Raw genomic sequence first — 142,952 nt, 5'->3', positions numbered from 1 at the left:
GATGGGCAGCTGTGCAAGGGCCAGGTGTGCAAGGGCTGGCCGTGCCAGTAGTGGGCATGCAAGGGCTGGATGTGCCGGGGCAGGACAGTTGTGCAAGGGCTGAATGTGCCAGGGACAGGCAGCTATGCAAGGGTCAGGCAGTTGTGCAAGGGGTAGATGTGCCACATCTGGGCAGCTGTGCAAGGGCTAGGCAGTTGCGCAAGGGCCAGGTGTGCAAGGGCTGGACTGCCATGCCAGCACTAGGCATGCAAGGGTTGGATATGCAAAGGCTGATCAGCTGTGCATGGACCAGACGTGCAAGGGCCAATCAGTCGTGCAAGCGCTAAGCGTGCAATGGCTGAGGGGGGGTCACACAAGGGCTGCAGGTGCAAGAACTGATCCATCATGCAAGAACTAGGCAGTTGTGCAAGGGCTGGACAGTCACCCAAGGGTTAAACATGTCTCTCAATATTTCAAGGGCTAGACAGCCATGGAAAGGCAGGATGGGCAAGGGCTGATCCAGCATGCAAGAGCTGATCAGTGGTGCAAAAGCTGGATGTGGAAAGACACAGGCATCACACTCTCCTGCGCACACACTCCCAGCCCTGTGCAAGAGCGATGCACCCCAGCGATCGCTGGTGCAATGGAGGGGAGCACAGAGACCCCAATGCATGGACAGGACGATGAGCATCCCGGCTGGGAAGTAGTTAATGCCCTAAATGTCAGCCCTTGGGGACGGTGCTGGGTGCCAGCGTTGTTCCAGGTCGGTCTACGTCACTCTCACCGTCATCCTCGAGGCAATTTCTGCACCCGCTGCCGCCCAAGAACAAAAAGGTTTCCCTCCTGAGCGTGTGTGTGTGTCATGCTGCTGAACCGCCCCGTGTCCCCGCGGGGACAGAGACAGGAGGACACGCAGGTACTTGGCACTGGACTCTGATCTCAAAAGCCACCATCCCCAAGGGTTTAAGGTGTTCAGCTCCACAGAGCTGTGCCCAGCAGGTGACAACTGGGCACGTGACGAGACAGCGAGACCCTCGGATAACCGTGGTGGGGTTTGTCTGTGTTTCTGACCATGATAGTTTGCAGACAAATCAATTTGGGAACCACGCAGGGGGTGGGTTAATGGGGATGAACCTTTTGTCCTGGAATAGCTCCTGGAGTGACACTGGGAGCTCGGTGAATTTATTTTCACCGCTGGCCGCGCACTTGGGCATTTCAGCCTTCCCAGCAGTGTGCAAACGATTTGGGTTCTGCTTATTTTCAGAATAAAAGCATGGGGCGGGGGGGGAGGAAAGCTGCTTTAATTTTTAACGTGTAAAACATCCCAGCGCAGTCCCTGACCAAACTATTTGCAAAATAGACTTGTGGAAAAGCAGCCCGCTTTGCACCACGCAAAGCTTTGCACATCCATGTGCACACGCCCGTGCGTGAGGTTTGGGGGCTCCCACTGCAGCTCCCCATGACAAGCCTCAGCACCCCTTGGGGTGGGGGCTGAAACCTGCTGGGGGGGGGGGGGCTGTCAAATCCAATCCAGCAAATGACTTCCTCAAATCCACATCATTCACCACGGTCTGGGAATATCCCAGTTCCCTTATCCCGATGGTTGGGGCGAAATGGCACCGTGCCACCACCCCGTGTGCCCCTGCGGGTGCTGGAAGGTGAGCAGCCCCCCCGGGGCTCTGCGGGCGATCGCAGCCCAGAGGCCGGCAGCAATATTGCATTAAAGCCCCATCTAGAGGCCTTTCATTAAGGAGAGTTTGAGAGATGAGGACCCGCTCTGGGGTCATGTTGGGTGTCCTTATCCTCCCACCCAAGCTTTTCCAGCTTGAGAAAAGGCAACAAAGGACTGCAGATGGAGGGGAGGACAAGCAAGGTTATATATATATATATCATTGGGAGGCTTTGCCTGAGCATTTCTCTGCTGGAAAAGACAATTAAGAGTCACTCCTCATGCATGTCCCCAAGAAGCACATAGAAGGAAACTCTGGTTATGGCAGGCAGCCCTGAGGCAGAGCTCCGGGGCACGCAGCCGGGGCCGGGTCATGGAAGGGCAGCGCGACCCTCGCCGTTACTCATTTCCTCTGCCCAGAGCAAGGTGCCGTAGCTAGGGTGATGCTCTGGGGCATGCGCGACTCTTTCCGAAGTGAGACAGCACCAAAAATAGTCACCACTTCTGCTTTGAGCCGGGGGAAAAGGGAAGCCCAAGCGGGCGCTGACTCCTCCAGGGCTTTGCTGCCTGTGGATGCTACTTGTCGTGCATGAACCATGCACCAGTCCCGGGTGCAGCATCCTCCTGGGGCAGCTTTGTGGCTTTCCAGGTCCTTCAGCAGTCCCCAGGGTGACACAAAAGCTGGGTGTTTCTACTCAGCGGCGGTGGCCTTGGCCGGTGTCCCCATAGCCACCGACAGCAGAGGGCAGTGCCACATAGGCGCAGCGCTGCGCTGTCCCGGGCAGCGTGGACACGCTGGCGTGTGCTTGGCTTTTTAAGTGGGCATTTTTCAGCAGGGTGTTTTATATCCAGGTCGGAGGGGCCACACCATAGCCAGAGTGAAGCAGCCAAGCGGCCAAGGAGTTTGGTGTTTCAAGTGACAATTTCAAAGGGCCATAGCAGCACCAGGGAATGGTGCCGCTGCCAGCACCATACCGTCTTCTTTAGCATCAAAAGAAGATGCTGGGGTGCAGTGCTAATGCTGGGCAAGGAGCCCCAGAGCAGTTGTCACCGGACCTGCCTCTGCTTTGGCATCAGCGGAAAACCTGCATCCTCGCCCTAACCCACCGTTGTGCTTCTGTAACGTGCTCCTGTGTGCCAGGCAGTTGGGGGAGCGACCTGCGAGGATCCCAGCGAAGGGTCCTCTGCTGCTGCTGGGGTGAGCCCTACCTCCCAGCCCCACAGGTGACACTGACCCGTGACAGCCAGCGATCATAGTCAACGGGACATCCTCAGACAGCACAAGGCTGCTGTGGTCACCCCGTCAGGCTCTTCCCAGGCACGTTAGACCACAGGGGGATCTGGAAGGTGACTTCAAGTTTTCCTTCTCCATGACTCAGCTTTTGAGTGGCTCCCGGGGCTCAGCCCGCCTGCCTCGCTCTAGAGGCTTCCCCACCCCAGAGGAGCCCTCACCACCATCCCTGTTACGGTTTTTGCAGGAAACCCGGTGCCTCTTTTGCTCGGGGTTCCCCTTCTCTCCCCATGGCTTTGCTCTGGGTGCTTTTCTCTGCAGCACGGAGTCAGGCTCCTTCTGCCCTCTACGCAGCTCCCGTTAGAGAGGCCAGGACTTTGACCAGCTCACTGAAGTCTTGCTGCATGAACCCAACCTCTCCAGGGCAGCGACTCCAGCTCAGCGGGACGGTTGAGTCATAGGAGTGCGAGAGAGAAGGAAAATACCCGTGAGGTCATCTCGTTCATCCCTCGCTGCCAGTCCTGCATGGGTTCCCCACCAAATATTTGGCACTCGCTCTCAGATCGGAGTAACTCAAGCAAGGCAGCAAGAGGTGGGGACCTCACCAGGCTTGGGCTGGGCTGGGTATCCGAGGCTGTGCCCGGGATAGCTGAGAAGCCTTCAGCTGCGTTTCCTCCCGACAAATCGCCTCCGAGATGAGCCACTCACATTTCCTTTCCTCAGTTTCCTTAATTAGAAGTGGGCCTGGCATTTATCTGCCCTCCGGATACAGTCTGAAATAACAGACAAGACCCGGGAACACCGCCTGCCCACGGGACGTCGTTTATTCCACCGTCTCAGGGATCACGCCGTGCAAGTCCCCCCTGCCGCCACCGCCTTCATTTCCAGTTACTCTTTTTTCGCCGTCACGTGGAATTCCAGGGTGTTTCCTCCCTCCGAGTGATCGCACGTGGGCTCCAAGCCAGATTCTCGCTTCTTTTCCATCAGGCTTGAATGCAGTTAGAGTCACTCCGGGGACAGCTCTGAGCTTCAGGCAACGTGGTGTTGTGTTATACCTCCATCCCTTCCCTCCATCCTGCCAGCATCCAGCCCTCTGGCCAGGGTCAATGATTTTGAGGGGTAGAGATGTGCTCAAAATATGCCTGTTGCTTTCAGCCAGGCTGCTGAGAGCAAGACTGAGAGCATCCCTGCCTTTTCCAGGGCTCTGGATAGTGCAAATCACTGCAAATAAGGAGTAGTATGGTCCTGATGGCCCCTGTCCCCCCCCCGCCCTGTGTCTCCCCACCTTTCCAAATGAAGGAAAGGCACCGAAGCCAGCTGCAGTCCATTACTTCAGCGTTATTGAAGGCAAAAAAACAAATGAGAGCCTGTCATGCCGTGATGGTCTGCAAGCTGTTCTCCATCTTGGAGCCCCCCGCTTCCATCCAGGGCAGAGCTGGATGCAGGGACACGGGGGTACTGTAAGTCTGTGTGTGTCTCCAGCTGCAGAAGGTGGGGGGCCACCAGCTTTGTCCCGAGATCTGTAGGGACCACGCTGGACTCGGAGCTATAGCTCATTGGACTACACATGTTGAGTTTTTTGCTTGTTCCTCTGTAAGTGTACCCCAAAATGAGGCAATCTGATGGAAACGGACTCAGAATCAGGCCAGGGCACCAAGCTGCCGTAGGACTGATCCCTAGCAGGGCCCCTCGCACCAAATCTCAGCAAGCCATAGGTTTCCCTAAACCTCACTCCCATCAGATCCCCTCTCTCAACTGATTACAGGACCCATATTAAAATACTTTGAAAGAGACTTAACCAACGGGTCCCAATAGGCATCTGTTACACAGCAGCTAAATCTTATTAAGCATTAGCAAGCACCTTACTCCTGGCCCACGGTAACAGGCTCACGCAGATCCTTTCTGAGCGTTGCCAGCTCTCGGTATAATCGGGCAATCTCATAAAATATGTTTACAAGGGGCCTCAGGAGGTCATCTAGTTCAGCCCCCACTCCACGGCAGGAGCAGTTCCTTTATTTATTTTTTTTAAGAGCGATCAGTAGGCATTCTGCTCTCGTTTTATGCCACCGAGAGAAAAGAGAGAAAAAATTTTTCAGCTTTCCTAAGGCCCCTCCAAGAATTGTACCTCGTGCAAGAAGAGCAAGGGGTGATCTTTAGGAGCACTCACATCTTTCCCTCTAATTTAAGAGGCTGTTGCTTGCAAGTTAAGCTGAAGGAAGGACCAAGTTCATCACCTATTTGTATCAAGTGAGCTCAAGGTGGCTGCAGAGACTTTCCCCACAAGGCGCACAAGCGTTGTACGCAGGTGGAGACACTCGTGGCTGGTCTACCCTTGTGCACACTTTGCAAGGACTCCTACATCCCAAGGCACATTGTACAAACCTTGACCCACAGGAGCTGCTGATGCCCTGCTACATTTGCTCTTGGTCTTTGGAGTGATGTGCAATGGCAGTGATAACCCAGCACCTGCATAGGCTTACAGATCCAAATTAGGGCAGTCCAACCAAAAAAAAACTCAACAGGTTCCAGCAGCAGTCGTGTCCCCCATTTAAGGGGGGCTTTCTAGACTCCTGGACTACAAAACCTTCATGGTGGTGAAGAATGATGCCTTTGCAGAGCTCTGCATCCATCGATGAGGTGAACCCGTGAGCAAATCATGCCCGAGGCAGGCAGGGATGCTGCCCTCCAGGCAAGGGGATCTTGCAGCGAGGTGGAGAGCAGAGGGTGACACAGTGGGACTCGCTCAAATGGCTTTGATGGACCTGAACCACAGGAAAGCACCATCAGGGGTCCCCCAAACCTCAGGCTTGCTGATATTATATGTGTGTGTTTGTGAAACAAAATGTTTTCAAACTTTTTGCTTTTTCATTGCTCTCCATTGTTAAAAAATTGAAATTGTAAAATATCTCCTACTCGTGGAAAGCCCAGTAAATGATTCTCTTAAGGTCCAATCATTTCTGTCTGGCGGTAAAGGACATCTCTTTTCACTGATGTTCCCAAGAGCCGGCAAAATTCTTTAAAAATTACCTAGAAATGGATATTTTGCCTCCTGCTCCCTCGCATATATTTCCTGAGCTGTGCGCTGCTCTTGCAAAGGTTTTTTTTCTTAAGTATATGAGTACTATCAAAATAGCCCCTCTGAGTAAACCCAGACAGGTTGTCCTTCACATGGACACCTTTCTCTTGGTGATTTCACGGAGAATTGGGGACTTTATAGTCTGGGCCAGAGTGATTTTTAATGCAATTAGTCCCAGTGCAAAATAAGGTCCTTATTGTCTTTATGACAATCAGGCATGCTAGGAATGAATGTGTTTTTGTTAGACAGAGCTGCAGGAGGTATTTTTTTAGGTCTAAAGAAATAGTGCCAAGCAAGCAGGGACTCTTTTCACATTCTGCCTGAGCCCGTGCGGTAAAATACAGTGATTTACCAGCCATTATTTGAGGGATTTTGGTGACAGTTTGCTTCCTTAGAAAAGTCAGATAGAACAGAGAGACCTGAATTGGTGCGCGGTGGAGGGAGAGGCCCCTGTGTGAGCTCAGCAGCTCCTTGGAGCTGATCAATGCCACCAACGTGGTGCCAGCCCTGAAGCAGCCCCTGGCCGTGCTGCTGACTGGGGAGATACCAGAGGTGGTAGGGGAGCAACTGGAGGAGGGAAATTGGGAAACTGAGGTTGTGCATGTGTGGAGGTAGGCATTAGGGGAGTTGAAGGTGAAGCAAGGGTTACTGCGAGGGTAGATGTTGGGATGTCATCTGCAGATCTATAGGAGACCGCATTAGCTCTGCTCCTGTAGGAGCTCTTGTTTACTTCATCCTTAGGGTGACAGATGCCCTGGGGTAACCTATTCCTCTATCTTTAAGGTCACCCACCTTGCCTCTGTATCTTAGGGACTGATGGCAACGACCAGGGATATGCCCAAGTCAAGGGTCTTTGACCTTGAACATATATTAAACCAGTTAACTGAAGGACGTGCATGGTCCCTGAGAAGGAAAAGGAGAGATATGATAATGGAAAGGAGAAAAAAGAAAAAAAATAGAGAGTGAAGGGTAGAGGCTGCGTTTCTGGAGTCCAGCTGGCCCCTGTTTCTGTGTCCCTGGCTGTGGTCACTGCTGTTCCCTCAGAGAGAGATACACAGAGACCTCCTTAAAACCCTGCAAATTAATTTTTGGTTGATGTTTTGTAACAGTTTCTAGCCATCCCAGTTGTCTGTGGATGTTGCCGTCCACCATGGGTTTTTTTTAAGTTCCCCTAATTAATTTCTGCTCTGATAATTTTTTTTTTTTTAAATCCTCTTATTGATACCTAGTTTCTTATCACCATTTCATTTGGGATCTCTCCTTGCTGGTAAAGGACAGGTCATAGCAGCTGCTTTTCCTGGACCACATTTATGCACATGGGTGGCAACAACACAGGACCAGACCTGGCTGAGATGGGCTGGTGTGTGTTGAATGCCAACGTGTGGTCACGGGAAGCGAGGGAAAGAGCAGGGCGTGGGTTGGTGGATGCTCATCCTGGATCCTGTTTCCTCTGTTCGCTCCACTGAGAAGGGATACGGGATGCTGGATCAATTTTTAACATGGCAAAGAATAAGAAATCACAATAATAGCAGATGAGGAGCAGGTCTCAGTAGTATCTTTTCTCTATTTTTTTTTTATAAATAGTGCATTTTTTTGAAATGGAGATTTGGGAGGGACAGAAGATACTCATAAATTCATGTTGAAATTCTGTGGGCTGGAGAAAAGGTGGGAGAAAATTTCTGGGGAAAAAATGAAACATTTCCCTGCAACGTTCTCAAGGCAGACTCAAAATGCCAACAAATTTCCTTGGATATTTCCAAATATGACCTTTTTGTTTGAAAATTACATTCTCTCTTTAAAAAAAAAATCCCTATGTGCAAAGGAAAGGCAGTAAAGGGAGGAGTGAAATGCCCTCAGAAGGAAACAAAACCAGCAACTGAGCTCAAATGGACTGTTACGAGCTGAGCCAAAAGGACATTTGCTGTTCTCCGATTTCATTTTTTGCTGAAAAGCCTGGAAAAAAAAATCAAAACACCAAACCCTTTGGTTTTTCCAATCTACCTGAACTTACTTCTGTCACCGCTTCCCAGCCCCTGTTTTTTGGGTTCAGCCTCCCTTTGGCTGTCCCTCAGGAGATCCACCTCTCTTTCCCCCAGGCAGGGGCCGTGTGGGTTGGCGGAGAGGAGCCAAGAGCGTTGTCCAAAACCACTCACCGCCAGCTCTTGGATGACAGGCGTCTCCCCAGGGACCTGTCCTCCCGTGCTCCTCCGTCCTGCGAGCAGCCACACTTATTGAAACAAAAGGGGAAAACTGCTGCTCCGTGGTCCCGTTACGCCCTGTTCGAAATGCTGAAGTAAGAAGACGTTGGTTGTTTTTAAGCAACTCTGGGCATTTTCTCTGAAACTGTTGACAGTTGCAGTGGCTCAAAACGGTGGGATTTTTCTAGGAGATTTAATGGGGGTCATCTCCCGAATCTTTTCAAGCCATATGGGTAAGCTAGCGAACCCATCTTATTGAATGCCGTAGCAGAAGGGATCCAGCCAAGAGATCTGGCAACCCGTCAGCTGCAAAACAGCCAGAAACAAACTGAGCGAAAATATTTTTGTAGTCACAATATCAAGCCCACCCATTGAATGTGTGTCGGGTATTTTCCAGCACTGCTGAAAACTCTCTCTTTGCTTTTATTTTTAGATGAAGGGTGATTTCGGTCATGTTAGTTCACTTTTTGGATGTTTCATGCTAATAAAAGGGTTTTGTTTCACAGCGTTTAAGCCTTCTTTTAAAGTTGGGCTTATGATTTACTGCTGTAACTGAAATGTCATTGTCTTGAAGGTTGTCATCTGTCGGGTCTTCAGCCAGAGTGTCTAGGAGCTGGGTGGTTTTACCTGTGTTAGTGCGTGAGTAGACTGCCAGATTTTGGCTCATGACCCCTGAGTTAGAAGAAGCTTCTCATGAGTGAGTCCCCATTCCTGTGAGCAAAATGAGCCTTTTGAAAGAAAACTCAGGCTCAGAAGTCAGGATCACAGTCATTGGGCTGGTCAGCCATGATGCTCCTGGGTGGGTATTTGGCAAAACACAGAAATCCTCAGTGGGATCCAGCCCTCTCCATTCAGAGGTCTCCAGTGAAGGTGTCCCACGTCTGTTGGGCCCCCATTACAAATAGAAGGCAGGTGTCTGTTGTCAGCAAGCTGGCCTTGGGCACCTTGGACATCCACGCAGGTATGACGCAGGAGATCTGTGTCTTCTGGAGTGTCTGAGTGTAGAGTAGAGAATCATTCTTGTTATGCTACCCGTCTGCTGCCAGTCCTGCTCTCTGCTTGCTTGTTCAATGTTTAATGCCTCCCTGCACAGCCGGAGTGATGAAATAATCATTTTGCAATGTGCCAGCTGCTGCTCAGACTCTTGCAAACCTTACCCCAGCCCACCAGATCTCTGAAATCCTTTACCACTTCTTTCCATCTAAGTAACAGACAGAATAAAAATGCCAGATCTCAATAGGTAACACACTGCTGGGGAAAATCTGAACATCAGTACTGAGCTAGCTGGTGCAGCTGGGGTGGTCTCCATATATAGCTATTGCAATGACTCAGGGCTGAACTCTCTGGTGCCATCATATTTAGGCATTCAGATACCATTGGTGGTGGGACACCATCATGATGACCAAGGATGATGGTAGCGTGTACTGCTTGATGCAGTGTAACCCCTTACAAGCACACCATCGTGCTGAGCAAAGCCTTCTCGCTGTTTCCTTCTGTTCTCTTCCCTCTCTGTACCCCTCAGTCTTAGATTGCAAGCTCAACACCTAGTACAGACAATTTGAGAGACAGCCTGAAGTCCTGTTATCTCGTAGCATCCAGCTTTGTGTGTCTACAAGGCTCTTGCAGATCAGCTGAACCTTCCTGGAGTCCAAGAGTCCAAATCTTAGGACGAGTCCCAAGCCGTGTTGTCTGGTTGATGTCTGTGATGTGACACTATTATGTGGGCAGGCAGGGTAGTTGGTAAGCAGAGCACTGAAAAGCAGGGTCCATCCACACTGGTAAGCTGTGATCTGCATGCAGTCTATAGGGCAGGATATTCATCCTAGCTGTACCAACTGGGTCACTCCAGATCTGTCCCAAATTCCACCAGCTGGCATACATTTGGTTAATCTGTCTTCCATTCAATCCTTAAATGAGATTCACTGGGTTGGATGTAGAGGTCTACAGCCTAGATACCTCCATCTGACCTAGACGCTCATGTCAGACTCCTTTTATAGCTATTGGAGATCTACATAATATATGCAGTGGGACCTAAAGGGCAATTCTTCTCCCCTTAACATCTAAACTCTCATCCTAGTCACTGGAGACATAATGCGTACAATCCATATGTGGGAATCTGTTGTCCTAACACAAGCATCTTGGGCTATTTGAGAGGACCTAGGTTATCCAAGACACCAAGATGTGGTTGGCAGGTGTGACCCAGGTCCTCCTGGATCAGCACCTGGAGGCCACACAAGACTGACTGAGACAACATCTCCAGAGCCACAGCTCTGAAGGGCAGAGCTTGAAAGCCAAAATACGCTTAGTCTCTTACAGAGCAACTTTGGTAGAGTATTGGCAAGTAGGTACAGGAGCACAAGAGAAAGCACAATAACCCAAGTTCTTGTATTCTGTTTTCATCTTTACTAAACTAAATACCTTTGGAAATCTGACTCTCGGGTAACTTTGAGGATCCCAGACTTAGCTCTGCCTTTAGGGAACTTCCTATTTCAGTATTCCCAGGAATACGGAAATTCCTGGGAACCCTGAGATACACCAGGGAATATCCCATATACCAAATGTACAGCTTGCAGAGCATCCACCCAGTCTACATCCATGTACGAGCCTGAAAAAAAAAAAAGGGTATCTTCCCATCACAGTATCTGGTCTTTGTGTCACATCACGATTTTGGTGACATCCAGATGGAAGAGATTCACATCACCAGTTCTCCTCCTCTTTTGAAATTAGAGAAGTGGGAAATTCAGTTTCCTGAATTTCCAGTAGCACCCACCAAGGAGAATGACAGGTAGTAAGTACCGGACAGCTGAGCATGCACAGAGCAAAACCACGAGGGTTATGGTTTGAGGGGGAAGGCATCTGACTAACAAGGCAAGGATGGTAGGCAATGCACGGATTAATTAGTAATGCTAAGCTAGAAAGGAATGATTAATTCTGCCCCATGCAAGGACTGATGGGTGTTTGGCCAATACCTCCAGATGCGTAAATTTGTGTGCTTTAGCGGCTACTGAATTCAGACACAGCATTTCTGCAATGCGTAGACACATTGCATGCAAAAATGAGGGTGAAAAATGAGTGGCAGCTATTAAGTCTCCCGGGGTTTGATACAAAGCGTGGATTCGGGCAAGATTAGTTTCCAAGGTCAACACGGTGCAGATGAAAATGTGGGGAGCACCGGCCTCCGGCACGCGATTGGTTGCGTGAGAGCCCAAACTGAGTCATTACATCGCAATATCCGCACAGGTCTGTCAGCAGCGGCACTGACGAGATGGACAAGTTGGGGAGCTTTCTGTATGGGACCCATTGTTTAGCAAACCAGAGGGCCTTCCTATTTGGTTAATGGGTCAGCAAACTCTGTTGCTTTAATGGTTAATCATCTACTTACATTGTTCAACAAGTAAACCCACGCAGATAATGCTCCTTGCCTACAGTTCATGTGACAGGCTGACTTCCCAGCGGTGAGCAGGGAAAGTCTTTGACACTGGGAGAATAAGAGAGAGGAGAAATGCCAGGCTGTGAGGCTCTGACTCCAAATTGGTGGAAACAATGGGAACAATAACATGCATAAATACATATATGTGTACATACACACGACCTGACGTGCGTGCACATGCAAAAATGTGTGTATGAACAGAGACACACACAGAGATCCACATAAAATGAATATTTCAACCCCAGACCATTTTCCAACAGTTAAATTAGCTGACTATTAGATACCACACAAGTGACTGCAAGCTCACATGCAAAACTCACTCCAACCTCTTTTAAGCAGCAAGTCAGGTTGAGGGCCACCACCATTCAGGATTTCAGAATCTCAGTAGTATCTCTTATTCTGGTTGTTTAAACATCACACAACTCCAGACTTCTGGATCCCAAATTCACGCATCCCACCCCTGCCCCCTGTGCTGTCTGAATAGATCCAGCAGAGATCTTGTGGACCTTGGAGTCAGGTGGCCAAGTTCTGCTTACAAGTGTCCCTGATTTGCTGGTGTTATTTAGGAGGTTTCTCTTGCTTGAATATCTCTAATATAAGAAATACACCACTACTTTGAGTCTTGAAGCACCTGGAGTCATCCAAATGAGAAGTCAGAGCTTGTCAGGGTCAAGGCAGGAGTCACTGGGTCCAATTTTCTGATTTACTGTATTCAGGCTATCAAACTGCATAATTACGTCTTGACCTAAAAATCTCTGTCTCTATGTGACAGTGACAAATATGCACTTTAGCTGGTTGAGGGTAATGGTGATTTCACTCCAAGCTCCTCTAATTTGACAGGAGTTTAATTCTGCATGTAGTCTAAACTGAGCATCCAGCCCCACTCTCTCGAGATGGTCACTTCGAGAGCATGATCTGTCCCTTCCCAAGACAGGTGTCTATGAGTTGATGGGAGGAAACACCAACCACCAATATGCTGGGGAGATGTCCTTTATAATTACCCTTGATACATTCCCATCACCCTGAGTAGGATACAATGATTTTTCCTACCTGCTGAAGCACACAGCCAAGCAACCCAACACTGAGAAAACCTGGCATTTACCATTAGATGAAAAAAAGACACATCTCAGACAATAACGGCTAACAGTCCAGACAAAGGACTCCCCACAGCGGTCTTGAAATCCTTGTGACTCAATACGGTCAATACACTTCAAGTCCACTTAGAAACAATGGCCTTGACTTCATGTCATCACCTAGGGTGGTAAGAGGTAATAGGAGAATGGTCTACAAACACTTGGAGTGTTTGTTCCTCCCCGGCGGATACTTGTCACTTGGGAAGTACTTCCAGCCTTCCAGGGCATGGATGGGTAATCTTTGAAGTAAAGGTCCCCTTCCCGTCTGGAGAGGCACGCCAACACCGCAGCCCCACCAGATTTTTTTGTCGTTAAGCAGTGAACATTGCTCTGGATGATGGGGAGAGGTCATGGCCACCAGGTTAGAGAAGAGGATCAGCAGTAAATGTTGGTCCCTGTCTCCAGGGACAAAATGTGCTTAACTTCCATCCTAAAAATGGGGGGAATGGGACAGTCTGTAGTTTCTCCGCAAGGAAGTAGTGAGATAAACACTGACGGTCTGAGCTGGCATGGATCTTTTGCCCTGGTTTGAGACATGAGCTCCTCCACTTGTCCTTGTGCCAAAGGTTCTGGAGGAGGTCGTGCCCACAGCCCAGCTACTCCAAATGAGCCCGCTCCCTTGGACGAAATAGCCAACCCCACTGTGGGCAAAGGGTAACAAAGAGATGGACCGCCCTCCTACTTTCGCTCAGGGACCATGAGACAGAGCCCTCTCACCCTGTAGTCCTGGATTTGACCTGTTTCAGGACCCTATCCTTGTCCCAGCACAGGTATCCGCATGTCCTTCCAAGCACAAATAAACCTCGACCTGTCTCAGGCTTTCCTCTGCTTCAAGGAAGGATGTGTCCTCTCTGGAGAGGGTCACAGGACAGCAACTGAGATGGAAAGAGGTCTCTAAAGAGGACCCGTGAAGGGCAATGGAGGAATAAGACTTGTTTGGTGTGGGGGAGACTGAGAGGTGATGGGGTCAGTGTATCCACTTGCACTTCTGGGAAAGGGAGGGAATAAACCACTCATCTAGACGGGAGGCAACAAAGGGCTCCGAATGCAGTGACACAGGCTGGAGTTAAACATTAGTGTGACCCGTCTGCCGGCCCGGCTGGCAGCAACATGGACCGGGCTCAAGTGTGAAGGGGTCACTCAGAAAACACCAGTCTGGGCTTCCAACCCCAGGAACCTGAGGACATATAGCAATGCTCTGGTGCCCGGTGAGCTAAAACTCCCCTGCTCACCAAGGCAAATAATTTAGTTCAATAAACAGTATTTTACTCAAGAGAGAAAAGGCAAAGCTAACAAGATAGTAAAGCAAAGTAACACACAAAATCCCTCCCCAGCACAAAGAATTAACCTATGTAAAATAAACACTGTTCACACCTGCCTGTTTGTTCCCCCAATTTTAGCTCTGCTCTTCTCCATCCAATGCCAACACACCCTCCTGCCTTTGGGATCCTGTCCCCACTGAGGACACCTGTGATGAGTGGGTTACTTTGTCTTTCAAGCCTTGGCTACCAGGCTTATGTTTTTTAACTGGGAATCCAGTTAAAGCCTGGAAACAACCTGCCTGTGGAGGTCCTTAAGGGCACATTCCTGCCCAGGGTAGTTTGGCAGATGTGGTGCTGTCTTGGGGCAGCGCAACAGGGTAGGTGAAATGCCCAGGACTTTTTTCCAGCCTGGCCAGTTACAGCTTTATGAGAGCCACCCCTCTCTTTTCCAAGGACCCTAACTCATGAAATTCAATTTAAATTCAAATCCCACCTCATTTTCTGCTGACGACTTCTGCAAGGTACAGAAAAAATATGCAATCGAGCCATGCATCTGTCATTTCTAATAGCATACCTGCCTGCAGATCACTCTGGTACTTCTTGTAGCCAGTCTCCTGTTCCCCCATCTCACTCTTTGAAAGCTTGCTTTCTCCTTTGCACTGTCTAAAAGAGTGGAAACGGAAATGCATGTCTATGTCAGGGAAGAGAGAGGCTGATAGTCCCCCCAAAAATGCCCAGTGCAGATCATGCAATGTAATGCAAGCAACTAATAGGTCTCTCCCCACCCAAGTATCTCTTTCCAACAGATCCAAAGTGTTTGCCACACTAATTGTTAGCTAAGAAAAAAGCCTTAGAGTTTAAACTTCTATTTCTTTACAATGTGATTGCTCTTTACAACGTGATTGCTGTAAAATAACTTGGGTAAAGCTATTGACATTGATTCTCGGTGGTTCCCCTTGTGAATGTCCACCACTTTCCTGTAGCAAATGGTTTTATTTTATTGCTTCCTAAGTGCTCCACGTGAGCTCTGAGGCTGTCAGGTCTATGGCCAAAGGCAAGACTGGCAGCAGCCCAGGGCAGCTCACTCATAGCTAGCTAGGAGACTGCTGGTGACAGAGCTTATACCCAAGAAAATGATGCAGAGGGTGAAGACCCACCTCCAGGTCCCAGTTGCCAGATATTCACCAGTTTGGCTGTTTTCTTCTCATTCGCCACTGCCTTTAAAGCTCTGCTGATCATAGGAAGCCTTTGGATTAACCTCCACCTTGAAAGAGCCATAGGAGTGGGATTTGGCTGCATATTAAAGCACCTAAATTTTGGTGTTTACATCTGGAGGCACAATTCAGTTGCTTAACCATAGGTACTTACTGCCATCTAAAATGCTCTTTGGGATGCCCCACCAGCCTCCAGCTGCCACCCCATCTGAATGCAGTCCTCCAAAAGGTCCTATGTCCTGCAGACCAGGCTCATGTGGATGTCTTAGATGCCCCAGGGTGTCTCAAATAGCACTAGACACCTACATTGAGGCAGCTGATTCGAGCTTTGGGGTCTCCATTTGAGTGGATATCTAAGCTCCCATTATAATCAGTGGAGATCTGATCAATGGGGACTGTGGAGGAGTTCAGGAAGCCAAATGCTGGTATCTCTAAGTCTCTTGTTCATATCAGCATGGGGGAGAGCAGCCTGGATTGATGTCAGTGAAAGGGGCTCAGCTGCCGTGGCACTTGCCACCATCACAAAACACATAGACAATCAGTCAGCTGACACGCAGAGGCTGCTTATCTCCTACTCATGTGCCAGGACCCCGTCGAGCCACATGGAATGACTGAAATGTAAGAAAATGTTATCTGAATTTGCTGGATTCAGTAAGGCCTTTTTCCAGGAGGTTTCTGGGGTCCAGAGGTCTATAAGTGGCAGGTTAACTTGCACATCATTGCCTGATGCCCTCAACTTTGACCTGGAATGAGAAGCAAAATTTGACCTTGGAAGGAGCCACGAAACAGAATGACTGTGGTTGTACGTTTGCATCCTTCCCTGCCTGCCAGGGAGGCTATGGGAGCCCTGATCACTAATTTTCAACTTACTTTATCTCCACGTTACTTTTATTGTCCTTCACCTTCTGGCTTTTTTGAATCAGTGCCGGGTTTCTGAGGACGGGATAGTAGGAAAATGTTCTGCTGTGTGCACTGCAGATGTTGGACAGGCCTGTTTCTTTATGTTGCTCTGAAAGAGTCATACCACAACACTGGACCATGTGCACCAGTCACAAGTTGGGTGGTTTGTTTGGGAATATCTGTCCAAGCTTTTTGTTGTTGCATGAAACTAGGACATGCGTACATCTGGAGGAAAGGATCAGAGTATGTACGTATATGTATATGAGAATGCAGTTTTTTTGCTGGGCGCTCTTATCTTCCAGTGCATTTCTGGGTAAAATGTAATTTTCCCAGGAGCCAATTTGGGGCAGCCACCCTATTTGGAGGGGGGACACCATGCAGGTATCTGGATGCGCTTTGTGCCATGCTGCTTGCCCTCAGATGCGGAAAGCATGCTCCAGCTTGTTTTATCTAGTGGCGCAGATATTGCCACATGGTCCTGGCTCAGACCTCAGGTTGGGCAAACACGGGCAGCATTGTGGCCAGCTGGCCTACATGAGTTCAAAATGCAGTATGACATTGTAAAATTGCTGCAGGCATTCACATGTGATGTGCAGGGTTCACCCCAGGTTCCTCCTGTGGCCAATTCCCCATCACCCATCTGCTCTCCCCTCCTCTTCCCTGTTTTGGTTGTTGCTAAACCTCAATGCAGAGCAAGAGGGAAGCAATCTGCTCTTCCCCCTCGCCTTGCACAGCTGATGGCACTGGACCAGAGAGGCAGAACCTGTCCCATGCCAGGGCACCCCAGGGGATGGAGGGGAATGCATAGCCGCCAGCACACAAGGGCATTTCGGCACCTCTGAGAGTGTGTGTGTGGGCATGCAAACCACTCCTGGCCTGTAAATCATTGTCAGCATTCACACATATTAGGCCATAGTTCAGGGACTAACCGATGAAGCATCCACTCTCAAACATGCCGTCATACCACTGATTTACGAGCAGTTGCAGCACAACACTCCCAAGATGGTTCCTCACGCAAGTTCAGAGGGGTATCAGGCTTTGGGGAACATGAAACATTTTCAGGTGCTCCTGTGGGTGAGAGGAGATGCATCTTTGTCACATTCAGATGCTTCACACATGGAAAATGCTGGTTTCACCAGCAAAGAAATGATAGAGCGCACCTACATCATCTGTCAAGAGTGAGCCCACTTGAGCACTCGGCCACTACACGACCACGCTCTCATTCTTGTGATTTGTGTGGGTAAGGCATGGGCAAAGCGCAGTACACCACGGTCCATCAGCGAAATGCCATGGGTCTCCTTCAGGTTATCTACTGAGAGATTTTGTGCTTTTTAAGCACAATGTTGATTGTTAATGTGAGCTGGAGCCAGGCAAACAGCAATGTGGATGGAAAACACAGAGATCATCATGGTCAGCTTGCATAAGCCTCTCTTAATCCCCTTAATCTTTTTATCAGCCCAGGTCTTCTCTTTCCTCTATTCCCACATTCTTTCTGCGTCCCACCTCCAGGCCAAACAAGTATCTGCCATCCATCTCCCCACAACCTCTGTCCTCACCCCTCACTCAACCAGACACCTCCGGAGATCCCCACCAACCTGAATCATTCTATCTTCCTGCAATTAACATTAATTGCAGCCCTAATCCCAACCCAGTTAGGACAGGGTTATGCATGGTTTCCATGCACCACGATGGTGGCAGGAAGGGGCTGACGTGGGTGTCTTGGTAGGTCTGTGCGATCCCACATTCAGGGAAGGGTGCAGCAGTTAGGCTTCCTGCAGAGAGGAGTCTGTGTGCCCTTCGTTCCCTCCACTGTGGCATGTTAAAAAGCCAAAAGGCATGTGCAGCTTCCAAGTGCGTGTTTCTGCTGGCCTTTGCTGTTGGGCAGATAAAAGTAATTCTCATCTATTTTAACTACTCACTTTAAATCCTCAAAAGTATGTATGAGTTGGCCAAGGTTTGTTGGCACTTTTAGTACAGGCTGGACCTAGTCCATCCTTCCTTCAGGTCCTGTCTTGAAGCAAAGCCATTCTGAAATTTGTAAGAGCTCATGGAATTGCAAGTTGCAGCAAAGCCTGGGACTGGCAGGCCAAGCTGGAAAGCGCTGAAATAGGTCTACAGCAGCAGATGCTTTTATAATGAATGAAGGTTTAGCTGCTGAAGGTGGCCTTGATGCTGAAAGTAGGTGTCCTTGTAGTCTGGGCCAGAAGAAATAGTAGGAGCCTAGAGCCTGGGAAAAGGCTTTTGGGTGAACTAGTTGGCCTTGAGAGAAGATGAAGGACATGGGGACTGATGGAAGAGAAGAACCAAGATAATAAAGTATTCGTTACGCTGCAAGGTTTGGGTATTTTCTCCCTGAGAAGCCCAAGACTTGAATTACCAGAGAGGGTAATCTCTCTTTCCCACCTTGGTGGGAGAAGGTTTCTTCTTATTTTTGGCAGCCAGGAAGACTCTTATCTCTAGAAGGTGGAAGGGTTTCTTTGAAACTTCACCTCTACATGTTCCGGAGAAGCGAATGCAGTTCACTTCTCTGGGAAGGGAGGGTTTCCTCAGATGAACGTTTGCCTAAATCTGTGGTGTGCAGGTGTTCACAAAGACTTATGGCATTGATAGGATGCCCGGTCTAATAGGTGCACATGGTGTGTATATAAGTGTGTATGTCCTGGGCCATCTGGTCCTGCTGAAACTTCCTTTCTGGTGGACACCAGTGCCATGCTCCTCTGTCTTGCTGTGACTTCTGAGCAACAAGAGTGATGCTGCGAGGGAACGCAAGGCTAGAAACAGAAATACTTCCACAGATGTGACTGGCAGAAGCCTTGTAAAAATATAGGACGAGCACTCACCTGTGCTGCTGGATTGTGGTGGGGTGACTCAGACATGCCCTGGATTAAAACTGAAGCTTGCTGGGCTATTCTTTAATGTTGGGGGTGTTTTGTTTTTTTTGGAGGCTTTTTTTTTTTTCCCCCACAGGACATGAGCAATAATTCAAAGGTCCAGACAATGAAATCCACACACCAAATGATAGCTAGCAGGCCAAAGCAAGTCCGAGCCCTACTCTCTTCCACTCGGCCATTGCATCATGTCTAAGGGCAATTCACCAGCAGGAAAACTCTGCTGTGGGGTGCCTTTATTTCTGCTTTTTACATGTTGAGGTCTTAACGCACAAGGGATCAAAAAAGACTGTTGAAACTGGAATAAAAGAGGAGCTCTCATCTTCCTCTCCAACTAGTGTTTCTCCATTTTCCCTGCTTTTCCAGATGTGGGAGAACTGGGTTTTTCTACCAACCTGATGGATCCACTGCTGGTCCCAGATCCCAGTCTGGGAATCCTGTGATTCATCAGTGAGCACCTGACCTCTTCAAAGTGCCACGAGTCATTAAATGATTAATAGCTTAATTTCCTCAAGGCACAGAGAAGTCCCGTATCACTACAGAAGGAAAGTTTGGGGACAGAGTGGGTGCATTGCCTTTGGCCCTGGTGGGTGTGGAAAGCGTTGGGAAAAGCTCCGTGTTGTTCCCTGCTGGGATCCCCTGCTAGGAAAGCCTCACTTCTCCCCTGAAGAACCAACGCTGCCCTCAGGTAGTTTCTCCAGGCTTTATTGGGAGAACTGGATTTTTATTATAGGAAAAAAAAGTGGAGCAACAGGAGACTTACTCCTGCCTATCTGCTGGCCTTTTGCAAAGGGAAGAAGGGGAGACCAAGCATTGACTTTCCCCGAAGACATTTCCTAACCACATACATAGGAAAGCTTTGGACCACAGACACGGGAACCACCTCCTTGTGGGAACTGGGAGAACCTGCTCTGGTGGACCTGAAGGTAGTAGGTGTGGAAATGGCCCCATCTATTGGCCACAAAACTGATCTAGAGCACAGTGACCTTCAAACCATGCTGAAATCATGCAAAATTGCTCATCTGCCACTGGATAATGGCCCTCAGTCTCCTGCTTCTCTCATGATCTCTGTGGGCTTCTCCAAGCATGGGCCCACCCTCTGTTGGAATGAGCAGATGTACATCTCCAGTGGCTGCCACTTAGCTGCAAGTGTAGAGATAAATAGCAATTAATCCAAAATAGTCTTTGTCCTTGCCAAGCGGAATACACTTATTTCAGGTGCTTTTTCTCCCTAAGAAAGCAAGGCTTTGGGATGAGGGAGTGAAATATTACAGGAAGAAAAAAGAAATGGCTTTTTAATATGTTCACAAGCAAGGAATCCACCCTGCAAGTTCTGCATTCGTTACGTAGGAAGAGATGTGCATCTCCAGGACCTGGGCTTTGGCCAGGCAGGGATAGAGCTGCCCTTGTGTTCCCGATAATCCAGCAACCCTCTGGGAGGGATCCCCGGGAGGGAGTGTCTTGGGGAAGGGCTTTACCCCAAGCTGAGGAGCATGAGGTGCTGGAATGGGTGGGGATGCACCTGTTCCCACATACAGCTCCATGGAGAACCAGTGCCATCTTCTGGCAAATGAGACCTTTCCCAACCTAGCACCAGCAAGCAGGCAGCACAAGGCCTGGGGATGGCTGGCTGGCCAATGCATAACGCCAGATTTTAGAGTTGCTTTGGACAAGGAGGTCTCCAGAAGATGCACCAACATTGTATTACCACCACACTTAACCTCTTATTACAGCTGTGTTTTGCTAGGCTGTGTGCAGATGTAGAATAAAAGATTGTCCTTGCCTGGAAGAGCTGGAAATCCACGTCTTTTCCTTGTCCATGCAGTACATTGTGATCATACAACAAAGTGTTAGCTCAATTCTGGGCTTCTCGGAGACAGCGGATGGAGAGCTGTCAATAACACAGACTTCCTTCAACTTTCACCATGAATGATCCAGGGACTAATTGTAATTTAAGTCCCATTTTGCTAATCCACTGAGAATGAGGCTGAAATTTTGGGTCTGAGATGTGACTTGGGACCATCCTGAAGTAACTCATCTCATGGAAGCTGAAGATGAATAGCTGGGAAACAGACCCCTTGAATCACAGTCCTTCCTAGAAGTGGGCCCCTGTGCTGGTTTTGGCTGGGATAGAGTTCATTTTCTTCACAGTAGCTGGTATGGGGCTGTGGTTTGGATTTGTGCTGGAAACAGTGCTGATAACACAGGGATGTTTCGTTCCTGCTGAGCAGGGCTTACACAGAGTCAAGGTCTTTTCTGCTCCTCACCCCACCACACCAGCGAGGAGGCTGGGGGTGCACAAGGAGCTGGGAGGGGACACGGCTGGGACAGCTGACCCCAGCTGACCAAAGGGATATTCCATACCATATGACATCATGCTCAGCATATACAGCTGGGGGAAGAAGAAGGAAGGGGGGACATTCGGAGTGATGGCGTTTGTCTTCCCAAGTCACTGTTATGCGTGATGGAGCCCTGCTTTCCTGGAGATGGCTGAACACCTGCCTGCCGGTGGGAAGGAGTGAAGGAATTTCTTGTTTTGCTTTGCTTGCAGGTGCAGCTTTTGCTTTCCCTATTAAACTGTCTTTATTTCAACCCACGAGTTTTCTCACTTTTACCCTTCCAATTCTCTCCCCCATCCCACCCGGGGGGAGTGAGCAAGTGGCTGGGTGGGGCTTGTTTGCCGGCTGGGGTTAAACCACAACAGTCCTTTTTGGCACCCAGTGTGGGTCTCAAAGGGTTCGAGATAACGACAGGTTTGATTGGAATGTGCTAGATGGAATTTATAGCTGTTATTCCAGTTTAGCTATTAATTGGCAGGCTCCTGTGCTTGCCATGGGGCTTGCTTCCTCAATGTATATATTAGAGTCTAGTGCTCGTTAGTGGCTGCTTTTTGCTTTTGCTGCTCGCTGTGCTGCTGTGCTGCTGATCACCTCACTGTGCTGTGCCTGGGAACATTTTGGTAACAGCAATGGGGATGCGCCTGGGCTGGCAGTTGGCCAGGGCGTCGCTGCTGATTCTGTGCTGCTGTGCTCGCCAGGCTGGAACTCCTGTGTGAACCCGAGTCGAAGGGACTGTGACCTGTGGATGAGTCCACACGGGAGAAGGACACTCCAAAGTGTCTGTGGCCGTGAATAAGTCCACGCCAGAGCAGGTACATCTCGAAGTGGCTGTGGCCACGGTTATGTCTGTGCCGCAGCAGGTATACCTCTGAAGGGATTGTGGCCCAAGGATAAGTCCATGCTGCAGATGGTATACCTCAAAGCATCTGTGGCTGTGGATAAGTCCATGCTGCAGCAGGCACACCCTGAAGCATCAGTGGCTGTGCATGAGGTCATGCTGGAGCACCTCAAGGCGTGTGGCCATGGATAAGCCCATGACAGGGGAGGTACACCCTTGGAGGGATTGCAGCCATGGGTGAGGCCATGTTGGAGCAAGTTTACTTCTGAAGGGACTGTGGCTGTGGGTAAGGCCACACTGGAGCAGGTCTATCTCTGAAGGCATTGTGGCCCATGGAGAAGGCCATGCTGGAGCAGGTGCACCTCAAAGTGACTGTGGCTGTGGATAAGTCCATGCCACAGCAGGTATACCTCTGGAGAGACTGTGGCTCGTAGATAAGGCTCCACTTGGAGCAGATACACCCCTAAGGGACTGCAGTCTGTGGATAAGTCCAAGCCGGAGCAGAGCAAGGGGAGGAGTTCATTGCAATGTTAAACCTGATGGTCTGGTCCAAAGGGACCAGGGGTGGAGATTGCAATGGAAATACCTTTAAATTGTTGTAACCCATAATTTGAGTTGTATGTTATAGGAATGACTATAGCAGGAACCACCTGAACCAACGGAGGACAAGCCTTACAAGAAGCAGTGCAAGTCCAACAGCGACCTGACCTGAGCTGGCTTTGATGCCCAGTAACTCCACGCAACACACCACCTCTCCTGTCCTGAGTGACCACCATAACAGATAGAGCCCAAAGTCATGGACTAAATGAATTCAATGCACATTTGTGGACATTTTAAAGACATTTTACAGAGGTGGTCCATAGACTAAGGGAATGATATCTGTGTATTGTATCAAAGGATGGGAAGGGGCGCGGTGTAGGTAATGAGGTTGTATTGGATAGTGTGGGACCTGAGCATGACGTAAATGGTATGGAATAAGGGGTGAAGAATGTGCTGGTTTTGGCTGGGGTAGAGTTAATTTTCTTCATAGTAGCTCGTATGGGGCTGTATTTCGGATTTGTGCTGAAAACAGTGTTGATAACACAGGGATGTTTCGTTACTGCTGAGCAGTGCTTACACAGAGTCAAGGCCTTTTCTGCTCCTCACCCCACCCCACCAGCGAGGAGGCTGGGGGTGCACAAGGACTTGGAAGGGACACGGCTGGGACAGCTGACCCCAACTGACCAAAGGGATATTCCATACCATATGACGTCATGCTCAGCATATAAAGCTGGGGGAAGAAGGAAGGGGGGGATGTTTGGAGTGATGGCGTTTGTCTTCCCAAGTAACCGTTAGGCGTGATGGAGCCCTGCTTTCCTGGAGGTGGCTGAACACCTGCCTGCTGATGGGAAGCAGTGAATGAATTCCTTGTTTTGCTTTGCTTGCGTGCGCGGCTTTTGCTTTACCTATTAAACTGTCTTTATTTCAACCCACGAGTTTTCTCACTTTTACCCTTCCGATTCTCTTCCCCATCCCACTGTGAGGGGAATGAGCGAGCGGCTGGGTGGGCCTCAGTTGCTGGCTGTGGTTAAACAACGATAGTCCCTCTTACACTGCAGAAGACAATACTGTCAGTTAATTTAGTTAATGCTCTGCTAAGTGAAACTGTTGGATGCACCTTTGTGGCTCAGCTTTAGCTTGAACCAAAGGGATAACTATAGCAGCTGAAAAAGCAATAGGTGCATAAACCCCCCCAAATCACCCTCTCCATGGGTAGGACAGCTTTTGCTGAGGATATGAGCAGCTAGTTGAAGTCCCAGACTGGTAGCTATTAAGGACACTTCACTGAAGCACATTTTCCCTTCCCACCTGCTCAAGAAATGGCAAACCAATGGACAATGAAAGGTTGTCTCCAGGTGCAACCCTAAATCAACCTCCTCCTGTGTACCTACGCACAGACTTATAGGTCTTTGGCTGAGGCTGACTTGTCGTCTTTCCCACGTCCCCTTGCCATTGCCCCTCAGGAAGCCAGAAAAGGAGTTTTCCAGGAGCTGAGAGCTGTTCCATGGTCACTAGATGGCAGTGACTGTTTACATTTGGCAGCTCTTGACAGGTGAGGGCTATCTAAGGGTGAGAAGAAATCAGTGTCACTTGGAACAAAGATTCGCAGCGAGGACATTTTGGTGGGCTGCGGGGATGGATGCTGACTGGTAGCCCATGGGGCTAAGCTACCTAGTGAAACAGAGAAGCTCATTCTTCAGCGATTAAGAGCAATTTTGGGTCAATGTGTCACAGCAAGTTGGAGCTGGGGGTTCTGCACTGCTTCCCCACCTCTGGTCAAGGGTATCACTAGTAGCAGCAACAGCTACAGACTGCTGCCCACTTAGTGCTGTAGTGTGGATGGACTTAGCTTTGCAGCACAGGACACAGGAATCCTGCCAGATGTTTAGATCTGTAGCTCCAGGGGCTCTGACAGCAGATGAAATGGAGTGGCCTGAGCTCATTCAGCCTCTCTGCAGCACAGGAGACATGGGGCTCAACCACATCCCTGAACAATCTTGGTTCCTGTGGGTTCACATCCCCTTCACAGAGGTCTGACCTCTTGGCTGGCCTCTTGCCAGTGCAGGAATTGCATGCAAAGCCGTGGAGTGCAGCATGGCTGGTGCTGCCCAAAACCTGTGGGAATCCCCCAATCGTTGTCTTACACTAACTGCAAGGGAGGTAGCAGAGTATTTTGCTGGTGACCACTTTTTCCCTCTGTAAATTCCACATTTGTAGTCACATTCAGGACATACTTGTGTCTAACAGTTTGGGAACCATTGACTAAAAGGTTGCAGTGCTGTTCCAGACACTACATGTGAGATGCTCCTACACTTTTGAAGCCTTCTGAAATAAGGGCAAGTTTTGCAATACATCGTTCACCAGTGGAACTCACTGCTGCAAGATCTTGAAGCAAGACAACCGCCAATAATTTATTTCAATAGCAAAATGGATTACACATTTATCCTCATTACAAAAGCATAAGAGATATAACAGCAAATGGAAAAAAAATTAACATTGTGATAAGGTGAGAAGCATTCTCATTCCAGAGCAGAAAGCAACCCATTACTGCTGTGTGTGAGCGGTCTCCCACAAGATCATTCCCCAGGAGAGCCCTTAATTGGACACAGTTTGTAGATGGCTATTAAGTGAGGTAGACAACTAATCTGATCAATTATGGTTGGCCCAATGGTTGCATTCTCGCCACGTGTATTTATCTCCCGAGGTAGAAAAGCCTCAGGGGATGTAAGGAAACCTTTGAGAATCTGGGCCTCAGGACATGAAGGAACCTATCTCTTCTTGGTTAACCACCACTCTGACATCTTTGAAGACCTGGATCTGAGATGCTGAAGGCACATCTGAACATGATGCTTTGCCTTTGTGTTTGAATACAGAGCATCATCTCCTCTCCTGAGTTTGCCCTTGACTTGGTGTCTGGCACAGGTCTCTCCAGCTCTACAAGGGGTGGGTTTCCTCTGCGACCTCGAGTGGGCATCGCAGTGTCTCTGAGAGTGCAAGGAGCTGGGAGAACAGAAGATGTTGTCCACTGTGTTGTCTGAAGCACCCTGGGGGATGGAGAGGAGATGGGGGAAGGAAGGGGTCTGCTCCCTATGTGAGGGCACTGCCCACTCCTCTGCCAGGGCAGAACATGAGCTCTGCAAGCCTGTGGCGGTGGCTAATGCCATACAGGTAACACTGGGGAAGGAAAAGAATATCTTAAAAATAGGCGCTTTTTTGACAGTTATGAAACATACATCCCATTTTCCAACTTTTCTTGAAAAACCTGAGACGGAGTTTTCAAAAATCATCAGAATCCAAATAGTTACTGCAAAAATCAGCCCTAATCTGTCCCACAGAGCAAGGCTGTCACAGTGGTCGGGACTGTAAGGGCCTACCCTAATAAGAATGAGAAAATTTGTTTTTTCACAAGATATGTCTCAAGGTGATTTTCAAGATGGTGGCACATTTTCCTGTCCAGATCTGACCAAGGAATACAATTCTTAAAAACCAAACAAAAAAAGGGATCGGCTGATTTGGTTTTGTTAATTTTCTCACCGAGTAAAGGGTTGAGATGGCTGGAGGAACTGTTTTAGTCTAATTTTTTGGGGGTGGTCAGACCTACAAGCTTTAAATAGGAGCTGAGACCAGACCTCACTGGGGGTACATGCCAGATGGGCATAGGACAGGGGATGCTCGTCTGGGATGGGGATTTTTAATTTTGGACATAATATCCATTAATATTCTACAATTATCCCTTGTAGTCCATCAGTGAATGCTCATGTACTGGTATGGTGAGTGTTGTGGGAAGAAAGAGAAATTTATTTGCAAGTTCACCTCCATTTAATCTGTATCCGTGATCAAGTGCCATCACTTTGGGAACCGCAAAGCTGCCTCACAGATGCTAGAAATCAGATCCGATGCAAGCCAAGGTTGAACATCCTCAAGGGACCTCTAGCAAGGTCCAAAACAGACTCCAAGCCATGCTGGAGGTGTTATTACAACACTTCTCCAAAACATAATCTGGAATTATTTGATTTATCAGAGCATAAAAATGCTTTTTCATTTCTTCTGAGATTTTTTTTTTTTTATTGATTCCTGTGCTGTGCTATGCTGTCTTGTGGCAGTGAGTTCCTCAGTTTAATCATTAGCTATGTATATAAAAGCGTCTGCTTTTACTGGGTTTAATTTTGTTTCTTTTAATTCCATTGGGCTAGTGTCATGAGTCAGAACAAATTATAGCTTCTTGACTGATTTCTATCCTGTTCATTATGTTGTACATCTCTTACTCACCGCCTCTCGGCAATGAAACCCTGATATTTTTAATCTGCTCCTCTTCTTCTCTTTCTGTCTTTTTCTTCTTTTTTTTTTTTTTTCTATTTTGACAGAGGGTGACTGGAGCTGAATACAGTTTTCATGTTTAGGCAATCTCACGAGGTACTCCCAGCATTATTCCTACTTTCTTCCTAGATATATTCTGTCTCCCTTTCTCTTTTTTTTTTTTTTAAGATCATTCCTGCACAGGGAGCTGTCCATTGAGGACAACAACTTTTTTCGGAGCGCTGGCAGTCCGTGGAGAAGCCCTGCATGGTGACCACCAATATAAGTCCTTCAAAGGCAACATCACCTTCTACCTGCACTGGATGCTATCAGCCAGTCTCGCTTGCCTGATGCTAATCAAACCCCGATTAATCTAAACTATCACTAGATTTTTTACCACTTTGTTGCCATGTCCAGAAACTATTTTTTAACCAGTACGTTTGACTTGGATGGTTCCTTCTTCCTCCACCTCCTTTAACAGGAACTGACATTTTCCCTCCTGTCCACATGCTTTTACCTCTCTTTTTTCCTGTTCTTCCCATCTCTTCATCTTTTCATCTCCCTTAGCAAAGTTCAGTGCTTTCTTCTTTCTGGTTTTCTATTTTTTTCTTCTAGACAACTGCTGGTTTCTCCATGAGCCATGCTACCCCTGGACCCTGAGAAATCTGTTCTATATTTCATGGTTCATGGTGTTGCAGTAATCCTCATTCTAAAAGAGATGACAAGCCACCGCTTTACATCCAGGATGAGGCAGAAAGCTTAAAATGCCTGAGGAACATTTTTACCCTTTGTTGGCTGTTGTCCATGGTCCCAGGGAGGAGATGTGGTGTTCAATCTATTTAGGCATGCCATAAGTGATTAACTGCAGGGACTGAGCAATGATGGCCCTGCTTCATCATGTTGTCCATGATGGACAACAGCATTGGGAAGGGTCTTCAGGCAAACCCTAGAAGGCTGAGTTTAAAGTAGGTTCAAATGACATGCTGTGGTGTTTGATGGTGCAAAGCTCACGAGAGCGTATTTCCTCCAACCATCCAAAGCAACGCTACGTTTCTCACCCCACACAGGTCCAAGAGACCTCTCATTTCCTGTAAACCCTATACTGGAATAGGAGAAAGGTTTTAACTTTCTCTTGTCACCTTCCTGTCCCTTGAAAAATTGCCGATGCCCTTTTTTCAGCTGTAACCTTACACTGGCAAATACCCTCCGCATCTTTGAACAAGGTCATTGGGGCCTTTGCTTTAGGGCATTTTCCAACTACTTAACTGAGATGAGAACTTCCTTCTATTGACCCTCCTAAAACTCACTGTCTCCTGTATCCAAGGGAGTCCAGAGTTTGCCATGTTCAAAACTGTGCAGGAAGTATCAGGCAGACTTTGGATGGGGGCAGGTATGGCAAAAAGTCATTTTGGATAACGTGGCTTTTTGTCCTCTCCCACCAGCAGTTCCCCCCCACCTTCCCTTAACTGACCACACTGAGCTGGTGGAGACTTGTTCCAATTGCCGCTCGCCCCCAGCTCTGCAAAAGAGCCTCAAGGAGATGTTAGAATTGCAAATAAATGATGGGAGCTGAATAAAAATAGAATTTTCTTCAAAAATAAAAATGGTTCCAAAAATTTGCATTCTTTATGACCAGTCTTGCCTACCCTTTCTGAATCTAGCTGTCACTTTCTCCATTTCATGCACCACTACTCCAAATGTCTGTATCTCCAAATAATAAAGTTACCAAATATCTTAATATTTAATGGGGATTTTTGTTTTTTCTTCTCAACACACCAGCTTCTGGAGTCATGTTATTTTGTGCAAACATACAGCAAGTTTCATGGTGTGCAAAATATTTCAGAAACCATCTTCCCTGCCTATTTTAAAAGTTCAGAAACTAGAAAGCAACGCATGACTCCAAATATATTTGATTCCTTAAAACCTTACAAGTTCTGAGAAGAGGAAACAGAGGCAGAAAGAGCTGACTCTTGATGTCTGGAGAGCCAATGGTTTATTGCTCGATGTCTTCTGAATTTGCAGGTTCAGACTTGTGCAGTTTTAGCTCCGAGGAGTCCACTGAGGGAGAGAGAAGGTGGAGAGAGGATGAGGAAGCATCTCAAGAGAGTACTCAGCAGCCATGAACTATCTGCAGGGCTTTCCTAGCAAGTGGCTGAAGATCTCACTCCTCTCCAGTGCAGGCAGTATTGCCACCGTGGCCCAGGGATGGGAGCAGAGCAGTCCCTTTTCTGGGAAATGCAGGGTTGGGAAATGATGGGCCAAATCCTTCTAGGAGAACCAGGACTTTTGAACTGACCCAAATATCCCCAACAATTCCCACCTACCACAGAGACACGGTCACAAGGTACCTCTCCCCTCTGGTCCACCGGTCCCTGGGAAGTCCTGCCTGGATCCAATGAGTCAGGGCATTGAGGAACCGATGGGAGATCAGCAGCTGCCTAAAAAGAGAAATAATGTGTGTAGTGGGCCCCACTGCAGGCTCCATGGTTTAACACTTGCCTTAGTAAATAAAGACATTTTCCAGACTCTGGACCCACTCATCCCTGGTGTGACACCAGCAGGGCAATGGCATATGGGTGACCCATGCCCCGTGAAGACCTAAGCACTTTTTCCACCTGACATGGCTGCAAAGAAAAAGTATAAAACATTTTTCTTGGGAAAAAAAAAAAATTAAAAGAAAAAAAAAATTGTACAGCTGCCAGCGGGGCCAAGCCCTGCAGATTTTACTCCCTTCTTACTCCACAGAGCCAATGGGATTTCTGGGTAGGATCGAAGCCAAGTAGGGTTGTTAGGAGGCAAAGTTCTTCAAGCCTTGTGATTTCCTTGCCATTCCCATGAAAAAACCAACTGCAGCAGAGCCCAGCTCTGCTCTCTTGCTGAATCCAGCCAAATACAACCCACATTAAGGGAGTTGCTGTACATTCATATTGAAAAGCGGGTGCTTGCCAACGTTACGTGCCTTAAACTTCTCGTTTTAAACTCCTGAGCACTGGCCTGGGGAAAGGATTGTGTTAAGGAATATGTTCATACAGTGCCTGGCACTGGGGGGTTCTGGCTCACGACTGGGGTTTGTAAGCAGCTCCTGCAAGACTTGTAAAGCGCTGTAATGCATTTGAAGTCTAGTTTCCTTGGGAAACTTGGTTTAGCTGATTATGTTGTGTGTCTCTATCCGCTCGTTTCCTTCCCTCCAACTTCTGAACCCCTCGGCCAATCCCAGCCCAATTTGGCAGAAAGATAAAAGTTTCAGAGAGATTAAGTTGTATGAAAATAAGTGTACAGGTAGGGAAGAAAGACCTTATTACTGCGTTTCCCTCCTTTCCCCCAGGAGAAAAGGGCTGCGATGTGAGCTCAACCTTTATTAAGCACCAGAGAGCTCACATAAGAAGGGGGAAGGTACAGGGGACACCGAGCATCATTAGCACCGTTTCCCACTGAACTACTTGCTGCTTAAGCCACTTTGCTTCATGCCCAGGGCTTGGAAACAACCTTTTAAAGCAGTGTGAAGAATGGAAGGATCTGGACTTAATTTTGATCCTGCAAACCAAAGTGATGCAGCCCCTGGTTTCGCTCCCGTATATCACCATGCTCCAAATCCCCTGGCAGAAATCTGTCCCTACGGTGTCCATTGGTCCTGTACAGCACCCAACACCCAACAACCCACCTGGGAGCACAGCCCTTCCTCAAAGCATCCCATGGACTTTGCACACCCATGCACTGATCTCCAGTCTTCACGGTTGCTTACACCAGAGCAAAATGGGCGCAAAGAACCTGACTTGTGGCATTTTGCCCCATTTTGACACATGGCCTGGGATGCTGGGCAAGAAACCAGCTGCAGGTGTCACTCCTGCACATGAAGTAAATGCACCAGAAGAAAGTCCAGGACAGGTGGCCACCCGGCAACTACATTAAGACATCATAACTTTGACTAATTTGTAAACAAGCTGAAAGAACATCCACCCTCCCTGGAAGGAGGAGAAGTGTCTCTTTAAACCCTGGGGATGTGACCTCTTGTCCTCTCTGTTTATAAGAAGGAGGGGAAGGGGGGGGAGGAAAAAAAAAGAAGAAAAGAAAAAGGAGGGAGAAAGGGAGAGAAAGTCAGACTTGTTGCCATGTTAAAACCTCCCCCCCACCATCAGCTTTTGTGATGAAAATGGTCAGGGACACTCTCCAGTGCCTGGTTTTCTCTCTTTGTCATTCAGGCTTTGCAAAGGAGAGCTCCTTTCTGTTTATTTATCAACTTGGATCCCTTGTCAACACCTCACTTGACAGAGGTTTTAGCACCTTGGTGGGGTTTGGGGTTTTTTGTGCTTTTTTTTTTAACTCTCTCAGTCAAATCTGTCTGTTCTTTTCCTCCCCTGAGTGCAGGCAGATCTTTTCTTCCCATTACTTTTGCAAGAATGCATCTTCTCTCGGCATGACAGTCTCCTACAGCAAAACACCAGACAATCCCCCATCCAGCCCTCTCCAGCCCTTACCGGTGAGAGTAATTTTTGGTGTGCATGAGAAATATTGTTCCTTATTTCATTATTTCCCACTGCATGGCAAAGCTCTGGCTCAGCTCATCAGCCCCCCCCCATGCTCCCCTCTCGCACACCGCGGAGGGCTGGTACCCAGTGCAACACATCATGACAACTTTGCCATCGTGATATTTCATATTAAGCTGTTTTAAAATAAACCCAATGCCAAACAGTCAAATAATCTGAAAATCTTCATGCTCTGCACTTTTAAAACACATTTGAAAAGGGTTTGGAGACCTCGACCAGAGCACTGTTGCAATATCAGATGGTAACAGGAGTGCCAGTCTAGCAGATGCTCCTATGCTTTCACATTGTACCCTACGTTCCCAGTTACTGGTTTTAATGTATCTTAATTAGCCTTGCTGTGTGCCTGAAGTGAAGACACTCCAGTCTGGGTAGCTTTTCAGTCTAGTACTTGTCAGCAGCATAGAGTAATCCCTGTTTAAAATGCATATTGATTTGCAAGCACAAGGCTGAATCCCAACATTCATCTCAAAAGGGGATGTTATGAGTGAATTCACAAAGGGATAAAAATTTGGTTTCAAATTTAATTTTTTTTCTTTTGCTTGCACCCGCAGCAGGAGTGTGACTAGCCTTTTGAAAAGGTATTATTTGAATTGTGTCTTAGAATGGGATTAGAAAATTTCATCATCACTGCATCAATGATTTCATAAATAACGGTTTCTGTTATAGAACTTTCTGTCTTGCAAACACTTGGTTTTCCTCTTTTTTTTTTTCCTTAATCCAATATATATCCCCCAAAAAATCACTTCTATAAAGAAGGATTGGATGGAGCAGAGTAATGAAATTACAATGTTAAAGCCAGTCCTTATTCTGAGTGTGAATTTAGAAGGAATCTTCCCCAAAAGCCCTGTTCTGCTCCTGTGGCTTTCCTCCGAGCCCAGCAATATTGCATTTGTAGCAATGCTCATTGCGGTACTATTAATACTGAGAACCACCTTGCTTGACTGTAGCTTTCTACATTTGGGCATGTAGGTGAAGGTAGCTGTCTAGGCAGTAGTTAATTAGAGGGAGGCAGAAAACAAGGACCCCCAAAGGACTTTTCATTCCACCCATCAAAGGCACTTCACTTACAAGGGCACGAGCTCCCTTTGGATGTGCACCAGTAACAAGTTCTCATCCTCCTTTTAGATGCTGAGACTTGGCAAGATGGATGACTCTTTCCTGGGTAAAAATCTGGCTGGACGGCCGAGCCCAGAGAGCTGTGGTGAAGGGAGTTAAATCCAGTTGGTGGCCGGTCACGAGCGGTGTTCCCCAGGGCTCAGTACTGGGGCTGGTCCTGTTCAATATCTTTATCAACGATCTGGATGAGGGGATCAAGTGCTCCCTCAGTAAGTTCGCAGACAACACCAAGTTGGGCGGGAGTGTTGATCTGCTGGAGGGTAGGAAGGCTCTGCAGAGGGATCTGGACAGGCTGGATCAATGGGCCGAGGCCAACTGTATGAGGTTCAACAAGGCCAACTGCCAGGTCCTGCACTTGGGTCACAACAACCCCAGGCAACGCTACAGGCTTGGGGAAGAGTGGCTGGAAAGCTGCCCAGAGGAAAAAGACCTGGGGGTGCTGGTCGACAGCGGCTGAACATGAGCCGGCAGTGTGCCCAGGTGGCCAAGAAGGCCAACGGCATCCTGGCCTGTATCAGAACTAGTGTGGCCAGCAGGAGCAGGGAGGTGATCGTGCCCCTGTACTGGGCACTGGTGAGGCCGCACCTCGAATCCTGTGTTCAGTTTTGGGCCCCTCACTACAAGAAGGACATGGAGGTGCTGGAGCGTGTCCAGAGGAGGGCAACGAAGCTGGTGAAGGGCCTGGAGCACAAGCCTTATGAGGAGCGGCTGAGGGAACTGGGGTTGTTTAGCCTGAAGAAGAGGAGGCTGAGGGGAGACCTCATCACGCTCTACAACTGCCTGAAAGGAGGTTGTAGTGAGGTGGGTGTTGGTCTCTTCTCCCAAGTAACAAGCGATAGGACAAGAGGAAATGGCCTCAAGTTGCGCCAAGGGAGGTTTAGATTGAACATTAGGAGAAATTTCTTTACTGAAAGAGTGGTCAGGCCTTGGAACAGGCTGCCCAGGGAAGTGGTGGAGTCACCATCCCTGGAGATATTTAAAAGACGTGTAGATGAGGCCCTTAGGGACATGGTGTAGAGGGCATGGTGGTGTTGGGTTGACGGTTGGACACGATGATCTCAGAGGTCTTTTCCAACCTGTATGATTCTATGATTCTATGATTCTATGATTATGTACTCAGGGAGTTAAGTTTGCCTTCAAATGGTCAGTTTGCCTTCAAAATAAATTGTTTTTCCCAAAATCTCATCCCGTGAGGAAGATCCCAACTTATCCTTCACAGAACTTATTTGTCAGAGGACGGTCTCCACCAAATGCCTTTGCAACAACCAGGCAACTGCTGGAGACCACCTGGAAAAGTCTTCCTCACCGTCAGCAAATGGACCTACCGAGCAGAGCACCGATTCCTCTTGCCAAAACCCTGAGGGGCTGTGAGAGGCTCTGGAGAAGGTGGTTGAAGGTGACAAACTCAGTGAGTTTAGGAGGAAGGGACAATGAAAGGAAATGTTTATCTGAATGTAAACGTGGCACTGACATCTTGGCTGCTACCGCTGTCCAATAAAACTGGATACGCGTGTTCGGTTCCCTTCTGTTGTCATTTATCAGGGGAGATTTGGGTGAAGCCCATGCTATTTCTAATTGCCACCATCACTCTCAGAAGATATTTTGCCTGCCTGTGTACCTACTCTTCACCAGAGCAGCAGGCCAGGGCCAGGGGTGCTGGTGTCCCCACCTACTCTGTGCTGTTGAGTGAGCAGGTGACAAGGAAATAGCTGCCTGGTGGCACCATCCCAGAGCGCTGATCCTTCCTGAGCGTGCACGGAGGAGGCAAGCGAAGAGTTAGGAACCACAATTCATCTTTCCACCTTCCAAGACAAGACCTTACCATCCTTCTGCCCACCAGGCCTCCCTGATATCCCACCAGGGACACAGAGACAAGCCTCTTCCCCAACTTGGGCTCTGCCAACTCGTGTGCAGTGGGGAAAGGAAACCAGAGCCTGGTGCACTGGCTGCATTTTTGGTCCGTGTTTTTTCTCTCCAGGTTTTTTCTCCTGCTGTACCACTAGGTGGGCCAAAGCTACACCAGTGAGAGTCCTACCTCTCCTGCAGGAGACGGGCAAGGCAGGTGCCTGCCTGATCCCTGCCGGCCAGGGGACAGGCAGCTGAGGGAGAGGAGATGGAGGGAAGGAACAGGGAGATGTGTCAGAAACCCCCAGGTTTCACCTTGAGCCTTGCTGTCATTCAAGCTGTAGCAGGACAGTTGTCCTGTCCTAAGAAGTGACCATCTCAGAGAGAGCAACCCAGCTGGGACGTGACATAGACCGGTGAAGTCACGTGCACAAAGTCACATCACAGACTGGTGGCAAAGGCAAGAGCAGAGCCCCTACCACCAGTTCAAGGCCTGGCCTTACCACCTACTGCCTTTCTAAAGCAGCTTATTGATGGCCGGGACATGCTATTCAGAGCCTGGCATGGAAGAAACAGAGTCAGCACCAGTGCCTGCAGGCATGGCTGGAGGCACACACAGTATGAGAGAGGAACCCTCCTCAAAATAACATTTTTTTCACCCAAGATGAGGTGACAGAAAATCCTGTAATATAAAAGTCCAAAGGATCATCACCCATGACAGATCTGTTCTACTCTGCAAAAGGTCTGGCACATTGCAGTGCAACTCTTTGGTGCTCTGCCTCCATGGAATGGAAAGCCATGCCATGTATCTAATCTTTCCTATCCTCCTGGGGACACATCAGCACTGGACCTTAAGCTTTCAGCCATCCCCCATTTCTGTTATGATCACTGTGCTCAGAGGACAACACTGCCTTCACCTTTATGTAGAAATGCTTTGATGGCAATCCAGGAGCAGCCAAAATGCCCGTCTGCCATTGGCCTAGAATAAGCTGGGCAGATGGCAGCCATAGCCAAAGCTGTTGTAGGCAATGTCAAATGTATGCTGTCCCCTTGCAGTTGGGGACATCTCCTTGCAGCCTAAAGAGATGAGAAACCCACCCCGAATGTGGGTTCATTGCTATTCGTGCCTCTTTAGAGCCCAGAGAAGAGGCAACGGCCTGTAGGCATCTCGCCTAACTTCAGCCATCTGAAGATTAGACACGAAGTCTAAACTAGATCCCAGACAGAGAGAAATGCAACTCTAGAAGCAATTCACCCCACCTACCACAGACTAGTATCTACAGTGGGCTGAGTTGCTCAGGTCTCCACTGCACCGTTGGCCACAGAGGCAGCCAATGTTACGCAGGTAGGATTCAGACAGCTATAGTCAGGCAAGGTGAAATCCATGCTATTAGTATATTTGGCACATCTCTAAATACCCTCTCCATCTCCAACACTGACCACTTCTGGACAGCAGTGACCTTTCTTCGGTAAAACCAGCTGGTCACAGACAGTCCTGGCTTGAGGAGGGGACATGAATCTATCAGCAAAATCCATCTTTTCACCAGTTCTGCCACATCATGAGCCAGCCATTACACATCTTCTGCCTCATTCTCCACATCTGATGAGATCAATATTAACCTACCTTGTCTCTATTTGTACTGCTGTGACTCCTGGTCAAGGTGTATGGATGACATGGATGACATGGATCTCAGTCTTCAGGGATCTGAAGGCACAGAGGCACAGAGGCAAAATGAAAGAGGGAAACAGAATGCCACAAGTCAACAGGCCCCTGGCAAAACCAGGCCTCCAGCAACCCAGGCATCTAGGATCCCAGCATTTATATGGTATTTTCCAAGCATCAGTGGCGGGAGGAGGTTTAGTGCTTACAGCTTGTTTTGATATCTGGGTCTCCAGATATCTGTACCAACTCCTACATGCTATTGGGATTCCCCACCAGGGCTGGCTTTGGGGAGGGTGGGTTACAAAGCTGCCTGGTGGGGATTTCTTGATGCTCCCATTGTCACATTGTGCTGCAATGCGGGCTTCTTGCCATGGAAAGAAAAATAGGCTGTAGCTTTCTCACACTGCCATGGTGGCTATACCCAGCTATGGAGACCACTGTGTCCAGAGAGTGATGTGTGGGGCAGACGCTGAGTAAATTGCAAATAAGGCAGATTAACCATCTTCCAGCAAGGACTAGTTCCAGTTGCAATTTGCAAAAGCAGATAATGAATCAGATTTTACTAGTGGGAATTCAAATATTAAAGAGGGAAAGGGGCAGAATGCACTTCTGTCCTCCACCAAAAATAAACAAAACCTTCTGCCCCACGAGGAGCCTTCCCTGGCTCCACATTTGCTCTTAGGATGATCTTCCCATCCTGCAGCCATAACAAATCTTCTCCATGTAGGGTAGAGGGGGAAAGAGAGCAAGAGAAGTGACACAAAGAGTATTTGAGAAGTGAGACAGACTGCATTGCACCAGTCTGCCTGCCTTCCTGTCTGCCTGGATCCCTCCAAACCTCCTCTCCTTGCCCCTGATCTCTTTACGTAGACGTCTCTGGGGTAGAAGCACCCTGGATGTGCCTTTATTTGAACATGGGCGAGCACAGCTGTTCCCTCTCGTGACTAACTGCACCGTGAAGCAGTCATGTTTCAAAATCCAGCTCTATGTACACACTCAAGTGGGCCCTGAAGATGCCAGCTGGGCCATCCCCATGAGTAAGCAGCTTGCAATGCCTTCATAAGGCATTCCAACTCCATGACGATGAGGCCTGCATCCCCTTTTCCCCATGCCAGCTTGATAACCGAAGCTACCCACCTCCTTTCACAGCAGGCTTATGGGGCTGAGGAATTGGCCCCATGGCTGCGAGCATGGTCAAGACTGTATTCTCCCATTTGACAGTCAGGGTGATGGATCTTCACCTCCTGGGGAAGTCATGAACCAAAACTGGTGTTTACTTTGCTGGTGTAAGGATGGGCACTGTGGAAAATCTGTGCAAGGCAGGTTGCTGCTCCACCAGGACCGAGACTTGGTGTCTACCACTGAAGATTCACAACCCTGCGACCTGGACTTCCCTTAGAACTTCTCCCTGGGCACTGATGAGCAATGCCAAGAGCAAAGAAGCCAAAGCCATGCTGCTGTCACCCCACCGAAGGCCAGATCCTGCCCATGGCGAAGCGTATATCTGAATGCATGTCCAAATATTTGGGAGAGGGATGGAAACCAATGGACCAGCATGGATGAGCTTAGCCAGGTTTTGACATCAGGCCCTAAAACCAACTGTTGGGAGAAAAGCCTGCAGATTTGGGCAGCCAAATGCCAGCAGTCTCATATCCGTAAAGCCCGCGGCAGTCTTTTTACTGACTCTAATGGGCTGCAAAATCTGGCCCTTAAAGAGCTCTGGTTCAAAGGTAACGTTGATAATAGATAACTAATCTACAGTAGTGTTCCTAGCGATGGGAATAGCTATTGTACCCCCCCCGACTACCTTTTTATCAGTGTAATTAAAAGCAGTCGGCGTCAGAGTAAGTGGCAATGCTGCCTGCTGAAGAAATCAATACGATCCCGCTTGCGTGTGCGTGTGTGTGTGTGTGTGGCTATGACAAAGTGGATTATCTCCATCCTCCCCAAATAGCAGCTGCAAAGCAAAGAGGAAAAGGGAGAGTGGCTGAATTTGTACCTTCAGGTAAAGTTGCCTGATGCTTCCTGGTGGGAGGGGCAGAGGCTTTGGGGGATGTTTAAATCTCTCCCCAGGAACAAAAGAAGGGGAGATTAGCTCGACCCCTGGAAGGGATGTGTGTCCTGTCCCTTCCTCCCCCTCCATCCCCGGTTTGCCGGGACCCCCGCGCCCGGGCGGGCGCTGGTGTCTGAGTGTCTGTGTGTGTGTGTGTGTGTGCGTGTGTTCCAGTCTGCAGTGTGAGCAATTTCACTTGAAAAGACAGAGAAATCCCCTCCTTTGAAAGTCTCAGCGTTTGGTTCTTTCCAGTAATGCTATAATTGGATGGGATTTTCTCTAATACAGAGGGAAAGTCCTTAAGATGATTTTTCACACACCACCACCCTCCTCCTTTTCCTCGTCCTACCTTATGCAATAAAACTCCCTTCTCCCTCTCCAGCCTCTTTGGCTCCTCTGCTGAAGGAGGTGGGGGGCTTGGATTTAATACACTCGATATAATTGCAGCATCGACACCACGGGGATTTGCTGGGAAAGCCGGGGAGAGCATCCGTTCCTCCTCTGGAAGCAAGCGAGAAGCCGCTCGGATCGACTCGAGCTTGGCTACACGGGGTGATTAGATCTCGGAGCACTTGCCAGAGCTCACATTTGCAATCACTTGTCATCCAACCCTAAAGAAAATAATCAGGGCCCGACCCCTGCCAAATTCCTAATGATTTAAATATCCCCGAATGAACTGCATTTCTAGTATAATTTCACTAGAATGAATATATCTCTCCATCTCGCTAAACACAAACATATCTTTATATATATGCATATAAAGCTCTGTGTGTGTAAATAGAAATATTCCCTACTAAGGGAAAATATATATGCAATTCTTAATGAGAAAGAAAACGCATTTTGATTTGAGCTAATGCAAGGTTGCAAGCCTTTCTCCAACAAAGTCATTAAAAATTGTACCTCTCTTTGTTCCGTGTGAGCCACAGAATTTTTCTGATTCACAGATAAAATAAAGTCAAATAAATAAATAAAATCTCATCCAGTTCTCTCTCTCCTAAAAAAAAAAAAAAAAGGGCGACAAAAAAACAGCAAAAAAACCAACGGGCAGCAGCTACAACAACCAAAAAAAAAAAAAAATCACATAAAAGAGAATCATCGTTGTTATTCCAGGGAGAAAATATCTCCTAGCTCATCCAGTGCCTCCAACCCCTCGTCTTCGCCTCTCCAGCCCCCTTTCAAATGACCCAGGGTGAGGGGAAAGCCTGTCAGCTGGGTGACACTTGCTCACAGATACAGCAAGCTTTAAACAATATGTTCCAGATGAGCAGCAAATCTAACCGCGTACCCAGTCTCGAGGAGCTACATCTTTATAATAATACTAATCGTGATTTTTCTTTTTTTTTTTTTTTTAATTTCCACCCCACCTGCAGATTTTTGGAACCACGCGATCCACCCCAACTCACCCCCCACCACCGCCACTGAAAGGAGAGAAATTGTTACAATATGTAGAGAAAGAAATTAAAAAAGAGATCAATTACTAGTGCCCTGTGGGGTGGATCTGGTGGATGAAGTCGTTTGCAGCAGCGCCTTCGCAAAATCCGGGGCTGGGACTCCTGCAAATTGTGATGACCTGGATGAGCCTTATTGAGATTTGCATGGAAGAAGTTGATTTCTTAGCAGATGTCTTCAGTGGAGCTCTTGGGTATCTGGCTGGTTGGACTGGTGGGGAAGGGGTGTGCGTGTCTGTGGGGGTGTGCATGTCTGTGTGTGCGCGTGCATGTCTGGGTGTAAATCCTCTTTTTTTTTTTTTTTAATGAAAAAAGGAGGGAAAGAAAAAAAAAAAAGAACCAGTCAAAAGTTTCTAGAAAGTTAGTTCAAATGCATCCCGACCGTCGCTGTGAGGAAACGGGGATTTGAGAAGAAGACAGAATGGCAAGAAGGAGCAAATCGAGAAAATAATAATTTAAAAAAAAAAAAACCTTCACACTTTTTTTTCCTTCTTTTTTTTTTTTTTTCTTTTTTTCTTGCATTTTAGTAGCTTCGACCCAGGGAGTGAAATCCGGGCAGGTTGTTATAGCTACCCAAATCCACAGGGGTCCCCCCTGTCTATTTAAACCCCCTAAATCTTCCTTCCCCTTTTTAAAACTACATTTTATCCCTTGGCTTGTGGGCCAACGTGCCCCCTAATGAGTATTAAAACACTATCTCCTTGCAATTAGCTCATTCCTGACTTCGCGCTCCTGATTGACAGAACAAGCCAAAGCATCAGAATTCTCCCTTTGGCAATAAGTGCTGATTGGGTCCTTTTTAAGAGAGCTACTTCAAACTTTTTTTTTTTTTTTTTTTTTTTAATATTTGCCTTCAGTGTCTTGGCTGAGAGAAGAGTTTTTTACCTCTCAGAGATTTTTTTTTTCCTTGAGAGTAGTAGAGGAAGCAAGAGAGGATTTACCTGGTCGGGTTGAGTTCACTTCATTTGACTTTTTTTTTTTAAATTATTGTTATTATTATTATTAAAATAATCATCCTGCCTCAGAAGAAAGGAAGGTTTTTGGCAACTCTGGTTAAAAAAAAAAAAAAAAAAGAAAGACAACTTTTCATCAATGGCCTCTTTTGGATATTTCCTGTTTCTTTGTGGGTTGAGTCAGGCTCTGTCAAGTTACCCAATCTGGTGGTAAGTTTTATTCTTCTTCTTTTTTTTTTTTCTCTCATTTTCATTTATTTTTCCCCTCCTCTGTTTTCTCTGCAACTCCTGCGCTTAAGATGACTTGAAATTCTCCTTTCGTTGCCACTCAGCTAAAGAGGTGGGATTGTTCCAGCGCCAGCAAGTTCTTAGAACCTGCATTTCACCTCTTTTATTTATGCATTCACTTTGTTTATTTTGACTGGGTTATACCTGATCTCTCCTTCTCCTACTGTAAAAGAGAGAGAGCGAGCGAGAGCGATCGGAAAGTTACTTTTTTTTTTTTTTTTTAAGTGCTTTGATCCTCTCCTGTGAAGAACAAAAGGCGCTGCCTGAATTAAAGAGATAATGATACAAGTTGACATGAGCATTTCAAGGTGATTTCGAGCTAGTCAGGTGGAAGGAAGGGGGGCAAAGAATGAAAACATTCCCCCCCCCCCTTCGCTTTAAGGAATATTTAGGGGGAAAGAAGAAAAAAAGGGGGAAAAAAAGGAAAGAAACAGAAAGGAGGTGAGAGGAGGCTGAACAACCTGGGCTGGTTCTGTAAAGGCAGAACAGGGAGCTGGGCGAGATGTGCCCGGCGCTGCCGCGGACCTGCCCCGCGCAAGATCGGCGGGGACCTGCGCACCCCCCTTCCCCCGGGATAACGCATTTATTTTTTGTTCGGGCTGCAGCTCCTTTTCTTTTTTTTTTTTTCCGCGCTTTGCACCCTACGCCTTTAAGAGCTTTTTCTCTCTCTCTCCCCCACAAAAAGCAAATGGTGCTGGGCAAGGCATGTAACTGCAAGATCTGCTCTAATTACCCCGCGGAGGTAATTGGGCTCAGGGAAGCCCTAGCGCAGGAAGGCTCCTGTTCTGCAAGCAGCGAGCGCGTAGGAAGCGCGGAGCGGAGCCGCGCGGGTGTTGCGCGGGGTACGGAGGCGCAGGCAAGCCGGTGAGGGCTCCGCGCACTGCCACCGGCTACGCGGGTGCGGAGCTGCCCGTGTAGGGACCTGCCAGTTCCGCGCCCGCGGAAGGGAAAGACGGACTGCGCGGAGCAGGGAGCTCTGCAGCCCGGGCGGTGCTGTTAAATAACTCAGAAGCGTCCAAAAAAAAAAAAGTGCTGATAATAATAATAGTTAATTTTTTTTAATTTAATCTCTGCCCCTCGCCATCTGACGAGGGGCGTTAGCGGGGTTCAGGTGCGATCCGCGGCGGGCGGAGGCGAACGGGGACCGCGGCCGCGGTACCTTCCGCCCGCGGCCGCGCTGCCCGGCGGTGCAGAGGTGAGGGTGTTGAAGGCAGCCTCTCCAACTATTTCAGGTATGTCTGAAAGCAGGGAATTCGTTGGGATGGGAGAAAAGCAATAAAATGCAAATGTGTTCTTGGGAAGACAGGCAGAAAGAGCACCTGGACGGGAGTCATTAAAAAGCAATCTTTTATTCCCAGCTACCATCTAACTTATAATTAGAAACTCCGGTTGCATTCCTGATTGGAGAAGGGAAACGCATTCCTCTAATACCAACATAAATATTCCCTTGTCACCCACCGAGGGGAGAGGAGGGCAGAGCGGCCGCGTCCCCGGCCCCCCGGCCCCGCCGCGGCGAGCCCGCAGCCCGGCTCCCCGCTGCCGGAGGTGCGGGAGAGGCGGCTCCGGGGGGGGGAAGGCAGGGAAGGAGCCGGTGGAGAGAGGGGCAGGAGGTCTTTTTCCAAGGCGAGGCATCAGGTGTGTGCAAGGGGACGGCAGCGGCGACAATTTGGGTTTTGGGGTGGGTTTTTGTGCTCCCCCTTCCATCCTTCCCCGGTGCCAAGCAGCGGTTTTAGATGTTTCTTTCTCAAAGAGAGCAAGCCCCCTTAGGCCATGGAAATGCAAAGGAGGTTTTGATTGGGGTGGGGGAGTCGGGGGAGAGGCCGGGTGCTGTTACATTGGCTGCCTAAATTCCTCCCCCCCACCCCTTTTCCTCTTTATTTATCCTCAAGCAAGATATAAACCCATGGCCACCCCCATGGCTGGAGTTGGGGGACAGCCCTGGAAACGGCAGAGTGGGGGGCTGGAGGGTGGCACAGGGGTCCCCTGGATGCACTCGTGCACACCCCGATATCGGGAGTGCAGTTTCTTTTCTCCTAGTCGAGGACAGCTTGCTGCCAAACCAGCTGATTGAGCAAATCGATCGTGCTTCTTTATTTTATTTTAATTGAATTTTGTTCTTTTCTTTTTGGGAGTTTGGGTTTTTGTTTGTTTTGGTTTTTTTTTTTAAGAGGCTGCAGAAAGGGCCAGGAATTTTTTAGTCTGGTAGTGCAAGCAACAAACATCTCAACCATCTCTGTTTAAAGCCTCCCCTATAGTAGCTCATAGCGACCTGACTGCTTACAACAGAAAATCTGTAATTTACCATCCCCAAATTGTGCCCCCCTCCCCCCAAATAATAGTTTCTAATTAAAACGTAAATTTATCCTAAAGCACACGGAGCTATGGATACTGACACTGCTTTCAGCTTCAAGACAATTTGACAAAAGCAGGGACTGAGAAACGACGCTCTTCTGTAGGTTTTGCTTAATTATTCTCCCAAAGGAAAGAAATTAGGGGAAACATCAAGTGTGTGTCAGGGGGAGCAAGTGGGCATGTGTCTGTTACTCTAATTTCTGTCTACCTCTAAATAGAGCTCCCTTCGTGGCTGAACTGTTTAAATTGCCGTTCCCACCATGGCATAGGGGCACCTGTTTAAAATCAGGCCATGCAGTGCTGGTGGCCTTCGCGCAGACCCGGATGCGTGGTACCTTTGGAAAAAGTTCAGTGGAGCAAAAGGGAAAAGATCCCTCGGAGCAGCGATGCTCTCGCACTCCGTCCACGTCCTTTCAGCGACGATGGGAGGGAAAGCTACGGGAGCTTCTTAAAAACAGAAAATTCCCAAATAAAGTATTTACAGAGAGGGATGAAATAGGCTTTAAAAATAATGATTTAAAAATAATAAAAGAAGGGGCACCGGTTCTCATTGGGACTGATGTGGCAAGTTTTTAGGGACGTGCTGGCGTGATTTATTGCGCCACAGTAACCCCACGGGACCTTCTCCAGCGCAGCATTGCCCTGTTCAACCTAAAGGAGCTACTGGTAACAGCAACACGCTCTTCCACACCCAGGGGGGCAGATTAAGAGCAAAAATGTGGGTTGTTTTTCTTTTTTTTCATATGTTAGTGCTGTTCATTTTTTGGTTTGTTTTTTAAAAACGAAGAGAGATCAGAATGAGTGAAGGAAGACTGAGGAAATTCAGAAGCAGAATTCATGGGTGGGGGAGGATTAGGTGTAACCTGTCCCCTGTCCTGTGGAGGTCTGGGGTCCATGCAGAGTCACAGTAGCAGCCCGAATAAAATTAAAACTTTTTCCAGCTAACTTGCACTGCCTTGGCTGACTGGCTGACTGCACATGGAACAGAAAAAGCATTTTATTTTAATTTTTTAATCAGTGGCATGAGGCCTGACTTGGTCTGAGGACAGCCAGAGTGCAGAAATGATTCAGAAGGGAGAAAGGTTTGGTTCAAGAGGCAAAAAAAAAAAAACAATAAAAATTAACACAGAGCTTCAGTGCTGGGGATCTTAACCTCCTGTAGCCCAGGAGGCTGGTACTAGGGGAGATGATCACGGGAGAGGATCTCTGACCTGAATTAGAAGTACAGGCAGACCTCTTCACCACGGGAGAAACCTGCCAGGTGGCATCTCAAATGTCATTTTTCCTGGGGTGCGATGCAGCTTGGTGCACGCTGAGGGATGCGGGTGGTTAAAGCATGTGCTTGGGGAGGGACTGGAAGAGGACATCTCCCGGGAGGAGATAGGCGCTGGCTGGAACCTCGTGTGGTGGCATCACTTTAGGCAGCGACGTCTGTCCCTCCCTCTGTTCCGTGGGTCGTGGTGGAGCTCCTGTCTCCTCTGCTGCTCTCTAACACCTGTATCGCACCCTAAGTGGGGGGAGATTGGCCCCATAATGAACCGGGCAAGGAGATGAGCTATAACCACTAGTGGCAGCGTGAATGCAGTGTTACTGGAGATGCCAGGCTGGTATTCAGAAAGTGGACGTGAAGGATGTGTGTTAGGAATGCTTTCCTGGTTGTGACCTGTGTTTGCTCTTGGCTTCGTATTGCTTATTCCCCAAGACTGGTCACAGAAGCTCTATTGGTTGAATCATCCATGTAGGATGAATCTGGCCAAAGCCCGTGATGCCCTGCAGTAGCCACTTTACAGCCCATGAGTGTTGGAGAAAGTGATCTAAAAGATCTTTCCATCTCTATTTTTTTGCGATTGAGGAAATGTAAGTGCACGGGAGCAGGGTGGGAGGGAGCCTTGCCAACAGAAAGACAGGTAACCCGGTGGCATTACTCCAGCAATACGCAGGTGCAACTCCTGAACATCTCCCTGTCAGTTTGATGGCATCACCTCAATAAAAGCAGTGCATGGATGAAGTCCTGGCTTGTGATCTGGTTCAGGTCTCTCCTGGGATCTATCCCCCTCGGGGTGGATGGAACAGCCCCCAGTTTGCACTGGGGTGAGTGAAAGCCAGGCCGGGTTCTGGAGCCCATGAGAAACCTGGTTCTCCTTTTGCTGCAAATCCTGGAGAACCAAGCTGAGTCTTGGCAGGCTCCACACTTGAGAAAGTAAAGCTTAGGTTTGGCAGAGAGCAACCGTGTTAAGTGAGAGATGATCATTCCTCGTTAGCCAGGAGGGAGGCAGAGCAGTGGAAGGTCACCCAAGGGACAGCGTGAGCCATGTGCGTTGGCACCAGAGCTCCTAAAGCAATCTCTAGAGCTCGGAAATATGAATTGCACCTACCCACTTCTCCTCCTCTGCTCGATTAGCCGGAGTTGAGGATTTTGACATTTCCGAGGCGACGGCATTCATCTTCGTTTCCTCTGCTACTGCAGCGGGTTGCGGTGCGATGTTAAAGAGCTGTCGTGCTCCTCTGCAGAGGTGGCTGCATTTCAGCCGTAGGCGGTGCAATCCCTGTACGTGCAGCCCTCTCCCAGCCCTTGCCTGGTCCATGGATAGGGTATAGTGTGCAAAGGGTAAGGGAAATATTGTCCCATCTGTGGTGGGACTGGAGAAACAGACTCTAATGGTATTTATGTTGCTCCTGGCATAGTCCAGGCATGGAGGAGTTGTGCTGGTGAGATTAAATGACTGGACCAAGAAGCTTTTCTCAAGGCAGGAATGGAAAATTTTGCAAGGTCTTAGCAAGAAGCCGCTGTTTCAAACATGGGGAGGGCTGGGACTCTCCCAGAGCACCGTGTGTGCTGAAGAAGAGACCTCATCTACTCGCATTTTAGACTCATTTTATTAAATTGTGTTGTCCTGCTACATATTCATTGATTGTTTTTCTTTCAATTTTAAGAGGACTTTATTAGATAAGTTAACCTGAAAACCAGCAACTTGATATTCCAAGCATTGAACGAAGGCATAGCTTCAAACAAGCCAGCCTTTCCTAACTAAGATAAGGAAAAGTGAATCATTTTGCTCCCCAGCCCTTTTCAGGTAGCCCCAGAGGCAAAATGTGTCCTTTACAGACATTTGAACACCTCTAAGACTTCTCACCTGAAAACCTTTGAGCACCTACTAACATGGCTTAAGCTCTGATATGTGCCCAGGAAGGGGGAGGATGTTTTTTATTCCTATTTCGCAGGTGGGTGAGCAGAGGCAGAAGAATTTAAAGGCCCTGCCCTGGACCTTGCAATGAGCCTGCGGCAGGGCTGGGTGTAGCACCGAGACACTTGGTTGTCTGGTTCACCAAGGGAAGGCAGGTCTTTTCTTCTTTCTAAAGACCTTTCTGCACAGGCCCCATGTCCTTGGGTGCTATTGCAGTGCACAGCACCAGGGCAGGGTAAAGAAGTGTCTGCTTCAGGGGCAGTAGACATTAATGAAATAGGTGGGTCCTGTTCTCCTCTCTGAGCTCCCGTGCCACCCAGATGAGCCATTTCACCTGTGCACATGGCATTTCTTTTTCCAGACTCACCTCTACAGCTAGGCTTGCTGTAAGTAGAGTAGTTGGAACAGGGAGATGGCCATAGCCCTGCTTTCTGTTGGCCAAAAAAGACTTTTTGACTGTTCCCTCTAAAGGGTCAGGCTGGAGGAGCCTTGACTTTCGCTGTGTGTCTGTGGTCTCTCCTAGGAAAGAAAAGTCAAGGATTGCTGATTGTACAAGGGGAAACGAGGCTGACTCACTGGTGTCTCCATCCCAAATCTATGGGATCCCTTTCCTGCTGGCATCCTGTTTCCTGCAACTGGGATGAGCCAACTCAACTCCAGCCCTGCAGCAATGCTGCTGCTTTTCCAGCCAGGGACTGCCAGTCTCTGCACCTCTTTCCCCATCGCTAGGGCTTAGCACGGGTGCAAAGCAGCAGGGGAAGGAGGCTGTTCTGTGCTAGACCTCGTGAGGAGCAGATGGTTTTGCTTTGCGTGTATGGGAGCGCAAGAAAAGCCCAATGGGACAACCATGGGTTGATGCGCCCGTTTCCCCCTTGCTCAGCATTTGTGTTTGCTTTCCTTGAGTGCGTGATTCAGATAGCCCGGTCACGTTTCAAAGGGGTTTTATAGGGCATAATGACAGCACTTAACGAGCATTGCACAAGTGTGTCACAGGGGGAATCCTCCGGGCTCTGAGTCACAGATGCTCCCTTTGGACAGCTGAGCTGCGTGCAGCACGATGAACGCAGTTGGCTGTGCGATGAGCACACAGTCTCATCCCCAGGGCCTCATGCGAGCAGGGACGGACCGGTCCTAGTCCCACCAATGTCCATGTTGAAATTTCCTTCGCGGAGCAGGACTGGACTCATGATCTTGCTCTGGATCCCAAAGGAAACCCTGGGGGACCAAAGAGTGCAGCTGGGAAGAAGGGAGGTGGAGCATGCAGAAGGTCTGGAGATCATTGTTACAAAGAAGGAGAAGGACTTTCTAGGCTCAAAGTAGGCACCCACTGTCTTCTTGTGATGTGGGGCTTGGTGCTTTCTGCCCAGTCAGCTGGTGGCAGGTGTTGGGGTGATGGTGCCAGTTAAAACCACTGAAATATAGTGGAAAGGAAGGGGAAATAGCAGGGGGAGAAGTATTGGTCAGAGGTCATATGTCTTGTCCACATGCTCAGCTAAGGCTGGATGGGACACAGCCCCAAAGCTGCAGCAAGAGCCGTTCCCACCCTGTCACTAAACCCATCTCTGCTTTGCTGACACCACCGAGAGCCAAATGAAGGCCCAGGGTCCGTAAGCACCAAGACAGTTCAGTGGGGCTTAATACTGAAAGGAAACAAATACCAGGAAAGTCTGTAAGGGCAGGAGCCCTTCCATGACGTATCCACCAGGGCTTTGCTGGATCAGGCCCAAGGTTGGTCTTGCAGAAAAGCCACTGCTGACACTGTCTATGCCAACTGTTTCCATCTAGCCTGGGCCATTCATAATGCTTTTCACCCCTCCTGTCCCTTTAAAAGTGGTAAGGTTTGCTTTAAGTCCTGTTATCATCTTAGCACAACATGTAAAAATTCATCAGTTCATCAGTTCATTCCAAATTCTGCAGGTGCTTGTAAAAAACAAGGGAAGGGAAGAAGAACCGATACATTAACTCCCTTGTTCTGAACTCCTAACATAGGGCACTGCTTTTAAAACCAGCCTGTAAACCAGGGGAGAGCATTATGCATCACAAAGATGTTGTTTGTCTCTTTTCCTTGTTTGTCACCTGCATATTCACAGTCCCCTTCCCACTTGGATGTTGCTGATACCCAGAGAGCGCTTTGCATTTGTAGAGCTTGGGCCATCAAAGGAGTTCAAGGTGCCTTTGGTCTCCTCATCACAGTTTCTGTTCTGGTGTAAATAATAGTCAGTTATGCTTTATATTGGTATAGTGATAATTCTTAGCAGGGATGCTGTTACTCTTTTCCAACTTGGATTCCACAGTCTATTGGTGTGAAATGCTTTTTTCTTATTGCATCATTGCACAGTCTCAGGCTTCATCAATAAGTTCACAGCATGTGGGCTGGTTCTCTTCTCACATCACAGGCCTCACAAGGCATCCCAGGTGTTTGGGATGGCCATTTCTCCTCTTCCATGGAGGCTCTGTAGGCTCAAATTGGGTTGGAGCAGGTTTTCCTAGAAGGCTCAGAGAGTGCCTCAGGGGTTCCTTGGGCTCAGATCATGGTAGACTCTCACATTTCTGGCCTGGCCTCATGTCTGTCACAGATTATGGAAACTCTCCTGGTCACCATCCATCAATCCTAGTGGTCAGTTCAAGCATGTCCTCCAGGAAAGACATCTAGTCCAAAAAAGAAAATGCCTGGGTTCCCATCAGATGCCCATGCATAGGTTCTACTTCCAATTAAGACGCCCAATGGCATCCTGGTTGTCCTCAGAGGCCTGGCAGGGATTGTATACAATCCACTGATGACATGCTCCTTTCTCAGCAGTAGATGGAGGCCAGTCAAGAAAACTCTAGGGTATCTCAGTGGCACTCAATGCTTATCTGCAGGCAACTGAGCAAAGCCTTGGGGTGGAATTCATTTTACCCATTATGTGTCTACAATTTCCATGTCTCCATCTAAGCCAGGTGCTCTTGGCTCCTTTCATTGATGGGGAGAAGCGGGCACTTTCTTATGGTGCAATTCATGTCTCGGTCGTTCGACTGAGCTTGACTGGTTAAATCCTCTGCGACTATGGAGGAATTGAGGCAACCAGCTCAGAAGTATCTCCACCACTGTCATCCAGGTTTAGTCAGATTATACCCAAGACAGGGAATCCTCCTTGAGAATTTGCTCATTTGCCTGTTTCCTAGCTGTTAAAATATAAGCTCTAATTCCCATTGCCTGGCATAATTTCACATGGCTAAAATCAAGTCGTGGACTTTTTCTCCATCGTTTTCCTGTACTTTAGTAAGCTCTTTAGTGCTCAGTGCTCACTGGTGTATTGGAATGGATGCAGCCATGGTATGCTATTGTAGGAACGTAGATGCCATCCAGGCTGGTACTAAAAACCTCTAGGCCACCCTTGTCCTCAGCAAATTCACCCCAACTTATGTTTTGTCATGTCTCAGCATAGCTGCCGAAAGCCTAAGCAGCTTGAGTGTTTTGCAGCTTTCTCTGTAACATATTTAATCCTGCCTCTAATCCAGCACACTCCGGAACACAAATACATCTTCCTCGTGCTCCTTATCCTCAAACACATCCAGAGTCTCCCATCATCCTCCAATCACATTCACAAGTCATTGGCTCAAGCTTGTAATAGAACTTTATCTCAAAATTTAAAAAAAAAGATATAAAATTACTTTCTTGCTTCCCTATCGTTATCTCAGCAGAGGACACGGTCACTCTTATTAATGCAAGAGTTGTATCTGCATTTCGGAGAATTCCTCTGAGTTTGTTTTACTTTCAGTTCTCTGAAATCAAAACCTTTTCTCTTTTCCCAGTCTATATCTCTTAATTTCACTTTCCAGGTTTGTATTTCCTTCACATCTCTGTTGGAAGATGCAGTTTTATGGCAGAGGCTATGCACATTCAGGTTTCCAAGGAAGTTGCTGTTATTCAACAGAATTCACATTGTGGGACGAAGCAGCGAGAAAAGGCAGAGCCCATCTCTGCTCTAGCCAAGCCTGTGAAATGAAGCCAAACAGCACTGAGCAGAGCAGGAGTTTCTTCTGCTTCCAAAAGGGTGCACCTTGTCTAATAGAGATATTTACTAAGGGGTGGGAAGGCAGGAATGAAACTCCTTGAACAGTTGCCAAGCCTACCATTCAGTTTGTCCCTCTGCCCCCAGAAGAACAACAATAGAGCCTGTTGCTAGACAGTGTTGTGTGGCATGACAGAAAGCCACTCTAAATCCTTTGCAGGCTGAGGGACACACTTAAGGGAGCATTTCCATTTTTTTACGAGCCTACAGTAGCTGGGAAGAAATGGGACAGTCTAAGCTCTCGCTAAACAGGTAGGACCCTATCCAAAGCCCAGTGAAGATTGGGGGAACACCACTGGGCATCAGATAAGATCTGTAGCATTTACTGGGAGACCCACAGTTCCTTTAGAGGCACAAAAATCTGGCTAATGCTGGTTTTGGGGAGATGCAGGTTTGATTCCTACCCTTTCTGGAGGAAGAATCATCTTGCAGCTTTAGCAGTCTCTAGCCAAGTGTCTTTTAGAGTTATTGGTGAGAAATAGGATGCAACTTATCTGACGTATGTTAGACATTTACGTTTGGATGAGATGACTCACATTCCAGCTATGCCAGTTTTCTCACCGTTGCCTGCAAGAGGATCCTGGATGACTAGGTCAGACAAATATATCTCCTTTTAGATAGATGAATCCAGCTTTTTTTTTCTTTGAATACACTCCTAAAGGCCAGGAGCATCTAGACGTTTAATGATCTACCTAGACACGTAGAATACTGAAAGAGAATACTTCCTTTGAAGACCCTTTTGAAAATCCTGGTGGGCTTTGCTTTACACCTTTAGCAACCAAATTACCTTTAAAACCCCACCACTTGAAGTCCTGGTGTTGCATTCCACATAGGTATAAAAGAGCAGAGGAAAAATCCCATATCTCAGAAGGGTATTTGAAGGGCATTCTTTTGAAGTATCAATTTCTTGCACATTCTTCCACGGGAAGAGCAGTCCAGATTCATTTATTGTGAAATAGTTTGCCTTACCGACCCAGATCAGGAGAGCTGGGTACCTCATTTGATCCTGCATACCACAGGAGTGCTGCCTCTCCTCGTGGATTGGCTTTGTAATGGTGGTGGAGAGCTGTCCTGAAGGCTCTGAGAACAGTACCCTTCTGAAGATGTGTAGATGCTAAAAGATGGACTAAAGGTCTTTTGAAGTGCGTGTTGATATAGTCTATTATCTTCTGGCAGTGAGGGATCCAGGGACTGGGAAGCTCAGTCCAGCCTAGCCCATTCACCAGCTGGCTTGAACAAAGTGTGCTGATTTTTTTCAAGGCCTGGATACGCTCCCATTTACAAATAGGGTAAATCTGCAGAGAAAGAAAGTGGCAGCCTGATCTCCAGGACCTGAAAGCTGTTTTGCTGGAGCATTAGCAGAGGTGTGGTTTGGTCACCATCTGGAAAGATTTGCTGGTGGAAGTGCTCAGACAAAACAATAAGAGGCTAAGTGGAAAAGGACAGAAGAAGTGAAGTGCAAGGCTATTTAGACACATAATTCTTGCTTTATGCCTTAGACATTGACAGCATTGCTGCAACTTGATCAATTAACTGATTTTATTGAGCTGCCCCTTGTCAGTAGATTGCAGTGACTGGTCCATGAATACCCTTAGCTCATTCTGAATGTGAGGAAAAGTGGATTAGCTCTGTTGCTTTTATTGAAGTGCTTGTTTCTTCTCACATGCCGTAGAGGGAACAGAAGTTAAGCAGCACAGATTTAGCTAACTATTAGGCACCTTAGGTTAGTTGAGATGCATCCCACTGTCTGTTTGCAATAATACGTATAACAACTTCTACCATCATTAAATCATTCGATCCAGAAACCATCCTCATGTGCCCCAGGCTGGATTAAATATACCTAAATCAGAATTGCGAAGAAGTAATAGATATAAGAGGTAGTTAGCACTGAGTCATTACTAACAAGAATATCAGCTGGATAAGGAAGCAGCTTACTGGATCAGAGGCTTTTTCTAATAGGACAGGTCATGGATATTAGCGGATTGATTGCAAAATCTAAAAGTCACTTACCACAGAAGACTAAGGGCACAGTGGGAACTAGTTTTTGCCTGAAAGAGTATATGGTCCAGACAGATGAGGCAAACAACTGAGTTGAAAGAGAATAGATAAGACACATTAGCAGAAGATTGGGAATCAGACAGGGAAATGCTAATTCAGCGGCCAGTGAAATCCTTGGTGCAGCTCGCCCACAGGCATATGGGAAGTCTGTGATAGAAACGAGCATTGAGTCCATCTGTCCTGCTGACGCAGTCTCAGTCTCCTGATGAATGAAAGGTTCAAGCTCAGTCATAATACAAGGCGGTGAGTTGTCAGTACTGCTTTTTAACAGCTCCACTAAAATTTCAAGTAAACCGTCATGTTTACCCGAAGAGTCTCCAAACTGCAGTACAGAAACTAACTCAAGAGTTATATAGCCTCGCATATATTTACAGCCACAGATACAGTGGTGGTGTCTGCCACCAACAGTGATGCTAGTGGTGGCTCCTGTTGCCTCTGACACTGGTACTCAGACAGAATAAATTGAGAAATCCTGTCCTGCACACAAGTTCCAGAAATAGGGCAATACAAGCTCTTGTTTGGATTCTTGCATGCAAGAGCCCAGTTTTGTCCACCTCTAGTACAAGAAGGGTAGGGCAATATGCAAGACCTTGGCTATCTAATGAATTGTAGACTCTGTGATAAACCAGGGGAAAAAGATAAGTCAGGGGCTAAAGCACATCCTTAGGTCATGGGACATCTGGTCATATCCCTTCTCCGCCCTCCACAAGGCTAAAAAAAATAGCTTGGTGACCTGGACAGATGAGAATCAGAAAGCTGGAAAACAAGACGGTTTCCTACAGTCCCTGGCAGAGGCAGGCTGCACACATCCCATTTCAATGTACAGCGTGGGGCCACTGAGCAGAGCCTGAGGTACAGGAGGAAAAGCTGTGCTGGAGTTACGTTTGACTCACTGTTTCAAAAAAAAAAAAACCCCACTGGGGTGAGGATAACAGCCAGCACAGCTGGACACACGTGAGTCAGTACAACAGAGATCATGAGTGCAGAGTTTAGGTTTGTTCACTCTATTGTAGAGACGTACATAATGCTTACGCACTGCAGCCGTGCTAAGCAGAATTCGTCATACTCCAACTCAGAGCTGGACATCTCATCTAAGGTAGTCATCTAAGCTCCCTTTCTAGTCAATGAATGAAGGCTGACACTTCCTCACTGTGATTCATCAGACCTATCTTCGATGCCAATCTTTGGATGCAATGACTCTCTGTAGCAGCTGATCTCTCTATGTCGATGACCAAGAGAACCAAGATGACTAGTTGGGTGCCTGACTTCTGGATGAACAAGGTTAGGTCAAATGCTCTAACTCTATCATGCCCAAATCCTTAGGCTCATCCTGCCCACAGCTGTGGGACCCCATGGACAAGGAATTTGTATTTCTTCAGAAGTCTATCCTTTTTGGTTTTCTGTGGTGCTAGCCTACAACGCAAAGGCTGATTCAAGAAAGGTGCTCTTGCAGAAGCATTATTTGTCAAAGAAATAGTCATTTGGACTGATTTTTGTAACCAGTAATGAGCTGCCAAGTGGAGGTACCATGACAGAGACCCTCAAGGCCAATCACGATTCCGAAATCATCATGGCAAGAGTCACCAGCTCATATTGTCTTCCCCTGAGCTTGAGATTTTTATGGTTCTGCTGACCTTGCTGATAAGATCTGTACAAATTTATTCACACACTTGTGCTGTCTAGTCCTCAAATTCCCAGACTGTTTCTGTTACTGTGAATAAGGAAGAGTTTGGCTTATCTTAAATTTCCTTGATCTTAAAGATGTCAGGAAAGATGCCTGGGATTTTCTTTGATGCCAGAAGAATATGGTGGCAACAATATAATGGAAGAGTGAGAGAAGTGATGTGAACATCCCTCTAAACTGCCTAAATTCCAGGTCTCTATATAGGTTTTGCTATTAAGACTGTCTGGGTATTAAGTTAGGCATGAACTTAGCCTTAGGCACTACTATGCTAAGTTAGACTTTATTATTAATATTAGGAGAGAATAGATGGAGACACCTCAGGTGTAATTTGTGTAATTTTCAGCGAGAGTTGGCCCCCTTCTCTGTGAAATTCAGGCCCTTCCAAAGAGCGTTTTAAATGCAGACCTTTAATTGTGAGGGGAGGGCTTGTGCAAAGGGACTGATGTCCTTCAGGGCATGCGCTTTGTGGCCCCGGAGGGGCTGGCAGGCTGGGGCCAGGGAGGGACTCATGGAAGAGCTCTCAGACACCTTGCTCCTCTACTCCATCTCTTACAGCTGGTTTCTGCATGAACCAAGGTTAAGCAATCCTGCTGCCTGTCTGTTTGTCCCCCTCATGACATTTGAACCTATTGCCCTAATGAGGTTGATTTGGCAGAGGTTCTCAAAGTCATTGGATACCCACAAGTCTCACAAAAATGGGCAGTTAAGTAGAGGAGAGATGTGACCGGTGCCCTCCCAGAGGGAGAGGCTGCAGTGTGTGTGCATATGTGTATGTGCATGTGTGCATGCGACTAAGCATGCACGTGTGTGTGCACGCATACCTCTGTGTGTGCAATGTTCCCTGGACACCATAAATACAGACAGAAGGACAGAGAAGTCGGTGCTCATGAGTTTCAGTGCCCACAGAATAATTCCTTGCTCTATTTTTTTTTTCTCATCCATTCCTCTTCTCTTTCTTCCCTCTTCCTTCTCATTCTGGCTATGTGATTTGTGGGAGGAAGAAGAACATGGAGGGAGTGGGCCATGCCATGAATCTCTTGATAGACATATTGTATTGTATGACTGAAGAAGAGATGAAGTGAATGAACCTTCTCATTAGGTTCAAGGAGGATGGAGGGCTCCAGTTCTTGGAAGGTGTACGCTTCCCAGCCATGGCTTGTCTCCCATACCAGGACATGTACTATTGTGTTCCTCACCTGGTAGGCACCTGACAGCATGGCTGTGCATTGCAGGCATTTTGGTAGAAGGTCACAAGATAGAGTGAATGAGAGTGATGAAGGGTTTGTGAGAACGGCCAGCTTGTGTTTTGTGAGCACAGGAGCAGGACAGCTACAGAAATGCACCCACTTCCCTGGTGGACTGGTGTTAGCAAGCTCCCAGTGACATCTCCTAGGAAAGTCCAGTTAACAACTACTTTGAGGATTCTTCGGAGAGAAGTACCTATTGTGAAGGAAGATAGTTATATACGTATTTAATACATATGCCTATGTATACATATGTATATGCATAGATAGGTACATGCACATATCCCTCTCCTCAGCTTTAGCTTCTACTCCAAAGACAGGTCGAACTCGAGGAAAATCTTCCCTTGACTTTCACAGACTCTGGAGCAATCTCTTTGTCTCCTGTCTTAGACTCTGAGCTCCTTTAGGTCTTGATCCTGCAAGTTGCTTCATACTTTGATTCTGGGCCAGGAAAGTGCTGCTTAGCTTTGTGTTTATCCTTAAATATCTGGGCACTTCTGTTCATTTTCTATGCACAGGCACCAAGCTGGGTCACACAGGTTGAGATCAAGCCCGAGAGCAGGGAGAGTCTTTCCTGTGTTGGGCTGATACATAGCACATTATTATACATGCTATCAGGGACATACAGTAATAATGTATGTAAATTACAGGCATATCTCAGTCCCATCTCCTATCCCATTGCAGGAGAGAGAAGGAACCCAGTTAAGGCTTGTATATATCTGACAACATGCAGCAAAACTTGGCTAGGAGCTGGATGGGGTTTTGGGGCATGCAAAGGCAGAATTGCAGAACTTTCGTGTGTATCCTAATGGGCTTCAGCACTTGCAAAATCCATCCATATACTACCTATCCTGATCTGCACCCAGGTCTCAGATACGATGGGTGTTAAGTTGAGAGCTTCTGCTCTGAGCTCCGGAGGTTTCTGGCTGAATCCCCAGTGTTGGCCAAGACTCAATCAATGTGAATAATTGATTTGGTAGTTCTGTGGAACAGCATAATCTGTTGGCGAGGGTGTGCTATTCAGATTTGAGAAACTTGGGTTCAAAATCCTGCTTCAAATCAAGCAGAGGAAACTTATGAAGCTCATTTTCCCATACCATGGGTAAGTGCCGTAACCACTAAGCTGCTGACTATGAGTATAAAGGGGACATTGCGTCCTCTAACTTCACTTTGGGAATGGCACCTTAGGGGATGGGCACATGAACAAATTACCACGAGGTAAGTTAGGGTGTGAACTAATAAGATGCCAGTTTTTCTGTGGTAACTGCCCGTGTGAATGCTCTTACCGTGAAATAAATACAAGATGGTTCATATATACCAGGGGGTAAGAACGTTCACATGGGTGTTCACATGGCTCACACCCTGGTTTGACTCCCAGTAACTTGGGTCTGTGCCTCTAACCTCAGTATCCTTGAGAATCCATCCTGAAAAAAAATCAAACTCTTTTGTTTTACAAACCCCCAAAATCTGCCATTTCTACATTTCCAATTATAATTATTTTAGTGCATTTTTGGTTTGCCAGAAATGATTTGCTGAGCTTGACTGTACTGCACTGTTTTGGCAGAGAACAGTTCCACCTGAGATCCTTGTGGCCAGCTTTAACCAACATGGGCAGATAGTCTACTGACGCCTCACTTGCCTGCCTCGTAGTCAGAGACCTTCTGGGCACTGACTTAATGTTAATATTCCCATTTCTCACAGCCAGCCCCTGAGCCCTGAAGAGGTTTAAACATGTGGAGATATGAAGTTAGGCACATAAAACACTATTTAGCCATTGGAGAAAAGGTGGTGTGGTTGTGAGATGAGCAGTGCTTGCAGGTTGCCTTGAGGTCACTGAGTGCTCGGTTTTTTTCCCATGTGGCCTGGGAAATGGCCACAGAGGAAGGCAGCAGCGCTGAAGAGAAGACCTTGATTTCATTTCTTGGCATACTGGTCTGAGAGCCTTCCAGGGTTGCAGAGATAGACAACTTTGCCTAGGAGCAGGCTGAGCATAACTGTGTATGAGCCCAAGTGACTGAACAAGGGAAAATGCCTTTAAAATGTTCCGGGAACTGGACTCAATCTTCTAGTCAAAAAAAAACCCACTTGCTTATGGGGTGGAACCTTGTCTCATGATGATCCCAAAGGCTGGCTGACTCAAGTTATCTTGAGGCATCTCCTTTCAAGTTAGATTGGGAAGATTCAGTTCATCCCTGAGGAAGCATTCCACCAACTTGGGACAACTCTGTTTTGAAAACAGAGCTTTCTCGGAAAGTTTGAGGACACCTTCTGTTTCCAAGCTTACAAGGAGTTGTATCTGTACTCTATTGGGTGACAGCACACTCCTCTAACAGACCTCTGGATGGAATTCACTCACTTAATTTTAGCCATGTAATGCTTAACTATCTGAGCTAATCATCTTACCTCCCTCTAGAAAGATGGGCATCTTCTGAAGGCGATTCATCCTTCCTGAGATAGGTATCTTTTTAGTGGATGTGATGAATCACTGTCTGGAGTTGCCTATCTTTCTCCATCCACTCTAGAAACAGCCTAAACACCTACCTTTTAGACAGCTAAAGTTGGGAGGTATGACTGAGTGCCTGAACACCCAACAAATGTCATTGATGTGATGCCAGTTGGTGTCTGGAAGGTTTTTATCCCTATTTTAAGAGTGGCTGATGAGAAGCCTTAAGTGTTTGTCAGGTCCTTGACCTTCCTCGGTGATTTTTCCTGGAGATAGAAGTAAAAGACTCAAATCCTCTCCGGTGCAAACAGCACAACTCTTCCAATTTAAGCGCATAAACAAACTGAAGTAGATACTGCTTTGCAGAGTTACTTCAGGAGAAAGAAAAAGCTTGCCATTAAAAAATGAAAACTGAACGGAAACACAGGTCTACTCCAAGTCCCAAAAAGGCCTCAGAAAGAAATGAAAATGACCTCCCTTCCCATGGAAAGTGAGTTTTATATTCTGTGCTGAGGTAGAAGCAGAACCTGCCAGTTTTTAGCTTTGGGATGTAACCAGGCCAAAAACTTAACAAGGTTCAAGAGGATTTTTCAATAGAATTTTTCAAGGCAATATTTACAGAGATATTACAAATATCCGGGATTGTCATAGTTAATGGCAACAAATATTTTTGGGCTTTTATTTCTGAGCTTAAAGTTACATCTGTCTATTGAAGACCAGTATAAGATTCATGCAAGGAAACAATGTTCCATAATGTCCTGTGCAGAGTACTTACATTTTCTTCTGGAGCAGCTGGTTCTGGCCACTCTAGGAAAAGGTTACCGGCCTCAGGTCTGCTAATTCATATTTTTCTATAGGACTGGAGCATTCTTACCAGCCTGCTGTGCAAAGTGCTAAACCATTTATGGCTGCAATGGGGACACCAAGATCTTTGTAGAGAAAACAGAAGCAATTTTTCATCACCGCACCCTTCAGAGAGCAGCTGATGGTTTGTGACTGGTCAATGGCTCAGTATAACTTTGACAATGTTTTGGAGAAATATTAAGCTGAGTTGCTAACAGCGCTAACCACGCTGAAAGGTGATTTAAAAACCTCTCCCTCTGAACTCACTGTTGAAATTTTTTTGTGTGTGTGTATGGCTTACGAGAAGGGTGGGATTCATCTTAGCAAACTTCTGCCATCTAAAAATTAAACATCTGGTTTATGGCTTTCATGTAGGCTCCTTTTGTAGGGACTAACTGCCCCAGAAGGCCATTCAGCCCACCTATCCTAGACACCTATCTTAGGACAGAGCAACTTGCTCTTCTGAGGCCCTGATTTCTCCGTCATGAGGACAGAGGGGGCCTAGGTGATATCATAACTGGATTCCTAACTTTTAGGTGGCTACAGAGAGATGAGATGAATTCTATTCCAGGTGACCAGCTTTGGCGTGAGCATCGGTTTCTGCCATGAGCATGCGTGAGATTTCAGTTCTGGTGAATCGAGAGGTTTTTGCAAATCTGTTGAAGTCCTGCAGCCTTGAGAACCTCTTTAAAGCTGAAATGGTGTGAACTGGCACAGCTCTATAGCCTAGAGGATGGGGACCGCAGCTGACAAATATCACACCAGCGGTATTACAGTGCAGAGATGAAATATGAGGTCATTGTGGCTGAGGAAGCTACGGAAGCTGCTTGCACAGTGTTATGGCTTGAGAAGTTTACTAGTACCTACACGTCTTTTCAAAGTCTAATTGTGCTAACTCTATAGCAACCCTGACTCCAGGGAAGTTTTTAACCAAGCTATGAATCTCTGGAAGCTTCCTTCTTGCTTTGCTTCAAACCTCTACAGTGAGAAAGTCTCTGTCTCCAGACTGATTTCATAAGCATAAACCTCGGCATTTCATTAGGCTTTTGTGGATGTGTATTCAGATGAGGCAACCTGGAAACGGGGAGATTTCCTCAGAATATCCTGAGCAAATGAGAGATATCATTGCAACTAATGTGGCTTTGCAGAGTGCGGGTCTGGTCTCCACTGACCTTCAAAGTCCCATGGCAAACTTTTTTTATGATGATTATCCCATTCTTACCGTTACGGCAAAAGTGATGACAATTGAATTTCTCAGTAAATGCAAAGTTTCAGCTTTGCAAAATTTAAACAAAGTTGACCTCATTTTTTTCTAATCGAAACTTTCATCTACTTTCCTGTAACTCCACGATGTCTGAACACCTTTCCCTTCACTTATTTCCTGCTCTTTGCATCGTGTTTCAACTAGCTTTTAAAAAACTCTTTCATTTGTCAATACAGTGCAATCCACACGTACGCATTGCTTAGGAAGTCAGAGGGGATGGTGGGAGTAGCCAGGTCAGCTCTTTAGCATAACACTGGTCCATATTACCAGGGCTTTCTTATAAATACAGAGACCTTGGTCCCAGAGGTGACTGGGGACCCCTGCAGTCCTGGGTAGATAAGGTTTAATTGCAAAATACTCTGTGTGCGGTGGATTCAGTAAAGCCAAAGTTAGCCCTATTGGACATTCTTGTACGCAGACATCTACATGTATACATCTCAGTCTGTGAACTGAGTCCCATCCTGAGAACCTTCAGCATTAGGTGACTGATATTTCAACCCATTTGAAAGAGGGTCTGGGATGAGCTCTATGGGCTCATTTCTTAAGACGACAATGAGGATTTCACCACATTTTCCCCTACTCATCCAAACAACTTGTATTGGACTGAAATGTGTTTTTGGGAATGAAAATGAGCTTTCAGTTGTGATCCTGAAGCTGTCAAGAGGGAGGGAGAATCCATCCTTGGCCAGTTGGGTATTCATCAACTTCACTTTGCTTCAAGTCTACCTCTGAGCTGAATTTGGCTGGTTTCAGCGTACCATCACTGGTTCCCATTTCAGTGCTAGATTGAAAAAAACTCTTATATAATCCAAGTATCTGGTTGGGAGTTTGTCTCCTGCGAAGTTGTTTTGGGAGTGCCCTATGGACCACTGGAGGTCCGGGAAAAAAGTGTTTTTGTATTCTATCCTGGACTTGATGAGGTGAGCAGGTCTCTCCCTATGTTGAGATTGCTGCCGAACATGTCTATCTTCTACCTGGGCAGCAGACAACATAGACGGGATAAGGGGAAAAAAATGGTCAGTGTCTCTCTTGACAGATGTCTCTTCTTACAGCAAAGAGGTAGTGTTTCTGACTTAGAGCATAGCGGTACCTATGACTAAGGACCTTTGGTGACCTTTATTTGTTGTTTCCTAGCTCAGAAACAAGAGTACTACTAAGTTATTTATAACTTAATTTATCTGTAAGAAATAAATGTATTTTATTGTTTTCTATTAGGTACGGATGTGTTACAAGGGATGCTAGCTGCCTCTAGTGAAATAGACTTGTAGCTATTTCATACAAGTATCTCTTAATGTTTTAATCTGGAAAAAAATACAGGAGTTTAGGGTTTTTTTTACTGTTATCACTGTTAGATACTTCATTTGTGCAAAATGTATGTTTTTGGAGGAATATGGACTAATGCCCACCGTGTCGTAGCATCTCCGAGCAGAGAGGGGTATCGGCGTGACTGCTCCCTCTCCTTAATACAACTTTTAGTCAATTTTGTACTGCCTGAGGCTTTAGCAGAAATTAGAATCCAGGTCTAAGGGTTTGCCTGTGTGTGGAAGTTATAGCAAATTAAACTCATGATCGAGTTTCTGCGGTGCAACAAGTTACCACACATCAGCTGACCCTTGGTAACTGTCTGTGTGCTCACTGCTAGCCTGCAGCAAGTGAGGTAATTAGACTTTGCTTACCCACAATAAAAAAGGGTTAATTTAAATCACATTCGCTAGCATTTGCTGTAGGCTAGGAATCCACATATGTAGGATTGCTGTGGGTCAACTAGCACATAGTAATTTGAGCTTCACTTGCTTGACCATGAGATTGAGCCCTAAGTGGAGATCTGAATTCATCGTGCAATGGTGTCTGTGTACTGATTCCTTCAGGACGCACTCTAGGACATCCACGTTCGGACATTTGCAACGGAGACATCTTTTTCTGACTCCTTTATTGTGGATAAAGAGGAGAAATGGATGTATATAGTGAGACATTTTTCTCACCATCAAAAAAATTAAATGAAAAGGTCAAGATCAGCAGGTCGAGGGAGGGGATTCTGCCCCTCTGCTCTCCTCTGGTGAGACCCCCCCTGCAGTGCTGCATCCAGCTCTGGGGTCCTCAGCACAGGACAGACATGGACCTGCTGGAGCGGGTCCAGAGGAGGCCACGAAAATGATCAGGGGGCTGGAACACCTCCCCTATGAAGAAAGGCTGAGAGAGTTGGGGTTGTTCAGCCTGGAGAAGAGAAGGCTCCAGGGAGACCTTATTGTGGCCTTTCAGTACTTAAAGGGGCTTATAAGAAAGATAGGGACAGACTTTTTAGCAGGGCCTGTTGTGACAGGACAAGGGGGAATGGCTTAAACTAAAAGAGGGGAGATTTAGACTAGATATAAGGAAGAAATTTTTTACAATGAGGGTGGTGAAACACTGGCACAGGTTGCCCAGAGAGGTGGTAGATGCTCCATCCCTGGGAACATTCCAGGTCAGGTTGGAAGGGGCTCTGAGCAACCTGATCTAGTTGAAGATGTCCCTGGTCATTGCAGGGGGGTTGGACTAGATGACCTTTAAAGGTCCCTTCCAATCGAAACTATTCTATGATTCTATAATTCTATGAAAACACATTGAACTGTGTCCTAATCCAGCATATTTCTCTTAATTGCTGAAAAGGAAATCTGGGTGACTTGCTCAGATGTAGACCTCTAAGTTGCAGATGTCATGAGCTGGACAAATTAATCCCACGTCCCAGTGCGCACTGAGGGATCAATTTTGTTGCAGGCTGTAAGGGTCTAGTGCCACCCAAGGGGCCTCCACCTTCCCCTCCAAAAGGGCTCAAGTCTCCCAAAGGTCCTGTGTCATATCTGCCAATCCTACAAGCATATTCCAGAAACTATGCCCTAAATGTGAAGTGACTTGCCACCTTTCAAAGAAGAACGAGTTACTTTGAAGACATTCCAATGTAGATTATTCAAATGCATGTACTGTTGACTATTTGTATTTCAGGGTTTACGCGGAATAGGTAGCACAATATATTTACAATCCAGGTTGCTATGTGATGATGTCTCGTGTAGGTAAATCATTAGTGATATATATATATGTCCTATAGGTGTATATGATGACTCAGAGAACTGGAGATTCTCTGCAGCATGCAATTCCTGTCTTCACTTGAGCCAAAATAAAAAAATTGGTCAAATTCCAAGGTATCTGGGTTCCTGAGCCCACAAGAGATGAATGGAGAGGCTGAGAGTTGTAGAAATAATGAACCAACGAAGCAATTTTTTTTTTAAATCAGTTTATTTCAATAGGTTGTACAATGCTGCAAGTTTCCCTCCCCAATCACAGATAGCCCTTTCTGTAATCTCACTTTTGTTATTCCTTATTTCCAGTACAGTCCTGAGCAAAGAAAGAAAGGAGGACTTTAGTTCTATGCTGCACGTAGTGTATTTTCGAACTGAACAGTAATAGTCCTCCCTGAGAGTTTGATGCCTTTGGCTAAACATAGGTGTCTAAAGCCATTTGAGATTTCCCTGGAGTCCACATGCTGCTCCAGAAGGGTACAGATCTCCCATAGGTCCCATGTCATATCTGCAAGCCTTGAGTAGGTATCTCGTATAGGGTCTTTCATGTGAAAATATTTAGGCAATTGAACTGATTCCTGAGCTTCAGATTCAGATATTTTCATTTGGCTTTTTACAATATAGACATCAATGCCTAGCTAGTTATCTGAGTCCCGCTACAGTCAGTGGGGATTTAAGGTTCAATATAGTTATGTATGCAGAAGTGTGTAGCGCCATTCGGGATGCTTTATGTCATCTGAGGTATCCACATGCTTTAGAGAGGCAGGCTGGAGCCAGGTGGATACTGTAAAGCACCTCAAATGGTGCTCAACACACCTATGTTTAAGCAATTGAATTCCGCCCTGAGAATTCAACATGTGATAAACTAAGAAAAAAAAGAAAACAACAAGAAAATTTCAAGCAGGCACATAAAATTTCTCCCAAAAAGCAGCTGTTAGCAGGCTTGCTTCAGAATGTCTGTTTCCCAAATAAAAGTGGTATTATGTAAAATAATATTATCTAAATTATGTGCAGCAATGAACCTTTATCCTGGTAATGGGAATGATAGTTGAGAGGTCTGCTAGCCTGGCCATGGAGCACTTCACTATAACAGCACATGCTGGGACTCATTGATCATGGAGACAGTGAGCTGAAATATAAAAGAAAAGAATTAACCATCTTCCTGTGTTTTGGTTTGGTTAACTTGGATCAGGTTTAGCCTATGTTCAGGGAAGTAGAAATTCACATTGCCAGTGGATGTGTGATGATGAAGGAAGACCAGTTTCCAGAAACTAGTAATCTAGTACCAGTCACCAATTTCAAGTTGTCTTTAAATATTTTTCACTTTCAAGACTAATCCAGTATTACTGATTTAGATCTGTGTCTGATTACTGCTGAAGAAGAAAATTAAGATGTTAGTCTTACCTAGAAGGATAAGTTGTGGTGTTGCATAGGGTAATCTTAAATTTACTGCCACAGCAGCTGCACTAAAGTTAAAGGCAGGTGGGTCATCAAAGCATTTAATTTCATTTGTGACAAAAAAATGCGTCACCTTCAGATGCTGAATGCAGTATAGTTTCTTTGGCTCGACGTGTTACCAGCCGTCAGCAGCACCTATACATGACCTCAACATAGTCTAATGTCAAGGCGAAAGGAAGAGACTTAAGGCTGTGTGTCTCCCAGTTGGTGTAGGCTAAGAGCGCTCGCATGGACAGTGGCAGCAGCTCTGCTGGCAGGCAGGAACTTGTCAATTACTTGATCTCATTCATTGTGTGCCAATACCTTGCTTCTCGTCACCTTGGTGAGTAAACAGAGGGAGGTAGAGCCCCTACCTCCACGTTGCCATGTCAACATGCACAACTTCACATAGATACACGCGAACAGATCAGCTATGCACAGGCATGCATCCTTCAGTCTAAGTGTGAAATGCAAGGTGACGGGAAAGAAGAACCCACATGATTCAATGCACTGAGCCCTTGAATTGAGTTGATATGATGATATGGCTCCAGAATGAGTGCACCTGGACTACTGTATTTCATCCCCTGCTCACGCCAGGAGGATGTTGACAAACTGGAGGGTATTCAAAGAGCCAGAGGGCTGGAAGGACTGATGCTGATGAGCAAAGATTAGCAAGTACTAATCCGGGCCAAATAATGATATGATAATAGCTCTCAAACATTTGTCAGGTGTATATAGCAAAGGAAAGCAAAGAGGAATCATTCCACAGGGTACCAGTGGGCATAACTAGGAGAAGAGAGGGAGATACCAGTTAGATACCAGGGAAAACAACTTGTCTGATATTCTAGAATGCCAGAGTGTAGAGGAGTGTTTTTTAAATGGTGGAAGGATCACCATTTGACTTATTCAACACGATCCCAGGCAAGACCATGGAGAATTTGTGATGGAGGTTTCTATTTTACGAAGAGGCTGGGTGGAACTAAGGTAAATCAGTAATTTTTTTATGGAATTCAGTCAGGGCTTATCTTCAGCTGGCGTGAATCGCTATAGCTCGCCTGACTTTGGTAGAGCTGTTGCAGATATAGAAGAGGCTACTGAAGAGCTTCAGGACATGACTGTATGGAGACCCTAGCCATTAATCTGTGTACTCAACCTGAGGACTTGGGCATTCACTTATTTAGATATAAAATGATGAAATTGCCAACTCGTGACTTTGTGTCCCAGGTATAACAAAGTGTGTAAACTCATAATTTCCCATTGACTGCAATAATTTGCTGTGACCAGGTTTGTGCGCCTTCACAATGTTAATCAGGAAACATATCTTCTAGCCCAATAAATAACTGTATTCCACAGATAGGTTTTTTCTCACTTAGGTTACGATAACTCAGAGGTGGTAGGTTGAATCCCCTTCTGAAAGTGCCTTTCCTTCCATCAAATCTAGTAGGAACTGGATGAGTACGTGAGACTAGATATCTAGTCATTTTAGATGGCCAATGTTAGGTGAGATGGGTGCTACCTGAGCTGGAAATGAGCATTTGAGAAGCTCCGAAGTGTATGAGAACAGATAATAATTTGTCACGGACCCTAAGCTAAGGTCAATGTTTTACCTGAGATTTTCGTAAGTTAAGATGAAGTGAAGGAGTGATTTTCTGCCGCTTGCTAGAGCAGGACCTAGACATTGCCCTCTTTTAGACACACCCTCCGTGTGAGATGGTCATTTTCTCAACTTCTCAGTCTTCCAGAGTGTGTAAGGGCTGCACCTATAGCAGATGTAAAAAGACTCTCAGGATCAACACTATTTAAGCACTGTGCTACTTGTCTCTTTAGCATGAAAGTTGGGCAACCAGCATGCTCATGCAATCAAAGAGTTGATGTTAAAGAAGAGAGTCCTCACAGGACATGTAAAATGTCCGAAGGAATGCATATATATGGGGCAAAGAGTCAGAGTTTAGTGACTGACTTGACGAGATACAGACAGAAGAAGGGAATATGTAACTCGCAAACTCATCTGTGCTGAAGTTCCTGTATCCTATTAGCTGTGAAGTTGCCGTCAATGCTTAGATCACTGTGTAAATGCACAGCTATGCAGCTGGTAGGAAGGAGGAAGGGTTTTGTCATCACAGTCGAAGTCAGGTAAGTATCTTTAGAGACAGACTGGCTGCTAAATGCCTTTAAGGACCTGAGTCCTAGTTTTCTGAGGGTCCAGAATGACACCACCTGAGGATCTGTCTTCCCTCAGAGCTGATAGAGATCACTGGATTTCAGCAGTGTTGTCATGTTACATTATGTACTGCTCCAAAATGCCTTGGGATGAGATTTATACAGAAAGCTGCAGAGGATAGAGTTTGGATGAATTATGTCTGCAGTGAGTTCCTTCCAGCTGAGACAAGCTCGGGAGCAGAATCTCACACTTCCCATCCAGCTGGCGGCCAAATACACCAACAGATCCTCCCCACCCCTTCTCCCAGCATTGGCTGGACTTCATGGCTCATGTGCACATTGCACAGAGACCCTCATGGTGCTTAGGCAGTAACTCTATTAGGTGAGTCAAAAATGGAGCCTCCACCCCGTTGGCCGAGCTGTGCTGAACTTGTCTCAGCTGGAAGTCGCTGTTTGCATATTTTACCATAGCTACTGAAATATGATTGATTCCAGGCTGAGGCGTGACATGCAGGTTCCTAGCTCATATAAGCAAATTTGCCTAGTGAATTTGGATTGCCTCCCAGTTGCTGAATTATCCAAGATATATATTTTTTTTTCTTTACTTTTGTGATGTTGTATTCCAGGATCTGGGGTACACCAGGAGCCAAGATCTCAGACACCCAACCTTTGGGTCTGAAGTAATCCTTTTGCTCAGTATTGGCCTATCAGTCCAATCTAACTGACCTAATGCCTCCTCTCACAACCCGAGGTAGAGATTGTGTTAGGCACATGGCAGGAATTCTGCCATGCAACAGCATTCCCCAGATTCCTGGGTCATTAAACAACTCCGAGAAGCTCCAAGGTTATTATCAATTATGCTAGTATCTAGATTAGTCCCTGCTCCGTCACCTTATCTGTAACAGAGTCATAAAGTTGCCCTTTGTGATTCTTATCTCCTCACTTTGATCAAATCCCTGAATCTTGATTGTGCGCTAAGTTGATCTTGTCTGCACTGCATGGGTACCCAAGAGCAGTTAGCTGGCAGAAGCTATGCATGGGACTCAGGGTGTAAAAAGATGACCGGGGTCCTGCTTTACTTTATCCAAAGCTCTGGTAAAGTTCTGAAGCCAGCTCTTGCCAGGAAATACTGTTTTCACTGAAAGCAGGTTGAAGTGATGCGCGTACAATGAAGGGAACATGCAAAATGCCTTTCGATTTCCATTCTTCAGGAGCTGAGCTCCTGGGTCAGACGAGGACAGCCTGTTCTGGGCTTGTTTCTCCTGTGACAGTGTATGTGACAGTTGTGGCCACCTGAATCCAGCCTTTCTCCCAAGGGACAGCCTGACCACATGATTCCTTACCTGTCTCGGTGAAAAAGAGAAGAAATAGCAGAAAAGGCAACCTGAAGACTGACATTCTCAAAAATTAGGGTGCTTGACTTGGCTGCCCCAGTGGTTTCTTTTCATGTATCCTTTAAAACAAATACAAACAGAAGCTCCCACCTGGTTTGAAAGGGGAGCTGATACAAGAAGACACTAAAAGTATACAGGCCACATGCAACAGTGGTTGAGGAAGAGCTAAAGTGAATATGAGAGCTCAGGACTCTTATCTGAGTCGTATTTCTGTGATTGTCTTGAAGGTCAATGTCTGCTCAAGACTTTTGCCTTCAGCTCTATGAGTACCAGACCTTAGAAAACCATGGGCTGCTTCTTCTCTGGGTCCATCTGAGCTTCCTATCTACTTGTGCTTTGCAGGCTGAATTTGGCCTGTTGTCCATCATTCAAGAAGATGCTGTAATAGAAACAATAGGTGAAAACTTGTCAATTAAAATATGCGTCGTGCAAAGATGCAAGCGTGCCACCTTGGTACACTCATTTCCTTACTCAGGTTACTGTATCATCAGGAGTTTGGGCTCCTCTTTAAGCCAGCTTCAACCAGCTGCAGAGGCAGAAGTTTCCTAGAGGTCTTTTTATTGGAGATCTCTACTCAGCAGTAGTCTTTGGACTACATGAATCAGGCTATGGATCAAGCCTTCCATCTAATGTAAGTGCACAACGTGCCCACTTTTGTCTATGACTTCTAAAGCATCCCCATAGATCGTTGCTGCCTTAGTAACTGATATGAAGAAATTGTACCCTCAGTAAACAAATTTTGAATTAAATCTATAAATGGATGATTATGGTTAGTAAAGTAGAGCTGAACATAGATTTACTGGAAGTTCTACCTGAAAGGTTTTTTGTGGTTTGTTGGTTTTTGGGGTTTTTTTTAAAACATTTGAAGATTTTCATGTTTTTAAATTCTGAAAGTCTTAATTTAAAACACAACAGCAATTTCTTCAGAGTAGCATCTAACACAGGAAAGCTGGGTCATGCGTGGGGTTACTCACTTTTATTGCATTAAATCTAATCCTTATGAAAACTTTGGTTCAGCCAAACACTTAACCACATGTTTAAGCACCTGGGACATACTGTCCTTACATACTTGTTTATGTCTCATCGATCCATAGCTCAGCTGGGGCATTGGGTAAATCAGGAACAAATGTAATTTACCTGCGAGTGAGAGAAGGAAATTTCCAGCTTCCCACCATCTGCCCTATCTAGTAAAATGGGTTGAAAGGTTGAAAACAAAAATCTACCAGTGATCAGACAAGGCTTTACTGGAACCACACAAAACAACTGCGTTTGGTGTTGCTCCAAAGACTGCAAGGAGAAAACTTTCTGCATGAGGCAGTGGGATTCCTACATAGAAATAGAAGTGAAGCCCCTCCCACCCAAAATAGTGTTCATAGGTGCTACAGTGACTTGGAAGTCAGGTTTGCATACTCTATCGTACTTACTGTCAAAAGGCTCGTTATAGGCAGAGACACGATGTGCATCTTTGCAGCCTTTCTAGAAGAAATTACGTTCAGTGATCCATCAGCTACCTTCTGTTCCTGTGTTCCTGTGTTCCTGTGGTTGGCACGAGCCTCAGTTTACCACTGCAATATGGCTCATATATTAATAATCCATCATCTAAGTGTTAATGGCCTTTGTCTTTAATTCCTTAAATACATGGCTGTTTTCATGAATGTGTATGGTAATATTATTCCCACTTCACAGATGGGAAATTGAGGCAAACCAAAATGCCTGATTTGCCTCAAGTCCACAGGGGATCTTTTTGTGCAATGAGGTATTGAACCCACAGTCCTCTACCCATGCCTTAATAACTATGCCATCTTCTCTCCTAATTAAAGTTAGTCACTGATATAATTGATCCATCTGCACTCTGGAAGGATTATTATCTCAAATCTAATGTCAGCTCCATTAAGGACAGGTTCATAAATCACCTAATCTTTTGATGCTGAAGGTTCTTCATCTCAAACAAGAGGGCTGTGAGGTTTCGTTAGTCAGTGCTTGCGAAGTTCCTATCATCTGTGCTTAATCCAGAGTTGTGAGTCTGAAATTGTCATTCTTAAGGTAAAACAAAAAACTGGGGAAAATCTGCTGCCGTTCTGATTGGCAGTGTTTGATGATTAAAAACATGATTCATCCAAAACCAACCCACGCCTTTCAGTCTGTTCCCAGAGCTCTGGCGCCAACCAAATGCTGGGTACCGAAGAGACATTTCTGTCCTGTCACAGCAAGCAGCATAGAAATTGCAGCAAGGCAATTCCTTTTCTTCTGCTTTCACAATGACAACCCAAACCGAGGAGAGTTTCACTTACAGGGAGAGTCTGGGGTGCAAAAGCCTTTCTTGAGCAGGATGCCGCAGGATAATGGAATGCAAGGGCCACAACTGAGATGTTTCCAAACAGCGTTTTTAGTTGAGGACCTTTGCTGATAAGTGATTAGATGCTCTAAACAAAAAGGTGGTGCTAAAAGGATCAACAAGGAAAGTCAGTGCTGAGTGGAAGCAATTTGCTGGTGAGAATCAACATCCTTATTCCTGTAAGGCCGAAGAAGGCTGGTAATTTCAAGGCATAAATCCCTTTAAGGCTTGCCACATCCTGGTTTCAGCCAACGCTGGGATGAGTTAAAAGCAGGAGGGGCAGCATTGTAAAGCCATGATCTTATCCAACTCTCATCCAACCAGCTATTTATATGGTTGTAGATATATTACATCCCATTGTCTAAGGCAGATCTTGGTACTGAGCCCTTTGAGGGCTTGTGGTGAATGCTCCTCTGATCAGAGAATTTTATAGCACTTAGTGATAGGGGACTTTATGGCCTGAAGCCATGGACCATCTTGGGCCTGATCGTGTCAGATTCCTTACCTAAAACAATAAGGAGGTTGAGTCACTGCTTGGGTGGGAAGCCTTCAAGGAAATCTGAGTATGATTCTGTCTCTTCAGGACCATTATGACCATGATGTCTGAGAGCCTGGTCACTCCTTCATCAGGTCTAATAACTTGTACTTGAGCTACAGCATTTAAAAAGATGTTCAATCAAAAGATGTGGCCTTTTCTAAAATTCCTGTAGTTCTCATTCAGACCACTATTCTTAGACCTTGGAGGATCTTATCGGTGCATACTATGGCATCGGAGATCAATAAAGTAATGAGTAAGTTGAATCAAAACTCTAGCTCTCTCTGACTCACCAGAAAGAAGCTTTGGTATTATTCAAAGCATCTCCTGTATGTGACTGGCTTCAATCCTGTGTCCACTTTCTTCGTTGTCTGGGAAGGGAGGAATGATGTAGCAGCTATGGACTGCAGATGGTATGAATCAGCCATTCCTTTCTCAAACTCAGATGTCTTTCTGCTTCTCCGGGGCCTTCTCGAGCTTTTCAGTCCATCTGGATGTGGTAATTTGGTAGTGTCCTCACCAGTGCTGTGTGTAGAAGTTATACCCTCCTCCTCTGTCTTCGCTCTCCTAGCTAGCCCCGCTGTGCTCAGCACGCACATCATGGGGGTCAGCCCCCCAAATCCCTGCATCCTCTTGGAGCCTCGACATGGCAAGCCTGACTTGGCATCTGGGGCGTGAAGGTGGCTTTAGGTGGACACATCCTGATCCCTCACTTTGTGCTGCTGCCCTGTCCATAGCCTTCACTCTCACTCCCCCGGTGCTTCAGTATCCTACAGACTTTTTCAATAGTGATGTGATGGAGGTTTTTTTGGACCGTTGGTAAGAAAGTTAAATAGCACTGAGATGATCTCAGAGAGTTTCAGTTAGAAACAGCCCCAGCTGATGATGATTGCCTAGCAGAATGATATTGGAGAGCTGTCAGCTGTGCATCTATTTATTGTGTACTATATTCATCCTATATGTTACTACTTTGAATTCTTTATTCACTATTCACTCTTTTTCTTTATATTCTGACAAGAATGCTATATCATCAGAATTACTTTTATCACCTATGTTTAACAATCTCATTTAAAAATTGCATGAAATTAATGTTCCATATAACTGTGGTTACTACCGCTAATTATATTACAACTCTTTCATTCTCTATGGGTTCAGTCTTGTATCATCCATTTCCCTTTTGGGCCAGATAACAGATTTACAGTTATCCATTTGCTCTTTAACAACACAGTAGATTCCTAACCTATTTGGCATTCTCTTGTTTTCCATCATCACTTCGAGATTTATTACAAATGTTAACAGCAGTTATCCAGAAATATCCTAGATTCCCTTCATTCTTTATCTCCTTGTTTATCTACATATGGTTAATATATTATTAGGGACTATAAATGTATGTTTGTGTACGAGTGTGTGTAAGTATCTCTGTATATTCTCTAACAATACATTATACAATTGTATATTGGTCATTCTCATGTTCTTAGCACTACTAGTCATGGATTATTCACTGATGGCTTGAGCTTTCCTTATCACTTATCTGCCTTACTTAGTCCTAATTTATATTCAGTATGTTCACAATTTCCCACTCTTCTCACATTTTTTTTGTGTGCACGTAGAAATGGAGTGAGTCTGAGATTCATGGGCAGTGCTACGAGCTGATGGATGATTTTTAAACTGTCCCATGGGATTTCAGCTATATTGTCATTTTTTTTGTAAGAGCAAAGGTGTTCACTTAGGGAATTACATTCACTTTACCTAAACTTCTCATGCCACTCCACCTGGACAGACTTTTCTTTTACCCTCCCTGACCTAGACTGTAGTTCAGTGCTCATGTGTCACAGTCCAGATAAAGGCATTGATTTGTTTTTCCTGTATACAGCCAGGAAATGTGTGCATTTTTTTACCATTTACCAAAACAAAAAGCTTTCAAAAAAATTTTAGAACCCTCCCAGCCCCCCTCAGTCAGTCTGTTGTCATTTCACATCTCACCTTTCAAGATCTTTCCAATTATTTATTAATTGCAATACATTAGCAGTTGCCAGTTCCAAGGAAGTCGAAAAGTTCCTTGTCCTAAGCACCGTATGCGCATATAGCGAGAGACAGTCCCTGCCCTGAAGCGCTTCAAATCTAAAGAGACAGAAAAAAAGGTGGGTGAAATGAAGAATTATTAGTATGGCACGATGTTAGCAACTCCTTACCCCAGATCGCTGGCAGCTTTCCAGCCCCCAAAAGGGACATGACTGCAGGAATCTCTTCTCAAGGTAAGAGTAATGTAGGGTTTTTGTGGTGGAAAGCTCTCCACCCTGATTTTGCTACAAAGGAAGGCTTTTTCTGGGCATTTGACATACTTGGAGCAGAGCTCTATCAGTGAAGAGGCAACGGCAGCGATCAGACCTGTGTGCAGCTGCTAAAGGTTCTCCCGCTGCTATGTCAAAAAAAATCCACGTTTCTGCAGCTGGGAAATTCGAGGGAGCATTCCCCTTCTCCCTGCCGAGATTTGACATGTGTGGACACAGACAAGGAGCGGGGTTTGCTTAGGCAAGGCACCAGTGCTGACTCCTGCTATTCTGCTAACTGCTCTTCATTTTCTACTTACTGCTGCCTCTCATCCTACCTCATTCCTGGCCCCTTTTCTCTGTTTCGTTCACCCCTTCATGTCCTGCCTGAATGCAGACAATGAGCTTTCTACAGCAGGAATCGGCTCCTTGACATTTCTCTTAACACAATGGGAGCCCTAATCTTAGACTCAAGTTCAAGGCATAATAGTAATAATTATTGTTATTATCATTATAATAACAATGATGGAAAGATTTAGAGAAAGCAGGAAAAAAAAATGTTGCTAACAGCAAGGGAAGATTATCCTGATCCTGGAAAGAGGTGTGTATCAGCAACTTTTATTTACCAGATAGTCTTCCTCTTCCAGTGTGGGATGATACTAGAGTCTGGGAGCTCTGGCCGTGCTCCGTGATGGAGCATGTGCTAGGAGCTGTACAAATGGATCGGTGAAGTTACAAAGAGGTGCAGGAAGGCGTTTTCCTAAATGCAGGTGCACAGAAAGATGGGGAATGGACTAGAGCCATCCGTCCAGGTTCATCAGCAGACAGCAGACAGCCCAGACCTCATGCAGAGAGAGGTCAATGTTTGGCCACTTATGGGGTATCTAGTACGGGGTTAACAGCCAACATGGGCATGTAGGGCTTTCTCCCACTCTCTTATTTCTTCTGAGCACACCAGATAAATAGCTCGAGGTGAAGACCTGCACATTCTTTATGAAGCAAAACGTGCTGTCGGTGTAAGGAGGCGAATCTGTGGCCCGGGGCACCATGTGCAATGTAATGTGTCTCGAGTCCCTTGCACGGGCTTGTTTGAAATATGTGTCAATAACACCAGCAGCAGCAGCAGCTTGCTGCTCGGAAAGTAAAAGGAGGTTAGCGTGGTGGAGAGCTGAGGGGAAAGCAGCATGGAGTGGGGGGGGAAGTAGGTTCCCGTCCTCCCCCACGAGCCTCCTTAAACAGTGCAAACCTTCCCCTCCTCCCCACCACCAACTCCCTCTTCAGTTGGTGAGATCACCCTCATTAAACTGAATACCCAGCAGAAGCACTTCCAGGAGAGATCCAACATATTTGCTTACAAACTCATTTTTCAGCAGAAGGAATAAATGATCTCTTGTAGGGAGTGGATGAAGCCTCTAATTATTATTTTTAAGGAAGCAAACCAAAACCAGATTAAAAATTGTGGAGGACCGACTGTCTTCCCCTTCTTGTTTCCTCTTCTAGACAGGATTCAGATCTCACTGATTTCAGTGGAGTCAAAATTAGCACCTGCAAAGCCCACGTCTGGAAAGCCATATTCCTTTTGCACTGTGGTCTATGATTGCCACCACTGCCACAAGTGATTGGCTTCAGCAGAGCTAGCAGCTCTTACCAGCGAAGGTGGTTAGCACGTCCCCAGGGGAACTGGTAGATTCCCCATCTCTGGATATCTTTGGATCAAGACTGGGTACCTTTCTGAAGGAGGTGATTCAGCAATGGCCAGCGGTATAGAGGAGACAAGCTAATGGGTGGCCTAGCTTGGAAAGTATATACGTTGATGAATCAGTAAGATTACAATGCTGTTGAAGAGAAACTAGGCAGAATTCCTAGGCTTTTGTGATTGCCTCTCACCAGTTCCCCTGCCCCAGTTGAGGAAAGCTATCTATCTCACAAGGAGGCAAGTGAAGGGAACGGTGCTAAATCTTCAGTTCAGAATTTTGTGTCCCAGTGAGAGTCCCCCTGTCCTGGCTTCGGCTACAGTGGAAATTCCTGGCTTTGGGTTTCTGTTCCTGTATTTGTTGTACTTCCCATGGAGGGGCTTCCTACTCCACTGCAACCCCCGCTTCTCCTCTCAGCAAGTCTCTCTGGAGCTCCTCCAGAACCAGGTCTTTGGCCAAAGGGTTTGGTACAGGTGAATACAAACCTCCTGTTTATCACCTGACCACATGATCCTGAGTTCAAGGTGGGATTCATCTCACTAAACACCTACAGTGTCAGTAATTCACACCTGAGGCATAACTCTTCTATATCCAGGAGACCAGCACATGGCTTAGCTTCATATTGAAACAGATATCTAAACTAGGTCAAATTACTTGCGTCCTAATTGTGCCTTTTTCTTTCCATTGGACACATGGGAAACGTAGGATGGCTAGCTCAGGTCTATGCTGTAGCCTTCTACAGGGTATTGAGCTGAATCCCACCCAGCTGAGTGGGCTACATCAAGGCACCCAGTTCTGCCACAGATTCGCAGCGGTACCCAAGACACCCAAGTGGGGTTGGCGGCTACCACACAGGTCCTACAGAAGAAGATCCATGCCCTTTTGGTGTGGCAGCTGGGAGCCAGGTAGGATCCCCAAGTGTAGCTGGAAGGGTGTGAGGTGCTCATGTGCAGTTAACCAAACGGACCCTCCCATGTCTGGAAACACCTCCCCAGGTTTTGGAAATTTGACCCAACTAGTTCTGAGCTTCTGATTTCCAAATATTATTAGTCAGTATTAGTAGGAAAAAAAAGATGTAAGAAAGAGTTCTTTGAGGGCACTCAATGTTTCTGGTCGATGCTTGGGTGCACTGGAGCAGAGAAATTTTAAATGGTGCCTCCACGGACAGGGATGTGTCAATAGGTGTGTCTCTGCGTGGGTACGTGCAGAAAGGGAAGGGAACAGAAGGCAGAAAACATCTGATGGTGGCATTAAGGGTAAACATGTTCTTGTGTTCGTGGTTTTCCTTTCATTGCCATTTCAGCCTTGCAGTTAAGGAATAGACTCTTCCTTCCAAAGAAAGCTTTCTCTTTGCCCTTCTAGTTGGTCATAAACGGGCTAATGTCCATGATGTAGATGAAGTGCTCAGAAACCTTTACAACCCTGGCATCTTCATGCTGTCAAATCTCCAGGCATTCCTGCTTTGTGTAAAATAGCTGATCCCTTCTTATTCCTGCTAAGCTCTGAACCTCAATGATAATTTGTGAAACTGAGTTCCATTAATTCATTAGTTGAGCATTGTACACAATAATTTATTGAAAATAGTAAAACCCAGAGTTATGCAGGGCCTTCTAAGGTAGTAGTTGTAACATCTGTATACCACTTAATATGTTGTTCCTTGAAAACCGAACTTTCTCTTTTTCAGGCAATATGGACAGTTAGAAATTCCTTTATTTCTTAATCACAAAACCTTGTTAAAATTCTGAATGATTTCTTCAGTTAAATATTTCTGACCAGTCAAAATATCTTTTTTAGATTTCTACTTTTCAATGTTCTAATGCATGCAGGACTATAGTAAAAAATTACAATGCTAAAAGTTGTTTCAATGTGGAAAATAAGCTACTTGTACTGCAATAAAACATTTCATTTTTAAAATGTAAAAAATAAACCTTAGCAGGTTAAACCCAACAATGGCACAGGTTTAGTGTTCTGTATACCACTTGCGCATCACAGAAGAAAATTGCAAAAACACACAAAAAGCTTTGGGGGCTTAGGCTTTTGAGGATTTCAGCACAATCACTTCCAGAGCTTAAGGTTTTGATTCAGTACTAATAGAAGAGAAATGCAAGGGAGTATTCCTGCAGACTTTCTGTCTCTGTCCCTGCTACGATAGGCACCACTAGATATTTAGGATCTAGGAGCATGGGAAAGCCATGCAATCCTGCAGCTCTTTGGTGAGATAGAGCTGCTTCTGTTGCATGAATGAGAGCAGCTTGCTGGCAAGCAGCGAGCTCCTGCTGCAGAGGGCTGCGAGGTCCCTGTGGCTACTCAGGCTCCGTGGACCCCAGCAAAGTCCACAGGTTCCACATGAGATCCATGGGTCGGTTTGATTTTCTCCAGTGGATCTTCCTTCCCACAGCCTCACATTGTCACTGTTCAGATCTCCTGTGAAACCTAATTATTAACATTGCATAATCCCCCAGATACATCAGTGCATCAGTTCTGCAGGTAACGAAGAGAAATCCAAACTGGAAGGAATCCATCTGCTAAGCTGAGTGACCCTGCAGCTTTATTATTATTATTATGAAGAGGAGGGCTCGTCTCTGGTTTCTAAAGTAAACACAGGAGGTATCTTGGCAGGGGAACGTGCAGCAGAAAGCTGGGATTGCTTTCCCAAATTCTTGGCCGCGTCCCTCGCTGCATGTCAAAGCTGGTATCTTTGCCTAATAGTGATCACCCCTCCGCAAACTGATCACTATCTGGCAGCCTGTCTGCATTTCCCCAGCCACTTTCAGAAAGAAATCATTAAGGCTCCGATGCTGCGCAGAGAGGTCTGCAGGTGCGGCTCCTGGCTGCTGCCACCCTGTGAGGGTCCTTCTGCGGGAGGCTCCTTGCCCCGAGTGCTGAGGGGTCATTTACCCTCACCAACCAGTGAAAACGAGCCCATTACTATGGTTTTGCTCTTCACCCAGCATCTTTTTTCATCCTCCAAGTAAGAGATTTGGGTTAGTTTCTCCTGCTCCAAGGACAACTCCCTACCCACTTTCTTTCCTCCAAATCCTACCCCTCCTACACGCTTCCTCTCACCCGAGTTTCTTCCCCGTTCATCAGCCTGACCACCGCCAGCCTTTTTTCAGCCAAGCACTGAGTCACCAATCGCACTGAGAAGTTACTAGGCTGGAGAACAGTTATGTTTTTCTGAAAAACATCAAGGCACCGCATCTGCTGAGTCACTTGGAGAAGAAACTCTTCAAGCCATGGCTCCTGGTATGTGAACACCAAACTCCAGCAAGTTTAGGGAGAGGAGCCTGGAGAAGAAAGCTTGGTCCTTCTCTGCGTTGTCTGGTGATGCACACATGGCGCTGGAATTCTCCAGCTGTGTTGCAGGAAATCAGACCAGGTCTGTTGCTTGATGACTCAAAAGACTGGAAGAGCAAGAGACTGGAATCACCTTTTTTCGACCAGACCCTTGGAGTGGTTGACCTGTTACTTAAGAGTCCACAGAAGATGGCTAAGAAAAGCAAGCTGGTTGTGAATAGATTCACATGACATATACATAAGGCTTCCTATCACAAAAACAGGTTATAAAACCTTGACTTAACGTTAGGTGATTGCCATAGATGTAGGAAGTTGAGGGGTTTTGCTTGGCAGCCAAAGAAAATTAAGCTGCCTTATGGCTGAAGCGTCCCTACCTGTTCCATTCACACCAGAATAAATTTTGGGCTGAAGATGACCCAATACATCCATTTCAGTAGACAGGAGGTATCCGCAAACAATGGTAAAATTCAGTGCTGTAAAGAAAATTAAACCTTTCTCTTCTTTCTCTGCATGAGGTTTCATTGCTGCTGTTATTCTTTCTGTTGTGAGAGATGATCTTTGAGAGAGAATCTTTCTCTCTTTCAAAGTGTATACAAATGCCAGGACATACACTGGCATTTTTCCTGTACCTTTGAGCGACTCATCAGTCTGTACCTCCTTAATTTTACTGAGATCTAGCTGAAACATGTCAAGGAGCCATGAGGATTTTTTCCCATGCAAAGTAGTTTCTTTGCAAAAAAAAAAAAAAAATCCAGTTGTTCTGTTGCAGCAGAAATTGCCATTTCATTTTAAAAAATAGTTTTATAAGCAGCAGAAATAGTCAGAGCTTTTGTCTCATGGCAGTCTTGCAAGAGTTCAGCTCTAAATAAGAGCTGCCTTCCCTTTGGGTGTTCCTCATGGCCTTCCTCCATGTGGATTCCCTGTTGTCTAATAACAGGTCATCTTTTGCTGCAGCCCTTCCAAAACAGAGGGAAGGAGAAGTTAAAGAGGTCTCTGCCCTCTGCTGCTTTCCATTTTTTTCTAAAGAGAAAAATATAGACCTGAAAAGCTTCAATGTATTTTTGGAGGAAAGTTTTTCTTCCCTGACCAACTTTCATGTTCCTTTCCCACACCTGTTTGGACCAAGATCCAGATAAATATTCTCTTTAGTCCTAAGTCCATCCTGTGTACAGAAATGGTCCTCAAAGAGGGTGTAAGATGTATTCATGTCTATGTATGACTTTAGAACAGTTGATTCAGTATTGATCAGTCCTTCAGAGGGATTGAATGAGATGAGTCTTGTGACATTGCAGACCAAAGGAGGAGCAGATTCTGTGATGAATGGATGATATGAAAGGAACCACAACCATAATTTATTGCAAAGTACTCAAATGGTATTTTGATGAATAGCGCAACTAGATGAAAAGCTCTTTCAGGTTTGGGATAATTTTCTTTTTTTTTCAGTTCAGTAGTTCAAAATGGAAACATCTTTTTCATGGTTGGAAAATCAAGCATTTGATCAGAATTTTTTTTTTTTTCACAGAAATCAAAATGTTTCACTTAAGTTTTCAGGTTCTGAGTATTTTAAGATAAACATAGAAGATTTTTACACGAAGTAAAATTGTATGCAAAACCACCCTCCATAAAACTGTATTCTTCCAATGGTCAGAAAAATTAAATTTATTCTAAGCGCTTGGCAAATGTGGTGAACTACATAGATATGTGAAAAATAGAAGATTTCAGGGTGGTTTTTTTTTATATATGTATTTTTATGGGAAATAGATTCATGTAGGGAAAAAAAAAGGTGCCCAGTCCTAACTGGCAGTTTCAGTAGAGCAGATAAACTAGTGTAGGAGTTTGCTCTTCCTCAGATGATCAGGGTTTGGACACAGTGACAATGAGAAATGGCAAAATTCCTGATGCAACTGGAGCTGTGCTCTGGGTCTAAAAAGGAAAGAGTCCCTGAGATTGCTCAATCAAAACCTCTAATTTGGTATCGATAATTAAAAAAAAGCATGCACAAGTGTAACAGAAAGTTCCTTACTGGCTGTCCTGGTGCAATAAAAGCCCTTAAACGCATGCTCAGTTCTAAATATGTGCTTAAGTCCCATTGATTACAGTGTTAACTTGAAGCACAGACTGAAGTGCTTTTCTAAATCAAGGCTTCCTGCATTTTCCTTAACAGTATTTTATGACCAGAACGAAAAGTAGCTATAGGATTCATTAGAGGGAGAAGGGAAAAGAAAAAAGAGAGAGTGCAAAAGGAAGGAAAAACAAAGAGGAGGAAACTTTATGGCTCCGTAAACAGCTGTAAGCAATGTCTCTGGTCGGGTCAGACCGGTCTGAGTTGACAAGGCAGTGTCTCCAATTATATAGCATGCTGTAGCCTGTAAAAATGAAATCAATTTGTTATTTTTCTGGGAGAACATTATAGCGTGAGTTCACACATTTGGTGAGCCTGATGACTCAGTGAAAGCCAAAGAAGGAACTCGCAGACGTGTGTGTGTGTGCACAACCGAGTGAGGGTATGTGTGTGTGTTTGGCATGACCAAATGCATATTCAAAATATGTTCTCGGAGGAAAGGGCGAGAAATATAAGTAACTCGCTGCATTAGAACAGTGGACAGTGAAAATCGTGTTGCTCTTATAGGGTTACCTAAACACCACAATGACGGAGCTTTCCATCTATGGTTCTCATTTCAAAATTGGCTTCATCATTAAGGAGTTTCAGGATAAAATTCCCCCGAGCACTTAAGCACTTAAGCAATTTAGAAGTCCAAATCCAATCTTTGCAAGGATCTGAGGTCTTTGAGCCCAGTCCTCCAAGGTATTTAGCACTGACATAGCCCAGAACAGACCTCAATTCAGGGGGATGAGCACTAATGAGAGGTTTGAAACCACTATATGTAATTTATATTGCTGATCATTTAAAAAAGGCTCAAGTTGGGATGCTTTGGGGGTGGGGGGGAACTAGGAGGGTTAAGACTAGCCACACTCCTAATTATTATTGAAATTCATAGTAGGAGTCTAAATATCTTTAAATACTGTAGGCATTTTTTCATTGCCTAATATGTTGCCTTCTCTTTTCCTTCCATTCCCCTAATTTAGCACACCTGTCCCAGGAAATGCGATCTATTTTCATCTAAAACTTGATTCCAATGCCCAAGGTATATAAGCATTATACTGGGTAGAAGGAGGCAGGTTCTCTCGCAGGCCAGCCAGTCGTTGCATTGCAAACACACATACATACATACATACTTTCCATTTGTCATGAAACCCTGATAGGGGTTAGGCTGGGAGAAGTCAGAAGTAAGGCAGCAAAGGTGTTTACATGAAACTTTAAATTACTCTTCTTTCATTTGCAAGTAACTGTTGTTCCTCATCCCAGGTAAATTTATCCATCAGCAATATCATTAGATGAGTTCATTATAACCACGAGATTTACAGCTCTCATAAGCTGCAGTGTAGGTGGCAGATTAAAATGTTAAGGCTTATACATCTCTAATACCCTGCACTGTGATCCTGGCAAATCTTATGAGATAAATGGAGCTGGATGGAGGCAGATCTCAGCAGGAGACCTCCAGGGAGAAGCCCCAGCTGTAGGATCTGGTACGGAAACAATATCAGGGTCAGTGTGTCCTGGAGCCAGGCTTGAAAACATGGTTTGAGGGGCCATTATTCTGCTGGATGGGTTGTTTTTCAGATGACATGTATAACACAGGAGTTAATTGCCTAGGGTAATTAAAGAGTTCCTGAGACTTTTTGCAAGGAACCAGGTTGTTAATACTCGTATTCTCTCCTCTTCTATTCTGTTCTGTAGATCCTAAGGGAAGACAAAGTCAAAGAAACATCTCTTGCACTTAGAGTGGAAGGTGCTGAGTGTTGTGGTGTGCCTTAGTTCCTGTGGGAATTCACTGTTCTGGCCAAACCTCAACTCAGATAATTACACTGTGCTTTCTTAGCATCCACTCGAAGTTGCCATTGAGTATGTTATTTTCCAAATCCAGACCCAAGCTACCATTGGGTGTTATAAATAAGCTGCCATGGTCCATGTTAGAGATAGCTGCTGTCTATCTCTCAGCAAAGACTTTCCTTGGTGTCCTCTTACCAGCCCTCCAGGGATTTCTGAGATTCAGCAAAAAAGGGTGAGATTCCTGGTTCCTACCTTTAGCTTGCTAAAAACAAGGTGTCTAGTTTATGCTCATCACTTTTCCACAGCCAGTGCCGCCTCCTAGGCATCTCCAGTGATTCAGCCCACCTATCTGAGGCACCTATCTTAGGATGGGCTGAATTGCCCTCTGGAGATGCTGATCTTGCTCCATGGACTCTAGTAGACAGCTAACTTGGCCGAGATGCCTAACTTTTAAATGGTCAAAGTCAGGTGAGATGAGTCCCACGCTTAGAGATCCTCTGATGAAAGGTACTAGAGAAATACAATGCTGCATCAGCATCACCATCATTATTATTAATGCAGGGCAAGGGTGAGGGAATTATTCATGGGAGAAAAGTTACCTCCATGCCTGTGTGTTTGCAGGATCGGACCCAGCCGCAAAATTATGAGCATACTTTCTGGGCTAGGAGAGAAAAAGAATTTAAATATAGCTCTTGTGCTCTACTTTAGGATGAAAGAAGAGATATCTAACAAGAGAAGTGGAAAGAACAGTTAATCCAGTAGGTTTCAGTCTTTTTTTCTTCCAGACTGGAAGAAGAAGATTCTGGAAGGACAGACACCTGCACAGTGAATTTGATCTGTCTAACAACAGGCTTAGATTTCTTAGTTCTTTTATGAACCTCTTAGGAATAGTCTGTCGATAGCTCAGAGACCAAAAGTTGAAGACCCCACTACAATCAATGTTACAGACACTCATAATTTCTGAATTAAAATATGTCATTTCTGTAATTAGTGTTAGACTGCTTAGGCCTAGGTTTGATTATTACTGGGCAATATGCAACCAAAAAAAAACCCTTCAAACAATCATGAAAAAATATTTTTGCTAAACCTATTGCTTTGTTGATCTATGTTAAGGTGGTTTTCAAATTTTCAACTAAAACATTAATTAAAAAATTCATTATTGTCCTCATTTTGTAATTGCTTGGGTTTGGGATAGTTTTAATGTCATAGAAGAAAATCACTTCCATCCAGGAAGGACATTAGTTAGCAGAATGATTTCCTTTTCCATTTAAAATGATGGGCTTTGGCAACTTCCATTTCCTTCCTTTCCATTCTAAAATTTCTCCAGGTTTTATTTTCATTTTCTTAGAAAAACAGGAAAATAATCACAATATATGCTAGAATACTTGTGTTTTTCTGTGAAAAAGAATGCCATTAAATGAATGTAGATTTATTAATTTTTCTGCCTGTCCACCCACCTGGCCTCTGGGCTGGTGGTTCAAGTCTCTACGGAAGAGTTTCATGGAGACTGGGAACTGATGTACGCTATCAGAGTGTAAAAGACACAGTAGGCTCAACTACACCTCCTGTGTCTGGTCCCTAGCTCTGGGCTATCCTTCCCAGCTTCCAGTTGTCCATGTTAGGCGGGCACCATAGTTCTTCTGTCATGTATGCCAGACCTGTGTGGTGAGGGTTTGTGAGAACTGAATCAAGGCTGATTTACAGATCTTATCCCATGAGCCTCTTGAACATTAAGGTGCCATTGGCCATTCATGGCAGCCTCCATTTTTTGGAAACTTCACAGCCTCCTAGTTGCTGACTTCTCCCCAGCCTCAGATACATGAAGTTCATGTTGGTCAACCTTAGCAGCCCATGGGGGATTATGGTTAGGGCACCATAGAGGGCCTACTTGGGATGCTGTAGGATGGAGTAAGGGCTGCCCACTCATCACTTGCTAGCAGCTTGCCTGTGAGCCCTTCTGGCCTAGTACCAGGAGATGTGAGAGAGAGGCAGCCAAAATGAGTGAGAAAGGAAAAGAGAGTGAGGTGAACCTTTGGAAATCTGAACGGATTATGAGAAGGGATTTGGAGGAAGTGTGACATCCTGCTGTTAGGGATCTCATGCAAATGGAGCAGTGTGGAAGAAAACCTAGGGCATCTGCAAGCAAACATAAATTCCCCCTATTATAAGCAGATGGACATCCTTTGACTGAACTTCTTCAGCAGGGCTGGCTGCCACCTTACATCTGGGTAAGACAAAAGGAACAAAGTCACTGTTATTGCTCAGTTCTCAATATTCAGTGGGGACTTAAGTACTCTCTGGGTCTTATCCTGGTTCATTAGACAAGTTACACTCTTGCTGTACAACATTATTAAATACAGTTATTTTACCTGTGTCGGGGACCCCAGAAGGACGTCCGCTGAGGAAGCTCTCAGCAGCACTTGGAGCCAGCAAAAGGCCTCTCCAAGATGAGTAGCAGAATAGAGGTCCTACAGAGTTCAAGAATAACAAATTTCAGGAAGAAGCAAGTAGGTGTACGCGTCTCTATACTCTGTTACTGATGTGTCAAGGACTTTTGACAGCCATACTGAGAAGGTAGTGACCTTGAAAAGTCAGTAGAGTGGTGCTGTACAGCAAGGTCATCCAGAACTGAAGCCTTCTCTTCTTCTGAAAAAGCTATGAGCAGATATTTCCTGCATATTTCTTCCTCATAAACTGGCTGGGGTGTCCATTCCAAGAGGGAGGGTACATGTAATTTATTAAGAAGGTGGCCAGGTACTTATTTACAATGGCTCTGCTGAAGGAGCAGATAGACTGAGATAAGGGAAATGAAGAGCTCTCTAGGTGTGTTGGCAAAGAAAAATGCTCACTGAAGGTTGAATTAAACACTTCAGGGCATGCAAGGCTTAAAGATAAGCCAAGAACTTTGGCTGTGGACATACAGAATAGTGTTTTCATGGCTCCTCCTGAGCTAATGGGAAGAAAAGGCTAATTGGTTTGAAAAGAACAGCTATTTGGCCCTTTCCCTTGGTTCAAACTTGAGCAGTACCTGTTCTGGGGATGAGTGTGTAACCTTGAATGCTTCATGAATTCTCCAGTGGAAAAGAAGAGGTTGGTGTCAATGCATCCAGGAAGTGTTGATGCTTAAGAAATTTGAAGATGATGCCTGGTTAGACCACAATAGATGACACTTGGCTCATTTCTCGACACCACATTTTCAAAATTACCCACATGCAGAAGGCAGTTTAGAAGCAGATCGCAGGAGAGTGGAAAACTGCAAAAGACAGGTTTAATCATTGGAAACAGTGAGAAAAATGAATGATGGGAGCTACTAGAGAGTTGAGCAACACTGAAATGAGATTCTGATCTTTATAGACTTTCCCAATCTTTTCTAAAGGTTTTGGTTGTTGGGTTGTTGGTTTTTTTGGGGGAGGAGAGGGTTGGAAGGTTCATAAGGTTCATACCTCATGATCAATAAAAATGATAGGAAGCTGAAAGAATTTGGTTCTCCTAAAGATAAATTTACTTTAGAGAGAGGGAGAAAGTGTTTACACCTGGAAGCTGGAAGCAAAGTAGAGACCAAAAGAGGGTGCTCTGATAGATGTTACCACACTCCAGAGTCTGCAAGTGAGCTAGGAAGAGGACTGTGCTTAGCTATGTTTAACAGCAGAGGCACTGTTCATGGAGAGATGTTTTGAGATTCCACCCTGTATCTTCAGCTGAAAGTCAAGTGACTACACACTCCTCCATGAAATGCCAAATTTGCATTACACTGTCTCAGTGCCTGATGACGCCTTGAGAACAAGACTCTTGCTGGAGATTGTCTTTTGCAGATTAAACTTTCCAGACTGTAACATAGATCAAAGCAAGGTGTGACTGTTTCCCTACTGTATTGAGAAGGGAGCAGTGTGAAAAGCAATTAAAAGTATTTCTACATGTTTTTATTTTTTTTATCTTAGATGATCTTCCCAGCAACGGAAACGAATAGTTGAGGGCACCAACCTATAAACTCCTCTTCCTATGACTGGTATTTTCACTCTACCACTATAGTAACCACCAAAAACCATAGAGGCATAAGTTTGGCTGTTCACATAGTAAAAGGTTATGAGACTGGAATCCTAAAGCTTCACCCAGGTCCTATTGAAATAGCTCAAGAAAGTCCTCCTGGCTTCACCACATGATGGATGGAGCCTACAGCAGGTTGATTCTATGTCAGTGGATACTTTATCTTTGGTGGGAACTGGATGGGGCACTTTTGAAAGCTTTGGGAAGGATGCTGGTGACTCTAGTTGATGTGGGAACAAACTCTACAGATGTTTCCACCAAAGTTAACACTGGAAAGTGTTCACATCCTGGACTCCTTGCATAGTCAGTGGCTGAACTATTCTCTAAGGATGTGTCAGAACAACTAAGTTAGTGCTCTTCTCTGAAGGCTTCGATGAAGGCATCTATCTCTCCCCATTGTTTACAGAGATAGGACCATCCAGCTCCCAAGCCTAAAGTTGGCATCTGTGAATACCTCCTAACTCTCAGTCCTCAGGGAGTTGAATGGGTTGAGATCTGGAGATGTGGCACCCTAAGACTCCACATTCCCAACAAGGCCACAAAGGCAACACACTCAAGAAGTCCTCTGAAGCCTGAAACAGTGTTTTAGAAGGTGTCTTTAGTCCAGAAACTGTGATCTGGTGTTTTATATATAACTTAACTATGAAACAAAAATGTACACAGTGCAGTCAAAGTGAAAACACCCTTTGGCTTGGCATGGGCTCCATTTCACAGGTGCTTTTCTGCCACTAGTTGGTTGTTCCCTGAATGAACCTAAAGCTCAAGAAAACCCACATCAAGCCACTTAGATAGGGAAAACAAGTTAACTGGGTCCTTTCCTTGGTCTTCTCCTGTGGGTTGCTGCAGGCTCGTGCAGAAACTTGCCTCCTTCCTACAGCTGAGCTCTTTGCATGGGCTTCAACACAGCACTTAGCTTTCCTGGGTGGGACTTTTTCAAGGAACTTAGCCATCCCAGTTTTTAGGTATCATAGCATGATTCATCTGGAGACTTTTACAGTTCAGACATATCCCACTCAACCAGTCACCCAGGCTGTCTTGATAGTCTAGCCAATACAGTCAATGGAGGCAAGGCCATGATTCATCTCATCCCAAAGCAGACATCTAAAATGGGCAAATGAATCGTGCCCTACAAGTGCCTGTTTCTCTCCACTGACTGATTACAAAAGCAGGCTGGGGTGAGTAGATCAACTAGAGATGTCCATGTTGCAGACACCAGAAAGTAGGTGACATGAACACAGTTCCTGGTCAATATGTGAGCTGCCTGCCTCCCTCTTTTAAAGCAATGGAAAGAGAGAGGCACTTTTGGAGGGCAGTTCATGCTACTTATCTTCCCTCCCCGAGGTAGGATGAATTGCCCTCTAATACGAGGTGAGATTAATCTTCTCCCAAAAGTGCAGCTGAAGTGGAAAGAGGCACCTAAGTTTAGGAAATCAGCTGAAAACTCTTTGCTTTCCCAGGCACCTTCTACCTTGCTCATCTAAATTTCATTTACTGGGCAATGTCTTGGAGGGCACATTCTTGGCTGAGCTGATTATCTTGGTTCTAGACTCCTATGAAGAGTCGTTTGGAATCCAGAAATGGATGTCCCTCTGTCTCACTTACCTGGAAAGGACTGATTTGTAAAGCCTAGTCTATGCACACTTAGTAAAGCCACTGAGTTCAGCCTAAAATCCCCTGGCACCTGACCATCTGAATGTACATCTTCTTTTCACTTCTTCCCCTCTTGACCAGGTACCCACCTGGTTAAGGAGTTAATTGACCGCAAGTACCCTTTTCCCATAAAAAGGACAGACATTTTAAAACAATTTTTATCCTAGCCTAGAGAAGTGCTAAAGTCAAGCTAATTTTCTTCTGAACTCCAGCAATGATAGAATTCTTGTACTTTTTTTTCTAGTGAGATCAAAAGAGAGTGAAGGCATATTCCCTGACTGCCCTGTTGATAATTCAAACACACCAGGCTGTTCCCAAATGAAAACCACATAGCAAAAATGAATGTAAACAGAAATACACACTGCCCAGGCAGGTTTCTCTTTGTCATTAATTCTGAGCAGAAAAGTCAATCAAGAGATTTAATTAGAAGAAAAGGAAATTATACTCTAAAAATCCCTTCAGTTTTAGTAATCAAGGTTATTATTAGAAGCACCAGTAAAAACACCTTAAAAATCTATATAATTAGCTACATATCTGCTGATCTCTCTGCATAGCTGACTTGTTTGTCTCTAAGGGCTTCAACCAACATAATGGTTCATGGACACTCCTTTCAACAGACTTCCATTTGGCTGAGCACAGAATTTGCACTCAAGTTTTGTTGGTGTTTTTTTTTTTAATTTCACTCTCCTCACTTTAACCAAAGCAATTTACAGATTGATGGTCAAAGCAAGCTCTCCATATCATTGTGACAGTACAGCAAAGCTGGCATTGTTTGGTGAAAATACAGCCCTACTTTTGAAAATTCCCGAATTGAAACTAGTGTGAAAGTCAAGTGAAAATGTGCTAAACTAATATCCAGAAGGACACTGGCAAACATTTTCATAATTTAGTTTTAAAACACTTCAACCTGATTAGAAAGCCCCAGTATGAAGCTTTGCAAAGCATATGCTGGGATTAAGTAGTTGTAGAAATATTTTGCTGAAGTGTCTTTTCTAGACGATACTTTCAGGGATGTTACCAATACGCCAACCTTGCATGCACCTATGCATGAACGTTTCTAGTTACATGAGTACCATTGTTCACACGGGGGAATAACATTGACATTGGATGAATATTAAGCCATAGGAGAGTTTTTCCCCAGGTTGCTTCTATTCCAGCAGGGCTATATTTCCATCCCCTTTCCTTTACAGTACAGGAAATTTAACTGCTTATGAAAGCATCGTGGAGTAGTGACTTTAAGTAGGGCTCCTGCAGCATTTAGCTCAGAGTTGAGTTTTCTAAGTTCTCAAGGTCCAAACTGCTTGAGACTTTAGGGTCAGTTTCAGAAGTTACCTGCTAAGGTTCAAATATCTAGGGCACACTGCTGAATTGTATGATGGTTGTCAATTTTTGGTGTTCCCCTTCCAAAGACTTGGAGCATGGTTTCTTCTACTGTTGGTTTTATTACTTTGTGTAGGTCTGAAAGTGCTTTTCACTCTCTAATCCCTGGGCTTCCTCAGCTGCCAAAATTTCCTATAAAACCTACCTGCTCTTGTACAGGTGTACTTAGTTTTCAAAGAAAGAAACATGGTTTTGACCCTCTGGTTGAAAAGGAAACTAACTGTATGAGCTGAGCATCTTTGGGAAGAAGCAGCACAATGATGGATTAAGGCTTTGAGATGATGAAGAAAAGGGAAGGAAGATATTAGAGTTGCTTGCCTAGTTGGGCCTGTAGGGAACTTCAGGAGAGAGATGATGTTGTTTTGGGGAGGGACGACAGTGGAAAGGACGTTTTCTGGAGAGGGGAATGCAGAGGAACTGAAGATGTTGATTTTCTGTCCCCATTCTTGTGAAACAAGTACAAAGGTAGAAGCCAGCCTGACAGCATCTCTTTTTCCTTGGGTTTTTTTTCCAGGTCCTTGGCAATTGGTCACCAGTATTCTTCCCTGGGGACTCAACCCATCCTCTGCGGGAGCATCCCAGGACTGGTACCCAAGCAGCTACGCTTCTGTCGGAACTATGTAGAGATCATGCCCAGCGTAGCAGAAGGGGTGAAGATTGGGATCCAGGAGTGCCAACACCAATTTCGAGGGAGAAGGTGGAACTGCACGACCGTCAATGACAGCTTAGCCATCTTTGGGCCCGTGCTAGATAAAGGTAAGTGCAGTGCTACGGGTTTGGCAACAGCAACATCCATGATGGAGTAGCAGCAGAGATCTTGAGAAACCTACTGTGAACTCATTTGCTTGTGATAAAGTGCCATGTAAAATGGGCTGCTGGAGACAGGACTTGAGCTTGATAACGGAGACATGTGACACAGGTAGGGAAAATTTTGTTGGCCCAGGACCTCATCCAAGCAGTTCAAACTTGACCCAGAAGGTCAAGAGACAAGAAGATAATTAAGCCTTGTCATAGGGATAGCAAGTAAATCTGTGCCTCCCCAGTGTAAGGAGGGTGGTTACTTACCACCGCCATTGTACAGCCAACATCCAGTCACAGGTAACCACTATTTCTACCTCAAACCTCTACTGGGATTGTATAAGTGACCCAGAGAACTGGGAAGTGTCCCATTCAGCAGTGCACAGAGAGTGGGGTCATCTCTGACCCTGCTCGGAGCAGGAGGTTGGACCAGAGACCTCCCAGGGTACCTTTCAACATGAATTATCCTATAATCCTGTGCCCCTTGGGAGGAACACAAAGGATTATTGTGTTTTCAGTGGTCAAGCTGGATGTCTGGCTCCTTTTCTGACCCCATGGCATTTCATGCCACATTTTCAGCTCTCTCGATGATTGCAGAGGGGAAATGATGGGTTGTTGGGGATGGTTCCTAGGGGCTGGACTTATCAGATGCCATCAGTTTTGGTACCGTAATGGGATACAATGAAGATCAAAGGCATGAGGAAATCACCATCAATTAATGGTTCTGTTTTCACTAGTTACGAACGTGGCAAATTAAGACAGGGTGATAATTCAGGCAACTAATTCTGACACAGCACCCATTGATATAAGTGGGAGCTCTTATTTGCCCTAAGTTGTTGAATGCAGTGGGATTTAAGCACTTGGCTAACTCTGAGTATCTGGTATTTTCCCCTATAAGTTGGCAGGAGCCTATTTTAGCCCGTAAGAACTGTTTTATCCTTCTTTGCCCTCATAGCATGCCTTTTAAAGTCCAGCCTGCTCCTGCTGGTCTCAGTAAGTCTGGGTCAAGCTCTGCCTTTCCCTTTAGTACAGAGGGGTTCATCCAAGAGATAGACTCACTTTGCATTTGATTCCTGCCCAGATGGTAAGTCCAGGTGCCCTGTGCAGAGCTGTGCAGGAATACGGCTGCTTTCTCTTAGGAGAGCACCAGCAGAAGAGGCTTGGGAATCCTCTTTTCTTCCTTCCTTCCTTCCTTCCTTCCTTCCTTCCTTCCTTCCTTCCTTCCTTCCTTCCTTCCCTTCTTCTTTCTTCCTTTCTTTCTTTCTTTTTTGGTTTTGCAAAAGAGAAACAGTTACAGGTTCCTGACAGTCTGAGAGTTGGAATTACCTTGTCTAGAATAGCGGAATAGCACCATTTGAACTCGTATGAGGAGAAGAGGGAGCATCTGGGATAGTTTCAGGGAATGTCCTGAGTTGGTGTACGTAGCAGATCTACACCCACAAGAACGGGGCCCGTTGTTCCAGTGCTTGCCATCTGGAGATAGGGGGTTGGTTTGTTTTTCCCCTGCTGCATTACTCAGAAGAGACTTGGGCATTTCCTCTTGCGTGAATTTTGAAAAATAGGGCAGCCAAGAGAGACCAAAGCCTTGATTTGTATCATGACAGGGCCTCCACCAGCCAGAACAGGCACTTTACATGCACCCAGCAGGAGAAGGGGTGGTTTCAGCTGGTGGGGTTATCCCGTTAGAGCTGGGAAGCTGAGGCACCGTTTTAACGCTGGTGTCACTATTTGGGTTTAGCGGTGAGAGATCACCCCAAAATAATTACATCTGTAAGATCTGCAGTGTGGTGCACTTAAGTCCATATCAAAGTATCATACCACAATGTTTTGCATGCAATTAAAACACCCGTTCTGGGTACCTCAGTCCTGGGTGACCATAGCGGTTGAATTAGGCCGGCACAGCCAAACTGAATATTTTTCCCATAGGTCAATCCCAGTGTGATTTACCCCAGAGGATTCACTGGGCACAGGCAGTAAGTGAACCAGTAACCCAATGTCTTTGCCTCACCACAAGGCTGGATGTCCTTAAGGACACATGGAGCACCTTGCGCTCCCAGATGCTCTCGAATTAGACACTCCACATCTCCTGTAGCAATCATACCCGGTGCATGAGGAAAGTGATCCTCACCTCCTTGCTGACCAAAGAAGCCCCGATCCCACAAGCTGCCAAACGCTCTTATCTCACAACGGTGTCGACATGAAGGGTCTGTCCCTGCTTGAGACTGCAGGCTTTCGGTAGCCGGGCTCAGGGAGGGAAAGAAGGCTGGGACGATTTCATAACTGAAGAATGTTGTTCCTTGAGGGAGAATCAAACCACCCTTCAGTTTTGCTTCACCTACAGCAGGAGGGGGGAGAAAAAAAACAGCTCAGTCGCATTCTTGTGCGGCAGATCCCCCAGGGTAGGAACATATTTGAGCTCCTACCCAGAAAGAGAGAAGGAGAAAAGGAGAGAAAGAAAGCAAGCAAGCAAAACTCTACTTTGCAGCTTGAATTTTAAGTCACCCAAGATCTAACTGCAGCTTCTCATCTGAGTCAATAGGGACCCCATCCTCCTTCAGCACAAACCAGCGTAATCACTAAAGCAATTCCCTTTTGCCTTACACGACTATCTGCAATTCTTTCGTTGAAAAGGACCGATTTTAATGCCTTCAGGAAACACTTTCTAGGCCCAGATCTCACTGAGGCTGCCTCACTGTCTGGGCTGCCCTTGCTGCTTTGGTATCTCATTGCTAATTCAGGGCTAGGCTTGAGCTGTGATTCAGCGGTGCCAAACTGTCATCAGACTCTGGTCCCATTAAGAGCCATATTCTGATATCTTGTCTAAAACTGGACTCTTTTTCCCTATCAGCTTGTTTATGGAAAGAAATCCCAATTGTTTCAGCTACAACTATATTTATGTAGTGGTTTTTTTTTTTACATTTCCATAGCCAGGCCTAATGAATCACATATTAAACAGCAATGGTATTCATGAGCCCAGCTACAAGGGAATAGTGATGTTCAGTGGATCCAGACCTGCTGCTATTTGGAGGCAATAGTTGACAGGCTTGGCCCTATGTCCCTCTAGCTCTTCATATGTCACTCAGGACATATAAAGAGCAGAAGTCCCCCATCCCATCCAGCTATTCAATTACTCCGTTTTAGCTGTCGTTAGCTGTGGAATAAATGTTCCTTATTCAAAAGGAACAGAGTCACCTTCCTTGCTGTGCTGTGCTACTTGCATGGGGAATGATTCAGGCATTAACAGGAGGTGAAATTGCTACGGGGCTGTTGGAAGAGGGTTTTTCTCCTCCTTTGTGGTCTTGGGAGAGTATGAGCAGCTGGGCAGCTCCATGGAGAAACATTCAGATAGGTGCCACTGTTGGGTCTTTCTTGCAAAGGGCTAGGAAATAGGTGGCTCAGGTACCCTAAACTATTGGGAATGCAAAAAACAGGATGCCTATATAGGAAAAGAAGTGAGCCTGATCTCTTTCCCTCTACCTAAATCTACCTATCTGTCTATCAGTCATATATAAGAGGCTACAGTTAATGTAATTTCTAGTTTCCCAGAAGTTCAAATCTCAAGTTCAAACCTCCAGTAGGACAGCGGAAAGAACCCCTCACTTTAACTTTTCTAACAGAGTAATTTCTAGAGGAAAAAAATTGTTCTCATTTGTTTCTTTGGGACTGATGTGGTTACTTCACCTGTATTGTGTGAAGAAGTGGAACAGAACATGGCCATAGCCACACAACCTTAAGTGATCACCTTAGCCACAGCTCGTGCCCAGCCACTTACTGGAGAGGTTTGGCAGTTTGTAAGGCAGTTGCCATATCTTTCGGTTTCCCAAGGACAAGATTTTTGAGTTGCCTTTAAAAATATACGGGATAAAACTTTGGAGGATGTAGTAGAGGGACATGCCATCACTGGCAACAGAAAATGAAATGTGCAACCTAACAGGCATTTTCCATCTCAGACTTAAGTGGCATTTACTGGGAATTGTGTCTTTCTCCCTGTTTTTAACATTTATGGACTGAAGAAGCTGTTCATGTTTAAGTTGTGGTGCATTTTCTAGTCTCTCAACACCATGTGAGCTCTCTTTGAAACTCCTCTGGGCAGAAATATGAACTGATCTCAAGAGAAGTAATATAATAAAAGCTTATCATGGGCCTGTCACTTTAAAGGACCTCAGCACATAATTAAGTCAAAATAAAAGTTTCCTCCCTCTCCTCCCCCCATTCAATAAAAGTAAATTACCTCAAACTATTTAAGCCCCTGGTTCGTTTAAATTTAAAAAGGGAGCCCTTGTCTATCTATTTCTTTCACTCACTCCCACCTCCTTCTGCTAAAGACTGGCTGGGGCTTTAAACCTGCCAGCTGGACTGAGAAATGGTTAATAGTTATTGTGGAGGAGCAGCTTTTAATGAACTATTGAAGAATGATACATTGATGGAGTAATGGGAGTTTAAGTCGCTCTGTAATGAAACAGGTTCTCAGCGCGGACCCATTGTGGTGTAAATACGGCACGTCTCTCCCACTGTTTGGTCAGGACTAAATAGCAGAGGCCAGAGGGGGGTCAGCTTATGGGGTCTCCGCTTTAGTTAATCAATCTGATTGGATTAGGGTCACTGCGATCCCTAATAATGTCAAAGGTTACGCCAAACTGGATTAAATGCTTTGTTGGAGAGGGCTCAGATTCTTTCAGCTTTCGCCAACGGGGCTTGTTTATTAGAGTTTAACACTCGTGCAACCTTGGGAAGCCACACCGTCCCTTTTTGTACGTCGGGGCGTTTGCTGGCGTGCGAGGGGGTTTGAACGAGCCGGGGCGGGTGCGCGCGCGTCCCGTTGCTTTGTCAAGTGTCTGCGCCCGTCGGATGTGCCCTCTGAGGACATATATCAAATTCCCCACTGGACAAATGAGAGCCTAATGGGTGATGCAGAGGCTCGGAGGCATAAATTCATTCCGGAAATAATTGTTGGCCATCGACCCTGCTAGAAGGCAAATGACAAGAGCCACAAAAGCGGTGGAGTGACCCTCTGTTTGTGCCCTCCTGGGTTAACCTTGTTCCTGTCCAGCAAAGAGATGTTCTTTTCGATACAGCTCCTGTTTGTGCAGTTATCAGGATGAGCATGGAATGAAATACAGAGTATTTGAGACCACTGGATTCCTTCATTATCAAACTGGGTAGATGTCTTGCCTTCCAGCACTTCCAACTCAAATCAAGGTGGGATGGGATGGCATGGAGTGGTATCTACCTGTCATCTTATCCAGGGAGACCACGAAACCTAAAGAATTACTATTACCTTCGCTCATGATGTTCTTGGAGATGATACTGCCCTTAGACATGGCAGAGTGTCCTTCAGAAAATGATACCAAACAATCTCTTTGAAGGCCACTTGGCAATGGAAAGGGACAGCAATAATAGTGTGTTATTGGTAGAGATATGAGATCTCTGGATCTCAGATGCCTGTTTCCTTCCCGCAGTAGAGCGCACACTGCATGTTTACAGCCTGCCAAGACTGTCAGATTACCCAAGCAGACTTCTTGCATGATGCAGACTGGAGAATTTCACCTCAAGACTTCTGGAATGAAACCAAAATCTGGATTTGACTATGATATCTGTTCCCAAAGGACATCTTGCCTTGACATACCAGCAAGAAATAGACAATCTATCTACTTCCCCTTTTACAGGTCTCCTCATTTCTAATGCAACATGGCTCTGGTGTTTATAATCAGCCACTATATCTTTCTTTGCTAGATTCAGAATAACTCTTCTAGAACAGAGCATTTTCTTTGCTAATTACACTTTATAAAAAGTTAAAATTGAGGCCTGCAGAAGAGCAGTGGGTCAGCAAAAGTTTGGGTCCATTATGTCAGACAGCGAGACAGGTTGAGGGGGTTCCATTTGATGCTGGGGTCCTCTGGGGCGTGATTCATCTGATGTATTCTAGACAGTTAGGATTAAATTATTCACACTCTGAAGTTTCTACATCTCTCCATCAATCACTGAGGGAATCCAGGAAGACTGGCTCTTGATGAGAAGACTCCTGCTCCCAGGGACCACATGAAGGGCAGAGCAAGCATTTGTCTAGCTCATGAGAGATGTGGGATTCAAGTCACATCCAGCTTCATATGGGATGCTGGGCACTGTTATCTTTGCAGCTAGGCTAATTTTGGACTCTAGACCTTTTGGGGATAAGCCCCATGTTTTGTCTCTCTCAAGAAAACCAAGATGTAGCTGTGTTCATGGGTTGACTCTTTTGTCCCTGTTACTACTGTGGATGAGAAAGCTTACCTTGTGTCTAGCAAAATCCATGTGAGTTTTTCCCCAGGTTTAGCAAGAATGGAACAAGACACTTAAAATCAGTTATAATACCTCGGAGACACAAGTCTCCTCTGTATTTTCTTCTTGCTGTGTCGTAACAATATCGCTCCACAGGCTCTCTGATAGGCCTGATCTCATCTACCAAAGTTAGATGTCAAAGTCTGAGCTAGTCACCCCAGGCTCCCTTTGTAGTCAGTGGAGAGCAATCGGCATCTCCAGAGAGCAATTCATCTGACCTATCTTAGACACCTATCTCAGGATAACATGAATCATACCAAGATGTTTATTTCTCTCCATTGACTATAGAGGGAGCCTAGGGCTACAGGCTCAGACTTCCATGTGTACTTCTTAGAGGCCCAGTTTGGGGGCAAATAGTTCTCACCCCCCGTCTTTCTCCTGTTAGAAAGCAGTCCTGACATCCAGCCTCTGTTGGAGAGGCCATTTTGCTAATGTAAGAACATAGCGCTGAAAAGGATCTCCTGGACCACCGAATACAGGCAGTCCCTTGCTATTTCAGGCATAACACCATCTCATAATGTCTTGCATGATTTAAAATTAATGTGTTTAGCAGACCTCATCATATTTTCCTGATGGCATTCTGGCATCTCAGTTGTCTCTGTGCCAAATGCTTCCCCCCCCCTTTCCCTGCTCTAGATCAGACTTCTCCACTTCTGCAATAAAGTAAGGCATGAGCAGAAAGCCACAAGATACTGATCCATCCAGGAGGTTAGTTACATGTAGGAGGTACTCTCTGCTCTCTCATGAAACTCTTCCCAAGAGGATCTGATTTCCAACCACACCCCGTCTACCTCTCCGCTAATGGCAATTTGGGCAGCTGCCCTGGTATCAACAACGGAGATCTACAAACTCTACCCTGTAACTATGGGGAAGGAAACTGGAAGGATCAGGATTGAAAATGTGACTATGCAAGCTCCACTCAGCCGTCAAGATGCATAAATACTGTAGGCCAGAGATTTGCCAGTGCTGCTGAGAAAAAGACTGGCAGATCCTGGCTCAAGACAGAAGCATCAGTTGTGTTTAGTGTCAGTGTAAATTGAGCTTGGAGCTGGGGATTACCGCAGGGGATGAGACAGTCATAAGTGCCAATATATCGCTGCACTGCCTGAGTCCACGTTCCAGCCCACAGGTACAGAACAGCCCATATTCATGACTTATGTAGCTAGCTCGGTACAGGCAGCAGCACTGGAGAGGAAATGCAGTTTGGGGAGGTCTAGATGAGCTGTAGCCACATCTCTGGTTTGTTGCCCACATCAGTACTGGGAGATTAGCAGCTTCCACTGAACCTTGGCAAGATCTGCAAGTTGCAACGGCAGCAAACAGAGATGCTGAGGAAACTTGCCAGCATGTTAGTCCCTCAGCCTTTAGGAGGAGGATACCAATGAGGTGGTAGAGGAGCTCCTTCTCTGCTGGAGCTGCTGGTAGGGCCAGGTCACCATCAGAAGGGGTCACTTCAGCCTCTTGTGACTTCGGAGGTGTTCAAGGCCAAGCACTGGGCAGCCCTGTGGCGGTAGGGCCAGTAGGATTGCACTCAGAAGACTATGGTTAGCATCACATCTGGCTGCATTTGCTTCTCCATCCCCAATGCAACTGGAGGCTGCACGTGGCCTGGGTTTGGTGGACTCAAGTGTAGCCTGGGTTTCTTAGCGAGAGGCCCTGACCTCATCACCTCTCCACCTGCAAAGTGATCCCGGGATAAAGATCTGGCTCTTGTGCATCTGTACAGTTCTTTGGAGATGAGACAGCCCATGTAAACAGCTGTAAACAGCCAACACCCAGACGCAGGCTGCAAACCTGCAGTGATGGTGAAAAGGAAATGGCAGCAATGCCAGGAGCCGATCCTCTTTGCTTTCTGTGCTCCCTCTACCTCCCACTGCACCAACCCTCATCTGTCAGCCCTGACATGGAGATTTTTCTGGCGACTAAAACATTAGACGGGGGATCAGGGAGGGGAGAAGGAACAAGACAGCCCGTGGCTACAAAACCGGTGGCGTCTCTCCCGGCGGCGGGAGGCACTGGAAACTTCTGCCTCGGGCAGCGTGCACAATGCGACGGGCTGGCAGGGAGCGGGCTGCGCGGAGTTATAGATTTATTTCCTTCCCCCTCCCCTCCCCTTCCTCCCCTTTCCCTGCTGGGTACATTGCATTCCCCAACTGGGCTCAGGCTGGTTGCAACAAGGAGCTCCCTCTGCCGCATCCCAGAGTGCCAAGTCCAAGCGTGGGAGCTAGTCCTAGACAAAAGGGAACAGTAGAGGGAGCTGATTAGCATCCCTTTGTCCCGGGAGAATCCCGGCCCCAAATGGGCCCTCGGCACACAACAGGCGGCACAAACACACACACACGCATGGACGGGAGCCAGGGAGGGAAACGGGGACGGCGGAGCCTTGGTCGCCTTCATCCAAGCCCTGGGGGGAAGGGGGATGCGGTGGGTTTCACCCCTAGGCATCACTGTGGGATGGGTCCTGAACCGGGGTGCGCCGTCCGCAAGGGTGGTTTTCGCCGGTTGAGGAGCTAGACATGCGTCTGCCCGCGCTCCTATGTACCAAACAGCCAAAACAAGCAAAGTCTTCTGACAAAGAGGGATCCAAGCCCGTGAATGTGGCTTTTCTTCCCTGTGAGATGTGTTATGAGCTGGCAGTGCTGAATAGACGCAGGGATTTTAAGGCCAGAAGGGGCTGTGGGATCATCTGGTTGGATTCCTGTATAAGAAATAGAGAATTTCTTCCTATTCCTCCCCAAGCAGATATGACAGGGCAGCAAGAGGAAAAACAGGGCGTATAAAGACACCCTGCATGGTTCTTTCTGCGCTGTGGGCTTGCACGGCAGGGAACGGGGCTGTCTCCTGCAGGGCAGACAGGGCAGACAGACGAGGCACTTTTCACAAGAGAGAGATTAGCATGCTCCCTGCTAAGGTCTGCTGCAGGAGGAAGCGTGCACCTTGACAGATCAACTTCTCTCGTTCCCTGCTCCCTCAGCCCCATCTTTCAGGGAGCACCTCCTTCAAAGGAAGGACTCGTCATCCAGGAAGATCCATAGGATTAACAAAGAGGAAGGGATCAGCCACCAGGAGAGGGAATGGTTCAAAAGGACTGTTATGACTGTGTTTGGATTTCTGTTATGCGTGTGAACGATGTGCTCGTAGGAATGATTAGGGAACAGTTGACTTAAGACTGAGTAGCGAGGACAAAACAGGACTAAGAGGAAATTAGACTTTTGGGGGCTCCAAAGTCTTGGGAGATGCAAAGTCACAGAATCAGAGAACTTCATGGGAGGTGAAGTAGGGACTTCCACCACTCCAGGGTAGACAGGGGTGTAGCACAAAATTGGCTTGTTTTTTTAAAAAACAGCATGAGATGGGTGAAGCCAAGGTAGCTGAGGACTATGTGAAGTAGACCCCAAGACATGAAGCAGGGAAGTGTATGGGGTACCGTCTTCTGCTCACCTTCAGTGTGCTCCCATGGGTCACTGAGATGCTTCTGGAGAGTGTTGCCTACAGCACATCACTGTAAGATGGGCCCATAAAAGAGGGCTATATATATGTCACAGTATGGATATGCTTTAGGGAAGGACTTGAAGGAAACTGTCAAGGCTTTGTTTTGGTTTGGGCAGGCTTTTTTAGGAAGTAGAAGGCGGCATCATGAACCTCAGGGAGGCTTTGGAGCCTTGGCTGTAGGTGACCCTAAAACCTAATGGCAAAGCACAGACAGAAAGCCAGAGAGCCCACCAGGTCCTGGGTAACACAGAGCTGACCACATGGCTTGAGGTGGAACTCAAGAGTGGGTAGAGGTCATGGGTGGAGCAATGAAGAGTGTCTTTCACTTTTTATTTCCTCTTTACTCACCTTACCCTTCCTAGAGAAGAAAAACCGTTTACAAAGCATGTTATTCAGCTGGCTTCTCCAGACCCAGCCTGGACCAGTGACGGGGAGCAAGGCAGAAAAGAGAGGTTCTGGTTCTGGCTCTGCTTTTGGCTGTGATGGAGACAGTGGAGCAGGCCCTCCTTCCTCTGCATCTCTGCTTCCCACGGAGCGCACCACAGAAACGACTGGATACTTCAAAGAGAATGATACCAAAGTAGGTCATATGTAGGGCCCTGCAGCTCTTGCAACATAATTTAGGTAGTTTTATTGGCCTACTTATGACTGTTGCTCTCAAGTTTGATCGACGGGGCAGTAATGCTTCATGGAACGCTTCCTGGTAGGCTGCAGTTTGTTGACTAAGCATCTGGCACAATTTCCTCTCCATTATTTCCAGGTGCTAAATCACATTAAATGATAGCTAATAATTATGGTTTATCCTTTCCTAATCATGCTACTTTCCCAGGGAAGCTGTTGCCACAGGGATGTTGTGGGAGTGTGAATGGGTGGGGAGGGCACAAGGAGATATTTCTGTTCACCCGGAGCCATAAAAAAGTTGGAGACCCCTTAGGCTAGGCACGCAGGATCCAGCCTAGGAGATATTATATCTTGTCAAAAATGTATTTATTTATTTTCTGGGCCAGTTTTCCATCAGAAAAGGCAGCTACATCAAAATGGAGATGTTTGCAGGACCCTCTCAATTTCAAGGCAAAAATGCAGAGCTTTGGCTTTCTTGGGGTTTTTTGCACATTGCAGATAGTTTCATTTGAGTTCTTGAAAAGAAGCCATTTTACTTCTTTTTATTTTGAACATGATCTTATGTCAAAATAGAAAGTCATTAAACTATCAAAGAAGCACACTGCTGGACCTTTAATATTTTATAGAATATTGGAGTGTTTTGATATTATTGAAGCTGCATGATTTTATCTTGTCAAACAAAAAATTCTGACATTAACAAGATAAAATACTTCAACAGCTGAAAATATCTTTTTTTCCCAGTCTCTTATCACATGGAAAAATTCAGACTCTCATATTTTCCATCTGATTTTCAACTCTTAAAAATAAAACAAAACAGAATTTCCCATAATATGGTAATTTGATTTTTTGGCCCTCATTACTAGCCTTAGGCATGACATGCTCTCCAAACTCCTTCATCCTGACAGGCTGCCTAAATCCAGATTAACTGAGAGCGAAGTATTAGCAGTGCTCTCCTAAGGACCCCTCTAAATTCATAAAGCAGCCTTACAGCTCTATAAAATGAGGGCTGTAACAGATAGGCCCCAAATCCATGACTTATTCTCCCCTGTTATAAACACTGAGTTCTATCATGAAGATGCTCCAACGGGAAATTGCACAGATTCTTCTTAGAGAAGAAACAAAAGGTGGAAAAGTATTTTAGTGCTGTTGGTTTTGGTGGAGAAAGATGTTTCTGTTCATACAACATTTTCAGGCTGCTTTTCTAACTGCATTTTGGATATAGATTCCTTGACAGATTAATTTGAAGACATAGGTGTATCTTGAGAGAGGTAGATGGGAGCTCTGTGGAGCATGGCCAGTCTATGTTAGATGTTCAGTCTGTATCCAGCACAGCGGCACTCTGGTGAGATTTGTAATTGAAGTATCATCTGTGCCCAGCATCTAAAATGAAGAATATTCTCTATATTTAGCTCGCCTGAGCACAGTGTCTTCTCAATCAAAAGTTAACGTGCACATCACTTGCACCTTAACACATCAGAGATGACTTAGTGAGCTTCTGAAGGCAAGACCCTGGCAAATAATCGGTTTTGTAAAGTTCTGCTTTATTAATTATAACCCTGGTCCAAACACATCCCCATATCATTGATCCCTGCGGACCAGGAAAGAGTTGAAGGGGATACGAATGTCTTATCATAAAATACTTTATACTTCCATTGAGCAAGACGATGGAGTCTTGCCTTCTTGTGTTGGTTCTCAAGAGGCCAGATGGACACTGAAGCTTTTGAACTTCTCAGCCAGCAGAAAAGCACCATCTGGGTTTTCAGTTCCATGTTTCCAAGTTAGTCCGAAGGCTTCAGGAACTATATCAAATAATCAATAATCAATATGTAAGAATAATCAAATATAAGAATTAAAAGCTCTCCCTAAGACCTCCTCACTTCAACCAAAGCCAACCACTAACCTTCAGAATATTCCTGTCCCATCAGTCATTAATACTTTTGTTCATTATTCATGTTAAGGTTACTGTGACTTCCCTGAAACCTTTAACTCAACCTGACATGAAGCCAGCATTTTTTCAAAAAGAACAGAGAAGGAAAAGTGAAAAAGGTGTTTGTTTGTGGATGTTTTTTTTAAGGTATCCAAACATATCTCCATGTTTAACCTGACTTTTCATGTAGATACTTTATAAATGGATGATACTCTGCTTGAACAGCCATGCTTACCATTCAAACTCTGGCACAAGCCTCATACACTAGTGCTGGCTACAAAATAGTAGTTATTCAAAGTCTGCAGAGTAGGACAGATGCAATTTAAAAATATATGTATCAGCATTACAGCTCTACTGGAAAAGAGGCTGTAATCACCGGTGTTGCAACTCAGTGAGGTCACTGCGTCAAGCACTCTGAACTATTAACTACACATATTTGCCTATTTTATGGGGTTGACCACTAATGGGCTTGACCAAAAGCTGGAAGTATGTTGGGCTTTTCTTTCTAGGGCTGGGTCTTCTGATATTTAGGAGGCTGCGGGGCTGACTGCTAGTTTGTTAATCCAGGGCTGCACCTTCTCTTGCGCAGCTTACGCCTGCTGATGTTTTAGACTTTTCTTTGGTTCCATCAACCCTGCCAGAAGAAGAAGGGTGTTCTTAATTCAGACCAGGCAACTGAGCCAGGTAGTCTGGCTTAAAATAACAGAAGAGCTAAACTTGGAACTGATTGGGATCAGACACCTTGGGATGAACCCCAGTGGGGGATGGTGGATCTTCTTCACTCTACGAGCTACACGTGACGTACATCAGAAAGTCCAGGGTAGCGGTGTACCAGGACTACCTCAGAAGATGACGTTGGCTCCTCTGGAGCTGGCCTGGGCAAGCAAGCCACATCCCAGAGTAATACAGCCCAGCGATACTGGGCTTCTTGCCCCCATGCAACATAGCCCTACTGCTAACCAACCACATGCCATAGCCAGGGCAAAGAACCATATGCAAAACATTGGAGAGCCACATGTGATTCAGGAGCTGCTGGGGAGCCACTCCTGCCCTAACAGCTTGAACTTAAGCTACTCACCCAAGCTAATACCCAAAACTGCCTTGAACTTAAGCTACTCACCTGATCTAATACACAAACTGCCTTGCCTTAAAAACTGTTTTAACCTGACTTAGCCAACTGAGGTTAACCAGCCCAGGTGAAGTATGTGTCTTCTTTGTGTAGGGCTTACTGGCTGGGAGTTCTTCATTTCTGTGCTTGATCTCTAAGCAGCTCTGAGACTGCGGGAATCTGCAGATCATGGACATTTTGTTTTTTAAATTAAATGTATTTACCCAACAGGACTTTGAGCTTCAGAGACTGACATGTTGCACTTGGCATTAAAATAAGGGCAAACACATGTCCTGAAATTTGAAGAATCCCTGCAGTTCCTCACCAAAATCTCTCCTCTCTAAATGAGACCACATCTCCAGGCTGAAGTGGAAACCCATTCTCAGCTCTGTTTTGCTCAGTTCCTGCTCTCTGCAGGCTTCCACCAATCCCCCAAATCAGCACCAAAGTTAATGATTATGCCCATAGTGCCTACGCTTATCCAGAATAGAAGATCAAACATGCAGGTTAGAAGAAAAGCATACCAAAATCTTCACCATAGCCAAGAAACATAGCAGAAAAACTGCACATATTCAAGAAAGCCAAGAGGATGGCGAGGCCCAGGAGTGATTTATGGGCAGGACATAACATTTCTTACCAGCATTGGCATTGCTCCATTGCAGGATAGGATTGGGCAGTGTGTGGGTGACCTAACTTCAGCAGCTCCAACTGGTTGACTGCCTTCCACACCAGGAGGTCCAGCACTGTCCACAACACCTGAGCCCAATCGCTGGTCACCGGTGACATACCCAGCGTGGGAGCCGTGGCTGAATTTCTGAAGAGTAATGCTCAGCTCAAGAGCAACAATGTGGTCTCCAGGAATAAGCCAGGAACCAAACCTGATTTCCTATAGCCCACTGACAGCTTTCCACCCTCCCCAGCTTATACCCATTGTCAGCACATGCAAAGTCTCCACATCCTATTGCCAGTTGCTTAATCCATTCCTTCCCGCCCCACCGTCAATACAATAATACCCCACTGAGGAGACCCACCCACCAGGAAATCCTCCCTTAACACCCTGTAAAGGAGCAGCCAGATTTATCTCTGCCGCTGTTCTGGAAAACTAAATGAGGACTCATCTATTCTAATCCCCTCTTAAGATTTCAAGATGAGGCCTGTGTTCACATATTAGCATATCTAACAGCTCCTACGTGTGCACTGCAAGGCTACTGCTCCATGGAGGTAAATCACGTACCAACACATACTTCAGGTACCCTACTATCTCCCTCTGAAGATGTAAATGACTGAGCCTTTGCAACAACCTCATAACAATGCCTGAAATGAAGACTTGGGTTAAATGGGCTTGGAAATCTCCATAAAGAACAAATCTCATGACTCATCCACAGCCTCCTGCTAGAGAGTTTGGGGACCACTCCTTACATGTGATGTACAGCATTTCCATTGGTCTCATTTTTGGCATGGCAGCTGTTTCTTCCTTGGTGTGGGTAGGAAACAGGCACTCCAGTTTGAGGAAAATTCTGAGATTTCTACAGCTTCTTTGGGCTTGCACTGGAATGACAGTGAGGCCTTTCAAGACTTTGATAAGTCTTGAAAAGCCTTGAAAAGATCTCAAAAACCTGTAGGTAGATGTCAGCCATGGAGGAGCTGAAGGTTTGGGGTGAAGGTGTCCGCTTGGGATGTGGGTGACTGAACATTTTGGTTGTTGCTGTTCTTGAGGTTTTGCTGTTTCATGCTGAAAGTCTTAAGTTTGTTAGGGAGCACTGACAGTGCTAGGGAGCACAAGTTTTCATGGCTTGTGGCGGACGGCAGGAGGCTGGGAAGGGGTAGGGAGGCCAAGGACCACCATCAGCACTGACTGGTGTGGCATCTCGTTGTGAGTCACGCAAGACTTTTGTGTCCTCACTCTTACACCACCCACTGTGCACTGCGCACAACACAGTCAGCCTTGTTGTGGGGAGTTGTCCTGGGCAGACTTTTGAACTGAACCACTATTACACAGTTACCTGAAATTGCTGGAGACTGGACTTTCTGACCAAGGTTGTGAATCAGGTCTGGATGATGCTAAACTGAAGACTCAGTGATTTCATCTCAGCCTTTTCCCAAGACCCAAACCAAGTTGGTCCTCTTAGGATAAACAAATTCAAATGTTTGCTGTGGTTTTTTGGGCCATGGCTTCCATCTAACTCCTTCATTTTAGTAGTCCCTGCCTATCTGGAAGCAGGAAATACTAATATATCCACTAAGCTCCTGAATGACGTTGTCCACTAAGAGACTTGTTGGGCCATGTAATATGCAAGCCCAAGAGTTTTTACTCCCAGCTCACTTGGGAGAAGCATCTATTTGGAAGGATGCATTTTCAGGCCCGTAACCATCAGAAACTTTGTTGTGCCAGCACAAATCCCAGTTCCCCTTTCCATACTCAGTCCTGCAAGCCTTTTGCTGGCAAGTCTGGAACTGCACGGAAGACCTGAGCCATTTGCATGATTAAAGGTTGCAGGACCAAGCTGATTAGAAAGATTCAGCAAATTCTCCAATCAGAGCATTAGCACAGATCCACTAGGTGAGGAGCTGGCTCTGGGTACGTAGTTGGCTTCTGCTCAGAGTAACTTCCACTGGTTTTCACCGAGAGCTGGAAGTTCTCAGCTTCTCTCAGGATTGATCTCTGCACCTGCAGAGCGAATGCCTGTAAATATTGTTGTGGTTTTGGTGGCTTTTTCTTTATAATATCAAAACCTGCTGCTTTGATTAGAGATGGGGGGAAAAATCTGACAGTATTTTCTGGCATTTAGTCCCTAATTGGCATATTCCCTTTGGGTATTTAAAAAAAAATATTAAATTGGCCCAGATATTTTTTTTATGAATAACACTTTAATTAAATTTTTACATATTAAATGTACATCAATCGAAATAGTTAGACAAATAGCATGAGTGTTAGTCATGTATAAGCAAAGGGATGAATCAGTCGAAGACTGAATATGTTACAACAGCCTCTCGCTCCGAGGGCACATGTGAGATGCTGAAAGGCAAGGGGAATTAACATGAGAGATGGAAGCGAGTGAGAAGAAGGAGCGTAGAAAAAAAGGCCAGGAGAAAGGCAAGGTACCCAGTGGGATTAATAATGTAAGGGGCTCCCTCGCTTACGCAGGCGTGAGTCATGGAGTCAAGGGACCTGAGCTCCATTCCACTCATCTGCTACGCAACTTCACAGCATTACTTTGTTCTCCTCTCTTCCTTGCACTTCCACCTCCTCCTTTGGTTTGCCCAGGTTGATTTGACAAGCTCTCCTCCACGTCCACCTCAGTCGCAGCTGGGGGACTGGGGCTAGACTGTAGGAAGAGCGGTCTAACGGTAAGGGTAGTGAAGCGTGAGGTTGGATTGCCTGGGGAAGGGGTGGGAGCTCCGACCTGGGAGGTTTTCGAGAACAGGTTAGACAAACATCTGTCAGGGATGGTTTAGGCAGAGTGGATCCTGCCTTTGGGCAGAAGGGTGCGAGGTCCAAGTTTGATATCTATGATTTTAAGGTTTTCTGGAGCAGGGGCTGAGCCTGCCAGTGCATCTAGAGATCAGTTTCATGCAAATTAACAAGAAGTGAGGTGTCTCGTTAGAAAAAGTAAGCTTTTTGGAGGAAAAAATACTCCTATACCAAGATGCACCCCTAATTACGCTGGCTTCAGTTTTCTGCCACTTCCACTACATTAGGTAAAGGTTTTTACCTAATGATTTACACCAGGCCAAGAGGAGAATCAGGCCCCGTGTTGTTCTGCTGATAGCCAAAATATATTTTTTTTACTTTACCCAATTTATTCAGTAACTGATTTTCAAAGACATTTCCTAAGGGTTCTTGGTTTTTCTTTTTTCCTTTTCTGCACTTCACATACCATCTATCCCCACTCATTACATAGGGCAGCAGCAGCGTTGCCACCGAGGGAGCTTACATTTAACAGAAAGAGAGGAATCTTCAGCAGCTCCCATCCCAAGAGACTGCAGGATGCGTAGCTTTGATTTTGTTGCTTTAAGATAGGCAGGGATGAAAGCAATGTGCACTGGCAGTAAACCCTGAAGGTACTGGGTTCCTCCAGCAGTTTGGCAAATGCCTTCCACGCCCACTAAAGTCACCGAAGACAGAGAAGGCAGAACAGGTCATCACCCTTCCTCCCCCCCCAAATTAATATGCTGGATAAGGAGCCATGAGTTGTTCCCACTGTCTCTGGAGTGCACACATCCACAGCCGTGGGGTGTGGATGCTCTTTAAGAACCTGTAGCAGAACAGTAGATGCAAAATCAGGAATAACATCATGTCCAGTCGTCAAATATGAAGGCAGGGCTGACATAAGAGCAAACAGGCATTTGGTGAATTAAAAGCAGTGAGAATGAGAAGTATAAGCTGGAATTGCAAGTTTTCTTGCAATCAGGTTGGCAAAGCTCTGGAAAAACCTCACAATGTGAAAGAGAAGAAGCAAAAATACGGTAATGACATATAGCCTGAGGAAGGGAATGCTTCATCAAAGGAAATGTTATCATTTGGCTTAAAATGGGTGAACCCAGAGACAGAGATCGAAGCTGAATCAAAACCCACAGCACCTGCCTCTTCTTCCCACTCGCTCACAGCCCCTGTCTCTCTCCAATCCCTACCTGGAGGTTATTCACATTCTGGGTGCCCATCGTTTTCCTTGCCTGGGAGGGCAAAACCCATGTGCAGTTCAGACTGGAAGAGATCATCTCCATAGGAGAGAGCATCTCTGCACACCTCCAGCTCCGCTCGCCACAAAGGCTGACGAGTGTATGGCACGGGGCTGGGCGAGAAACCTGCATCTCTGTAATTAGGTAGGGGGGCATTATTCGAGCTCAAGAAACCTTGGCAAAATAAGGTAAGCATAAGATTAATGAAATTGGTTTGTCTTATGAATATAATTGATGACCGGTTGAGAAAGTTGTCTGGAGGTGTTTGGTATCCTTTGCTTCTACAGCAGGTGGTTTTTTTTTTTTTGAGGTCAAGTCGCTATCTCCTGCTGCAGCAACTGTGCGGCAGTTCTGATTATTGGAGGGACCATGTAGCAGCAGGAGAACTGAGTCTTGACAACATCTATCCACAATTTTGAAATTGTTTTGGGGTCACTGGTTCAAAAATCTGCATGGATCAGTGAGGAAGAGAAATCATCATGTCTGAGAGCTTCTTGGTGGGCATCAGAAAACCCAGACCATTCTCCTAATGTGGGCTGGATGTTCCAGTTGAAGACAGCTCACTCCTTGAACAGGTTCCTCATCCCTGCAGTAAGAGCACGTGGCGCTTGCCCACACCGCAGGATGAAAACTGCATGTCACCGCTTCACCAGTGTGGGCACAGGCATGTGGGTGGACAGTTGCCCATGACAAGTAGGCCATTCTCATTGGTGGGGGCAAGGTAGACACTGTTTGTGTGTGTGAGAGCTTCACTGTTTTAAATCACAAGTAGATACAAGTTATGGCTATTTTATTATTGATATTATTATTTAACCTCTGTCTATGATTTGATGGTGAAGCTGATAGAAAACTTCCATTTCTCTCATTTCTGTGGTCTTATATTCACCAAGAACTCAAGCTCATTGTCTTATTCTGGGTGTGACAAATTGCCAGGTGGTCTCCTAGCCAAGTATTCACCTTGCACATTTTCGCTCAGCTTCCCAAATCAAACTGATGATATTTTCAGTCCAGCAGAATGACAGGCTAACTCTTTGTGGCAGCTAAAATGAATGGTTATTAGGACATACATGCAGTAGAAGGTGAGGTCTACTTTGAAAGCATTGTGGTGCAGATCCTTTTCTTAAATTTTTAAGTACTAGGACTCATTTCTCCATGTCTGGGACCAATACAAGGCTGATCACCAGTTCACAGACTTGTCTTATCCATAGTGCCAATGCACAATGCTGTGTAGATGGGTTTTGACCTTTTTTTCCACTTCTGCTGTTGTGACTATTCTGATTGTGTTTTCCTAGGATTGAAAGATTTAAAGGAATGCTTCTTAGTACATGACTGTTGGTCATAAGAGTTTCCGCAAAAGCTTGGCCATAAAAGATCTATTCATGACAAAGTTCAGGGTCTGCACCCACTTGGCCAGCAGATGTGTTTATGGCTCTTTCCTTCAGAAAAGGGTGGTGTAGTTCAGTTCTTGAGGTTACTGTTTTGGTTGGGTGAGCCAGTAGATTTCTTAGTTTGCCCACCCTTAGAAGATGCGCTCCTTGCTGTAGTGTCCTCACATGCACTCCCTCCGTGATGGACAAGTACAGAACTGAATACATCTTTAGACAAGTGTTCAATATATTTAGCTCCCTTTTCCGCTTGCAAATTATAATCAGAATATCTGTCATCCAAAGTTTATCTGCTGACTTATAATTGCTTGTAAATCATCCAGTCTGTGTCCGGGGCTTTGCTATTTTCTTATTCCTCTGTCTAAACAGATCTGCAATCCCCATTGCTTTAGCAGCTTGCTGCGTCCTCAAGTGCTTGGGATTAGAAAACAGGAAGATAATGATTGCTCTCCGTTTCACAGGTGGGCAGCTGGGGCAGAGGCAGGGCAGATGAGCTTCTCAAAAGTCACGCTGTTTAGGACTGAGCCCCTTCTCCCTCAGGAACCACAGATCCAGCTTCCAAACCATGCTTCCTCTCACGAGCTATTTATAAAAAGTGGCTTTTGTGCTTTGGGAGCTGCATAAAACTTTTCTGCCTCCTCAACTGGGTGAAACTGAAACCCACAGGAAAAAAAAAAAAAAAAAAAGATTGCCAAAGCCTTTGGTGAGCAGTTCCCTGCAGTTCCCCCAGCACCCAAAACCCCCTCCCTTCTCCAAATTGAGCCTGTAAAGCAAAAACTTCTGCAAGCCAAAAAAATTGCTTAATTGCCTCAAATTGATTCCATGGTTTTATTAAGATATTTGCCCAGCTCTATTATGGTTAATTATTTGTATTACAGTAGACTCTGAGGCCCCAAGCAGAGATCAGGGCCCCATTGTGCTAAATACTGTACAAGCACATAATAACAAAATCACTCCTTGCCCCAGATAGCTTACAATTACGTGGAGAGCTGCAGTGGAAACATACCACAGCTCGTGTGAACACCTTTTAGGAGAGACTAACGTGGATTTCAAAAGCCAAAAGGGTCCCTCGTGAGACCCTGGGCTGCTTTCATCGTGCGTGCTCCCTGCAGCCCCGCTCTTCTTGCTGAGCTCCGGTGGGAAAAAATCGAGGGAGAATATTGACATATAAGCTACAGAGGAACCCCCCCACCCGGCGCAAGGCTTCATGATGGGAAGGGGGGGAAATAGAAAAGAGGAAAGAAAAGTGGGAAAAACAAAACAGGTTCCTGTGCTGCTTTCCCCTTCACCTTTCGTTTGTGCTTGGAAGCTCGGCTGCAGGAGGTTCATGAGGGAGCTCATTTCACAGGGGATTTCCAGCCTCATTTTGCAGATGCAAAGCGTTCCTCTGTTTAGGTAAATGTTAAGATGAGCACCCGGCTTTCAGCTAGCCTTGCAGGGACCCCACACCCGCCGCCGCTGCCTTCCTCTGCTTCCCAGCCCGGGCGAGGAAGAGGAGCAAAAATGCAAAAGGGGAACCCTACGCTTCTCCTTCTCTCTTCTCCCACCCCACTCCACCTCTGCGGCTGCATCTTGCCCATGCGTGGGAGATCTTGCTTATCGAGGGGTCAGCACTGGGGGAGCTTTTCCACCCCTGCAAGCGAGTGGAGAGAGTTTTGAGACCTTGACACCTTGCTGGAGGTGATGCTCAGGGCTGGGAGCATGACAGGTTTTGGATGAACGGTCAGCTGCTGACTCAACCGAAGGTCTTGCTTGTACCCCGGGCACTGCTGAGCTCTGGGTGACCCTTTGGGGATGCTCAGGAGGTGCCTTGCAGACAGACCACGCATGTCTGCATTGCCCACCTCTGCCTTGTGCTTGCGTCTCAACCCTTGCGTTGCAACCCAGGGTTGAGAGGACGTGAAAGGCAGCAAACTGTAGCCCAAAACCAGGGGGAAAATCCAATTGTTTCCAAACACTAAACTCAGGACTCAAGCGGAGCAGGAACCTCTGGAGATAATGCAATGTCTCTGTGTGTGTGTGTGTGTCTGTGTGTAAAACGGCCTTGCAGAATCCCCCAGCTTTAGCAGGGCTTTGAAAAAGATCTGGGTGGTGATTCAAAATCCAGGTTATGACCTGTGACCTTTGGATGAGAAATTGTTGCCATTTAGGATGTGTTAGGAGGTCCATCCTTTTCATCAAATGCGTGTTTCTTCTTGCTGCGGGAGGCAATCACACCGGTATATCATTAACTCGCAGAAAAGGAGGCTGTAAAAGAAGTTGATGGGGGACCTTAGCCCACACCCTGCTGGGGTCTGCTCAGAGCACAATATCCCAGCGACCATGAGATTAAGCTAAAGAGAAAAGTGAAAATGCTTTTCACGATTCACACGCCCTTTAGATTGTTTTATTAAACCATTTGAATAGGGATTTCCCTTTCGGCCGACAACGGGGCCCGGCCAATGCATAGTTCTAGGTTGCTATGACTTAGTTGGTGCTGGCTAATCACAAGTGAGGGCAAATTTCATATAAAATATCTCGGGCTATTGTCAACCTAATGCAGCGTGACAGTGCCAGCACAAAGGGGGATTCATTCACCCCAGCAGGTAATAAGGACGATTTGCCATACCAACCAGGCAGTCTCGAGGGGGGCTGTCAAATACGATCAGAGCAGCGAAATGGAGCCTCACATTCCATTCTCAGGTGGGCGAAGGCGATCCTTTTGTTCGACCATGTTGCTTCTGATAACAGAATACAATTTTGGTTTGGTTTTTTTTTTCTTCCCCATATCCTATTGACCAGTGTGGCTGTTTTGCATAGCGGTCTTTGGGGCTTGCCTTTTTCTTCTTGCCTTTTTTTTCGAGGCCAGGAGGGACCCCAATGATCCTTTAACCTGGAACGCGCCCTGGAGAATTTCACCCCAGTCCTTCCCCGCTCCTTTTCCGCCTTCCCCTTTCATTAAGGACTCAGTCCTGCCACAATGAGCGCGCTGTATCTCTGCTAATAACCCCCAATTGGCACACAGCTTCCTTTTGTCTAGAGCCTCCCAGGGACATCGGCCGTTGGGAAGACGAGGGGTCGGGGTAATTTGGGGCGGTTCGAAGGACCGAGAGGACCGTGCTGTTTCAGGACTTGAGACGGCGATGAAATATTCAGAAGAAGGCATTTACGGGATGGCGGGAGGGGGGGATCAGACGCTGGGTGTTTCACACATGACCAAGCCAACAGAAAGACAGATAAAACGTGCTTGCGTTAAGCCGGGTAGGTAGGGAGACATACATGGTAATGATTAGATAGACAGAGAGATAGGGCGATAGAGAGAGAGATAGAGGGATGTTTGCTTTGCAGGTATCAGACTTGGGTTACTGATACCAGACCGTCCTGCTGATTTGCCTATCTTGGGGGTCTGGTTACCTGCGATCACCTGGGGTTATTTTGACAGTAGCTAATTAGCGAGAGCATTCCAGCCCTCGACCCACCCTCGGCTCACACGAGGGCTCGGAGGGCGGCAGGGAGCACCGGCCCCGCTCCCAGCACCGCGCGAGGCTCCCGGGCTGCTCCGGCGTCTGACAATCTGGCTCTACCTGTTTCAGGTAGAGCCTGAAAGGTTTGGAAGCACGAGCACCGCGCTGGAGGTTGCAGCTCTGTTGTGCTGGGTGCAACAATAACCATAAGCAACCAGCAGAAAAAAAGTAAAAAAAAAAAAAAGAAAAAGAAAAAAAAAACAGTGTTCAGATGTTTTAGGGGAACTTGGCCTTTAGGATTTTACAACTGTGTTAATCCAACCTCCTTCAATCCAACATTCCCTCTTATCTGTATCGCCTTCATGTTCCCTGGCAGGAATTGCCCATTTAATAATTTCCCTCCAATGATCTGAATCACAGCTAATCTGATCAAATGTCTTTTTAGGGCCTTTCATCTTCCCAGGGATGTGTTGACACTAGCATGCTGGTTCAGAGGAAACAAGAACTCAATCAGAACTTCGTTCAAAACACAGATGGGACCCAAACCTAACCTTTCCTTTAAGATATGCAAAAGTGTGGTTAGCTTCTTGTTATTATGCTTTGCATTTGCATAAGCCTTTGCATTTTGGGGCCTGATTTTTAAAAGGATAAAAAAGTCAAACAAACCCCGGAGCTGGATTTTGATGAGAAACAGTGCAGAATCAGCTGGGCATGGAGTTGGCATGGCTTTCTGTGAAGAAGGGCATAGGCTGTGGCGTCACGCAGAGCCCGGCGTGGATCTGCAGGGCAGCTGCTGGCTGGCATCACTCGCTGCAGTGTGGGTGCTCCGAAGCTGCATTTCTCCCACTGCTGCACCTGCTCTTGCAGCCACCCTTACCCCATTTCAGGCTTCGACCTGAAAGCCTCGATTACCTGCAGGCCGCTGTTTTTGCAAAGCTGTTTTTGCAAAGCGGGCTTCCCCAGACTTGGAGATAAACCCGCTTGGGAAATGCTGCTAAAGACTAAGGGACCTGAGACAAGCCCACACGCCAGACAACGGCAGCAGGTGTCTGGGTTTCACTGGTATATGGCTCCAAATCATTCAGGTCAGTTTGTAAATCTACCCCAAGACTGTAGTCTTACAAACAGATCTTCGAGGAATGGGCTTAGTGAGCCTTCTGCATCATTTAGGCTCTGCTCTTGTCCAAAGGATCCCACGCAATCATGCTCTTCTGGACAAGATAGATAAGGGTTTATATAGCTCTAGACTTGTCTTCTCTGTGCAATGCAGAGCTGCTCTGGAAAGTCCTGGAGCTATTGCCAAGACCTATAATGGCTATAAGCCCAGATGAGGTGCTGATAAGAAAGTAGCCACGTCCACACAGCTCTGCACAGAGGCTGCTCGAGGTACTGATGTTCTCATGGAAGGCCCTGTGGAAAAAGAGTGATCCAAGCATACGCATCACTCCTAGGTAATAAGGCATCATGCAGTACTGGGTGAGGAGAAGAGTCCTCCCGTTTGCCCCTCTCCTCTGTAATGTTGTAGGCTGAAAGGATGCACAAAGCTCAGGCTATGGAGTGTAAGTTGAGCTTTCTGTCTCTGTCTTGTATGGACAGTATGCCAGATGTGGTCTGTGGTGTCAGACAATAGTGATCACCATTTGAATGAATTTATGAGTGTTTTTTTACGTGCCCTGATATATGAATTTTGTCAATTTTTGCAAACGGAGAAACTGAGGCAGCATTTCGGAGTCACTCGTGTCCAGAGAGGGACTTTGTGCATCATTTGTAGCCCACCGGGTGAGACAGCCACCAGGCCCTGATATTCCTAAAGCCTCCAGAGTCTTCTCAGAGTAACAACAAGGACTTCCTGACTGATGCTGCTGTGATCGAGCAGAAAATCAGGGTCAGGGCACTTGGCTGCTTGGTGTTTAGACTTGGGAGTGACATCAAGTAAAGAAATGAAAGCTTTAAAGAAGCTCAGGATCTCTTCCTAAAGCTTTGACTTTGGAAAGCATTTTCCAATATAGCTGGTATGAATGCAGCACGTGCTGTCGAATTTCAGAATGTGCTCTATGGAATGATTCACCCCTGACTTGTCCCCTCCTTTTATAGTCCTTGTGTTGAGCACATCCAAGGCCACAACTTGCTCCTCTCCACCTTTCCTAATGGGTAGAAGGTGCATCTTTGAAAGCAAACAGCAAGCATGGTACAAGGATCCCCTGTTAAGGGGTAAGGGGGTAATTGAGGAGCCTTCGGTGCCAGGAGATGCTGGAGATGTTGCAGGAGACCAACATGTTGAGGTTGGTGAGGATGGGTCAGGGGAAATATGAACACTGGAAACAGGGGCTTCTGCGGACAGGAGCTGAAGGAAGCTTGAGGCTGAGCCAGACAGCTTATGTAAAACCCTTTCAATTGGCTTATCTGAGATGGGATCCTCTATTGCTACAATCGAGAGGAATGTGGTGAAACTGAAGCTCGTCTGTCTCCAAGGCCATGAGAGCCAATATTTTGTTTCCAACGTTCCCAGTATTTTCCCCACAAGCACTGTCAAGTTCACAGCAGCGGTGACACCTCTGTGATCCTCCTCCTCCTCTTCCTCTATGATGGGAACAACGCTTGTTCCCCTCCAGCACTTGGGCACTGTCTCTGGAGCATGGATGGATCTGCCAGCCGGTGTGTGCCAAGGGGTTCCCTGTTCCCCGTCTTCACCTGGTGCCATGCCAATACTTAATAGTTCTGATTGGCAAACAATTTGCTTCTTTGTGATCACACACACACACAAAAAAAGCGCCTTTTAACATTTTTTCCCCACCTTCCCTCCTCCTTTCCCCAGGGAGAAATATGTCCTGTGCTCTAAGATGTGACCCGTCATTCCTTAGGACCATAGAATCATAGAATGGTCTGGGTCGGAAGGGACCTTTAAAGGTCATCTAGTCCAACCCCCCTGCAATGACCAGGGACATCTTCAACTAGGTCAGGTTGCTCAGAGCCCCGTCCAACCTGACCTTGAATGTTTCCAGGGATGGGGCATCTACCACCTCTCTGGGCAACCTGTGCCAGGGTTTCACCACCCTCATTGCAAAAAATTTCTTCCTTATACCTAGTCTGAGTCTCCCCTCTTTTAGTTTAAAACCATTCCCCCTTGTCCTGTCACAACAGGCCCTGCTAAAAAATCTGTCCCCATCTTTCTTATAAGCCACCTTCAGTGCAAAGAGCATCGTAAGGTGGGGGACATCATCCCCATGTCCTGAACCCTCGGTTCTTGGCTCTGAGGGATCTGCTGGTTGGCAAGTTTAGCACAGAGGCCAGCTGGGCTGAGGGACTGGAGTATCTTCTGCTGGTATCTAGGATAAGCAAGGCTGCATTGCTTGCAGGTGGTCCTTGCTTATCCTGCACACAGATTTCAGGGCCAGCAGACAATGTCGTTCATGTTAGTATAAGCCAATAGTGATGTCTGCATACGTTTTTGCAGCTCCTGTGAGCTCTGACTCACCAGTCCCAGTGGATTTCACTTCTGTTATTCAGAAAGTAGCTGCGCCTGCAAGGCTGTCAGTGTCAGCCTAAAGAAACCCACTTCTCCTGGGGGTCACCATCTACTTAACAGCTGATAAGGCTTTGGCTCAAGGTAGCTCTGAGAGGTACCCTTCAGAGCTGAGGCTTTCCTCCAGCCTTGGCTTCAGTGTAGTTGCAAATAAGGAGCAGGCACTGACTTTTACATCATCAGTGCTTCAGCTCCTGCATCCATGGTGAGGAGCATTTGGTATTAATCTTTTCTGGCATCCTTCTTTTTCATCCAAAGTGGTGCAACATGGCCTTTCATTCAAGCCCTTCTGGTTTAGCTTTCACCATGGAGGTGTTTATGGGTGACCCTCCCCACAAGGGAACGGCACAGCTCTCCTCCCACATCTAGGTAAGATGGCTTTCTTGATGGATTCAAGGAGGAAACCACAGTGTGCTGATAGCAGCTGGGTAGTCCTCTTTATACTACAGTCGGAAACAAAATTCACCTCACCTGAGTGAGGCTTCCAAAACTCTCAAAGCTCACTTCACAAATTCCTTACCATCTTCCTCCATTGGACAATGCCTTCCTCCCCTGCAATCCCCATGATGTCTAACCTGCAAGAAGGACCCCAACCACAGTAATCAGGGGGAAATGGAGCTGTTAGGACAGGCTCCCAGTGTAAGAGGCAGGGCTGTGCTGGCTCCAAATACCAGAAGCACTAGTCTGCCCCCAGTTTTATTTCCAGTTCCTTGGTTCTTGGGGTTTATTTAGATTTTACTTTTTTTTTTAACCCAGAGTCAATGTAGTGTCAACTGTTGTGCAAATCCTAACATGACAGCTGTGGGTTTGTATCCCCTCGAGCCAAGGAGGGAATTGAAACCCTTTCTCACACTCCCTGGGTACATGCCCTACCAGACAAATGTTGGAAAGACTTTACACCTTCAGCCCCTCAGAGATGGGTGTCTGGGTGTCTGAAATAGCTGACACAACAGGTAGCTTTCTCTTGTCTTTTAGCTTTGAAAAATGAAGCTCAGCGAAAACAGCAGGTCTCCGCCCCGCAGTCCTGCTAAGCAGATATGATATTTTCTCCATTTTACCCCGCTTGCTAAGTGACTCTCCCAAGAGCACTCAAGAAGTCTGTGGTGTCAGAAATTCAAGGCTTACAGCCGCACCATTGCAGTGTCTTTCCTAGTGTGGAACTGGGAGTAGGATCCTGTATTCAAGAGCAGACATGCTAACGATGGCTGGGAGGAGTGGCGAAGATGTGGGAACTCTTTCCTTCACTACCATACATCTCCAGGAGCAATATGGGACAATTCTATTCTTTTCCATGTTGTTTATATATTATCCAGCCCAAGAATGCATTAAGTCAGTGTTTCACTCCAAGTTTCACTCTATGTTTCAAAAAGGATGGTGACAAGGTCCTGGGCAGAAAGGGTTGTTGGCATGGAAGATTTGTCTCCACAGAGCAGAGTCAGTAGCTGTCCTGGAGACATGAAGGTTCCCTTTGCAAAGGAGCTTCCACACCTGCAGGAGGACCATCTAGAAAAGTGGCATGCTGAGTGGAAAACCCTTAGAGCAGGGTGCATCTCTACTGCTTGGCTGTACATCTCTACTGCTTGGCTGCTCCAGCTGTACATCTTCCTTCCTTGCAAGATGTCCAGCCCAGAACCACTTCAACCAAGACATCTTCTTTCCTTCCTTGCTCCCTTCCTTCTTCTCTTTCTTTCTTTGTTCCTTTCTTTCTTTTTTTCTTTCTAAGACTGCACAGATCTCTCTGCTTTCTTTTAAAGAGCAGTCAGTGGAAAATGCGGTGCCCCTTTCTAAAATACCACCTAATTCTTTGAGTTGTGGTCCAGGACACAGGACTTGCAACTTCAGCTCCCACACACCTGAAGGAGGGTTGCGTTGCCCTGTCCCAGGAACCTGCTGTTACCACCAGGCCACTATGCAGGGAGGAAAGAAAGATTCAGGGTGTCAAGAGTGGGGACAACAGGGCTCAGTACTATGGTACAAAGATGGTAAAAAGGGACTGTAGCTTTTTAAGACCAAAATAAACCGCTATGTTCATCCTTCTACATCACCATAGTACTTCCTCCCACATATCTGGGTTATCTACCTGACCTAGGGTTAATCATTTAGTCATTCAGAGAAAGATTCAAGGAAAATAAGTCACTGTCTGCGCAGAAGAACACATGAGAGCAGGTTTCATATATTAGACAGTTGAGATATTTATGCGATTATTCATTTGCCTTCATCGCACAACTTGATGACCCTCTGTTCAGCTCCAACACCTTCTGCCCACGATTCTGAAGACATCACTGAATTTAGCATTGCAGGCTCCTGAGGAGATAAGCAGGATTGTCCTTGGGTGTATGGATAAGGAAGTGGAAGCACAGACTGACTAAAGGATTTGCCCAAAGTCACATAAAAAAGCCCCGCGAAAGCAGGAAATCAAATCTTAGGTCACCTCATCCTCAGGCCTCTGAATTCTCATATTGATACTGCTCGGCCGCATGTTTTTGCATCGCAAAATGTTTCCGTTGCTGAGACAGGGTGGTCAGAGGTGTTCTGCACAGGACATTCAGGCTCTCAGCTTCACAGACCGGGGTCCTTAGGAAACAATTTCCAGAAGTGACCAGTGACTTGGAGACCTCTGCATTAGGAGGCAGCTACAAAGCATCCCTAAAGGCCCTCCGTAAGTCTCAGCACCTTTTTCACTGATAGCCAACCCCCCAAAAAGGGTCCAGAACAGGGTACCTTGGAGCACCAGCCATCCAAGTCTCTAAGCCCTGCAGGGAAACTCGGAAGCAGGCAGGAATTAAACAAGCTGAAGCCAGAGCTTTGGTGACCTTGCGTTGCACTGAAAACAAAGTGGTTAAAATGCTCTTAAGTCAACATCCCCATGAGGTATTAGTCCCTATTAACCTTCTCTTGCCGGATGACTTTCCAGAAGCTCTCTTCAAGTCAGAACGAGCTGCTCGTCTCCTGCTACCAGAACCACCCAGAGAGGAATGAGGCGACCTGACAAATATACTGCACTTTCCTGTTATCTTTGCTAAGTCTCTTGCATTTTTATATGGCACCTTAATAACCCCTCATTTCCATTACAAGTGCATGCTTTCCTTCTGCTTATCTGTATCTCTATACACTCCTTCTCCATTCCTGCAGCCACACCGCCTCTGGCTACAACCTGGGGAGCTCTTCAATGCTCAGCAGGGTCAGGTCTGCTTAGTAATCGGAGGACAGTCCTATAACTTCGGAGGTGGCAGGACGTGATTCACGCGATGGCACTCTTCCATCTGCGTCAATATTGAACTCGGTGCCTTAAGTTAGGGGTAGGAGATGTAAACCCAGTGCCCTAATTTTGTGGAGTCATTAAGAGATCGGCTGCAACTTTCTCAAGAGACAAACTCCTAACCTCAGTGCCCGGGGCCAGATCTCAGCTTCTTTGCTCTGCCTGCCTACATTCCCCAGGTAGTTACGATCAGATACAATGCTATTTGCTTCCTGTTGTGTGCTGTTAAGTGGTGGCTGCACTCCACCCCAGGGGTGGCTGCATTTCAAAAGCAGGGGAGTGATTACGGCATATACAGGCTGTAAAAAGCATTGGGCTCTTTCTGGGAAGAGGAGAGCTGAGTATAATCGGTGCTTCTTAAGGCAAATCCTATCAATACCCTCCTGGAGCTGTAGGCTTTCAGTAAGGGAGAGTGTAGGTAACGGACCTGGGATTTAGGATTGGGTATCCACAACCAAAGCTGTCCTCCTGTAATTCCTTGTTCAGCTGCGACCAAGTCCTGGCAAATGCAGACCCTCTGGCTGCGCTGCCTGAAGCTCCCTAGGTTTTGGTGAGCTCTGCACCTGTATGCACAAACACCTCTCTTCTGAGCTAATGGCTCCTGCTGAAGCCCAGGTGGGATCCATGACCTGTGGACTCCTAAGCCACAGCCACTCCTCTCATACTTACGCAGGAGAAGGTTTTCTGCACACAAACACCATGGCTGTAGATGCTTTCTTTTCAGTCCCAGCATGGCAAGGCACAGGGGCTCTCCATCGCGTTTGCAAACATCAGTTCAGCACCTACAGCACCTTTCCAAATAGCCAAAGGCCTGGATCAGGTCTCTCCTGAGCAGAGGAAGGGGTGATTCCCAAGAGATGAGAGCTAACCTACCCAAGCAACGTGCTTTAACCACTACAGCTGTCAGATAGAAGGGGGAAGAAGAAGAGGAAGAATTATCATCTTCCTCTCCTGTCCATGTCATAGCAGCATATCAAAAGGTTTCAAGGTTATTTAGGGCACAATGGGAGGAGGTGGAAGGTGTGTCAGCTCTTCTCTGGTCAGGCACTATACCCTCTACCTCCCTACCAGAGGGTAATGGCATTCATCCCACCAGCTTATCTGACTGGCTTCTACAAGAAGCCTTTGCCTTTCACAGACCCCAGGGCTGGTCATCAATGTCCTTGGAGACATCATACGAAGCTCTCCACCCCCAAGATTTGATTTCTGGATCCCACCTGGGCTTAGGCAAGTGCAAGACGTCAAGTCCCCAGTCCTCGTAGACTTATTTGTTCATGCTCAAAAGCTGAGCTTTCACACAGCTCAGGAACTGCATGGTCACCATTTGCAGGAAGTTGGGATCCTCCAGGCTGGACAGATGCTGAACAAGGGTTTTTCAAAATCACATTGTGGAACTGAGGGTTCCTGCATTTTCCTTTTTTGGTTCTAGCCCTTGGTGACTTACTAACCTCAAGATGCGTATTGACAACATGTTCCAGGACATTGCTCATACCTTCGGCTTGTAAGTTCATGCACATTATTTGATTTGCATATTGTTGTATTTGGTAGTCTTCCCAAAGTGAAGCAGTGCTGCACAAGTTCTTGCTTAAGCCTTCAATCCAGCCGGGACTGCTCTGCAAGCATGCACTTTTGATTTCTCCCTGAGAACATGTTGGCTTTTTGGCTTGGCATATTAAAATCTTTTCGCGTTAGTAAAGCCTGGAAGCATCTAGAAGGTAAAGATTAAGCCAAAATGCCCAGGGAAAGCTCAGATCAGCAAAATATGGTGCAGAGAAGGTTTGAGTGGTTTTGAGTAGGCCACTTGTCAGCTGATGCAAAGCTCAGTAGAAGCTGGTGAAGCTGCATCAACTGAAAACCTGACCTTCTGCCTTTATGAATCCATTCATATTTCAACACTGTCCTAGCCTAATCATCTGAAAGGTGTCAGAGACAACATGCTTTCTTGGCTATCAGGTCTATAGGCGTGAGGTGAGCTCGTGTGCGGAATGGTATAGGAGGTTAAGGGAGGCCAGTTATCAGAATCGTTGTGTCTTCTTAGAATTGCCTCAAGCGTTTGAGAGTAGCCCTGTTCATGATAAAAATGCCATTTTGCTGAAGCCAAAAAGCATTGCAGTAGTGTTTTCTGAGGTGTGGTGTTGAAATCCAGGGTCATTTCTAGTGAGTGAAGAAACATAATGGGACCAAAACAGGAGGGGCGGGAATGAAAACTGGTATTTTGGTATATTCCCCATTTGCAAAGCAGTTTGAGATGTTTGGTTTTCATTTTGGCACAGTGTAGCAAAAGTACTGGCATCTGGAAAAGCCAGGCTAATGCTGAGCTGCTCTTCCCCACCCAGCTCCGACTAGGATGAAAGGCTATGAAGAAAAGTCTCCACCGAGACTAAGGCTCCTTGGACCTTAACCATGACATCTTTTGGCTGATCCCACCCACCATTCTGAGGCAATGGGCAGAGAAGAAAAGCTCATTTCCCATCTCCTTGGCAGGGACCTTAATTAGGCAAGTGAGCAAAACTTTGGATAGATGCGAGATTCCATACATTGAACACTGTCTCTAAGCGAGCTAGGCAGCCTAGGAAAAAGAAGGTGGCTTCAGGATGGAGGGTGGGGACAATGTTTACTTTACATAGTGAGGATTGGGGAATATCTGGCCGTCCTGGCATTTTCCTATCTTCCAGTCATCACTAGTTCTCCCAGTCAAGGAGGAGGAGGTGCTTTACCTGGTGCTGGTCCCACCACTAAGGATGGAGGCTAAGTGTAGTAGCTTCCTTAAGTGTAGGGGACCTGCATTTTCCATGTATTGGGAACATAGACCAAGTTCTGTGCATCTGAAGCCAAGACTGCAGCTCAGGGTATGGCTATGTGGTGTATCGCCTGCAAAGTACCATATAGTACATTCTATATGGCCCCTGAAACTCAGGTTTGCACTGCTTTTTATTTTGCTGTAGCCCTATCCTAAGACCTTAGGATGACCTTAGTCAAAACTTCTTGACTGACCTCAGTGGCCTTGAATCAAGCCTGGTCCTGTCTGCACAGGAGCTTATTTCCTAGTATAAGAAAATGTCTTTGGAGTAGGTCCAAGCCGGACCACAGGGAGGAGGAGAGTTTCCTGGTCTTCTGCCATGCCCTAGAGAGAAGGTGTTCACAGGGCTGATCAAAGCCATGCGTGGTCCCTTCCCATTCATTGATTTCTCTCTTTCACAGCTACCAGGGAATCAGCCTTTGTCCATGCCATTGCCTCTGCTGGAGTGGCTTTCGCGGTGACCAGATCCTGCGCCGAGGGCTCGGCCACCATCTGCGGCTGTGACACCCGCCACAAAGGCTCTCCTGGGGAAGGCTGGAAATGGGGGGGCTGCAGCGAGGACGTGGAGTTTGGGAGCATGGTGTCTCGGGAATTTGCGGATGCCCGAGAGAACAGACCAGACGCTCGGTCAGCCATGAACAGGCACAACAACGAAGCTGGAAGGACCGTAAGGACATTTAGTTTCACCTTTCTCGATCTCCCTTTAATCTTTTCTTACCTGCCATAATGAACAGTGGGAGGGAACCGAGGGGAATAACCAAACATAAATCTGGGCAGTTTTACATCATGAAACGATGATACCTGCCTTATGATAGTTCTTGTCAGGGAGGTGACCGATGTACCTGATCCTTGAAAACTATAAGTAAATTCACCCACCCAGATGTAAATGTCTACCTTGGAGTCAGTTGTCCAGAGCTTTTTTAGGGAGAATGAATCAAGACAGACAGGTCAAGGATGGGATTTCATCCCAGCTTCAAACAGACATTTGAAATAGCCCAGTTAACCATGCCCTAACTGTGCCTGTTCCCCTCCTTTGGCTGTAGGAAGGTGAGCTGTACAGCCAGAGAAGTCTGTACTGGAGACATCTGAAGTTAAGAGACATGGACCAGGGTTTATGGGAAGGATTCAGCGCTTAAGCAAATGCATTTTAGTATAAACTGAGATATCCTGAAATATTCAGCCTGTCCTTGGGCTGGGAAAGACAGTGTGTCTCCTGCAGGTCCTCTGCCATCTTTGCACTGATGCCTTGAGCTCACAAATGGCGTTAGATGCCTGTGTTGTGGCAACTGAATCCTAGTTTGAGTGCAACTGTCCATTCCCCTGGGATCACCCACTGCTCTGTAGGCTTGAGGGTGGGGAAGAGCAGCAGAGCACTTCCAACCACCCCTCTTCTCAACACTGTTCTATTTCCCAGGGAATATTTAAAGAAAATAAGAGGGAATGTGACTCTGGTACCTCCTGATTAAACTTGGACCATGCCCCAAAGCCAGCTAATGTGTTTTCACTTCAAACAGTCATGGAGCAAAATGTATAAGGGAACAGAAAGCACAAAATCTTGCCCTCATCACAGTGACTGCCTCGTACACAGTAAATCTTTTCCATAAGGTGGAACAAACCTAGTAAGAGGACATTCTCTTTTTCATCTCAGGAATGAGATGAGCCCATAAATGCCAGAAGAATGTAATCTATGGGAAACAATTTGTGAAACTGAACCACAAAGCTCTTGCTAATGGAGACCATGCCGCAGCTTCTCTGATATAGCAGCATTTTTTCTCATGTAGTAAACTTGAGAGATCTTATCCCTCAGTGGAAGGTACCTCACTGTATTCAGAAGAGATTAATATGGTCTTGTTCCCTCAGCAGAAGGCCTTACACATGTCTAGAGGACATATGACTGTGCAGTGAGCTACAGCAAAGCCACCACATTTGCGCTGTGCTAGGAAACAGCTGTCCTCAGGCAGGCTAGGACTTCAGTGTGAGCTCCTCAGGTGGACACCGTCCAACCCGGTGGAGTTATCCCACCATGGAGTTATCCCACCTCACACCACAGGAGAGCTGTTCTGAAATAGGGGATGCAACCTTTCAAAATGAAATACCACCAGAAACAAAAATTGTCTGCAATGTAGATGACTACAAGCAATCATGTGGTTTCCGCCAGCATTGGCCCAAATTATCCCAGGTATCCCAAGATATCGTGCATTGCTCGTGGCAGTTGCTGGGATAGATAATGAGACAAATAGGACTGTGGAGAAGCTGGGTAGAGTGGAAAAGATTTGCCTTAAAGTGAGAATTTTTGGAAAAATTGAGCTTTGAGCAAACATCCCTGTGATCACAGGCACGCAGAGGTCTTTTTACTGTAAGTCTTGTTACTTGACACTGAGTTATTTTCGGACATTTTACAGATGTCAAAGATTAGAGAGCAGATGTCACACCATTATCTGAAATCGTAGCACTAGTGTTTTCCATTCTCATCCTGCCAACACTCATGGGGTAGCTCTTCCAGGTCTCCATACTCAAGTGTTTCCAGCTAAACCTGAGCCATAGGCAATGTTTCATATTAGTTCCCATATGAACTCCAACCCTACCACTACGCCAGAAGCTTTGATTAAGTTCAGCATGATTATATGAACCAAACGTTTTGTGGTTCTCTCTCATCGCTAATTACAACCTCCTTTGCGGCGGGTGATACTCCGTAAATAACACAGGAAAGCACCTGGTGAACACCAAGGTGCTGATTCATGGCAAATCTTTTGGACTCAGGCTGGCACTAGTCTGTTCACGTACCTGGAAATTTGCTGATCAGTCTGAAAAAGCAGATTATCAAGTAAGTTGCATAAGGCTGTCTCCCACCTCAGAATACTGGAGGGCAACACCTCTAGAAAACTTTAGACTAATTTCATAAGAGGTAAAAGCAAATAGCAAATTTCTGGGATCAATAATCACCTTTGCATTTATTCCAGAACAGTGTTTTTTGTTGAAGTTCAAGCCTTTCAAAATCAAAAGTTGGACTCCTAATTTTTTCTTTGAAATGGTTTTAGAAAAATTGTAAGTCTGGCTTAAAAATAAAAATACATTACTTTTCAGGTTTCTGAACATAGCCACAAGCAAGGCTAGAATCTCATTTGCTTAATGAAAACACACATAGAAGATGGAATTCTGGACTAGGTCGTTAGGACATTTCATATTTCTTTAATTTCCAATAGAATAGCTGTATATTTCATTTACAAAAACTTTTTTTTAGAAGATTTCTGTGTTCTTCGCTTCTCTGCCTAGATGTGTCTGAGTTGTGTTCCTGGGTGACAGGACTGCAATATTCACCCATGAACATTGATAAGATAGAAGTTGGTATGCCCAGAAATCACTTCAGCCCTTAGTGAAAGCACTTGGTAGATGCTCAAAGTTGGGGTAGGAATCAGAGGTAGTCACTGAAAACAATACAATTGCGGAGGTTTTATCTGCCTCAGATGCAGCATCTGTGCAGGGCATTGACTGGGGGATAAGTGTGTAAATATATCTGTGAAAACACTGCAATTCTTTAGGAAATCCTGGCTAAGTAGCAGAATGCAATATGTGTTTTGATTACAGGCTAATGTCTTCCGTCTTCTTTGCCTTTCCTCTCCTCTTTTTCAGTCTATTATTGAACTCATGCATCTTAAGTGCAAATGTCACGGCCTCTCAGGCAGCTGCGAAGTGAAGACCTGCTGGTGGTCTCAGCCAGACTTCAGGGTCATCGGTGACTACCTCAAGGACAAGTACGATAGCGCTTCTGAAATGGTGGTGGAAAAACATCGAGAATCCCGTGGCTGGGTCGAGACCCTCAGGCCCAAATACAACTTCTTCAAGGCTCCAACTGAGAAGGACCTGGTTTACTACGAGAACTCACCAAACTTTTGTGAGCCCAACCCTGAGACAGGTTCCTTTGGGACCCGTGACAGGATCTGTAATGTTACTTCCCATGGGATTGATGGTTGCGACCTTTTGTGCTGCGGCCGCGGGCACAACACAAGGACTGAGAAACGGAAAGAGAAGTGTCACTGTATCTTCCACTGGTGCTGCTACGTCCGCTGCCAGGAGTGCATACGAGTCTACGATGTCCACACGTGCAAATAAAGCAGGCAAAACCCTTCGCTGGGCTCCAAGTGGAGAAATGGATTCGAGCCTACTTCCTCTGAGGTTGCAGACATGAGAGAAGTCTACTTTTTTGATATTAAAAGAATAAAAACTTAAAAAAAGGCTAAAACTGGTTGGATAGAATAGGTCTAATGACTTCTGGGCTATCCTGAGGTACATCTGGCAGTCACACAAGTTACGCCCCAATGATGCCTCCAGTAGGAGACAGCGGTTTTTCAACCAGCCGACAACACAGAGCTGGAAAGAAGAGCATCAGCAAAAGCATGGATTTGCTCTGCTCTCACCCACCTGAAGTGACTCGTGTGATTAAGTGTCCTTTGAAAGACTTGCATCTTCCTAAGTATCTCCTTTTCCCTCAGCCAGGCAGAGGCTGTGTTGGACAGCAGCAATAAGCTTTCTGAGATCTACCTACATACCCAAATGGCCAGACTCTGTGTATAAAATGAGCAACAACAACAGCAGCAAAAGAAATAAAAGCAGATAAATTAATGATTTTTTTAAAAAAATAATGCAAATACTCCTTTGCTTTTGCCCTGGAACCAGAGAAGTCTACAAATATATAATAGAGCTGTAGAGTGGGCAGGCTCTTCACGTGAACTTTTTAGCGTAGTAGCTTCTGCCAGTTTTGACATAGGATTCAGTGACACCTGTAGGGAGGGAGGGAGGGAGAAGGAGAGGGAGAGAAGAGAGAGAACTGCTGATGGTTTCCTGCAAATGCCCTGCTGGCACACAGGTGATGTGCACAGTATGGAAAAGTTCAGTGCCTGATATGTGAAGTGAAGAGGACTCGGTGTGTGCATTGAGAAGGAGACAATCCCACAAAGGGAGATGTTGCTCCAGCCGTGGCCCGGCATGTGGCTTAGCCAACAAGCCTTCCTTGGAAACATGCGGTGCAGAGCGAGTCTCCTGGGGCTGGACACTCGCTGCTGGGTGTAGGACATCCAGCTCCTCAGCATCCCAGATTGTTCCCGTAGAGGAGGAAAGGGAAAGTGTTTACCCCTCCCACCTCATCAGAGAACGCCGTCACCAACAGTGGAAAGTGCACTTACTCCATCCGCTCTCTGCACTTCATGCAGGCTTTCCCCTGGGCACTTAGCAAAACCCTTAGACCACAAGTCTGTCAGGAACATGACTCTGAAGGACTGCTTGTCACCTATTGACTTACATGACGGTGAACCAACCCACCACCACCACTCCCCCCAAGCTGGAACAGTTTCAGACTCGAGCCAAATTTTGTTCCACACCTAATTTCTACAGTCATTCCCGTCTCTAAAAGTGGCACAGATTAAAATGCACAAAACCCAGACTCTGAACCAGCCCAGAATTTTGGGCGATTTTGGACATGGAGCCCAACCCCAACTTTGCAGCGCTGCCCCATCTCTGCTGTTCACCTCTGACTCCCCGTCTTTGCATGCTGCTCTACTTCTGATTTCAGATCAGGATTGCCAGTTTACAGAAACAACTCTCACCTCCTCCGTGGGCATCAGGGCTTCCTTCAGCCATGTGGGTATCAGGCATGAATCTCAGCCCATCACCTTGGTATTTACAGCACTGTAACTCTGCTTGAGTTATTCCTGGTTGATACTGGCATAAATGAGTGGTAATCAAGCATGGAGTTGTAGACTATTTAGCCTCAGATGCACTTGTCCTGTGTCCTCTTTGCCTTACCCATACCTTTAGGTTCCTATCTTGGGAAAAGGACAATGGATTGGCGTTTTTTCTTTCTCTTCAGTACAGGAAGGGAAATGGGGCATGATCTAACTCCCAGTGATCCACAAGAGTCTTTTCATGGCAATGTAATCATGGCTGTTGGCTAGTTCACACCTGGATGTCTGTGTAGAGAAATCAGAGTGCTCTTGTGTCTCTGCATGTCAGGGAACCAAAGGAGGGAGTATGCAGAAGAGGCAGGGAACAGAGCTTAATCCCATCAGAGAGAAAGGAGGAGGAAACGATGCCTCCAAGGGTTGACTCTGAGTCATGGCGTCTCCTGGGACTATTCCTACGCTGGTGCAGTTTATGCATCACCCATTTGTCTCAGGGCTGTGCCCAAGGGCACAAGCAAGCTTTGCCTATTGATGGAGGCACTTCTATCAATGCTCTGCAAAAAAAGCTGCGATGAAATGAAAGCAGAGACACAGAAAGGAGGGAAGGAGAGAGGAAGAGATCAAGAGAGACAAGGGAAAAAATGGGGAGAAAACCAATCAATCATATCTGTACGTGTAAACATTGTACCCAATAGATGGCCACACACCACCTGGTAGAAAGCAATGGATCACTAAAAACTGAGAGAAAGATGGACCAATTAATGGATACATGACTGATTTTTGTAATACAGCCTGGGAGAAAAGGAAAATCTGATCATTATGACAAATAGAGAAGGAAGCCGCTGCAGGGGGAAATTGCCACAATAACCGATATTCAAACACAAGCTGTCAGGAAAGCAGACGCTGAAGAAAACCACATATGCGGTGGAAGACATTGATGAATTGGAAAAGATGGGACGAAGGAAGATACGTCTGATTTACTTAATATGATGCAGTGCTAGCAGTCACAGCGCGAGATGTTAGACACGTCTCACCAGATACTTCTGTCAGTGAATGGTGCCCCGACAGCAAAGATGCAAATCATTGCAGGTCACGGTGCCTGTCAATCCATTGACTTCAGCAGGGTCACACCCACAACTAATTTTACCCTAATATTTTTAAGCAAAGTGGTTTCAAACTCCTTCTTTTATACCATACCAGTGAAGAAATGGGTTGAAGGATTTGGCTTCCATGCATGGGAGCTGGACTCCGACCCCAGCCCAACCACAGCATGCTAACATCCACCGTTTCTGCTTTTGCACCAGAACCAAACCCAACATCACTAGCAGGTGAAGTTCTTTGGGAAGCATGGGGGAAAAAAACCCAAACTAGGCATTTGCTGAGCAATTGCCTCTTAAGGTGAACAAACAGATTTTGACTGCAGCAGTGGAATTTATTTCATCTGGCCATGTCATCTAGTCTAAGCTATTTATCTAGTATTCTGCTAGGATCAATGGCAAGAAACAAACAAGACCAGAAGGTGATTCATTATAGCCTAGGATGGTATCTAAGCTATGTTTGGTAAATTGCCCTCTGGGTGTACCTCTGTCTTTCCTCTGACTTTAGCTGATGAGCTCATACTAGATGATGAGCTCTTAGATGGCTACAGTCTGATGATGTAAAGTCCACCATTAGTCAAGGAGGTGAAGCTGCAATCTGATCATCAGCTGAGATGGGCTGGAAGTCCTACTCCTTCATTCAAAGCTGGGGCTAGGCTTGAAACAGCTCAGTGGTTGGGGACTTCCACCCCATTCAAGGGATTTTTAATGAAACCTATGCATACTTGTTGGGTTTTATTATGTCGTTAGTCATCCACCATGATGATATAATGTAAGGGGTTGAGCAGCTGTTACTAAAGTCAACGAAAAATGCCTGCGTGAATTCGGTTAATCACCCCAAGTGCATCTGAGGGTCCTAGTCCTGGGTCTGACTCTGCCCACCCATGAGGAGGGAAGAGAGAGAGCCTGCTTGGCATCTGGGAGCACGCTGAGTGCACATGCTAGGCCTGCATCTCACCCCATGGCTTTGGAGAATGGACTTGGGCCATCACTCCCTAATACACATGAATTCAGGAAGTGTCTTTGGAAAACTAAGATCCCACTCCACTGCCTACACTGGATGTCTCAAGTCAGGGTTGCCACTGTACTGGTATGAAAGATTGAGTCAATGATGAGTGAGGTGCCATCCCTTCCTATACATCATCATGCCTGCATCAGGCCTCATTTAGGACATGGTCTAAATACAACCCAGAGCCGCCTTCTGCCTCAGGTTCTCCCATTCTGTGAAAACGGTAGGGCCTTCCTTACCGAGTGGACTTAGGGTTTCACTCAATAATTCACTTAATAACCTAAGCATCTGGTGACATTTTAGGTGCCCTATAATATCCTATTGGGATCCAGCTGTTGCTTCAATGACATAGGACTCCCACAGGTCTTAAACCTGGGCAGATATGTCAGAGACTGTAGGGTGTCCAAAATGACACGAGATGCCTATGTGTAGATGGTTGAATGGTGCACTTGTCTGGAAACGGTTTTCTGTCAAAACTTCCCCTCCACCTCCGTTGAGCTGGGTAATGCACCAGTCTATAGTCAAAAGGAAAAGATCGTTCATTTCCCACAAATGGGAGCTAGCCAACTCAACCTCCATGATCCATGGCGCCCTTCCCTTCAGTCTTCACTTCTGATGAGGTTTGTCCTCAGGCTGATGGTTTGACGTGTCTAGCAGTACCAGGGAAAAGGGAGACGACATCCAACCAAGTAACACAGGTGTAAAAAATAAAAAAGGAACGTAATTCCATCCTCTTACGTGCTGCTATCCAACCTTTCCTTTAGCTGAACAGATGGGTTTGACGGGCCCCATCAGTTCCACACCCAACCTCACTAAAGACAATGAAGTTACCTGTGAGGGGTGAATTTGGCCTCATCTCTTTTCTTTCTATGAAAGAAATGGAAAGTTTAGGAGTTTTTTTCTTGTTGTGGTTTAGTTTTAGAATTTGGGGGCTTCTCTTTCTCAGAGAAAAGAAAAACATGGGGAGGGAAATGCATGACATTTTCTATTACTTGATCCCTGATGTATCTCTTTTGTGTGTCATGTTCAACATTGACAGTCTTCTCCAAAGCATTTTGAAGTGTCCGGAATTGTTTCCACTCTTTACGAGGGGCTTCGTGTGCAGAACTAAAGCAGTCAGGATTTAATCTTGGGAGGGGATTGCAGGGACAACCACACCACAAAATGCAATATGGTACAGAAATCTCTGAGTCAGCACCAGCCACATCAGCCCTGCAGACAAAAGCGCTGTAGTCTGAGCTGAGCACTGCAGGATTTCTGTATTAGCAAACCTCAGAGAGTAATTTCTTCTGCCACTCAATCTAAAATATTTTTGGTGTTTTCAGTGCATTCAGATATATTGCCACAGAGATGTCCAAGGATTAGAATACATTCATCATGTGTGTTCATATGCTTGTTATACGCCCATCCTTAAATTTAAATTCAGGAGAAACACTATGAGCTTTGGGTCACTTTTTTAGCTTCAAGGAGAGGTTTCAGTGCTGAAATTCTGGGGTTTGATGTTCCTGGGGATATTTAAGGTTACAGCATGAGCACTCTGCAGGAGCTAGGAGTTGTGAATCCAGTCCTGGGTTCTGCACTATGGAAATTACTCCAGGCTTCCCTTGATGCCTTAACGATATGCTTTGGGAAGCTAAAACAGAGCCATGAAAAGGCAGCAAATCAATCTGCCCTGCAGACACCAGCCGTTGCACCTGGTTAAATAGGCTGCCCATAGGAAAATGACTGCCGGCTCTTCCAGAGACCTGCTCCAGAGCTGAGGCTGCCGAGAAGGAAACGCTCTGCTGTCAGTGGCGTAGCGAGCGAGTGGGACGTTTGCTCAGGTCTGCCAGCTGTGCCCAAGCAGCTGTTTGGATGAGAAGCTGTAGAGAGAGCATTAGACCATGGGAGAGAAGGTGGGCTGGGTGGGAGGAGGTCCTATCCCTTCCTTATAGCTATATGTCTCCTATTTTCTACCTCCCTCCAAGCTAAATCTTGCCTGTTGTAACAGGGACTTCTTAGTACAGGAGAATCTCTTTTCTAGATTTCCCCTCCCTCCCTGGGCAGCAGCAGTGGGATCTGGCTTTTTTTTTTGCTCAATTGTTTTCTTCATGGCTTAGCTCCCCGGTGCTCATGTTTCCTGCCCTCTCTTGTGTGCTCCAACAACAGCTACTGATCTGCAGTTCATCACTACTCAGAAGGGGACAGGAACTCCTGCCTCCAGCCTCTGTTAACCGCTGCGGGGTGCAGATGTTTCCGTTTGGTAGGAAATGGAGGCTCCTGTGGCCTCCATTTCGAGAAAGAGGTGTTTAGTCCTCATTCCTGACACTGCCAGTGTCTCCAAGGACTTGGGCAAGTCATTCTGCTCCCACTTTGCTGCAGTTTCCAGAGGTGTCTTTGGTGCATCTCCACCTTGGAGGGGGAGATTTTCTCAAGCACAAACGAGAGGCCAGTAGTTAACTCCCAGGCAGCGGTACCTGGGGTAGGATTCAGAATATAAAGTGAGATGCTTAAATGCAGGTATCTACATGTGAACTAGGTGCTTAAACTCCCATACAAGCCCAAAGATGGGCTCCATTTGCCTCAACATAGCATCTAGGGCTGAACTGAATTATTGAAGATAGGTGCTTAGAGCCATTTGGGATGCTCGAGGGTACCGCACTGGCTTCTAGCAGCTGCTCTGGAAGAGTGTGGGCTTCCCTTAAGTCACATGGTGTATCTGCCAGCTCCGTGCAGATGCTTCAGAAACTCCACCTCAGATGGCAATAGATGCCTGCGCATGAGCAACCCATTTGAGCTCCTAGTCAATAGGCAGTGGAGGCTGGAGAACAATTCAGCTGGCCAAATGTAAGTGTCCACTGTAGGGCGAGCTGAACCACTCTCTGGGCCCCACTGACTGTGCTGACTAGATCTCCTTCAGCTATGGGTGTTTAGATGTCTAACAAGTGTGTGTCTTAATCTATGAGCTGGACCCCACTCCAGATGCCTAAATTTCATGTCTTTAAGATCGAAAACTCTGTATGAGCTCAGTTCTACTCTCACTTAAATTGATATAAATCAGGAAGCATCATTTCCATAACGCCAGACTTACAAGTGTATCAAAGGAAGCAGAGGGTGGACCTATTCTGTAAGTATAATTATTTGAATCCACTTTACTGGTATGTAATGGGTTTGACTCCAAGGGAGCATCTCTGCTCTTCCTGTTGGTGAGCACATAACGAAAATGGACAAGTCCCACCAAGTCATCGAGAGACAAAATCCTGCTGTTACGTGAATACCATCCAGATAGAAAAAGCTTCTGAAGCACAACAGTCACAAGGGTCTTTTCCACATGACTTGGTCTCTTCCTCTGTCTCTGTAGGCCTTGCTTTTCTTACACATGATCTGTGGACCAAGGGAGGTCTTGGACAGCCCTGTGTGGAAGTGGAGAGTGGGGAAGGTGTGAGGAGATGTTTTCCTCATTTTCTTTTCTTTTCCAAGTTTCTTCTTCTTATTTATTAGTATTTATTTATTTCTTACCACTCATTCCACTCCACTAAAATCCTGAACGCTGAACGCACGTCTGCTACAGACATTGGCTAGCAAGCAGATGAGTATCACCCATTTTTTTGAGGGAAGGCACCATCTTGTCAGGGCTTCTTCCCAACATGCACTTGCCACCCGCTGCTACCACTTGGAAAGCACAAGAGGCCTGAGTCTTTCCAAGGCAGGCTTCCAAAACCTCCAAGATCCTCCTGTGTGTGATGAAATCCTCCCCACTGAGAACCCTGGTTCCCACTGGTGCATGTTCCTCCAGACCTGGTTGCCCCACTGCCCGCCTGTCCCCAACTGACTGCAGCTCAGCCTTACGCCTCTTAATCTCGGTGGAGACCCACTCGATCTATCTCTTATGACATCGCTTTCTGTCACTCCCAGGCCAAAACCTGCCCGAACAAGACCTGTCGTAGCTTTGGACTATCTGACGAGCCCACCAGCACTGTGGAAGACATAAAACACAGCCCTGTAGCACCCCAGGGGATTCCCCCATGGTACAAAACATGCTTGTCCGGCAGTCAAGGACAAGTATCTTCTTGTGGGTGGGTTTTTTCACTATTGCTTTCCCTTCCCACAGACTGTCTGCCTGATTACATCGCCTTCTTCAAAGCTACATCACTGTCTGTAACCCTTCCCCAGCCTGCCCCTGCCCTCACCCCACCTGAGCACCCCTTTGTACAGATTGCATGTATGATACAACCTGAAATTCCAAAGCTATTGTACAAAGTAGGATTGTCACCTTTTTTTCTCAGTATTTTGTTAAGTCTGATGATTTTTTTATGATTATTTATTTTATGAATAAATGTATATATTAGTAAGAGTATATATTTGCGGAAATAACTCATCGGGACAGTGTTGTTGCTCTGCTGTTGTGCTTGTGACCTCATTGGCTTTTACCCTATTTTCTACTGACAGCACACTAGCGATGTCTTGTAACTGTTTTTTGTTACCAGTTAAGTTTGATAGATGTGTTAACTTTATAATGAAAATTAAAAAAAAAAAAAGCATTAATTTTAACCTGTGTTTGGGTATTTTTCCCACCATTCCACAGTTTTGATGGGATGGTATTTCATATCACAGGCTGAAATACAGCTGGGGAGAAGTAGGGAAAACATATGTCTTCCTCCTGTAGGAGAGAAGCTGTGTGCTTTGGAAGAAGAGATGCCGCCTGAGCTGGTGCCATTTAACCTGTGCCCAGCTGCTGTGGTAGGTGACAACCCAATTATGAGCAAAACATGTACACTTAAACTGCCATAAGCCCATTTCTCAGCTGAGCATCACTAGGACAGGGACCCAGTTAGAATCCAGCTGAAGAAAGGTGACCAAAAGACATGCATCTTGCTTCAAACATAGAGAGGACAAAGACCAACCACACAGCTACTCATGGCTGAGATCTGGTACATGGTGAGCCACTACCACCTTGACCTTTGACTGCTATAAATATTCTCTCTCTGGAGCAAGAAAAGCCCAACACAGGCAAGACATGACTTTATGCAATGCCCCTGGAAGGCTCTAAAAAATTTTGTGTTAGTTCTCCCATTTCCTGTCATTTTCTTAATCTATTAGGTTGGGAGCCTGCTGGGCATAGTCATGCAACCACCAGGGCTGTAACCATGCCAGAAAAGTGCATAGATTGCAGGGACTGAGCATCAGGATACAATTAGGGGGACACACTGCTGACAGGGAAGATGAGGGAACCCATGTTGTTCCTTTCATTGGAATCTACCATAGCTGGTCTTCCATTGCACCTAGCATAGCTAGGTCTGTGTACAGAGAAATCTGCTCCCAAAATAAGCCCTGCAACAGCTTTTCCCATTCCTCCGTCCTTAGTGAGGAAAGGCATCCCCATGAAATGGGCTCACTTGATAGAGAGAGCAGCACAGCTTCTCTTCGAGGCTTTCAATTTGGCTGTGTCGGCTGCAGAGATGATGGGTTCACTGCAGACGTGATGGGTTGGTTGCAGAGGTGATGGGTTCACTGCAGAGGTGATGGGTTCACTGCAGATGTGATGGGTTGGATGCAGAGTTGATGGGTTCACTGCAGAGGTGATGGGTTGGATGCAGAAGTGATGGGTTGGCTGCAGAGGTGATGGGTTCACTGCAGAGGTGATGGGTTGGATGCAGAGGTGACGTGTTCACTGCAAGAGGTGATGGGCTGGCTTCAGAGGTGATGGGTTCACTGCAGAAGTGATGGGTTGGCTGCAGAGGTGATGGGTTCACTGCAGAGGTGATGGGTTGGATGCAGAGGTGATGGGTTTGATGCAGAGGTGATGGGTTCACTGCAAGAGGTGATGGGTTGGATGCAGAGGTGATGGGATCACTGCAGAAGTGATGCGTTTGCTGCAGAGGAGATGGCTGCAGGCAGACAGGGCAGGGGCTCTGTGTCTGTTCACCTCCCACCCCATTCATGCAAACAGAAACACATCAGATCCCACAGGTCTTCTTGTGGCCTTCGCCATTCACTTAGGAGAGATTCAAGCCACCTAGCTTTATCCCTCGTAGACCAGTTATCTCCTCTAAGCTCATCCTTGATGACTCCTTTATAACCAATGGAGAGATTTGAGCACATCCAGAGATTTATCCCACTTATTTAAAACATAGACCTTAGTTGGTATAATTCACCTTCCAAAGACATCTGTTTTTCTACTAAGAGAGACTAAAGAGAGAGTAAGAGACTCTAAATGAGCACATCTATAAACAAAAAAAGCACCTTTCCTATGAGAAGGGACTGGGAGGCAAGTAGCACACTGTGATGCCCCAGACAAAATATCCCCCCCACAAACACACACCCACACCTTGCTTTGAATGACACAGGTCAAACACCATGGAGAGCTTTCAGCATACCAGACTCAGCATATTTTCCAGAAATAAATGATGAACATTCTTATTAAAGAGCACTTGAGATAAGCTTATTTGTCAAGCTGTGTTGCCTGCTTCACCAGCTTTGAGCAAGAGCCTTTTTTTTTGGCTTAAATGGGAAAAACTAAGAAATGGGTGGACATCTCAGTTGCTCTTACATTATACATGCTATTAACCCCTACAGACCCTTTCATGAACTAAAGAAGAAAATCTGGTGTTGATAACTCATTGCTGTCCCATGACCTGGACTTTTCACCATTAGGGAAACTGTAGAAGGCCTCTCTTTTGCAGAACAGTCCTTTTCCTCTCTACAAGTAGGCAGCACAGCCTACGGTCACATTTAGCCATGGCAATGGGCTTTGCTCCTGACAACCTAGGTCACAGAAGTCACCTAAAACTGTTCCACTACCAAGTAGCAGCTATTTATACACAGAGCTAAGGGTCTAATCTCATTCCCAAGCATAATTTAAGGATTGATGTGCACACAGGTCTTGATGCAGAGAGCTAATTAGGCATCTAGCTTCCTTGTAATCATCAGAGTTGAGAGCTTAACATTTCTTTGAGAAACAGTGCACTGAACTTGAACAAAGGTTTGGTTCCCAGCAAAGAATCAGTACTGACTAGACTACTCCTAAGCAAAACCGTGGCCAAGTTCACATGCCACATTGCTGGTAGTACTACACCATTTCTCCAGACTGCTTTCCATGCACAGGCATCCCAGTCACATACAAACAGTAACTCAAACCAGTCTGAGATGTGCCAGATCCATAGCTCATGGGCAAATTAGTCTGTACATGCAGAGTGAGCCCAAGGCTTCTGAGAGCCCCCAGAGTCCTTGTGCACCATTCTGGTGGAAAAAAACCACCCATAGTCAGACAAATCTGCATGTGAACAAGGCATCCAAAGTCTCCACAAACTTGCAGATTTGCCACACAGGCTTCACTGATTACAAGGAGTGGGATTCAACTCACAGATTCAAACACACAAATGTAGGTGCCCACAGAACCACAAAAAGGCATATCGATGCCCTCTAGGCATTTCGATCTGGAGTATCCTGCCTGTCCTCCAGGTGCTGTTCCAGAACCGCCACGGATCTCCTGCAGGTCTGTGTCATGTCTGGCAGCTCCAGGAAGATGTCTCAGATACCCCAAGACATGTCAAAAGGCACTAGACACTTTAGTCAAGTGAATTGAGCCCAGTTTGCTTGAATTTAAGGTCTGACTTTAAAGTTCCCGTTATTGTTAGTAAAGTTTGGAGAGGGATTCATTTCACCATAAGGTCTGAGTGCTGCCGCCTTAGATCCCTGAGGGCATCTGCAATATCATATGGGCTTGGCACCTATAATGCTACAGACCCTTTAGGAGATCCCTGTCCTTCTGGATTGGCAGGGGGATACCCAGAGGAATTACACTAAGATACCGTAGATGGTAGTGGACACCTGCGTTTAGGCAAGCACGTTGAAAATTTGATCTCCACTGGTTGTAATGGGAGCTTAGACTCTCCGAGCACATGTAGGCAGCACACTACATATTGCTGCCTAAATTTAAATGTCTTAATCTGCAAGTTGAATCCCGCTTGAGCAATCAGTCCAATACAGCATCCTTTGAAGCTGTGAAAACCAGCTGAAAGCAATTCCTGACCAGCAGCTAACCAGGCCATAAATAAGCTGTGACCCAATATAATTTGAAAGCTTTGCCATCTCATTGCTACCCAGCCTGGCTTTGGAATTTGCTTACTGATCTCTTTTATTTGCAGGTGTGGATTTTTTTTCCCCATCGTACAGTCATTTGGAGGCACATAGCCAGATTTGCATTCCACAGGGCTACAATCCGGTCTGGGATTTGCCTGCGAGTGTCAACAGGTGAAGTGTTAACTAATGAACTTGGTGGTAGTGTTAAGGTGAGGTCAGCTCAGTTTCTCTGCAAGTTGGTTTCGTGCAAGGACAGCAAGGTTAAATAGACTTTAAAAGTGATCTAAAAGAGATCTGTGCTCTGGACCTGACCCTTTGAAACCTGTTCCTTTCTCCCTGGTCCATGCACATCCCAACCGTATATTTCATCTGCTCTTTTGTCGAAGAGGAGGTACAGCAAGGCTGTGTTGAGTTTGTCTCACCGAGCACCTGAGCTCTGAGAAATAAAGTGGCTCTACGATATTTTTTCCTGGGATATGTGAGGCTATGGTCATTCTCAATTCTGCAGCACCAGTGATTGTGGGAAACAGTGGTGGTAGTGGTGGGGTGCCAACTTGTTATAGTGAGAATTTCTTTCACGCAGGCATCCAAGGAGAGTCTTAAACCTGTTTTTTCTGTCCTAATCAATGCTGTTGGGTTATGCAGGCAGTGTCTTTCATCCTGGGAATATCAAGCTCTCTATGCAAAATGGGATAGCTTCGGTGAGAAAAGTATCCCAGAACAGCCACACAGCAAGGACAACTGGCAGCATATGGAAATCCAAGTGCAAGCCTCCCCTCCCTATCAGACTGGAACCTACAGCCAATATCCTGGCTGAGTCACCAGCCGTTTCTGAGTGACTGATAGCTCCAGTCTAGTCTTGAGCAACCTCACTGCAATTCTGTTTTCAACAAACTGCTGCTTTCCAGAGAAAAAATGCTTCCTCTGAAATTGCTGCTCCCTCTCTGTCCCTCACGCTGCTCCCTCACAAGCAGCACACCTGAATTCCAAGTGCTCTCAAAAATAAAGAAGTAACTTGGGTCCCACCCACTCTTTAGACCCAAGTTCACTGTAGAGACTACACAGTAGCCTTTGGCTAGTCAATGTGAATGAAGTCTTTTGACAAAGACTTGTGCCTTTGCACACAGACTGTGATGAGACACGGCCCCTCCAAACACCCAGCAGATGGTTTTATCTTCCACATTGCTAACCCAGGCCAGACTAGCAGAGTGGACTTTGCAGGAGATTTCTCTCAGGCATGCTTTCCGCAGTGTCAGTTGGGACAGTAGGGTGTCTCAATGAAGTGGAGAGGGCAGGACAAGTAAATAGCCCTGAAGTGGGTAAGGGAAGGACTTTGGCTGATATTAACAGCTAAATCAATAAGCACGCTTGTTACTGGTTCAACCGTGGAGTGGGAACACCATCCCCCAAGCATCGCAGTCAGGGAGAAGGAGTTTGGCACATGGAGGGCTGGCAAGGAGCTAACCTTTAGACTTGTTAATGAATGATAATTGAGTGGTCCTCAAGAGCTCTGAATAAGTTCCCCGGCTGCCCAGCTGCTGTTAGAGGCTGGCAGGGACTGCTCGACACACCTTGCCTTAGCAGCAGATGTTGTTCCTATGGGGAAGAGGAAGGTCACACATTAAAAGGCAGCAGACACTCCAAATTCATATGGAATAAAACACAACCGAAAGGCTGGCTGTGCAACTTTGTTCAATTATTTTTTTCCTCCCCTTTAATTAGGGTGTTTTGATATCTGAGGAACACAATGAGATCCAGGTGTCATTGTTATTATGATAGTCTCAATCATAATCATACTTCTTGTCTTGTGATGATGTCTCTGGTGCTCATCACAGCTGAAGACCACCTCTAGTGCTCAAATACAGAACAAGGTGGTGGACTCTGTTCTAAAGAACTTCCAGTCCAAATGATCTGTTTCTACCTAACCCTGTTTACATCCATCAGTGATGCTGATAAATAAAAATAGCTCCTAGCCATTGCTGTAGGCTGCCCGAGCCAGTTTGCCTATAGACACAACAACCATACCCAAGGAGGCCACAGAGCTGTACATATCAAGCAGATGTCTTGCAAGTCATCTGAATGCAAAAATAACATCAAGTTAGTAACAGTAAAAATGTCTGGCTTAACTAGAGAAAAGTGAGGTCCACCTTTCAGCATCATTTATCAAACATGTCATGTCAAGGAAATTACTTTTTTCACTTGTGGCTTGCAATTAGTACAAGCCAATAAAAAAGTTACAGTTCTGCTAGCTCACCAAGCATGTGGTTATACCTTGTTGGCATAAAGAAGGTGGGAACTGCTCTGTAAGCAGAGGCCATAGGGTGCAAGCTGGCATGATCTGCAAAAGAAATCCTTGGAGTAGCCAGGCCTGGGGAGACAATAGGGCTGAGAGGTGAATATAGAACAAATATCCACCATTTCTCATAATATTAAAAGTAGGAGACATCCACTGTAATTAGCAGGTTGAAAAAAACAGAAAAGAGTGTTTCTTCTCATAGTTTGACAGTAGAAATCTCTGTCGTGGGGAGCTGTGGATATTTAAATCTACCTGAGTTTAAAAAGCAACTGGACAAAATTCACTGAAGAAAAATGCATGAGAAGTTTTTACACTCAAAGATGCAACTCCTCAACCAGAAATCCCAGCCGGTGGTTGCTGGGAGTTGGGCGTACGCCAGTGGAATATCACCCTGTGTTTGTCCTGTTCTTCTGCTCTTCCCCAGGCAGCTACTCTTGGCCCCTGTCACAGACAGGAGACAGGGCCAACACAACCTGCCGTCTGATCCAGCACAGCTGATCATATATTCATTGACATGTAAATGTCCATGAAACAAACTTGGGAGAGACTAATATTCTTTCTACACTTCAGGGGGGAATGACTTTCAGGAAAAAGGTGATTTATTCTTTCAGTTTGGCTAAAAAAACCTGAAGACAGTGGTCATTTCACTTAACTTTACAAAGACCAAAAGTCTGACAAATCTTTACAGCCAAGGGAGAGAACGGGACATGTCCAGCAAGTGATTTGCATGACCAACCTTGGGTGGCTGTTTTAAGAGATGAATCTCCCCCTAGGGTGACTCTCCTCTCCCTTGACTACAAAGCAAGCCTGGGCTGACTAACTTGGACCTGGGCATCTAACTTTTAGAGGCGTAAATTAGGGCTGATGAAACTGCAAGCCTCACCTCAAATTTGCAGGAATCTCAACTGTGAGGTAGAACATAGAAAAAGTACCAAAAAAGATATAAAACACTAAAGAAAATGCACATATATTTAAAAATTATTTTGTATGGGCTAACTGAATTTTGGCACCAAAATTTCCTGTGAACCCCTCAGGTTTACGTGTCAGCTCCTGGCCCAACAATAGTTCTCCCTAAGAATTTTAGAAGTCTACAGTGTTTTCCATAAGAGGGAAAAGCTCTTGATAATCACAGGAGCTGAAGAGCGAAAGCCACTTCTAACTAGGGAGAAGCCTGTAGCTGAAGACACCAAAGCAAATTTCATTTCTGACCAAAAAATGGCCTTAATGTCTGTCCAGACCATGAAACAATATATCCTTAATGGGAGTAATCTGAACTGACTCTACTTAGCTGCTGAAGAAGCACAAAAGGGTTGAGTTGAGTCAGCTGGATTTTGACTCTGTGGTTGGAAGGAATCTAGGTAGTTCAAACCTAGCAGTCATCTTGCTAAGCCTTCCTTAGCAAGGAGTCTTTCAGAGTATGCCAACGGTGGTGAGTGGACTCCTCTTTCAGATCCAAAGTCATAGGAGCTGTTGTCTTTTCACTTCCACAAGTGAAGGGCTTCCTGTCAGATTCAGGAGCTGGTTGTAAATCTGAGTTGGGGATGACTTTGAAGAGTAAATTTAAGGGGCTGTAACTGCACAAGTGCCACAAACTCAACTCATACTGCAGTTTTTAAAGAAAAACAGGAATGTACTGTGGAAAAAGAATGCTTTGGGACATTTCATTCCTCACCTGCTGTAGACCAACTACAAAGCAGAATAAAATTATCTACCCCATTGGGAACCGAAGTCAGTCACAATTTGTGAGGACAGAGGAAGTTACACTTGCTTATTCCAGGTCCATGATCTCTTAGTGTCAGAAATGTGCCATTTTCCCTTTTTGTTTGGAATACTCTAAAATGTCAGGCTGGCATTTTAGATGGCCTCTAACCGTAAACTTCTCAAAATAAATAGGAGACAAAAGTTGCTTCAGACTCCAGATCGTTTGAATATAGGGTACCTGAAGGATGAAAAGCTTGAGAATCAGCAGTTTGGAGAAACAATGCATGTTGGAAATAAGTCCTCGTAGGCTTGTTCTCCATGCTCTAAATTCATGGTTGGATGTTCTTCTTTGACTACACCGCTCCATCTTAGACACTTTCTATTTTGAAACACCTTCATTAAAGGCCATCTCTTCCATAAAGCTCCTCTGACCTCTCAAGTGACCTTCTTAGTACTAATCTTTCAACAGTGCTGTCATGTATAGCCATGGGCAGACAAAAACCTTTAATTTACAAAGTTCCAGAGAATACTTATTCCAGTCTCCTCAACCCAAGGAGATGCATCAAAATCCACCCCTGAAGCAGAGT

The 142,952-nt window shown here is 46.0% G+C and overlaps 1 protein-coding gene across 1 annotated transcript; it reads left to right on the top strand.

Moving 5' to 3' along the window:
- Window positions 1–38,699: 38,699 nt before the first annotated feature.
- On the top strand, window positions 38,700–126,636 carry WNT3A (Wnt family member 3A). Its single transcript, XM_075144360.1, has 4 exons — window positions 38,700–40,825; window positions 89,687–89,928; window positions 122,928–123,193; window positions 126,157–126,636. Exons 1-4 carry the CDS (start codon window positions 40,755–40,757, stop codon window positions 126,634–126,636), a joined length of 1,059 nt encoding a protein of 352 aa, XP_075000461.1. The 5' UTR covers window positions 38,700–40,754.
- Window positions 126,637–142,952: the final 16,316 nt, after the last annotated feature.

This window comes from Calonectris borealis, chromosome 2, assembly GCF_964195595.1.
Source record: "Calonectris borealis chromosome 2, bCalBor7.hap1.2, whole genome shotgun sequence".
Classification (NCBI taxonomy): domain Eukaryota; kingdom Metazoa; phylum Chordata; class Aves; order Procellariiformes; family Procellariidae; genus Calonectris; species Calonectris borealis.
This window is presented reverse-complemented; position numbering and strand designations above follow the sequence as displayed.

Excerpts from the sequence above, each read along its gene's own strand:
- WNT3A (XM_075144360.1), top strand. The coding sequence starts at position 40,755 with ATGGCCTCTTTTGGATATTTCCTGTTTCTTTGTGGGTTGAGTCAGGCT. Across the intron at positions 40,826-89,686 it reads TCAAGTTACCCAATCTGGTG|GTCCTTGGCAATTGGTCACC; the intron begins GTAAGTTTTATT and ends TTTTTTTTCCAG. Across the intron at positions 123,194-126,156 it reads ACAACGAAGCTGGAAGGACC|TCTATTATTGAACTCATGCA; the intron begins GTAAGGACATTT and ends CCTCTTTTTCAG.